Source organism: Oryza sativa, chromosome 4 (genome assembly GCF_034140825.1).
Source record: "Oryza sativa Japonica Group chromosome 4, ASM3414082v1".
Classification (NCBI taxonomy): Eukaryota; Viridiplantae; Streptophyta; class Magnoliopsida; order Poales; family Poaceae; genus Oryza; species Oryza sativa.
In genome coordinates, this window is record NC_089038.1 from 14,015,224 (window position 1) to 14,130,007 (window position 114,784).

Here is a 114,784-nt window from a genome sequence, read left to right on the forward strand (position 1 = left end):
CTGAAAATTCCCAACAATAAAAATCACTAAAATTTCGAACTTTTTAAAACTTTTTGCATCATGCTGGATGTTATGGTTGCTTTTATTTGCCAAGCTATAAATTGTCACAATGGAAAATTAAACTAAAGTTATACAGCTAAGTAATAATCATAATAATAAGATATTATTATGAACCCTATAAATATTTACGCACGAGAAAACAAAGCCAGACAAAGGGAAGGTTAATTACCAATTTAATTTATAGATCAAATATTAAATACTTGAACCATGAAATATAAACACTTAGGAAATGATAATCATTCAAATAAATGGAACTCTATCTATAGAGTAGTTTTACTGGGAAAAATTAATTAGATATTATATAATTTGAATTGAATCACAAATGCTAAATTATAGAAATCCATGTGGTGGTAAAACCAATCCAAAAAGATAAACCAATATATGTGAAAACATATAAATACCAAAATCCCAAATATAGGGAATTATAAAAATCTAGGATATATATTAAATATTGGACAATATTAAATTTTGGGAAAATTCACATTTGAGCACTTAATAGGGTCACCCAAATGCTTAGGAGTAAATACAAATTAAAATAAAGATTAGGTGGATAGAAATAAATAAAATATTATCGCGACCATATTTGGATCAATTAAATTTAAGTACGATGGAATAAGAATTAATCCTAATTAAAACTCAAATAAATTATATAAAAATAAAATATGAGTAATATTAATCTAGGGTGAATTCATTAGTTGAGATAACACAAATATTGAGTAAACTTCATTTATGCAAGATTTAGAAATTATAGAATCAAATTTATATGGAAAATAAACTGAAATCGGGATAAATAGGAAAATACACTGTTCATTATGGCGTAGGTGTTCGATGTGGTCCCTAGCCTTCCCCCTCCTCTCCCACCTCTGCCCCTAGCCGCCCCGAGCCGCGCCATCGCCGCCTGCCGCGCGCGCCTCGCACCCCGAGCCGTCGCGCCGCTGTCCCGCCGCCCCGCGCGCCCACGCGCCCCGTCACCGCCCATCCCGTCACCGCGCGTCGCCGCCTCGCGCCCCGAGCCGCCGTGCGCCGTCGCCATCGTCGCCTGCCGCCGCGCCACCGTCGCCATCGCCATCTCATTGCCGCGGCCGCGCCGTCGCCGTCGCGTCCCGCCCCGCGCCGCGCGTGCATCCCATCGCCGCCTCGCGCCGTGCGACACCACTGCCGCGCCGTCGCCATCGAAGTCCCGTCGCCGCGCGCGTCCCATCCCGCTGCCGCGCCGCGCGCCGTCTCGTCGCCTCGCGCCGCGAGCCCGCCGCCTCGCGCCCCGTGCCGCGCTGCTCCCTCGAGCCCCGTGCCGCCGCTGCTACCGCGCCGCGCCGCCCGTTCCATCGCCTCGCGCAGTCGCCGTTCGGCCGTCGCGTCGCCGCTGCCGTTCCTCGCGCCCCGCGCCCTGCCGCGCCGCGTCGTCGTCACATCGCCGCGTCGAGCCCCACGCCGCGCCACCCCGCCGACGCCATGAGGCCGCCGCCCCTCTTCCCTCTTCCCCATTATCTCTTTCCCCCTCCCTTATATAATCCCCCCCTAATCCCACTCTTTCCCTCCATCCTCACCTCCTCTCCTCTACCCACTCCACCACGCCGCCGCGTCATCGCATAGAGCCGCCGCGCCGCCACCTTCGGAGCCGCCGCGCCGTCGCCCCGGAGCCGCCGCGCCGTGCGTCGCCGCCTTGCGCCGCCGTCGCCGTCGTCGCCGCCACCGCCGCCGCCGGTGAGCCGTCTTTCCCCCTCCCCCCCTTCACCTCGCGCCCACCGCCGTCGCCGCCCGCGGAGGCAAAGAACCGAGAGAGAAAGAGAGAAACCGAGGGAGGGAGAAGCCGAGGAAGAGAGAAAGGAGCCGGGAGGGAGAAAAGAAAAGGAAAAGAGAGAAAAAGAGAAAAAGAAAAGGGAAAAGAGAAAAGAAAAGAAAAAGGAAAGGGAGAAAAAGGAAAAGGAAATAAATAGGAAATTAGAGGGAGTTTGAGGAAGTTTAGAAAATTTAAAATAATTAGAATTTAATTATAGATTAATTATAGTCGTAGAATTGCAAAATTTAATATAAATTATGGATTATTCTTGGTAATTTCTATAAGAAATCAATTCGCGGTAGTAAATTAGATGTAATTAATAACTAGACAAATAGATGAATTATTATAGATTATTTTTGGGTAATCCCTATAAGTAATCGATTCACGGTAGAAATTCGGATTTAATTACTAGGGATTTTAGCCGTGTATTATATTTAATCATTTAGTCATAAACTAAATTAAATCGTATAATATTTCTAGGATTTCGTCCGATATTTAGCTCATGATAGAAATTTCTAACCTATTATATGGATATAATGCTCGGGAAGATTAAATTAAAACTTATGACAACGAAATAATTATACCCGCAAAATAGCTTAAATCGAAATTGGGTTGCCGTAGTTCGCAGATAGTAAAGTTAATAAAAAGGAATAAACCCGGGGTCCCACTTGTCAGTTGGTACAAGGCTGTGGATATGTCTTGGATTAAAAATAAATCGTTTATGAACAGTAGCTTTTCGCAATTTCTCGGATTAATTCAAATTTGAATCTTTACACTAGCATAACTTATTCATTTTAACTCGGATTTGAGTGAAACTTGAACCTAAATTCATCTAAATTCATAAGCTTTCCAATGATATATAATTCACTATTTAAAAAAATATATTTATAATTATAAATTAATTAATACCAAATGATTAGATAATAGTTAACCTAAATAGTGTGCCAATGAATAAAAATGGATATTGTACAGTAGCATAATTATCTTTAACATGTCTTGTCACTGTAGCAACTAAATAAATTAGTTATAATCAATCCTTCAAATTAATGGGTGTATAGGAAAATATTAGTGCCATTTACTAGTCTATGTCCAAATATAACTAAATCCATGACTTATAAATTGTTTACATAAAGTTTAGCCTCATATTTTGTAACTAAAATATCAACACACATAGATGAATCTTTAACTTGTTTAGGAGAGTAATCACAAAGCTAGTTGTATTTGGACCACTTAAAAATTTGTCGATACAATGTCATGTGAAGTAGAATATATGTATATAGTGGGTCGATATCCATTAGTTAACCAAACAGAGCCATCTTAAAATCAACATGTATTGTATAGCTTACAGTAAACAGCAACTACTCAAATATATGATCCAATAATAAGATATTGTTGCTTACACATATACTATACATCCCATTATAGTGGTACGGTATAGTATTAATTTGCGTGTTGCATATATTAAATTAGGAGGGAGTGTATGACAAACATGTATATTAGATAAATACTAGTTATAAATCTTGACCTTATATAATTATAATTATAGTTCAACTGTAAATTAGGATTATTCATTGTAAAATTATGTGATGGGATAATCTGTAACCATAATATGATTAACCTAAACAACTTTAACATATAGAGCATGGATAATTATTAACCTTTTATAATTTATTGTGACAAGTAAAATATGTTCATAATTAAAGTAAAGCTTCCATCAATAAAATAAATAATACAAATGATTCACTGTAATTATTTGAATGATCCTAAATCCATCTAACAACAGAACCTCTAGTATATAACCGTCCTATTTAGATAGATGCATGCTTAGCCATAATCCTTCCATAAGCTATTTGATAGACTAAACCACCGATTAGCCAAATATATATGTATCCCATAAATGCTATGTTGGTTAACTCCTAAATAGGCCACGTTGACAATAGAAAGATTAAGAAACCTTAGCCCCTAGCATGATTGGGATCCATTAGCAAACACGAATAGTACATTTTGTTGCGCATATTTGATTGTTGTTTGAATATTGGTTTTTCTCGCGTATTATAGACCTTGTGTATCGGTTAGTCGTGAGGCAACGTCTGCAACTTCCAGGAGGTGAAGGTTGATCAAGATTATATCAATAATAAGGATTATCCTGAGCAAGGCAAGTCATCACTATTCCTTGAACATGTTGATCCTAATTGCGAGATTGTTTTGTTTACAAATAAAATTTCATGCAATGATGAACATCCTACTTGTGATTATGCCATGCCTTGATTATTGTTTACCCTTAAAATCCTTGTAACCATGATTACGTATAAGTCCCTAGTCAATTATGACAATTGCTTAGAAATGTCATTCTAGAATCATGCATACTCATATTTATCAAATGCTATATGCTTGGGCAATTACCTTTGGGAAGGTAATTGAGATGCGGCATGTGGAGACATGAGCGCCACATTGCCATGATGTTGATGACATGATTTGTGAAAGGAGAAATAAAATTAAACAACTGTTTTCGACTGGGGCGGACGGAGGATTTGGGTGGTATCTGGAAAAGGCTAGTACCGTCCCCGGTCAATTAAGGACCGAGCCATGAAGTTAAGCATGAAACGACCCCCGTACAACCGTACTTCTCGAATGGGTATAGACCTAGCGGATTAGATAGCCGAGCGGAGGCAGTATCCCTGCATAGATGGTTCACCCCTGAGTGAGGCAGGTGCGCTACAATGGGACAGCCGTTGAGGTAGGGCCGAGAGGCGTGCCCTACATCGGTGTCGCCATTGGTAGGACTGCCATGAGTGTGTGAGAGAGAGAACTTAACTTGAACTATAATTTAATATGTGTGTGAGACTTCTCTTTCCCGGGAGCGCCAGAACTCCTCTCACTGCTAGAAACATGGACGCCTAGAGTGCATGAGGATTTAAGTTCATGGAGCGGGTACTGCCAATGCGAGGTTATCGAAAAGCTTTGCCGTGACGCGTCTCATGTGTTGGGACGAGGCTCATGTGTTGGGCAGTCGCGGAGTGCGGGTAAAGTGTACATCCACTACAGTGTGAGTAAACCAAATCTATTCGAATAGCCGTGCTCGCGGTTAATGAGCACCGGGACATGTATTACACTTGGCTAGACTCTAAATTCTTAACTTGTGTGGGATGGGATATTGCATGGTGATTTTTATGCTGATGGAGCCACTTCCTGAGAGGAGGGAAGGTGGACGTCCTCAGAAAACCATGACGACTCAATGGCGGGAAGCTATCCTTGGGATCACAATGGATGGTGGACAGAACCGTTGTTGTTTAATGTGAACACTGGAACTAAAATTTGATCAGTCTATGATAGGTCTTAGGCTTGTGAAAATATTTGCAAAACGCAGCTTTATGCAAAAGAACCTAAAACCATTCCTTGAATACCCTCTATCATATGCATTGTTGTTGTGGTGGCTTGCTGAGTACGGTTGGTACTCACCCTTGCTATTTATATATCTTTTAGGAGAGTGTTGAAGAGAAGCCCTTGTCGGTACGCTTGCGTATCCCACGAGATGATCAGAGTGCGGTCTTGTTCTAGGTCTCGTTCCCCAGTCGACTGCCTGTGGCATGTTAACCGGGCCCTTATATTATTTTGTCTTCCGCTGTTGTTCTCTGATAGTTGTTGGCCTAACTGGCCCTAATGTAAGTGTTTAACTCTTTTAGCCTAAATTCATTCGTGATATGTTGTGATCCAACTATGTATGTGTGTACCAACTACTGATCCAGGGATTGGTACGGATAAACACAGAAGATTTCCGATTTCCAAAATCGGGGGTCTACAAAAACCCTATCGCTAGATTTGGTGATAGACATTAGTAAGTTTTATGTTGGAATTGATGGTCAAATTTGGTCGTTAAGGAGCGTCAAAATGCATGCAGAGCAAACGAGCAACTTTTGGCCGAGAAGTTAGCAGTGAGAGCAAAGCTAGCAAAGGCTAAGAGCGCAAGCATCTGATTCTTCTCTATTTATCGGAGATCCAATGCGTGGCACTCTCCAAAAAGAGTGCCTTATTCTTTGGTTTGTGCCAAGTATTTGCTCGTGGCTTTGTTTTTTTTAGACCGACTCAGTGCAGTTTCTAGGTGACAGGGATTGATGAATGATGTGAGGGATAGTTGTTGCACAATAACAGAACAAATTAAAGGAATAATTTAGGAGAAGATTGAAGCTTAGTCTTCTAACATTCTTTTTTATTCAAGCTTTCTTTCTTGTTATTTCGTTCTTCTGTTTCAAGGCTTGGAGTCTGTTAACTCCTCTATGTGTGGATACAGTGGCTGGCATAGGCGGATCTATAAGGTGGTCCGAGTGGTCAAAAAAGTGATGATCAACCCTATTATATATATCCCGAACCAATCCTTAGTGGTATGATGCAATGTTTTACAACATACTACTAAAAGAGAAAGAGCATGGTAGTTGTAGGGGATCTTACCATGACAACACACACCTCCGGGGAGCATTCAGAGGTATCTCGTTGACGGAGGGAGTTCACCCAGCACTGATAAGGTCGCCAAATGTGCACCGAAAATTGCTTTCCCCTTTCTTTTTTGAAGGGAAAAAGAGTTGTATTGATTAAGTAACACTATCGCAATCTTGCTGCAAAATCTGTTGATCACAAAACAATGCTTGATCACGCCAAACCGCTTAATGAGCCATCCGTTTAGCATATTGAGCAAGTTCAAGCGTCTCAGATCTAAGAGCACAAGGCAGTGTTTGGCATCTACATCTGGTTGCAATCATGTCGACTTTCGTTAGGCAGAAGCGTTGGCCGGTTTGACGACATAACCACGACGAGGTGGTATAATGCCGAGAGAAGATCTTCATGCACACAATCTGGATGAAGGGGGGGCAGCGATGAATAAGGAGCCCATTGAAGATTAGTGTCGAAACATGAATTCGGCAATAATAAAAGGGGTAGCGCACGAGACCTAAAAGTGGATGGATGCGGAGACAAAGGATTTAGACCGGATCAGGCCCTCTCGATGAGAGGTAATACCCTACTCTTATTTGGGGATTTGAATCCGCCGGGTATAGTATAGATCTGACGATCTAGTTGTCTCATGCCCCTAGGCCCTCTAATCCCCAAACATGAGTAGGGTATTACCTCTCATCGAGAGGGCCTGAACCTGTCTAAATCCTTTGTCTCCGCATCCATCTACTTTTAGGTCTCGCGCGCTACCCCTTTTATTATTGCCGAATTCATGTTTCGACATTGGCGTGCCAGGCAGGGGTACGCCGAGTTATCTATCAAGAAGTGCGATGGAACTTATCTCAGGAATCACCGGCACCATTGTTGCTCCAAGATCCAATCCTGACAGGGAGATTGATCTCGGCGAACTCGATAGATTTAATCTTCGATGTCGTCAGCTTTTCCTTTCCAATCTGTTATTTATTGGATTAATTCTAATCACTGCTTAATGCTATTCTTCTTTTTATTCTCTATTGCTTGATGCCGGCGCAAAGTGCTCAATTGGGCATGGTAAGCCGCAGCTACGCAAGGCGAAGCCGTCCACTCGTAGCGAATCCAAGTCGTGGGCAGGCAGGACAAGCACGAAAGTTCACGTGACGAGATCGCTGGAGATGTACAGGACGTGTCAATTCAATCGCCATGCATGGATTAATTAATCCAGCCATACACGCATTCAATATTGCTGGATACGTACAGGGCAAATTGATCCATATATAGTCATTATCTCTCTACTTGCTAATAACAGGCTAACGATATACTTTGTTGCTTGTTTTGCATATATTCGGGAGCTGTACGTGGTTGTTTGCAGGACATCGATCAAGATCTAACAGCCATCTGCTGCCGAGAATACGGGCAATATGTACATCCATAACTCTACACATGACGTATCTCAAAAAAAAAAAAAACTCTACACATGACGAGCTATGGATCGCTTGATCAGTCCTAGCAACACAGTGCAACACCAATGACTAATTTTCTCCGTCTCGGAGTCAGTCCGATAGAGGAGATCAATCTCGGCAAGTTCAACAATTCAATCTCCGACTTCGCCGGGTTTTTTCCCTTTCAACTTATTGTTGTTTATTAGATTGATCTTTAAATTTCAGATTAATCTCTTGGTATTTTCTGTTGTTTATATGTAATCCCACGGCGCTACTGTTGCCAACTAGTGTCCTCGCCTGCACGGTTGGTTGGTCACACCACCGTTGTTAGGCATCCACGTCTTCACCGCCGGCCTGCCTTTGCCACAGCCGATTGGTGTCTTCGCCTACATGATTGGTTGGTTAATTAAACCACAGTTGTTGGGCGTCCACGTTTTCACCGCCGGCCTGCCTCCACCGCCGCCGACTAGTGTTTCCACCTGCACGGCTGGCCTATTATGCCACCGTTGTTAGGTGTCTACGTCCTCACCGCCGGCCTGCCTCCGTCGCCGCCGACTGGTGTCCTCGCGGCGTCAACGACTTCACCGTCGGCCCGCCTTCGTCACCGCCGACTAGTGTCCTCGCCTATACGGTTGGTTGGTCACACCACCGTTCATGGGCGTCCACGTCTTCACCGACCGGCCTTCCTCCATCGCCGCCGATTGGTGCCCTTGCCTATACGGTTGGCTGGTCACACCACCGTCCATGGGCGTCCACGTCTTCACCGACCGGCTTGCCTTCGCCGCCGCCGACTGGTGTCTCTGCCTACACGGCTGGCCTATTATGCCGCCGTTGGTGGGCATCTTCGCTTTCACCATCGACCGCCTTCGTCACCGCCGACTGGTGTCTTCATTGTTATTGATGGACGACTTTGTTCCCACATTGGCCACCTCTGCCATCACCAAGGGGAATATTACGAAGCTAAGTCATCATTGATTTTTTTTATATGATATTTTCCTTTTCCTCTGCCTCCCTACATCAACTGGTTCGCCGTTGACTAGTGAGTCGGGGGCTACATATGTTATATCATATTTTTTAACAATTTTCATAATATTTATCTTGATTGCTTGCGATATAATCTGAGTACAAAAGTGCCTATCGAGTTATGGAGTTCTATCTTCCTATGCTTTCCGTTTGGTTTGTCGATGGATGGTTGCCTTCGGGCCGATTCCTAGCACCCGGGGGCTCGTTGGATGGACCGAGTAAAGGTGCTAAGTATTACTCAAAAAAATTCAAAAGCATAGAGATAAGATAATTTATTTTCTGCTCTTAACAATTGCAAAAGTACCCGAGTAGTAAACTCTGATCCGTGAAACTTTGTTCCATTAATGACGAACTCATGTCACTCGTATGCATGCTTGGGAAGTGCCTAGACCGACTCCCGGTGCTTGGGGACTATGACTAGTCGGGCAGAGTGTTTAAACGTAAGGAGTTATCCGCTCGGGGAAATTAAAATTGACAAGAGGAGAAATATATATTTATAAATATTTGAAAATACTTGAATCTTTCTCAAGTACTGTATTTACATCAGATACTACTCATCATATATGTTTGTTCTGCAGGATCCAGATCCAGATATGCATCAAAGGGATTCATGGCTTTAAGCTTATCTCCTATGTTACAGAAATGGATCAGTTAGAACATCACCACCGGCTTGCCGTTGTCGCCGCCGACTGGTGTCCTCGCCTATACGGTTGGGTGATCACACCGCCGTTGTTGGGCGTCGTTTTCTTCACCGACCGGCCACCTCATCCGCCGTCGACTGGTGTTTTCGCCTATACGGTTGGTTGGTCACACCACCGTTGTTAGGCGTCTACGTCTTCACCGACTGAGCCTTCGCCGCCGCCGACTGGTGTCTCCGCCTGCACGGCTGGCCTATTATGCCGCCGTTTGTTGGGCGTCTACGTCTTCACCGACCGGCTTGCCTTCGCCGCCGTCGATCGGTGTCTCCGCCTGCACGGCTGGCCTATTATGCCGCCGTTGTTGAGCGTCTACGTCTTCACCGACCGGCTTGCCTTCGCCGCCACTGACTGGTGTCTCCGCCTGCACGGCTGGCCTATTATGCCGCCGTTGTTGGGTGTCTACGTCTTCACCAACCGACCGCCTCGTCCGCCGACGACTGGTGTTTCCGCCTGCACGGCTGGCCTATTATGCCGCCGTTGCTAGGCGTCTACGTCTTCACCGACCGGCCGCCTCGTCCTCCGCTAACTGGTATTTCCGCCTGCATGGCTAGCCTATTATGCCGCCGTTGTTGGGCGTCTACCTCTTCACCGACCGGTAGCCTCGTCCGCCGCCGACTAGTATTTCCGCCTACACGGCTGGCCTGTTATGATGCCAACTGATGCTATCTTCTTCACGGCTGGCTACGTCGCAATCACTGCTAATAGGTGTCATCATCTTCAACGCAAGCTGTCTACGTCTGCTGCTGACTAGTTTCTTCACGTCCAAGGCTGCATGATTCTGCCAGTGTTGATTGGCCTTATCTTCTTCATCGCCGGTCGTCTCGTCTGCTGCTGACTAGTGCCCTTGCCTCTATAGCTGGTTTATACCGCTACAACTATTGATGGACGCCATCGTGTTCATTGTTGGCCGCCTTATCTGACGCCGACTGGTTTGTCGCCTCCACGGCTGCGCGTCTTCGTTACTATTGATGGGCATCATCATCATCACCAGCTTGCCTTCGCCGCCGCCGATTGGTGTCTCCGTCTTGATGGCTGGCCTATTATGCTGTCGCTGATGGACTCCTTTGTTTTCACCGTCTGGTTTTTGCCATCGCCGACTGGTGTTTCTATCTTCACGACTATGCGTCTTCGCCACCGGTTTGCTTATGTTGCCTTCGACTCGTGTTCACTTCATCATGACTATGCAACTTTGTCATCATGGTGGAGCGACTTCATTTTTATTATCTTCGGCACCGGCAAACTCTATTGCCGCTACTTCGCAAGTTTTGCTACTTCACCAACCATGACGTCTACAAGAGCTTCAACATCTCGGCATGCGTCACCAAATATGACACCGTGTTATTTTATTACAACAAGTGGTGTTCCAATCTTCAATATTTCTACTCGGACATCTTCGACATGCATCTTCACTCAAGCAATGACTACTCGACGACAAGAAGCTACAATTCTCGACTCTATGTTAAGTTGTTTCCCAACTAACCAAAGGGTCGGGGGCTACACAAATACAAGACTCTCAAAATTCGACAAGTTTTTTGTCAAGATGCATCAATCAATCAATCAACAAGTCAACTCTGGGAGTTATTATCTTCGTCTGCGCTTCAGAGCCGGTCAAGATTAAGTTTACATGTCTGGGAGTTTGGAGTCATCAACCAATCAACTCAGATCAGATTCAATGAGTTGAACAACAGCATATACTTTCCTCTAAGTGAAGCATCTGCAACAGATATAGCACCAAGTTCTACTGCCATCTTCATAAATCAAGAGGCGTTGCATCAATCTTCGTCACACAAATGCCAACATTAAGAAAATACTTGAGCATGGATTTCTTCTCAACAGTTTGATGGATTGTTGTTACTGACATCATCACCAGCACATCTACTTCATCGGCCTTGATGTCTCCGTCGTTGCTAAGGGGTGACCACGTCCTCGCCGTCGGTTGCTTTTTGTCATCACCGACTTTCATCGCCGACTTGTTATTTCGTTTTCACGGTTGGCCTACTACGCAACTACCGATAGAGGATTTCATTGTTATCATCGGCTGCTACACCACTATTGACTGGATCACTGACATCGTCATCTTCATCAACATCCTGTCAAGCCTCTTCAACATAGCCCACTCTACTTCTATTGATGGGCAACTTCGTCATCATATTTGATCATCTCTATTGCTGCCAATCGTCATTACCATCGGTTGCATTTGTCATCGTCGACTATTTCTTGCATTTTCATGATTGGAGGATTTTGCCATCGTCGTTGATGCGCTTCTACGTCGTCATCGTTGGCTTGTTTTCATCGCCACCGACTGATATTCTCGCCTTCACGGCTGGCTTATTATGTCGCCGCTAATGGGCGTTTTCATCTTCTTCACCAGCTGTCTCGTCTGTCTCCGACTGATTATTTTGTCACCATGGCTACAAAACTCTGTCGCTATTGCTGGGTGCCTTCATCTTTACTGCTGGTTGATCTAACTGCTGCCAACCGGTTTCTTCGCTTCCATACCGATTGCATCAGCTATCACTGATGGACAATTTCAAGTACTCCAAAAAGATAAGCTATATGCTCAGGGGCTTACGAGCTCAAGCACAAGGATCATACCTTCAAGTTGGATTTTGTTCTAGATACAGGCAACATGCACTCGTAGTCCTGAGATTATTTTCTATGCTCGAAGACTGGACCAATCATTATTTCCCGTAAGGGCTATCAAACGAATACTTGCGCCAGTTGGGATTCAATTTTTATATCTATTTTGGAGTATCCCATAAGGGATAATCACTCAGATCAGAAGCTATTCATATGAGCTACACTTGGTCTATATCACCCGGAAGATTTATTACTCGGGAGCATGCTACATGCGTCATCCTTTAAAGGGTGTCGAAGGCATATTTTTTGGCCTAGGCCAAATATGTCTGCAGCCCATATTTTCAGGTGTGGCCTGTCACGTTCTTTTAGGGACTTAGGCACTTTTTGCTTAGGCCAAAGTGCGCGTGATCAAGTGCCCAATACCTTAAAATCCTTTTATACCGCAGTTACTCAACTTTTTAGGAGTTGGTACAATACATCTTAAAAGGTGTCAAACAGTAAAGCTTTATATAGCTACCCCGTTGACTTTTTTTTATAAGTCAAGGTGCTTTTTGGGTTTTTAAGCAATTGATTGGATACAATATCATTGCTTTTTTGCCACAAAAGTGTGCATATTTATTGACCAATATTTTGGATTAGGCTGATTATATATTTGGTCATTTTCCAGGCGGTTGGTAAATCCTTTATGAGTTTATTTACTCGGATTTTACACCACATATGCCGTATATTTCCGGGTGTGGTGAAACCATGTGTCTTTTAGGGACTTAAGCACATATGTTAAAGCAGTGTGCGCATGGCGTATGCCCAATACTTTGGAAATTTCTTTATTTCACCGCATACAAGCTTCTTTATAGCTGTTTTGCAATGTGAATTTTCAAACATGTTGTCAATTTTAAGTTGTACTCATCATATTTTACAAAGCAGTTGGTATATCACTCGGATCATGTTATTCGGGGATTCACACCGCATATGCTATATATTGATATCAAGTCACTTGGTTGACTATAATTATCAAAAACCACACGGTTGGTTGGATTATTTATTCCTTGACTATATGCTTGGTTTGTTCAACTAACCACATAGTCAGCGGCTACACCTATTAGGTGCATCTAGTCGATGCACCCAAGTTTTCATTTAATTATTTTTCAGCCCTCCACAGTCTTCTGGTTTGGTAAAAGTACTCGGGAGACCATGGCGAAGATGATTGAAGCACTCGGCTTTGGAGTAATGTAGTTCGAGAGAAGGTTATCTTTTCGACTGTGAAGGTCTCAGGGGCTACTGTGGAGATTATGGGTACCTCATACCCACACGACATGGTTATCCGACTGGTTATAGGGGATAACTTATATCTATGAGATATGTAACAGATCATGACTTGGGTATTACGTTTCCCTGTATATTATGGAACGGCCTAAAGTCCTGGTTTGATAAGATTGTAAAGTAGATTTAGGAAACCAATATCGTATTAGTTAAGGTTTCTATCTTGTAATCCTGCCCCTATCCTATGTAAGGTGGGTAGGAGGCCCTCTAGGTGGCATGAGACAACTAGATCGTCAGATCTATACTACACCCGGTGGATTCAAATCCCCAAACAGGAGTAGGGTATTACCTCTCATCGAGAGGGCCTGAACCTGTCTAAATCCTTTGTCTCCGCATCCATCCACTTTTAGGTCTCGTGCGCTACCCCTTTATTATTGCCGAATTCATGTTTCGACAATTAGGATGAAGAATTAGAGGAAGAGGGAGATGAGGATGCCATAGTGACTGACTTTGAAGACACTATGAAGCAGAACGGCATCCCTTTCTCTCTCGTGCATGTGAAAAAAACGTGGTATTGAAGGGGAGAGAGAAATTCAAATAGAAGGATCATCAAAGATAAGCCCTCTCTTTATAAAAATCTTGGAGCCAAATCAGACAGTCCAAAAGACAAATGTTGCAGCAATAAGAAAACATTCGACATATTTTTTAGCACATCGAGAGCAATTTTATCTCTATTTTGGATATCGATGCTGTGTTTGGCTCATAATAGTGGAAATATAAAGGACTACTATATAAAACAGTTACAGCTAAAATGGGCTTCATAATGGACTGACATTGGGATTTACTCCTATCGTTATTCAGTACACGGTTGAGAGGATTAACTGCTAAATAAATTTAGGTGGGCCGGGCCCACCATAAATTTTTTTTCGTTTTCACAGCGTATACAGAGGAGTGCTATCAATCTTATGTGGCTATGTACTTTGTATTTTCTATTTGAAGACCAACGTAAAACGGATGTAACCATAATCGCTTGGTTTTAGCTAGGATCTTCTACATCAGATCATTTGTACCACTATTTCTTTCTCTAAACGCGATCTACAATAGTGGCCGATATAGTGCGTAAACCATAAAAACTAGCACGTAATTAAACTTTCCACTCGCCTCTTAGCTTTTCGGGGATTCCTTTGTCCTCTCCGGCAAATTCTAACACTGCGTACGTTCCTCCGGTGTGGAATCACGACTAGAGTAAACTAACAAATAGAGTTTACGCTAGTGTCCAAATGACCGTCATATCCCTCGAACAAATTAACCCCATTATTTACTCAGCTGACAGGTGGCACTCCCTTATTGGTCGCGCCTACCTTTATGCAACTTTATGCTGACCGCACTTAAAGAAAGCTCTCAGAATATACACACCTAAAAATAATTATTGATATATGTGCCAACCGTATTCTCCCATTTTACTTCAGATAATAAGCGCTTAATTGACCTTGTTCTCTTAATGTGTGCGTCTAAATCATTTCATTCCATATAAAAAAATGTATCAAAATCTCATCTGACAGCATTTAGGCTTTTACTTTGCTGGTTAAAAACACCCATTAATCATTAGCAAGACTTTTGGCCATTTTACTTTGGGAAAAAGTACGTATTACCCTCCCTCCCCGAACTGTCGTGGTAGACTGAATTACCCTATGAACCATAAAACCAAATATCATTCACCCTGAACTTTCAATATTGGACGAATTACCCCCACATAGCCTGATCCAGAGCAGTTTTGTCCTACATGGCGTACACGTGGCAGGTCCAATCAACATTTTCTTTTTTAAATGGTGGGGCCCACCTATCATCCTCCTCTTTCTCCTCTTCCCCTCTCCCCCTCATTCTCTCTCCCTCTCTCACAGGCGTGGGCACAGGTCACGCGGCGGCAAGCGTTCGGCGCGTGCGCTCGGTGCCGGCGCAGGAAACGGAGGCGGGAGCGGCGAACTCCGGGAGGGAGCCGGAGTTGTGGGCGGAGTACCCGAACCGCGGCATCCGGTCAGCATAGACAATGAGCAGCGCCCCTTCAGTGTGTCGATGGTGAACCCCAGCGCGACCCTCCCGGTGGCGTTGGAGCTCATACATGCCAGACACAACCCGCTCCTCCTCCTTCTCCTTCCCCGCTGTCCCGGCGGCGTAGAGCTTGGACACGCCGACATCGAAGAAATTTGACACAAGCAGCCGCCGGCCCTCAGCATCCCACTTGGCGCACTGGTGAAGCTACCCGTCCCCGACATAGGACACCCAGCCGGCGGTGCCCTTCAGGACGGTGACCACCGCGGTGGCCGCCAGCGCCACGACAGCGAGCGCCATGAAGGAGGAGGAGGATGGGAGTTGATGGAGGCAGGGGCCCACCACTCCGGCTCCCTCCCGGAGTTCTCCGCTCCCGTCTCCACGTACCGTGCCGTCATCCACCGCCCGCCCCTGCACACCGCCGTGCGCGTAGACCACTCGCGCTGCTCAACCTGTGCCCGCACCCGACGACACTCGATCGAGAGAGAGAGAGAGGGGGGGGAAGAGGGGAAGAGGAAAAAGAGGGCTCCTACCTCCTCGTACTGCGCCTGCGCTGACCGCCCGTCGTCGTGCGCGCCGAACGCTTGCCGCTGCGCGATCTGTGCCCATGCCTGAGAGAGAGTGAGAGAGAAAGAGGGGAAGAGGTGAAGAGGGGAAGAGGAGAAAGATGAGGATGACAGGTGGGCCCCACCATTTAAAAAAGAAAATACTTATTGGAGCTGCCACGCGTACGCTACATAGGACAAAACCGCTCTGGAATGGGTTGAGGGGGGTAATTCGTCTGGTATTGAAAATTCAGGGTGAGCGATATCTGTATTTCAAGTTCAGAGGAATAATTCGGTCGACCGCGATAGTTCCAGGGGTAATTTATACTTTTTCCTTTTACTTTGCTAATTATTTTTTGCCACAATTGAACAATCTAGCGACATACTATATGCATCATCTACGCTTAGTTATATTTTGTTGTTGGATCTATGTCATGCATCCCTCTAGCGTGATTGCAGGTAACAAAATGAGTCAATGTGAACCAATTAGCTTGTTGGTACAAATAAAACATATAAACATATGCATTGGCAATAATATCCTTTTAGGTTTTGTTAAAAAAGAGACCCTAAACATTCAACTAAAAAAAGGAAAATCACAATTTACACATAATTTGTTATAAATGTTTTCGAAACAAATAATTGCACATATGGATGAATTAAAGATTATATTGTATAAAGCTAACAAATAGCATGGAAAATTTATCTAAGCAATATCGATGAAAAAAAATTGTTAAGAAATATTATTTTTAATGCGTGGAAGGCGCCATACGGTTGATATTCTACTATTAAAAATTTGTCAGCGTAGCCTAAGATACATTTCCGCGCGAATGCGCGGGCTACCTTCCAAGTTTATCCACATAAGTTTATTTCAGAACAGGAAAAGGGTAAAGATTTTCAGCACTATATTTTAAGAAGAACAAATTCGATGGAGAGTGTTTGGTTTCATAGGATTTGAATTTTTTTTGGCACATAGGGAGTAGGCTTTTGTTTCATCATTGTGACAATTGTAGCATTTTGCAATAATTGTCAGAATAAGTTCATCTGAGGATCCTTAACTTTACACCGAATCCGATTTTCGTTCTTAAACCCCAAAACCAGATATAACTGGTCCCTAAACTATCAAAACCGGTACAAATGAGGTCCCTCGGCGGTTTGGAAAGTGGTTTTGGCTGACGTGGCGCTTACGTGGCTGGCTTGACTAGGTCTTCGTTCCACGTGGCATTGACGTGGCGCTTACATGGCAATTCTACCTCGAAAAAATAATAAAAACCGTAGACCCACATGTCAGGTACATAAAAAATAATTTAAAAATAATAGGGCCCACGTGGGCCCCACATGTCAGCCTCACTTCCTACCCTCTCCCTTCGCTCTTCTTCCTCATCCTCACTCCTCTTTGTTTCCCTCTCCTCTCTCTCTTCTTCCCGGGAGCGGACGGGCAGGTGGGCGCCGGAGCAGGCGAGCGAGGCGGGCTGTCGGCGGCTGCTCAGCGTGCGCCGCGGCGTACGCCTCCACCAGGATGCTCCTCTTGAGGCCGTGAACAGCGGCGGGAGGAGGACAGTCACCGCGGCTGCACAATCCGACAGCTCAATAGCGGTCTTCACCGTGGCCGGCGGTGGGAGGAAAGGAAGACCGACCCCGAAGCCACGAAAATTCGGCAGCTCACGGCGGTCTCCACCGTGGGAGGCCGTGGCCGGCGGCAGGAGGAGGACCATGACCATCGCCGCGGATGCACAAATCCGGCAGCTCAGCCGCGGGAGGCCGTGGCCTGCGGCGGGACGAGGACCACCGCCGCGGTTGCACAAATCCGGCAGGTCAGCCGCGGGAGGCCGTGGCCACGCACACCATCGTCGTCGCCGGCCGTCACGCCACTCGTCGGCGGGCAGAAGTCGACGCGGTAGTTGGTGCCGGCGGGGCAGGTGAAGGTGCTGGTCTGGTCGTCCTTGGCGTAGCTGTAGGCGTCGAGGCGCATAGCCCCTTGAAGAACATGGAGTAGCTTGTCGGCGGGCATGTAGCAAGTCCTGCATGAGCAAGTACTTGCATGTCCTGCATGCTAGTGGAGCAAGTATATCGGTTAGTTAGCTTTGTGCATGTAGCAAGTCTTCTTTTGTTCATCCAGCTAGCTACCGTGTCTGCCAACGCCAACAGGGCAGACCTTGAACTGGCCCCGGCAGCAGTAGGTGTCGCCGCCGAACTTGTCGCACGCACTGGCGCAGCCGCCTGGGACACAGAGCTCGGGTGGGCACGTACCTCGCCGTGATGTCCACGGCGCAGCTCGGCCCGCGCCCTTTGCTGCACCCGGCGCCGCCGCCGTTGGTCGTCTCGAAGCTCACCGGCACGTTGAACCCGTCGATGAGCGACAGGTCGAGGAAGTCGTCGCCGGTGCCGGGTCGGGAGCCGAGCGTGTAGCCGTGTACTCGGGCAGCGTGGTGGGCAGCTCGCCGGAGGCGGAGCAGGACAGCGCGCTGGCGCAGTCGCCCGTGACACAGCGGCCATCGAAGGAGCCGCCCGTGCGCTCCGCCCCCCACCTGCCCGTCTGCTCCCTAGCAAGGAGAGAGAGAGAGAGGAGATGGAAGAAGAGAGGAGTGAGGATGAGGAAGAAGAGAAAAGGGAGGAGTGAGGCTGACATATGGGGCCCACGTGGGCTCCACCTTTTACATTATTTTTTTGTGTAACTGACAGGTGGGCCCACGGTTTTTATTATTTTTCCGGAGTAGAATTGACACGTAAGCGCCACGTCAATGCCACGTGAGACGAAGATCTAGTCAAACCAGCCACGTAAGCGCCACATCAGTCAAAACCGCCTTCCAAACCGCCGAGGGACCTAATTTGTACTGGTTTTGACAGTTTAGGGACGTATTGTATCTGGCTTTGAGGTATAAGGACGAATCGGATTCGGTGTAAAGTTAAGGGACCTCGGATGAACTTATTCCATAATTGTCACCCAACAGGCAATTAAATGGGGCATCCTGGCTTATGGGCCTGATCTGGCCATAGGCCCGGCCACATCCATTTCTGCTCCAGCGAGCATGTGACATGCAGGCCTCATTGCTAGGCCATTCAATTTCAGTTTCAGCTTAGGATTTCTGTAAGCCACACTTTACCTATTTTTTCTAGGCCAAACTAATTTTGCTAAATCGCATCTTATAGTTTCTAAGAATATGTTTGCTAAGAAAATTTAAGCAAAAAAATTAAACTTGACACATACTATCTCAGATGTCATATTAGGTTTATTTAATTTAGAACAAAGAGAGTAGTACCTTGTGTCTGAATCATGTGGCATGTAATACGAAGCACGCTCATGATTAACTAATTAAGTCATAGCTATTTTCTTAAAAAATAGATTAATATGATTTTTTAAAAAAACTTTCCAATATAACTTTTCTTAAAAAAACATATCATTTAATAGTTTGGGAAATATGCACATGAAAAATGAGGAATGTGAAGTTGTGAACCTCGGCATATGAACCTAAAAGACTACTACTCCTAATTATAGGAAGACATAATATTTTTGTTAACAGAGGTAGTGTTACAAAACTAAAAACGTGACAAATCTGAGAGATATCGAACCAACGACCCTCTAAAATGATTTGGATTCTGGTGAAACCCATGGACTTTGCTTGGAGACCAGAGGGATTTTCCTAAATTCCCGGAGCATATGATTCTGTTTCATGTCAAATCTCTCTGCGTTGGCAAAATTATGTACTAGCCAAGGGAATAAAGCGAACTTGCAGCACAAAAGTTCCGAAATTGCTAATGCGCGGCTAGTCGCGCGCGCGCCCTCCCGCGCGGCGAGGCACGTGGCGCGCGCGGAGAGGGCCGCGGCGGCAGCGCGTGCGTAAGGTGGGACCGCGCGATTTTCCTTTTTTTTTCCTTGTTCGGTTTCTCCTTTCTGGTTTTCTTTCCTTTTTTTTTTCTTTCCCTTTTTTCCTTTTCGGTTTTTTACATATACGTATACAAACTTTTTATATATATGTATACAAAGTTTGTATACGTATATATAAAAACTTTGTATACGTCATATATAAAGTTTGTATATGTGTATAGAAACTTTATATACACGTTCGTATCTAAGGTTTGTATACTTGTATACGTATACACATGATGTGTTTTTTTTATTATTTTTAATACGTACGTCTACAAAGTTTATATATTTCGTATACAAATTTGCACACATCGTATACAAAGTTTATACATATTGTATACAAAGTTTGTATATGTGTATATTTTTTTATACATAAAAATATATATTTGTTAGTAGTAGTAGTAGTATAGTAGTAATAGTAGTGTAGTAGTACTATTACTAGTAGTAAATACTAGTAGTACTAGTGTACTATACTAGTGTACAGTACTAGTAACAGTAGTACTAGGGGGCGCCGCGCGCCTACCCCACGCGCGGTCAGTCGCGCATTAGGCGCCCCCCAAAAGTTCTCCAAATTCACTCAAATGTGGCCAGGAATACCTTCAAAGTTTGTCTGATCGACTCGAACAGAAAAAAAAAAAGAAACCCTTTATCCAATTTCTTGTTGCCGTCCCTAAACAAAATCCTAGTACTCTTGAATACTCAGTCTTAGAGAGTTCTTACCAAATTAAGGTATACAGTACAAAAGAATATGCTCGGTGCTTAAAATTACAAAGTCTAATCTTCAAATCCATGCGGTGTCAACAAATTTCTTGCAAGAAAATGGGAAGTCCAGCAGAAGCGACACTTTTCAATTGCTTATTTAGTCAGACAGATCAGGACGGATATTCAAAGTAATATTCTGGTCAAAGCTTTGGTCCTTGAGTGTTGACGATTTTCTCAATTCATAAATTAATCCTCCATCTTATAGAGCAATAAAACACACTATCAAGGATCTATTTATTTTTTATTTTTAAGAAGAGAGTACAATTATAGACGCACACAGTCACAGAACCATGCCACACCACCACATAAACATACACACGTACACATGCACCCCTAGAACATGGCACAAACATATAACACTGGAACTTTATGGTTAAACGACTGAACCTTTTATCATTCAGCATTAATAAGTAATTCCATATGCTAATAACAAAAAAATATTTATTTCTATAGTATTTTGGGGTTTGATGAGTTTCACTTGATCATTGGGTTCGTATAAATTCAGATATGCAACAAAAATAAACAAATCCAAATTTAACTAAGCCTATAAAATTCTTATGTTTTTAATGTATTTTGGATATACTGACATTTTAATGTGGATATACTAACATTGATGCACAATATATAACATACGAGAAATTTACTTGCATATTTATATCAGAGGACATAAATGGTTGCTTTCTCTCACTACATTGTAGCCGACCACAGATGGGCGACGATAATATGGAGGGCACCAACTTCGTAAAGTGACGACGAGGAATAACAATAATTCATTTAAAAATAGAGAAATCTAAAAGCTACTTAGTGGTGGCCTATAATGTTTATTTATACTATTATAAAGTTTATCCTCATTGGATTTAATTTTGTCTCCTGCGACCTTTGACTTGTGATTGTGAAAGCAATCTAGTTGCACAATTAATTAATGAAAATTTTGTCGCCTCAATCTTAAAAGCAAAAGGTAGCTAAAAAAGTGAGATATTGCATCATCTATTCATCTTAAAGGCATGAACGTAGGTTATGTGTACTCGAGATGTCTTAGCAAGCGTGAATCACGCTGTTATAAGGTCTACATCTGTGTTCAAGCAACATGGATCATTCTGTCAAGCTTTCTTTGTTTGGCCTCAGGCATCATGAATCATGCACATGAGCGAAGAGAAATGACGGTTCTTCTTTATCTTCTCTGTGATTTTTACGAGAGCTTATTTTTCGATTCGAAATTATGTTTGCAATAATGGCAAGCATTCCATATATACAGAATTGCAAATGTAAAGTTCAATAGATATAATGTTTACCATGTCATAGTTGTTTTAAGAGATAAGTCCATTTTACACCCCTGAATTCTTTGTTTTGCATAAAACACACCCTTCAACTCTAAACCAGACATCCAACCTCGTCCAACATTCAATATCATGCAAATTACCCCAAACTTGGTTTCTACCCAGTTCCGGTTTTCATCCACCATGAGACGCCTTGTTGGACACCAACTGTTCAAAGTAGTGGGTTCCGACGGATTTGAAAATTAAATTATACAGTTTTCATCTCTTTTTTTTGAAAAATGTATAGTTATTGAGCTAAATATTTCAGTAAGATTAATATTATAATTTATTTTCTCAAATATGTTAAAAATAAAAATGAATTTAAAAAATATGACCTTCCTAAACAAACTTAAAATAAGTTCTCAAATTTATTTATTCCAAGCTAAAAAGGAATGAATTTAAAAAAGATTTGACCTACCAAATGAGTACTTAGGATAAACAGATATTGAGCTGGCATTTGACTCCAGGACCTTTGGATAGGAGCAAGAGTGTCTACCACTGCGCTAACGCCACCATAACTGCTTTGTATATTGAACAAAGGTCAGCGCCAATATGGAGATTTGATGATGTGGCAAATATTGCCACATCAGACAAGATTTCAGCACTAACCCGCTGATGCTGAGGTCACAATCCATTTCTAAATTTAGTTTTTGGCATAATCTATTCTTAAAATAGCTTATGTAAAATGGTCAATTTACCAATATTTCGGCAAATATTATTCCATCCATCTCAAAATATAGCAATCTATAATGGGATTAGATATATCCTAGAATTACGAATCTAGACATACACTTTATCCAAATTCGTAGTTTTAGGATGAGTCAGGTTGTTAAATTTTGAAACGAAGGTAGTATAGAGATGTGTGCTTGTTGTTATACGTGTGCATATTAGCATGTGGACATAATATTTACTCCCTCTATCTTAGGATATAGAAACCCAGATTATGCTATTTAGATTCATAGAACTAGAAAATATGAGGAATGCTACATGACAGTTTCCCGTTCGGGCGGGATAATATCTCTGAGATATCGTCCGATACCAGTATCATCCCGTCCGAATGGATATTAGCCGATACATAAGAGATATCATCATGTCCTGTAGCATTTTTCGAAAAAGAATTTGGACATGCTTTCTGATCAGATTTGTAGTATTAGAAAATGTCTTCTTATTTACTTATATTTTGAGACGAGATATTAGGTGAAACATGAAAAGAGATTAACGTGTGGCTCCATCAATTTACCGTCAGCCACAGCGTTATACGCGTGAAAAGGGTACTACAGTATACTAGACCAGTCAACACTCGCCAGCGCAAATCCTTTTCGAATCCCCGGTGCTCGTTCTCTAGCGCCAAAAAAAAAAAAAAAAAAAAAGGCGACGGTCGACAAACGCTTTTTCCCCACGATTTGTGAAATCCCCAAAAAGAGCTCCCCCCATATAATTGGTCCACTCCACTACGGTCTGCACCGCACGCATCCCGATGCCTATAAATCCCCACGATTCCCCCCTATCCTCCTCCTCCTCCGCTCCTTTCCCGCCGCCGCCTCCTATAGCCACCCTTCCCCCTACCCCCAAAAATCCCCCACCTCCCAATCCCCCAAACCCCTCCTCCACCTCCACCTCCGCCATGGGCAGCTTCGCCTCCCCCCTCGACGCCGCCCCCGCCCCTCCCACCGCCAAGCCCTCCCCTCCGCCGGCGCCGGCGCCGGCCAACGGGCTGGTGACCCAGGAGGAGCTGAAGCGGGTGGCGGCGCACCGGGCCGTGGAGATGGTGGAGCCCGGGATGACGCTGGGCCTCGGCACGGGCTCCACCGCGGCCCACGCGCTGGACCGCCTCGGCGACCTCCTCCGGTCCGGGGAGCTCGCCGCGGTGGCCGGCGTCCCGACCTCGCTCAAGACGGAGGCGCACGCCGCCAGGGTGGGGATCCCGATGCTGCCGCTCGGGGAGGCGGGCGGGATCGATCTGTCCATCGACGGCGCCGACGAGGTCGACCCGGAGCTGAACCTCGTGAAGGGGCGGGGTGGGTCGCTGCTCAGGGAGAAGATGATCGAGGGGTCCGGGGGAAGGTTCGTCGTCATCGTCGATGAGTCCAAGCTCGTCCCGCGGCTCGGCTGTACGGGCGCCGTCCCCGTCGAGGTTGTCCCCTTCGGGTGCGACCACACTCTGGGCCTCGTCCGCAAGGTGTTCGACGGATTGCCTGGCTTCAGCGCGAGGCTCAGGACGGTCGCCTCCAAGGACGGCGAGGGGAAGGAGGAGATGTTCGTCACCGACAACGGCAACTACATCGTCGAGATGTTCTTCGAGGATGGCATACGCGGCGACCTCAACGAGATCAGCGACCGCCTCCTACGGATCACCGGCGTCGTCGAGCACGGCATGTTCCTCGGCATGGCCACCTCGGTGGTCGTCGCCAAGAAGGACGGCACCGTCGCCCTGCTCCACAAGAAGAAGTAACCGCCCCGGCAGCGGCGGCGGCGCCACCACCGACGCCAAAATAAACCAAGATTTTGCAGCGAAGCGAGGGCAGCCCCAGCAGCTGGTGCCCCTCCCCAACCCAAGTATCTATTGCTCTCTAGTATGTTGAACTTGATGTACGTCTCTACTATTACCATGATTTCTCTCTTTTTTTCATGGTAATGTTCTTGAGTGATGCTATCAATGGACGAAGCTAATAACTTGTGGACTTTTGATCCATGGTAATATCAAGTCAATTTCTTCGTCATTATCTGCTTTCTTGAATTTGCATTGGTTGGTCAGTAAGTTACTGAAGGTGGATTGGACCTATGCATTGGATTGGATTGGATGTTGTCCTCATGGTGGCGACAATTTGAGCCCCATTGGATCTTTCTTGGATTTATTTTACAGAGAAATAGTTCATTCACCGCATGGATGGGGGGAAATTCACTCGTAAGGCTCGTTGTTCTTGAAGAAAATGTATGTGTGGTAGATGTTTCTTGGTTTCATGGATAATCCGATCTAGAGCTGATATGAATTGTGAAATTCTATAAATTCTATAGATAAGTATTACTCCTATGTATAAGATGAATATCCAATGAAAGCGAATGCTGATTTTCTCCTGAAATTTCCCTCTATATGTGTATTTTGTACTATTTAAGAAGAAAACTGAAAACTGGCGGTATGTATGAACACCACCAGGCCACTATGTGGCGATCAGGCGATGTTCCAAGCCTGTGACAACGGATTTGTACTGAAATATATATTTTTTATGTGAATTCACATACATTTTCCAGCATTTGCTCTTATACTACGAACTGCGGAGCAAAACAATCTACTGCACTCTGTTTTCGGAGAACATTCCTGCAAAAACAGAAAAGAAAGAGAAAAAAAGGCATTTGCATTCCACTCGTTTTCAGCGTGCGCACTATGCGCCCAAGCAACAAGGAAACGAGGCAAGTTTCAGAAAGCAGCACGCCAGTGAATTCTTAATAAACAAATTAATAATCTAACAAAAAAAAAAACTCGTGGTGTAGCCGTGCAAGCCTTGCGATCGCTGCTGATGCGGGTTTTCTTCTCGTCCTTGTTGGACGCTACATTAGTTAGACGATTGGGAGCCCAACTTAGACCTACCTGTCTAAGCCCCATCTGCTGGACTAATAAATCAAAGAAAAGCAAAAATTTAAATTTTTAAATTTGCTTTTGAAGTTGATTTTAAAATATTTTCAATGTAATTTCTTTTTAATATTGACTTTTAAGTCACTACGAACAAATATATAAATGTTTTGCCTGCAAACTAATTGCTATTCTCTAATAAATTGTTTTGGTTTATTAGAGAATATGGGTAACCGATGAAGCTCCTAGACTTATTTGTTCCTTGTTTTATCAACGGTATACTGAACAGATAAAATTATCATTATTCTATATTATTTATCCTTGGAGATGTCATGTATGGCCTGCTTCATGCCATCGGCTTTGGCCTCGTGTACCAGGTCAAATGCTAATAAAACCAAGTTAACATGCGCATTCCTCATCACAGATTCGAATACAGTAAAAGGTGATGTTGACGTAGAGGATGAAAAGTTCTTTGCATCAAGACCATTTGTCACCGTACATTGAAATCCAATGATTATGGGTATATTCGGTTTGAAGGAATTTTACATGAAGTTTAGAGCAATTGAACTACTTTCTGCAAAAATCCTATAAAACTTCTGCATTTCGAAGAGGCCCTCAGATCGAGAGTGTTGTGCCGGAAGGCCGGAACTACAGTAGTTTGGCTACCGTCATGTACATGCGCACAGTAGGAGCTGATCCTTTACGATAATGACACGTGATTTTTTTTACACAAACTACGCATGATTTTAGGGCACTAACATGTGGACTAGAGGACCTTGTTCCGTGGTTTAACTAGTAGTACCTTTTTGAAGGTAAAAAAACGGTCTTGGTCGTTTGCTGAAAACCAAGAAAAACCAGTGAAAACTGATAACTTTTGTCAGTACCCAAAAGTCGGTTTTCACAAACCGGTTCCCAATAGATTCACGAAAAACAGTAGAAAATGTAAAACCCTCTACAATGAATTACTAATTATTTAATTTAAGGATTATAATTTATTATAAACATAAAATTCGGGCACTTCCTATATATCCTTATTAGTACCGCTGGTTATCAGTTTTTATTTTACAAAAAGCTTAATAAAAAGTTATCAAGACAGATTGTTAAATAAGTATGTGTATTCAAACTTTTGATGTGGCTAATAGCCTAATATGTACTCTTTTGTATAGGTCTAGCTTATAAACCACATCAATACAGATATTTTGATTTTTTTTATAGTCAAATTACATCTAAGTTCGATCAAGTTTATAGTAAAACATAGTAACGTTTTTAACCCAAAACAAACAACTATTAAAATATATTTTATTTGTTAGATTTAGTAAAAATAATTTGGTGTTATGAAAGCTGCTAATTTTTTCTATAAATTTTGTCAGGTTTAAAAAGTTTTATAACATGAAATGGCAGGGAGTAATATCTACTACTACTTAAAAAATAAGAGGTGCTTCCATCGTCCGTCAAAAAAACCGGGTGAAAAAAAACCGGGCGAAAAAAACCAGTTTGTCCGATCCAAAAAAAACCGGTAAAGAAATTTCCGTTTTTAATTATAAAAAAATTACCCACAAAAATAGTTTCTGTCCGATTCCAAATAAAAAAAATTCCGAGCGACAAAAGAGTTTCCATCTTCCTACAAAAGGAAAGAATAGTGCGAAAAAAAAAGTTTCTATCCGAAGGGAAACACGCGTGAATAAATACCTAATTAAAAATAAATATCTATCTCTAAAAAACCTTCTGTCGTAAAAAAAGGAAAAAAAGGACCGACTCCCGTAGAGAAAAAAAAAGTCCGACTCGTGAAAAAGAGGTTTTCTCGTCCGTAATAAAAAAAAAAGAAAAAAAACATCTAACTCAAACTCCGTAAAAAGAAAAGGAGGAAAAAACGACCCGACCAAACTTAAAGTCGCCCCTTGTTATCCGTATATATCTCTTTAACTCTAATCTAATCTATCAATCTAATCTAACTTTTTAGAAAGAGAAGTTTCCATCATCCGTTAAAAAGGAAAAAAATGCGCAAGAAAAAAATAATTTCCAAAAAAATGCGCGGGAAAAATACGGTTTCCTTCGTCTGAAAAAAACAAAAAAAATGCTATTAAAAACTATCAGAAAGAAATACACCATTTCTAAAAAAATGGTTTCAAAAAACCACACAAGAAAAAAAAACTGTTTATAAAAAAAAGCCGCTCTGAAAAAACTAACCGATGAAACACTGTTTATAAAATAACAGATCCAAAAAAAACAAACGGACTCAACACGCGAAAAAAACCGATGTTTCAAAATAAGGATCGAGAAAACCGTCCGACTTAATGCGAGAAAAAAACCATCATTTCGAAAAAAAAAATAGAGGAAACCATCCAACTCAATGCGAGAAAAAAACCGCCGTTTATAAAAAGAACCGCTCCGAGAAACCGTCCGACTCAAAGCGAGATAAAATTGATGGACGCTTGGGTCGGATAAGATCCATCGATATTTTTCCATCTCCTACACATCATTTCCTACACATCATTTGTTTCCTCATCTAATCCCTGCACTTTTTGTATGCAATTATCATTATCAGACTTTTTTTAATAACATATTATATGAAAATAGTATTAAAAATAAACATATTTTTAATTGTTATTTAGAGAAGAGTGCACGGTGACTATTTTGTGTAGACTTGATCCTGAGTGTAGGATTTGATTAACCTATTATTGGTTGCAAGAATAATATTGAAAGAATATTTTTTTTATTATATGTATATTGTTATATGAATAATCCAATTATTTTAGTTAAAGCAAGCATTGGTAAAAAGATTGCCATCATCGAGTTTGGGTCATTACATAAAGATGCTCTAATTTTCTAATTGTGTTAGCTACAACGATCCATAGAAACATTATCATTGATATGGGTACGCTTGAAAAATGTCTATTGTCATTGGATTATTTTTTTTACCCGTTGCAACGCACGGGCATTTTTGCTAGTTGAAATAAAAATTCAAGTTCGTACAACTTCAAATCCCAGTTTCAATATTCCCGGACAGTACACCAGATAACATTCGCTCGGCTGCCGTCCAGTATGGAGCATCCAGCATCCTTATCCTCGGTCTCAGTCTGAAACACCACGATGTCGAGTTGTCGACGGCATCCTCGCCGCTGTGACCCACCTTGTGGGCTTATGGCCAATTAACGGGACCAGGCGTCCAGTATGGCAGCAGTCACAGGCACGGGCATATGCAGGGTTCAACCAGGAATCCAGAATGCAAGGACTCCATCGGTTGCCCACATAGTCCCTCCGGTTTCCAAAATAAATAAATACATGTTTATTTTTATTATAGTATTTTTAAAGTTAAATAAATACATGTTTATTTTTATTATAGAATTTTAAAGATAAATCCATTTAAACTAAATATTTTTAAAGTTACAGTAAAACAGTTATAAAAGTTTAATCTCAATCCTGTTCAAAACGTCAAGAATTATGAAATCGGAGGGAGTAAATTAAAAAAAAAAGTAAATTTCACAAGTATTATGGTCTAAGTTACTAAAACCACATGAATTTCGTCACATGGCACATAAACCCACGTATTACGGTCCCAAAGTTTCATTAAACCATAATTGGTTTAATGTTGATCATTTTGATTTTAATCTACAACACTTTTGAGTTCTTCAATCATATCTCAAATAATTTATGAGTTCTTTATCCGTCATATAAATGTTACATTATGTAAGTATAGCCTTTTAAATTTTTATATAGGAGTATATCAAAATGGTTAACGACGTGGTTTTGCAAAACTTTAAAACTATAATATCTGGGGTAATGTGTCACATGCTAAAATTCCTATAGTTTGGTATAACTTGGACTATGATAAGTGAGGTAAGTTCAAATTTTAACAACGCCTTATAAGCTTTTGCACTTGCGATTACAGTGTGCATCATTTTGCGGTACTCCCTCCGTTTGATTTCTTTTTCAAACTGTTTTTAGGTTTGGACTAAATTTATAGAAAAAAAATATCAATATCTACAACACCAAATTAATTTCATTAAATATAACACTGAATATATTTATAATAATATGTTTATTTTGTGGTGAAAATGTTGCTATATTTTTTTTATAGATCTAATCAAACTTTAAAAAGTTTAACTAGAAAATCAAAGCGACTTGTAATACAGATGGAGTATCTTTCATTTAATTGACAAAATATAGTTTGCAAGGAAGATATTTCTAAATAGGGTACAATATAGAAGTACATAACTAACACAGCATATTTTGAGGATAGAGAAATACTGAAAAAGAAAAAAAAAGAAAAGTGTCCATGAGAACCTTAAATTTCCTCCAAAATTTGTGACAGTTAAAGTATTCCATAAGAATTTCATTTAATTATAAGATACCATTTATCTTTTTCCGGAGAATCACGGTATGCGAGAAAGTTCTATAGGCTTGACACACTTAAAAAAAACTTTCTCTGCATATCCTTCGTTCAAAAAGGCCGAAACCCGAAAGGGTGAAAAAAGTTGTTGTAAAAATGATAGGAGTGTCATCTAACCTACCTCAACAAATTTTTAAAGGTGTGTCTGAAATAAATGATCCGACGGATTATGAACGATTGCTTATATGAATAAATTAAATATTACAATGCTAAAAAGTTAGCTTAGTACTGACAAGTTATCCAAGCAATATAATAATATGGAATTTTCTTCCAAAACAATATTTTAAAAAGGTTATGAAGCGAAGTTGCTTTAGTGCAGCTTAACTGATTGGGTTTCTTGTGGTGAAATATGTTCATATGTGTTAAAAGTTTTAGATTTACATAAGTGCCCGTATTTATGTTAAATTATTCTTTTAGTGGTAGGCAATAGATACCTATCGACAGCGAAACATTTGTGGTGACCCCATCAATCTTAAGAATATGTTAAATTTTTCAAATTTGCTCATAGGAGTAGGTTGTCTATGTTATTTTTATCAATCTCAAGATGTGCCAGACTTATTTTTCAAAAGTGCGGGGCTTACAGGGATAGAGCGTGCGATCACATAGATTGAGTATGTGTCTGTTGTGAGCAAATGAGTTTGCCATGTATTACTTCTGTTTTTTAATATATTACGACGTTGATGTTTAACAAACATTAACCATTTGTCTTATTCAAAATTATTTTATAAATATAAAAAAAATTAAGTCATGCTTAAAAACATTTAACAATAAATCAAGTCATAATAAAATAAATAATAATTATATATTTTTTAAATAAGACAAATGGTTAAACATATTTTAAAAAGTTAATAACATTATATATTAAAAAACGAATGAATTATTTCTAAAAGAAAGGAAAAGGTGAAACGAATATCGCACATGGTCTGCTGCCTAAAATTGCAAAAGAGTAAATTGAAGGATAGAGCTGAGCTGACGGTCGCTTTCTATAGTTGGCTTGGCGTGGACGCGTGGTGTGTGTCCGTCCTGGGCGGCTCACGTCGCGCGGTCCCCCGCCTTTCGCGGATATGCCGCCGCGGCGCGTCGCGGCCTCGCTCACGTGGACGGTGGACGTGGGGCCGTTGCGTCGGTTCCCCGAACCGAGCAGGCGAGCAGGCAGGCGCAGGTGTACAGCCAGAGGCTAGGGTTAACAAATTACCACGCTGCTGCTGGTCTCTCTGTTTGGTTGGGCTAGCTGGCTGCTGCTGGACTCATTCTAGGTAGGAATAAGTTCATCCGAGGTCCCTTTACTTGTCAACCAACCCGATTTTATCCTTCAACCGGAAAACCAGATACAACATGCCTTCAAATGTCAAAACCAGTGCAAAATAAGTCCCTTCAGCGCTGATGTGGCGCCTACGTGGCTAATTTGACTCAATATTCATGTGACGTGACGTTGGCTTGGCACATCAAGCAAAATTTAACAATTTAAAAAATAAAACAAAATATGTTGGCCCATATGTCAGTCAAGTAATAAGATTAAAAATACTGGGACCCACATGTTAGTGGTCCCCACTTTCTCCACCTCTCCCCTCTCTTCTCTGTATCCTATTCCTCTCCTTCTCCTTCTCCACCAAGTTTGACCACTCCTACAGCTTCACCACGCTCGTTGACCTGACCCCGATAGCGGAAGACCTCGACACCACTAGCTCCTTCGTCGGATATTCGTGAGCCGATTCGCCAACGCCGCCACCAGCAGCACTAGTGGAAGAGAACGACACGACGAAGGGGATGGAGGTGGAGTGCAGGGGGCTGGGTGGCACCGCCAGGGTAGTGGTGTTGAGGCGGTCCTTTGAGGCAAAGGTAACATTAGTGGATGAGGAGAACCACGACATCGGGACCACCCCGGGACCACCCGCATGGCCGCTCACCCTGTGGTTGAGCCCATCAGCGGGATGAAGGTGAATGTGTGGATCGAGTAGTCTCCCAAGACTGACATGGAGGTGTTTGTCTCCTACAGTCTTACTCGTCTGTTGATATGAAAAACACACACAGGCCTGGAAGATCTACTTAACTTCTGCGCAGGTCCAAAATCTCACTTTTAGGTTCGTGAGCATGCTAGTTGATTTGATCCTGCAATCAACAACATAAAAGACAAGAAAACGCAGTTAAATCCATAAACGATAGCCGATCGGCCAGTTGTCGATGACATATCATTTATCCTTGAGCCGATGTCATGTTTGAATCGATCGGCAATGATCAATAAATAAGGTAAAACTAAATCTATTCAATCGGCTGTAGATATCAACATCATATAGTCTTTACTTCGATATATATTTCAACTAAGTGATTGGGATAGATTGGTCGTCATGCCGAGACAGTATAAATCACTTAAATCGAAATATATATTAAAACAAAGATTATATAGATGTTTATAGCATAGCCGATTAGATAGATCTAGCGTGTATCGGCTAATACCACTCTATTTCAAGATATCGAGACAAGTAAGATATATCAAATAATAAACCTAATATAACTTTAATGCAACGAGATTTTAATATAAAGGGCAGATTTAGCATGACCAGTAAACATATAAGGTATAAATAGCTAAATCATGTAAGATCGGCTGAAACTCCGATACTATCTCTATTGACAGTCATAAAACAAGCTAGATATTACAATTATAAATAGAACTTAATAGATCGAACTCAACCGATGCAGTATTAAGCATAAAGATAACTATAAGATCTAAACAAGATGATGAAAACCTCTGAGAGATGGTAGATATACTATATAATCTAGATAATAACGAGATCTAACTCTATCGGCTACTTTTTAAGAGTAAAAACCAGCTGACGGCAAGTTATATAGCGAAACTGACAAAGATTATAAAGCATATATAATAACTCGACGAATTACATAAACAGGATTAAAGTGTCATAAAGATGGAAGCAATAATCCCGAGAACACAAACCGCCATGGCAAGTTTACCTCTAGTTGAAGATCGAATCGATGCAGCTCAACCCGAAAGCAAGAACTCGTCGAAATAGAACGAAAGTAAAAAAGGGTGGCGATGCGCCGAAATTGTGATTGAACAAGCGTTAATTGATTACATGGGTTCGGGTTCTATTTATACCCGAGATTATAAAATATGTCCTTGCAGGACACGACTCTTATCTCTAACAAATTCTAAGATACCATAAGTCTTTGCGGCATACTTTTGCCCAAACATATCTCTAAGGAAATTACATAAGATATCCTAATTAATAGATACAATTGCCTATCTGAGAGCTTTATCTCCATCGTGGCAACCCTCGTGAAGCACATTGATCGATTCTAAAAACAACTCTGAAGCCGCCGCCATCGGAATCGGTTGCATCACCTCTATCAGCGGTCCGTTGTCCAATCCATCTCAGCCGATGCAAACTCCGGCTGATGTCATCGCAGCCGATGCATACTCTGTTTTTCGAATCCATCTCTTTACCGAATCCGCCTTGATTCCAATGTCAAACCTGGTTCATATATTACCAAATTTGGTCGTTAACATCATCCAAGCGGCCCGCCGAGCCGGTAATCTCTGCGCTGGCGTCAGCTTCTATGCCTCCACACAAGGGAGCACAGAGATACATGCTGTCAAGTCGACATGGAGGCCGGCGAGGGGGCGGGGAGTCCGACGAGCGGGGTGGAGAGGCCAGCGAGTGCGCGCGGAGAGGGAGCAGTGGGATCGTCCAGCTAGAGGGCGAGGAGACCGACGAGCTCCTCCAAGTTCAAACTTGTCATCACCAACACCACCTCCATCACGCTCGTCGCCGCCTCCAAGCGTAGGAGAGAAGCAAGACGGCGGCTCCGAGGTCGGGGGCAACCTCATTCAGATGTCAACGGCGACTCCACGAAGGACGACGACGGGAACGGAGGAGGCCCGCAGTGGCGAGGTGTAGGATCGAGATGTCGACTAGAGAGGGGGGTGAATAGGCGATTTAAAAACTAAATGGCACTTAAACAAAACTAACCTAAGTTGCTTGGCTCGGTGAGGGACAAGTCTACTAAGCAACTAAGTTATGTTTTGCAAGGATAATGATGCGCACCGGGCGACCGGGCGGGGGGAGGAAAAATCGGGCGCTCCCCCCACCCCCACGTGCGCGTGCATGCCTGCACTCCCCCTGGCCCACCACGTGTCCACACACAAACAACTCTATTGCAACAAAAAAAACCCACATATTTTGGAACCCCTCTATCAAGGGAATTCGGTTTATTTTTTGTTTCACAAAAAATGTTTCACCTAGTGTACTTCCAATGTTTCACTATGTATAGTTCTAATGTTACAGTGAACTGAAACATTCCATTGCAACAAAAAAACCCACATATTTTGGAAACCCCCTATTAAGGGAATTCATTTTATTTTTTGTTCCTCCGAAAAATGTTTCACCTAGTGTACTTGTAATGTTTCACTATGTATGAATCAAATGTTGCAGTGAGCTGAAATATTCTTTCGCTATTTGCTGAAACATTGTTTTTATATAAGGTGAAACAACACCCGATTTAAACGAGTGAAACATTTTCGATCTACTTAGTGAAACAATTTCGATATACTTGGTGGAACATCGTGCAACATTTAAAAATAATTCAATAATAAGCTAAATTTTTTTTCGTCGGAATATATCCATGTGTGGTCTTGTTTTGAAGATTTAATTGCAACGAATTTAATGGTGCAATCAGATCATGATTTGAATAAGTAATTTAAAATAAAAATCAGTTTAATATAATTTTGCACGTAAATCGGGCGCTGACGTTATGCTGACGTCAGTGCCCGATTTCGCCCCCTCCCGATCGGGCGCCCAACCGGTAGTCGTCCCTGTTTTGCAATCCTAGGGTGATAGTGGCTCAAGTATATCTCTAGGAAAGTAAATCACACACCTAAATTAAGTTTTGCAATCCTAGGGTGATATGACCTCAAAAATGTCTCTATGAAATGTAAATTGCACAAATGTAAATGCAACAAATAAATGAGACAAGAGACAAGGAATTTTTCACTTTTTCACTGAGGTTTGAAAACTCGTTGGTTTCCTAATCCCCGTTGAGGCGAGACCAACTCCACCGCTCAACCACGAAGCCACCGCACGCCCCCTTCGTCAAGGGGTGGGCAAGGCGAGAGCCGGCCCAAGGAGAGGACTACCAAGCCTCGATCACTAGGGGTAGTTCTTCCTTCACTCAGAAGGTGGTGAACTCCAAACCACTCACAACCGGCGCTGGGCCTCCTCCACAATCTCCTCGGAGAGGTCACTGGGCAACACCTCCACAAGCCGTCTAGGAGGCGGCAACCTCCAACAGTAATAAGCAATGACCTGGCTCAGAGATGATCAAGTGCCACACTAGCTCTACAATAGAAGCAAATGCACTTGACTCTTGGCTAGAACAACCCTTAACCACTACAATAGATGAACACAAGCTCAAGTGAGTGTGGGAAAGGTGCAAGGGGTGTATGCAATTGAAGTACGTGCCGAGAGAGTCCCCTTGCTACTAGTAGGGGAGTATTTATACTCCCACCCACCAAAACTAGCCGTTGGGGGCGAAATCCCCCAACTCAGTGTACTGCCGGTCTGACCGCCGTTGTGTGGCTGGTCATACCGTGCTACTTTGTAAAGGCTAGAAAACTAGCCGTTATAGACAATAATTTGAACCTATCACTGGGGGCCGGTCAGACCGGAGAGTACTGGTCAGTCAGACCGGCCTCGGCTTTGTCAGACCACCATCGGCTTAGTCTGACCGACCTCGGCTCTGGCGGCTCTGGATTGGCCACCCTAGAGCACACCACCCAGGGCACATGGCCGGCCGGTCAGACCGGCACTGAGACAGTGGTCAGACCAGTCCTAATGCAGCGGTCAGATCGGATATCATCGGCCGGTCAGATCGTCACTTGGGCATCTGTCAGACCGTTCCTGGACAGTGAAGCATATCAATATAAAAGCAAGCCAAGTCTAAATGCAAATGACATAATGTGGCATTTTGAATCATCTCTTTGCTAGGTCATTACCCCTCTTTATAGTACGACAAAGCTATAAATAAACTAGCACAATTTTCATCGTTCAACTCCTCGATCAATTTAAAATTAAAACACTAGTTTACCATCTTTTTTCCTTTTGCTTTGCGCCATCAATTTTAGTCCACAATAAACCTCCATGCACACATATCATGTGGTCCTAACTCAAAATATATAACTCAATAAAAATAGTTAGTCCATAATTAGCGCTCGTCATTAATTACCAACAGGGGCCTAGACGAATATCGAGTGTAAGGTTGTCTGTAAGATGTTCGGGTCGATTGGTGTAGGAAAAGTCCACTTGGACTCCCTTACAAGTAGGCCAAAATCTAATTCATATATCCTTAAAAAAGGAAAATTGATAAGACGGCTCCCACGAATATTAAAACATGTACAGATCAATTCCTATGATAGTATTGAAGGTGGTATTATATGACATAGCACCTTGACCTTGGTCAACACCGTTGACCCAACAAATCTTGTCCATAATTGGTAACTCACAATGGGCCATCCTTAGTTGAGTCAGAGTCGGGCCGGTAAATGCCCGCGTGTATCCGGACCGCTCTCACACACTCCCATTTTTTGTTGGAAAAAGTACACCGAAGGTCCCTCAACTTATCATCGGGATAAAAAACATCCTCGAACCGCAAAACCAGATATGCCGGTCCCTTAACCGTACAAAACCGGTCACCCGAGGTCCTTTGGTGGTTTTGACACCGGTTTTGGACTATGTGGCGGCTGAGTCAGCGTAGAACCCACGTGGGTCCCACATGTCAGTATCCACGTCATCTCTCTTTCCTCTCTTCTCTTTCCCTTCCTCCCCTTTCTGCTCTCTCTCTCTCTCTCTCTCTCACAGGCCGGGCCGACGAGTAGGGATTGTACGGCCGAGCGGCGGCGCTGCGACGGCGGCCGCGCACACCACGCCCACCTCGCCGCTGCCGCCACGAGGCCCGAGGCCCCCAGCGCGTCGTCCCCCAACGACCGAGGCACGAGGTCCGCCGCCTGCATCGCCCACGACGACCTCGCCGAGGCCGCGCGCCTCGTCGACCGCTCACGCGGGGAGGCACCCGACGCCGCCGTCGCCACCGCCGTGAAGACCAACGCCGGCGAAGTCCGTGAGTCGAAGCACCAGGCGCACACAGCCGCTCCAGTCGTCCGCGGTGTTGGGGCTCGACTTCGAGGACACCGCCCTCACCCTCCGCCTCCCGGGCTCCCTCGCCGCCGCCGTCCCCGACCCCGACCGCAAGCGCTCCTCCTCCAAAGCCGACACCGCCGACAACTCCTCCCCCTCGTCGCCGCCGCCGAAGCCGAGAACGAGACGGCCGCGAGTTGGGCGTCTAGGGAGATGAGGAGGGAGCGGGAGCGGCAAGATCCTAGGAGCGGGAGAAGAAGAAGAGGGCAGCGCCCACCACGAACGGCGCGGCGGTAGAGCGCAGCGAGGACGCGGACGGTCGCGAGGACGACGAGCTCAACGACGGCGAAGGGGAAGCCGTCGTCCCGCCCGCCGCCGCCGTCGCATACTCCGCCGCCGTCGCATACTCCGCCGCCGTCGTCCCGCACTCTGCTGCCATCCCGTACTCCGCCGCCGTCGTCCTCTGCGGCGCGCTGGCCACGGCGAGGCGCTGGCCGGCGCCGCCGCGCTCGCCGCAGCGTTCATCGGCTCCCGCGAGGCCGGAGCGTGGGCGTCCGGCGTGGCCGTCCTCTGCGGCGCGCTAGCCACGGCGGAGGCGCTGGCCGGCGCCGCCGCGCTTGCCGCGGCGTTCATCGGCTCCGGCGAGGCCGGAGCGTCGGCGTCCGGCGTGGCCGTCCTCTGCTGCGCGCTGGCCACCGCGAGGCGCTGGCCGCCGCGCTCCCTCGCTTGCTGCGCTTGCCAGGGCGGGAGGGAAGGAGGACCGGGCGGAGCCCGGGTCGGCGCCGCCGCCGTGGTGGTGGTCGCAGTACTCCATGACGCGGGCGAGGGCGGCGCCCTTGACGACTTCGGGGAGGTTGACGACGACGTCGTCCTCGCCGCCGCCGCCGCTGCCGCGGCCCTCCTCGAGCATCCTCCTAATCGTGCCCGATGCCGCGGTGATCACCTTCGATGAGGACGGAACGGGAGCGGGAGAAGAAGAAGAGGGCGACGCCGCCGCCGCCGGCCGCAGGCCGCCGTCGCAGCGCCGCCGCCCAGCCGTCTGCTCCCTACCCCGTCGGCCTGGCCTGAGAGAGAGAGAGAGAGAGAGCAGAGAGGGGAGGAAGGGAGAGAGAAGAGGGGAAATAGAGATGATGTGGACACCTGACATGTAGGGCCACGTGGGTCCCACGCTAGGGAGATCAAAACCAACTAGGGACGTTGGATGACCGGTTTTGTATAGTTGGGGGACCCGGGTGTCTGTTATTGCGGTTCAAGGACGTTTCTGTATCTCGGTGACAAGATCAGGGACCTCCGGTGTACTTTTTCCTTTTTTGTTGACCCAAAAAATAGTTCCAGTTCTTGAGCTTCGCAACAAGAGGAGGACGATGGCTTGGGTGGCGCTGGAGTGCGGGGCCACGGTTGTTTGGGGCAATGGGGTGGTTCCGTTGGTGTATTGCTAGTGAGCTTGCCCCAGTTAGTAGTAGGGTTTGTTTGGTAGATCTCCAACTCCTAAATTTAGCTTCAGGAATTAGGTTTGGAGTGAAATTGTGGAGCAGACTAAACCCAACTCTACCTCTCTAGTTATTGTTCATTTTGTGAGAGCGCTCCATCCAGCTCCGCTCCCATTTTAAGTGGAGCTGAAACTGTTTTGCTAGACTCCAACTCCAGGAACTGGAGATGTGGCAAACAGTCCTGTAGTATTATACATTGTAGTACTGAACCTAGTGCTTGAGTAATAAAAGATACTGCATCCTTTTCATATTACAAGTTTTTTTAACTTTTTCCTACTGAAATTTCTTTAGGTTTGATAAGTTTCTAGAAAATTTAGCAACATTTATAATACCAAATTAGTTTCATTAAAAATAACATTTGAATATATTTTGATAATATGTTTGTTTTGTATTGAAAATGTTCCTATATTTTTCTATAACCATGATCAAACTTTTTTAAATTTAACTATAAAAAATCAAAGCGACTTATATCGGAGGGAGTAGTAATGAAATTGCTTGATTCAGGGATAGTAATAAGAGCATACGAGCATAATGGCTTTTAGTCACCTGTAATAGGATGCAAAAAAAATTATTTATTTAAGCTTCGGTTAATCAACATGACACACTGTTATTGCACCAACTGTTTCATATAGGTCTGTGAATAAGTTACCTAATGCAGCTGAAGCTTTTGGTTGATTGCTTCCTGGTGCAATTTATAAATATGAACGTACTAGAAAATAGGCAGTAGCATAACCTTGAATGCTTTGGAGTTTAACCTTATATTCTTATAAATACGGACAGCACAAGTGCACAACATCACATCAGCATAGCACCTCGATAGATTGGCAAACAGAACAAATGGATGCTTGCCGGCTTCATCCAATTGGAACTGCTCGATTTAATTCTTGTCGTCTTCACCATTAGCTTCAGCATTGAAAGGTAGGCCTATACCAGGATTCATGAAAGGTAGGCATTTATTAAAATATGTCTACATTGTTCATGGAACTTTCTTCGCAATCTCCAGCATTTCCTGATAATGCCATCAAAACCAAGATGGTGCTACAGCACAAAAAAGAATCACTGATTTCTGTATAACTGTATAAGCATTGACTGTTTCATGTGGTTCAATACTTTGGGTCATGGGTGTAGGATCTGCAGATTGTAGACAAACAAGTTGTTTATGTATGTGTGGTGCAGAGAATTATATTGTGCAGTTCTGTAAACAGATGGCTGGTTCATGTTTTCCTTTTGTTGTTTTTTTCTGTTAAAAAAATTGACAGCTTCCTCAGCACAGCTGCTTTCTTTACCCCTTATGCCTTCATCTGTAACAACCCCAATATCCCACAGAACTAGTTGGAGAAACACCAGCACCTCAACTCTTACATGCAATCGATAATCAAATTAAAAAGAAGGCAAACAAAGCCAAAGGTCAAAAAAGGCAAAACAGAGTTTTTCCCATTCAGAAAAGAAGAGATGACAAGAGAAGATCCATTGGTGCATAAATCTAGGTCAGCAAGATCTAGTATAAGGCCCCCATTGGGCAATTAGATTTCAGGAAATTCACATATAACCGTCTGATTCCCATTGAGATCCTGTAGTTATTCTACACTCCAAATAGGACATGTCAGATACCAGGGTACTCCTATGATGGTAGCACATGGAATGGAACTGAGTACCACCAGAACTAGGTGGGTGATGAGAGGTGGTGCAGAGCCTAGAGATGGAATAAAGCAAGGCCAACAACAGGAATAGCTAGGATGAACAAGAAACACTAGGTGTAGAGAGTCAAAACCCTAGGGGGGGCATTGCAAGCAGCAACGCCGCTAATCACTAGACAATTGACCATGCTCAGTTCACATGGTGTGGGTAACTACAATGAAGATTATGCCATTATATACAGATAGAAATTAATTCAGCCACACTGTAGAGCACTCGAATAGGTGTTTTTCATGATAATCAATTATGTGAGATCAAAATGACAATGTGCGACTCAGAGATCCAAACAGTGCTACACAGCGAAGTTCAGACATGAGAGCTACACTGTAACTACACTGTAATGAACTCAGGATAATTTGGTCGGTTAATACCACTACATAGAGGCATTCAACCATGTACTCATGTATTGTGGTTGTAGCTATGCAATTTGAGCTAACTTAGACCACTGGAACAACAAATCAAAATTCTTGTGAAATATTAGTAGTATAATAAGTTTATAAAGTAGAACATACATCTAAGGTAGCCAAATATTAGTAGTATAATAAGTTTATAAAGTAGAAAATACATCTAAGGTAGCCAAATATTAGTAGTATAATAAGTTTATAAAGTAGAAAATACATCTAGGTAGCCAGGTAGGTTTCTGAATAGTTGACAAAAATTTCAGGCAAATTCATTGTTTGGAGAAAATCTCCAACCAGAGGTTAGCACAGATCAATAATGTCAAGAACCTAACCATATTTATCTTGCAAAAACACAAGCAGTGTTTGGGTTTCATCGATCACCACTCTACAAGTAGCAATTGCGAGGAGCAGTAATTACGCTAGACACGAACCTTCCGCCTATCTCAGACTCTCAGCTCAACCTTCATCAGAAGAAATCCTGGAGTCCCCGGCCGGCGAAGACGCGGTCGGAGAGCTCGGCGAGGAGCGCGTTGACGGAGAGCAGCGCGGCGGTGGAGCCCGCGATGACGCCGAGCACCACGCCGGTGGTGCCCACCACCTTCCCGGGCGCCGGCCACTCGATCTCCGACATCTCCTGCGCGGCGCCGGCCCACCACCCGCCGCCGCCGGCCGCGGCCTCCGCCTCCTTCCGCGCCCGCAGCACCTCCTTCAGCTCCGCCGCCACCGCCTCGGGGCTCTTCTCCCCTCCTCCTCCTCCTCCCGCCACCACCTCCCCGGCCTCCTCCGCGCCGTCCACCGCCGTGGCGGACGCCTCCTGCTGCTCCTGCTCCTGCCCCTTCTTGTCCTCCGCCGCGCCTGCGCCTGCGCCCTTGGACTTGGAGGCCGCGCGGGCGAGGCGGCCGCGGCAGCCGGCGGCGGAGCGGGAGAGGGATAGGGAGATCGCGGGAGGGCGGAGGGTGGAGAAGGAAGCGCGCGTGGCGGCGGCGGCGGCGGCGGCGGCGGCGGCGGGGGCGAGGAGGCGGGCGGCGGATGGGGTGGTGGTGGTGGTGGTGGTCGGCGTGGTCGCCATGGCTTCCCGGTTTGGTTGGTCCAGCGGCTGTTCGGCGTCGGAGATAAGAAAGAGTCGAGGAGATGGGAGGTCGTCTCCTCTCCTCCTGGAGCCGTCCGATCGCTGATCAACGGTCAGATCAGATGATCAGAGGCTTCGTTTCTTTACTTCTTTTTTTTTTAAGAAACAGAATACGGCTGAGTTCTTTCCCTAAGGCCGAGTTTAGTCCAAACTTTTTCTTCAAATTTTCAATTTTTTCATCACATCAAAACTTTCCTACATACATAAACTTCCAATTTTTCCGTCACATCGTTCCAATTTTAACCAAATTTCCAATTTTGGCGTACACTAAGACTGTGTTTAGTTTCAAACTTCCAACTTTTCCATCACATCGTTCCAATTTCAATCAAACTTACAATTTTAGCGTGAACTAAACACACCCTAACTTTCCCAACTCACGTCTCTCGTTTTCCATGCGCACACGCTTTTTAAACTGCTAAACCGTATATTTTTTATAAAAATTTTCTATACAAAAGTTACTTTAAAAAATTATATTGATCTATTTTTGAAAATAAATTTAATAAATACTTAATTAATCACGCGCTAATGGACCACTTCGTTTTCCGTGCAGAACAGATTTGTTCCCAACACTACCAAACAAAAGCCCTAAACACATGTGCACACTCACACACCTCTATCCATATGAGCAACTTCGGAAAACTAAACTGATATATCTTAATATTAACAAAGTTATCGAGGACACTTTGCTATCGACGAATATGTCGCATATCATTAAAAGAATATTTAGTCATAAATACAATCAACCGTATAAATTTAGAACTTGAACTTAAGAAGCTAATTTCACCTTAAGTAACCAAATCAATTGAACTATGCAGGAACCGTATAAATTTAGAACTTGAACTTAAGAAGCTAATTTCACCTTAAGTAACCAAATCAATTGAACTATGCAGGAAGCTTCGGGTTTTCTCCGTGAGACGTTGCGAAAATGGGAAATTTCTCGGGTTTTTTTTTTAGTTTGCAAACAATAGAACCTGAGTCACAAAGTGGAATTGTCAAGTTGTGGAATTCATGAATGACCATAATTCAAACTGTATGTTTTATGTAAAATTCATGCAATACTGCCAGCATTACGCACTAACACACCCTTAACACACTCAAATAGACCGAGACCGAGGTGGAAGCATTAATTTTTCATATACCTTAACACAATGTACTTTTACCTATATGTTACTCCATACTACATATACTGCTTTTAGAAATGTTTGTAAATGTTTCAGAACTGTGATTTCATTTCATGTTATCATCAGAATACCCGCCCTGCTTACATTTGACAAGGGTGACAGTAGAGATATGAAGAGACTCAAGTGAAGTTCAGAAAACAGTTTTCAGGCATACGCTACAACGTGTCCAATCGGAAACTGATCAACAGATTCATTTGGCGTTGCCAGCAATCTCTCCCCATGTCACGTATCTCGCCGCAATTGAAGCCCTCAATACCTTGTATGGAAGAAACCTGTATTTTGTGGGCATAGTAACAGATGCCAAACATGGCCATTTTTCTCCAGCAAAAACTTTGTACATTTGCAAGTACAGTCCACTGCCAGGCCAATGTAGAGTAGGCCTATTTTCTTCTAGACCATTTGTTGTGGTTTTCTTCAGTTAGTAGGGCAACTGGCAGGGGATTTCTCCAGCACAGATTGCTCACGTTTCCATTGGAGGTGATAACCAGGGATCTGCCTTGGACTCACCCCTTTCTGGATGGGTGGTGAGTTCCATGACTGTAGAGGCCTCCCGATCGGTTGAACAGATGCCAGAAAACCTGGAGGTGCTTCGGCTTTGCGCATTACCTGGAAATAGAATGTGTTGGCATGAGAATGTTGACCACAACAAGTAGTTAATGAGAATGTAGTTGACCTAGGCAGATCCAAGGTTACAATGTACTACTACCTCAGTTTCAGGTTATAAGACTTTCTAGCATTGCCCACATTCATATAGATGTTAATGAATCTAGGCACACATATATGTCTAGATTCATTAACATATATATGAATATGGGCAATGCTAGGAAGTCTTGTAATATGAAACGGAGGAAGTAGTAGTTAACAAGTATAGTAATAGTATAGAGTGAGGTTGATAATGAAAACAAAGGTCATACTGTTAGAACTCTTGAGAAAAATGATGACCCACTCAATGATACTGCCTTCTCAACAGATTCCTTGTCAGTGAAAGTAACAAATGCAGCCCTGCAAGGATATGCAACAAGAAGCCAACAATTAACAACAGGGCAGCTTATAGATGCCACGGGTAAAATAGTTTGAAAGTATATATACCCTTTAGGGTGCCCAGAAATTGCATCTGTCAATATATTTATCTTAAGCACAGTGCCGCACTTCATAAAATGCCCTGACAATGCTTCCTTTGTTGCTGCAAAATGTACCTGAAACAATTATCCAGATGGAATGAGTATGTGCTGATGAGGTTGTTATATTTTGGAACGGAGGGAGTAATTGAATTATGTTCTACAAAAATATTTACCACGAAGAAAAACAAGAAATTATGGAATTGCCTAAAAGGAACAATCAGAAAGGTTCTTACATTTGTCACGAGAACAGTTCTGGAGTCAGCATCCTCATCTAGATTAGCATGGGGACCTAAAGGAACACAAAATATGATTAGAACTTATGTTCATACATTATAATGGCAGGATATCAGAATCACACGCCTGAGCTATTGTATAAAAAGATTATACGGAACACAAATGATGATGATGGCATTGTTCTGGGCAGGGCATCAATGTCGATGTAATGTTGGTTGGAGAGGGGAATATGCCTCCTGTTGAACTAATAATCGTTTTTATTGCTTAACCCAATTACAATTATTCCTAATATAATTTAATTGACACCTTACTAACTTAAAAGAGTCCTAGATTGAATCAAACTAACATATTCCTAACAACTCTACCTTCTTCAACCCTGTTAATCTGTGGTGTTGCTGAAATACACAATGGCATTCTTGAGCTGATAAGTTCGACCAATAAATGAGTCCATAACAGGCATATTGTTAACAAGATTCAAAACCTTCTATCATGAAACAGAATCAACAAATACATAGCTATTTGGTGCAAGTTGCAGAACTGGGACTCGTTCTATGGTAAATAATGGACCTTTTCTTGAAATACATGGGACAACTTTGCAAAATCTTTTCTGCCTTGTCATTATTGGTTCCTCACCTTTACTTTGGTACTCTATAATAATCATCAACTATGCACTTGACATCACTCAGAGTTGCACCGGTGTAACACCTTAGTCCTCACAACTGAATTTGACCACCTCTAATGAACCTTTTGTTAGTTTCCTGGTGGTGTTACAGTATGAGTTTAGGTGAATCGTGTCTACATGGGGACTTTTCCAGAAGAGTCCTGCTATACACACGACCCTGCCATACAACGGGCATCCAACCACACCTCCTCCATCAACCCCTGTTCTCAGCTTATTTCCATTTGGGCCCAGGAAAACAGCAGCTGTGCCTATGTACTGTACTAGTTGAGTCAGACATGGGTTGTATGCATTGGTCGTACGCATAGCCATTTCGTTTCCAGAAAAAGACAGCCATACCCATAAAAATTTAAGTCATGGGCCAATTGCAGACTGTTATAACCGCCCACCGCCTATCAGTTTCCCTTGAAAAAAGAACAAAGGAACTCCCTTGGTAGCAGTTTTACTTCTTCAGAGGTAATGTTCGAGTAAGGAAACTATTATATTCGCTTTTTATGTCTTGATAAACGGTTTGTGTAGTTTTATCAGATTTTCACACTTTAAATGTAAACATTTTGATTGACAAAACATCGTGCCTATACAAATATAATGAAGAATGTTTTGCCAATTGAACTGCAGACATGCAAAATGCATAAAACACTTCACCAATAAGCTGCTGCCTTGCTCTATGTGCTTTTGAAAAAGCATTGCATACAATGTAGTGATGTACTAGTACCTTGTTGTGGCATGATCAAGAAAATTAGAAGCTACTTTGAGATAAAGATTGAAGGTATAGTTTAGAGAATATTGGAATTCAGGCAAGGCAAAAAAATTATTATTGTTTCCTATGATTATATCCAATGAGATATCTTTCTCATGCATATGCCTCTCATTGATAGTAAATGGCATAATGTATAAGGAGTTCCCTCATGTTTCAACTATAAACGACTCCTCATATTACAGAATTAACCAAAAAGTTATTGGAGGAAGATGACCCATGTACACTTTGACCTAGGTTATTTCACTATCAACGATTATTGATCTTCAGAATTGCATGTAGATGGTAGAAACAGGAAACAGCATCCCCTCATTTCACAGCTTAATCTGAACATCAGATAGATCATAGATGTGCCAGAATAGAATGGCAGACCGATTTTTCTTAACATGATTAATTAGGAAGGATATAAGCATGATATCCCGAAGTGATCTACTCTAGGTTCCTTGACCATAAGCAAAACAATATAGACAAACCTGATGATAGGAAACCTTGCTTCACATTGTTTATCTGTGCCTGCTTGGAACGAAGCTTGAGCACATCCAGTTCCACTTGTTTGAGCTTTAGTTTCACATCCAGCATTTCCTGTATAATCAATAAAGAAGAAGACCAGTTTTAGGTTACTAGAAGTGCCCAAGTAGTAAGGAGGTTACTAAAGAAGATAAAAGCTAACATTTTTCATAGGCTTGTTACAGCAATTTCCACCATCTTCATGTACAGAAGATCCTGTCTTAGATTGCGCTGGGCTGCTAACTTGCTGACTTTGCAAAACTTCAGTCTCTAAATTTCTCCGTGTAGCTAGTTGACCCAATTTGCTAGATCCTGGTACTTGTCCTTTTGTTGATTTACTCACATGGCATGCTGACTCAGAGACTGCTGTTACTGAGCTCTTCACTTCAGATATGAATTCATTCTGACTTTGTAGTGGAACACTTCTTGCTGGCAAATTTGGACTGGACTTTTGGCGAATAACATCTCTAACTTGAAGCTGATTACGCTCAATATCACCAAAATTTATCCGACCAATCAACCTGCTTCTATTGGACTTCTCTGTGTGCTCATGTGCTTGTACTGTGTTGACATCTTGATAGCTTCTGGGAAATCTTCTGGAATTTGCTATATCAAATAAATCTCCTTCTGTACTTGAGTTCATACGGCATCTTAGCTCATGCTCAGTGACCATTAACTTCGCCTTCTTATGTAGTCCATTTTGAACATGCATGTCATCATCTTCTGTAGCACAAATACGATCCTTTATGGCAGGCTTTCCTAGCCTATCCCAAACATTGCCACGTTTTTTAATAGATTCTGGATCTAGCACATCATCACTTCTTACAGCCAAAGGAAACCGTCTTGCAGAAGCATTTCTTCCAATGCACACTTCATGGCGGAGTTCATCTGCAATACAGTTTCCAACAATAGTAAATTAAGAGAGAACAAATACAAAGCCAACCCCAAAACTCTGCAAGGTCTGCTATATACCTTTGAACTGAATTCATTAAGTACTTTCTCAATAAAAATTCATTGTATAAAAGGAGGTAGGTCAGCTCAAGGCAGCATTACTGCATTAGTTTGAGATTTAAATATAGAAATGACAGAATACTTAACACTGGAATCATGCACTAAATAATACTCACTCTAGTAAAAAATATTTTGATGCTTGACCCTTTTTCACGATTTCTGAGGTTCAACTTTGATCGCAATTTTATATTAAAAATTTAGAATAAGTTTATAAAACATAAAGGGAAAAGTCCGAATTACACCCCTAAACTATTAGGTGACAAATTACCCCCCTAAACCCAAAAGCCAGACATCTTTCACCCTCAACTATCAATAACGGATGAATTACCCCCCTACACAAACCGGAGTGGTTTTGATCCTACGTGGCAGTCCAGTCAGCAATTCTTTTTTTTAATTGGGGGCCCCACCTATCAGCCTATCACCTTCTCTCTCTCTCCCCCCTCACCTCCATCTCTCCCCAAGAGGGGGTGCGCCGGAGGAGTCAACGTGGGTAGGGGCGGGGGTGGAAGTTGTCGGGGTGGTCAAGAGGGAGCCAAGGACGGCGACGAGCAGATGCGGGGGTGGAGGAGCTGGGGAGCATTGGACAGCGGCGAGATGGGGGCAGGTGGGGGCGGAGGTAGCTCCGAGGGTGGTGGGACGACGGCGAGTGGGGGCGAAGGCAGCTCAGGGTGGCAGGACGGCGGTAGGCGGTGGCGGAGGCAGCTCGGGGGGCTGAGGATAGTGGCGGGCAGGGATGGGGGCAGAGGTAGCTCAGGGCGGCGGCGAGATAGGGGCAGGCAAGGGCGGCGAGACGGCAGCAGGCGGTGGCGGAGGCAGCTCGGGGAGCCGAGGACAGCGATGGGGGGATGTGGGCGGAGGTAGCTCGGGCCGGCGGCGTGTGGGGGCGGACAGCGGTGGGACGGCGGCGGAGGGCCGAGGACAGCGACGGGCAGGGCTCGGGGCGCCGAGGACAACGGCAGGCGGGGTGGGACAGCGGCGGGGGCTGAGGCAGCTCAGGGCGGCGGGTGAGCGCCGTTGGGACAAACTAAGTATTCTATAGTCACTGACAGTCAAAGTTAAAGCTTGACTAGGAATAGTTTTGAAGAATAAAATTGTCCCGGCATTCAATGACACAAATGAGTAAGAAAAATTCTTACCTTGTGGCAATGCTTGTGCTGTCCTTACAGCTACACCAGACTTCAGTGTGGAGAAATTTCTGCCACTTGATGATCTCTGATCTTTCTGCTCTAAGACAGAGAATCATAAAATTAAATGCCTCATGTCATAATAAAGGAGGAGTTTAGGATAAAGGTATAACATATTGACCTTCTGATGTTGGCCCTCCCAATAACATTGATCGTCAACCAACTTTTCAGGAGTAACAGTAACCGTCGAGCTAATGTGGCGTCGGGCCACATTTTGTCCTTCAGTTGAGTCATGCTTCTGAAGAGTATGATGCTCTTGAGGTGATGAGATATCTGAATTGACCTGATCAATATTGGATGAGTTCGTTGAGTCCAAAAATATGAGCAATTTTTACTTGAAGTCCTTCAGTGTTCATGTTAGTTTAGAACTTCAGATATATGATGAAAAAGTTGAACGCTGTATGGACACAAACATTCAAAAAGTTGGTATTAATTGGTCGGTTACGGGTACCAGAACAAAACTGGACAGAATACTTCAAATACAATCTAAATTCAGTTTGTTAATTTCTTAGCGCTATTATTTTCAGTCCTTACCAGCCGGTAACCATTATTTGTATTTGAAATGATTTCCGGTAAATTCTGGTAACTGGCAGCAACCGATCCGGCCCAGGAAACCTTGATGGACACTGATGATCATAAGACAATGCGATAAGATTCTTACAATGAAAGTATCCTCGGATAGCGCATTTGCAACCTGAAGATTTTTCTTGGTACTACGGTTCCGGATCTCATTTGTCAGACCATGCTGGATGCTAGAATTGTCAGCCAATGTTAAAGCCTTTTTACTGAGGTAACCCCAAAGCCTGTTTAGCCATATTAAAGCAACATAACTTCATAGAGGTAGACAAAATAAACAAAAACAGTTAACTGATCAAAAGAACAGATAAATTACCATGAAACAAATTTTGCACTATCATCACCAAGGAAGGCCTCCAAGTCATCACGTGCTTGGTACTGGTGTTTCCCATTACAGACTAGAATGACAATGTATTCCTTCAGCCAAGGAGAAAAACAAGGAAACTAATTGGTCAGAATGTAATAAACACAATTAACGAAGCATGTTTTAACATGAAAGTAAATATAACATGCGCAACTCAAATGGCAGATATTGTACTGATCGCATCATTCAAAGCTCCCAGTTGACAAACCACCAACATCAAAGAGAGCAACATAATTTGTAAGCATCATGAAAACTTAGACCTATGCCGAAGAATCAATTTGAAGATGATAGCTAATGTCGTCAATCTTATGCTGAATCATTTATTGTCTACCAAATGTTAAGACGGAAATAGATTTCCTTTTTTAAGTCCATTTTAGAACAGCTTCCAAGTCTCAAGTGAGGTATATTTGTAGGATAACATGCCTAGAATCTAGTACAATTGTACAAATATTATCAGTTGAATTTTTTAGGGTTGCAAAATTCAAAGCATACTCATGGAAGCAGGAAAGTAACGCATAATTTCCTCTTGGAGCAGGGAACTGGGACCGTTAGCAAAACAGGTGGGGCAGGGGCAGCAGTTCCCTATGTATACTAGTCGTTTCATATCTAATGTGGTTATAATACTGTGTGTACTTCCATGTGTCGCATAAAACCTGTATCAGTGCATTGCAATTTGATTTTGGAACTATGAGCAAATAAAGAACTGAAATACTTTGCGTAAGCACAAGGGTAGGGATGGCCAGCACCAGTCATCCCCCACCTGTTTCCACCCATAGATGAAGACAATGGATTTGATTCAAAAAGGACAGTAATGAGAGTTTCAGATACTTCAATTCCCATTTTGTCATAACACTACCACAGCACTCCAAAGATATCTTCAAGCAATTACTGCTGTATTTGAGGCTGAAACTAATACTAAGCAGGTTCACTTCTTTTTCATGGGAATAGCACAAAGGAGAACAAGTTGAATGATCAGAATAGTATTTATAAATGTTCACAACTGCTGATTATGATATGCAAGAAGTGATTCCCTTAACCTATACAGGTAGAGTAAATCTAAATATTGTATTGGTGTGGTAAAAACCCTTTAAACCTTGAAGCCAGTTAGACGTATAAGTGGCTCAAAATCCTCGCACCAAAAGTACATATTCGCTTATTTCCTCCTTACAAGAAAGCCGGGGCACATATTGTCTTTACCATATTCGAACATAATACTCTTTAAGTCGCTGGAATTCCATGTGGCTAGTTATCTCACTCTATTTCTTGTATTACATTTTGTAATCAGTTTTAGTGCCTTTTTTTTAGAAGATCAGATTTTAGTACTTACTGGCTTACTTAGAGAACTCTGAATCCTAGCTCCAGAACAACACATCAACCATTCCATTTCTCTAAAGTTGGGAGCTGTACTCTCGATATAGCTCCAATCGACAAGTCCCCCTTTCCATTTATGTAAAATTGGGGTATCTCCTTTTCCCAATCAATCCCATCTCCAACTCCACCAGTACTCCATTTTGCTTCCTATCATCTCTCCATCCAACAGAGCACTGAACAAAACCAACCACATCTCCGTCATCCACCGATGCCACCCGAATCCCCTTGCCACAACCCCACGCCTAGGCTCTAGCCTCTAGGGTTTTCCACGGAACGCGAGAGGAGGAGAGCGAGAGGGCGAGGGGGGGAAGGTGAGGTCGGCCGTGCGAGCGGGCACGCGACGCGACGCGGCACACGTACGTACCGCGAGGATGTCGTCGGTGTAGCTGCCGAGGAAGCGGGGGAGCACGTCGGCGACGGCGGCGCGGAGGGCGTCGGCGTCCGGCGAGAGGCGGTCCATGCGGAAGGAGCGCTCCCCGGCGGCGAAGAGGCGCAGGCTCCGGCGCAGCAGCTGCTCCTCCGCCTCCGCCGCCGCCTCCCGCCCCATCGCCTCCGAATCTCCTGGTCGCGGGCGGCGGCGGCGGCGATAGGCGGCGCCTCTGCTGCTCAACGAGGGAGAGAGAGACGTGGCAGGTGTGCTTAATTTCGGGGGCGGTTTGGATTTGGATTAGTTTTGCTGTGACATTGACAGCGCGCCCTCTATCCGGGCCAGCGACGAGAGACCAGATGATGAGGCATCTATTAAAGTCTTTTCTCTTTTTTGAAGGAAAGGCATAAGTTAAAAAAAAGTTCATTTCCTATCCTAACCACTAGGAATAGGGTTGCTGAATTTGTATGGAGAGAAAATGGCTTCAAAAACTTGTGGTCTTGGATCATTGGATGTGCTTCGAGATTTGTGCTGGCAACAGAGGAAAAAAGTTCTCACGCATGATGTGGGCGGGTGATCAAACACATAATCGTTGTTGGAAATATGGTCATAATTTAGTATATTTTAATCCAGAAAATTAAGATAATAAACATGACATGTGCAAGAGGAATTGATCTAGTGAAGTGCTAAACATGAACGTGCTGAAACATGTTTTAACACTATATTTAGAAATGTGACATACTCGGAGAATGCTTGGGAACTGGATGAGGCATTGTTGGTGTTTGTTGCCTCTGGTGATGTTGACGTTATCGCCACCTCCAGGTGCGTCGTTGCCGCACCGTTTCCTCCTCCAGTAGACATGCCGATGTAGAGGAAGTAGTCGAAGTGGACGATGTAGAGGAAGTAGTCGAAGCCGTACAGAATCGACACAGCGAAGCAGTCATGCTAGGAAGCACTTCCCAAAAACTTGATAGCTCGCCTACACATATTGGTACTCAAGCGAGTGGAGTTCCCGAGGCCTGCTCGTCCCAAACAATTGTGCACGCAAGTGCTTGGAATCAGAGGTGCATCACAGGAACAGAAGAAGGAGATATACTATCGAGGAGAAAACAATGCGTGAGAGGGAAGAGCGGATCTGTGTATCCTTTGTCTATCGGTGATGGGCTTATATATGCGTGAGAGGGAGAGGAATCAATTCGGATCCGATACTGGAGTAAAAACCGAACCAAATCGGGATTGAATCGTTTAACCATTGGACGAGTAATAGTTGAATCTTCTGATTCAATTACCGATCCATTGCAAAATATTATGGGGGAGACAGCAGCAGTAGCCACGCCTCGCCACACCCACTATTGTGTTGTTTGTGCGAAAAAAAACTCTTTAAAGCTAGTAAAATCAGCTCATAAGCACCCGGTGAAGTGGCCAAGAAAGGCATGCATGGCTCTTTCTATTCTTTGCAAGCAGTGGGATATCTCATAACCCAGCTACCTTGGCAACTAAAGACAAGAAGGCACTGGTTGTGGACCACTCTTCCTGTCGCTAGCGGGAAGAGCCCACTAGACAGATTCCAAGGGGATCCTATCCTGTGATAGTGACCGAAGCGACACTATACTGGAGGTGTTTTCATTGCATTAAATATCTTTTAAAAAAAGAAAATTGACTTTTATATGTAGAGGTCCAGATCTAGATTGGCATGTACTTAAAAAAGTACTTACTTTATTTTAGGATTCTACAATGAAATCTTATATTTTCTAGCAATTCTACTACTACGAAACAAAATGAACTCAATTTTCTAGGGAAGGACAGCTTTCTTTTTTGGCACGAGAGAGACTGATAAGGGTTTTCTTATTCCCATAGGGCAAGCTAGGCTTGGCAAAGAAGAAGGATAGTAAAGTTCTCAAGTCAAGTAGAATGGGCTAGGGCCTATTACTACAGTATAAAAGCAAACTTAGAATTGTTACAATAGCAGACTATAAGCTAGCTATAAATACATTTCGAGAAGAATAAAAGATGAGAGAGAAGAGCAGCGGGGTACATATTTATAGCCAGCTGTAGCATGGACTCCAAGATGCAATGTGTGCATGACATGTGGGACCATATATTAATAGAGTAGTATATGTTTATAGATAACTATTGTATGAATTGGCTATTAAATTGACTATAGATGATTTCGAGCTAGTATTTGGCTATACTATTAAACTTGCTCTTATAGTCGTACCACTTTAACCTGGTAAGCAGTTGTACCCTCCTCGTTCCACTAGCAACGCCCTATGGGGGTAGCACGGGGAACTTGCTGAATTAACTCATTGGAATCAGAGGCCTGACTGGGTTAGGTAAGTTATTGGCTTCTCCGGCTCACACTTGCTTATGCTAGCTGCCAAGGCAGACGTTTGTCTCATCGAATGCCGAGGCAGACGTTTGTAGATCCTGCCTCATCAAATCCTAGGGCTCAACCCATCAAATCCCAGGCCTCAACCCCCAGGCAGAAGGTGGAAACTAGCAAGCTAGAGTACCTAGGGCTCAACCCTAGAAAGGTGGTGGAAACTACCAAGCTGGAGTATGGTAGGGGCAGAGATCAACCCCAGGCAGGTGGTGGAAACAACCAAGCTGGAGTATGGTAGGGGCAACCAAGCTGGAGTATGGTAGGGGCAGAGGGAATTTCCGGTGGAGCGGTCAAGTGCATTGAGATTGGAAAGAACACCAACGGCAAAAGCACCAATTTTTGATACAGGATAAGAAATGTGAGGCCCTAGCCCTGGCCCAGCACGTGCGCACGTATGGTTGTCCCACCATCATCTCAACCAGTCAACAAGTGCTCTCCAGTAGCAACCTATTTAAGTTAAGATCTCTCCAAATAAATTTTCAAGGTGGTATTAATCTCTTAACATTAATTGTAGGCCAATGGAATTTATTAGGAATAAAATTGGGCCTAGCCCATTTATTCTAATAACCGTCCGTCGTACGAGCGGCACGTTGTCGACTGCGCTAGCATGACTTTTCAACGTCTCTAAGTAAGTTATATATAAGTGAAAGCCTGAAAAGGTCACTTACGCCTATAGGCAGTGAATAGGTGAATTAAAAAAAACTTAAGTAATGCATAAACAATACTTTTCGAAAGTTTCGAAAATGCTTTTCAGACAATTCCGAAAGTGCTTTTCGCAAGCAAAATACACAAAGTAAACTAGATTTAGCAAGCCACAAGAATGAAGAGCAAGCACAAACAACAACTAGACTATTAACGGCACAAGCAAACAAAACTAGAGGAGGAGAGGGAAATATCACAAAGGTTCTTGCAAGATGAGGTGCTCCCAAAGTTTGAATCGTTAAGGGGATTCTAGTCTCCATTGAGGAGCTCACAACGAGTCGGATCTTCGCTAACCCTTTCCTCTAGAGGTTGCACAAATGCACTCAGGGATGGGCTCGGAATTTGGGTAGGCCCTGGGTCAGCCCATTGTAATTTTGGCCCATCTATCAAATACATGGTGAATTTACATGTGGTAATATGTGCTTTAACCACAAGGCCCCAGGCGATGGTTCAGGTGACCTAGGGTTTGGGTCTGCCATTGAATGCACTCCTACTTTCACTAGTGTATCTCTTCTCTTCAGAGGTGAGATCTGACATACAAACTTCTCCCGACTACCACAAGTAGATCAGTGGCACAAGAGCTATGCCATGTCTAAGCCTCAACCTCCGAGTAAAAGATGAAACAAGAATATCTTGGGATGAATCAAGTGCTTAACAAATCTTTGCGAAGTCAACACCAAGCACTCATACAAACTCAAATCCAACACTCTCACATACACAAAATCCAAGCTTGGAGATCCGTGGAGAGTAAGAAGTGAGAAAGCAATGCGAGCCAAGGGTACGAGTTGTTCAATAAGAGCAGCAACCATCATTCCGAGGAGAAAAGAGCTATTTATAGCCACAACCTCAAATATGCCCGTCGGAGGCTAAGATTCTATTTTTAGAAATTACGAAAATCATTTTCGAGAAAAATTCGAACAGTACAAATCTCCCGAAAACAAGGCAAAATTCAATTTCAGAAATTCTGAAAATTCTTTTCGGAAAAGTCCTAAAAGCACCAGTACTGATTTTTCAAGTTTTGCAATTTCGAAAATTTTGAGAACTACTTTTGGAAAAAAAATCCCAAAATCAATATGGAGCAAAACCCACTTTCAGAAGTTCGAAAAGTTATTTTTGGACGAGTCCGAAAATGACCAAAGAGCAAATTTGTTGGCCAAACTTTTTTGGAATTTCAGAAAAGCACTTTCAAAATATCCGAAAATCACCAGTACTGTTTTCCATGTGCACAACATTTTTTAAAATTCTGTAAACATCTTTATGATATATTCAAAAAATTACCAGTACCGAGAATGAGCGCACAACGGAATAGCTATGTATGATGATGTCAGCATGATGCATATGAGGTATCATATCTGGTACCATGATATCATTGGCATGGTATATGATGACGTCAGTACAATATTTAGGTACCGTATGTGATATCTACGGGATATCATGTCTGGTACTGAAGATGCGACACCTCCGATATCATGTTGACGTCAGCTAGAACGGTAAATACCGTTGCGTAGTCTCCCAGAAAAAGAAAATATCAACAGCGGCCCGATTCCTCCACCTAAAGCGGGCCAGGCCTCCACTTCCTGGGCCGTGGCCGCTCGTGTCTCCAGAGAGTCAAAACTACCTCTCCTCTTTCACTGACATCACCTCCCCCCCGTGTCGTGGTCCGACCCAACCCAACCTATCCCCTCCCCACCACCGCCTCCCTCCCTCCCTCCCTCCCCGATCTCGCCTCGCCTCGCCTCGCCGCGCCGCCGCGCCGCCCCAGATCCGCCCCGCCTCCGGCCATCCCCGCCGCCAGATCCGGTGGGGGAAGCCCCCTCTCTCCGCTCTCGCCCAAGGTGAGCCAAGCCCCTCCCCCCGCCGGCGGCCGCAAACCCCCCCTCCCCCTCGGCTCGGGATTCCGGTGGGTTTGACTGTTTGTTGGTGGTGCGCAGGGGGGGTTGGTTTATCCGGTAGGAGGAGGAGTAGTGAGGTGGTGGTAGTGGTTTAAGCGGCCATGGCGGCGGCGGAGGAGAACAGCTCGCTGTTCCTCATATTCATCCTCACCATGATCGCGCTCCCCCTCGTGCCCTACACCATCATGCGCCTCTGCCGCGCCGCCAACGTCAAGGCCAAGACCATCCACTGCCGCTGCTCCGGCTGCCACCGCTCCGGCAAGTACCGCAAGTCGATCTACAAGAGGGTGGGTGGTGGATACTGGGGGATTCGCTCCTCTCTCTCTTTACATGCTTGTTTTGTTAGGCTCCCCTTCTCTGGTTTGGACAGTGTTGTGTGACTCGGTTTTCGTGGATGTGTTCTGGTTCGTTCGCTTTGTTGCAGATATCCAACTTCTCGACATGCAGTAACCTCACCATCCTGCTTCTCTGGATAGTTATGATCTTCCTTGTATACTACATCAAGCATGTTAGCCGCGAGGTATGTAAAATTCTCATTTCGGGCTGGTGCAAGTTGTCAGCTCTGTTGTTCCGTGTGTGTTCAGTGAGTTGATTCCGTCATTTGCTTGTGCAAAATTGATACGGAGTGATTTCTTGTTTAATTAACTCTATTCCTTTCAATCAGAATTGTTCAGCCAGTAGGCTTTTATGTAAAATGTACTTAAACAAACCTGCTATCTTACATATAACTTGAAATGCGTGTTGATGACATTTATCTACTCGGAGAAAATCCCATATTAGCTAGATTTGCATAATTGGAGCTAGCACCACAATGCTCATGTTTGATCACTTCCAACATACAAGGAATGACACTTTGCCAATTTAATGAACATAAGTAGGCGCAGCCACTTTGGGGAGTGGGATGCACTACAAAGAGTAGCATGCCATATCGCTGATTTAGTTTCTGTTGTTACTCTTGTAAAAATTGTCACAACAACCATCCATGCTGTTCAAACTATGATTTGGACCTTGCTATTGAAGATTTTAGGCACCATTTAATCATGAATATTTAGTTTTATAAAAAAGGGTGAGTTGGAGGTATTGGTGTGTTCTACAACCATCCCTACTTTAGTTCTTTTATGGCTGCAAATAAATGCACATAAGTGTTTTTTTGTTGTTTCTTAACTTGCATATTTGCAGATGACTGTATAGAAATGCTCAACTGGTCTTCCATGTTTTTGGATTTCTTAGGTACAAGTGTTTGAGCCGTATAGCATTCTTGGACTGGAACCAGGTGCATCAGAGTCTGATATCAAGAAATCATACCGTAGACTTTCTATCCAATACCATCCTGATAAAAATCCTGATCCTGGTAAAGTTTGTCTCACATTTTTGATAATCAATGGTGCTAAATAAGAAATGTAGCTGGGCTTATTATTATTATTTTTTTGTTTTGAAACTTTCCCAGAGGCCCACAAGTACTTTGTTGAATTTATATCCAAGGCATATCAGGCTTTAACTGATCCTGTATCTCGTGAAAACTATGAGAAGTATGGTCACCCAGATGGACGCCAGGTAATATGGACATCTGTTATTCTTGACACTCTACTTAAAACTAAACATATACATGTGATGTTTCATGGTGTTCGAGACAAACATTAACACGGTGTGTTTGTGGTCCAGGGGATGCAAATGGGCATTGCTTTGCCCAAGTTCTTGTTGAATATGGATGGTGCATCTGGTGGAATAATGCTTCTTGGAATAGTAGGGCTATGCATACTCTTGCCCTTGATGATAGCAGTTATTTATTTGTCAAGGTCATCAAAGTACACCGGAAATTATGTCATGCATCAAACTCTGTCCACTTATTACTACTTCATGAAGCCTTCACTGGCTCCAAGGTATCAGCGCTAATAAGACCTCATTCTAACATATGGTCATTTCTTGTGAGGTTAACATGTTAGCATGCTGGAACATCATGTAGGATGTAGCATTACTGAGTTTTAATTTTGAATGAATATACTTATGACATCATCTGCTACCTGAATGTCAGGCATTGTGAACTAGAGCAATAGTTAAATTGGACTGGAGAATGTTTACAGTCTCTGAATGTATTGTTTTTATCTCTACTATTATAAAAATTGAAGATGTTTTTGCCGGTATTTTGGTACGTCATCCGTATTTGAGTCGGGTTTTTAGTTCATTCGTTTTTGGAAATACACATCCGTGTTTGAGTTAGATTTTAAGCTTGTTTCCTTTTAGAAGTATAAAGGAGTCGTATGAGAAATTTTTTAAAAAAACTCGCATGCTAACTTGAGATGAAATACGGGCTCCTAATTGCAGCTCATGATTTTCTTAAAAAAAAAAATCCAAGCGAATTCCCACAATGAATTTTACCTAACTAAACCGTAAAACAATAATAAAATTAAAATACTACCTCTGTCCCAAAATGTAATAACTTTTGGCTATGAATCTGGACACACAGTTGTCCAGATTCATAGCTAAAAATGCTTATATTTTGGGACGGAGGGAGTAGTATTTACCCGTTTCAACGCACGGGCAATTTTTCTAGTTAGTTATCGTATATGAGATTTTGAGTATTACCATATGATCCAGTGAACATTAATTTTTTAAACTTATTTTATTGAACTTAAATATTTTTTTAAAAAACTTTTTCTAACCTCTGTTGGAGATATGGCAGTTCAAAGAATAAAAAGTGACATTATCACATGTAAACCAATGTATACTGACACATCATATTGCCAGTTTAGAGTTAGAAAACTTTGGGTTACTTATAAAACCTTTCAGTGTTCTACTACTTGTTTGTTGGTATTTGAATGTCTGAACCGTAGACCAAATTGTCCTGAGCATCCTTTCTGTTATCAGTTCTAGATATGAAAATGCCTCGTTTTTGACATATCTGATCCGTGGAACTATTGGCTGTATGTTGCAGCAAAGTCATGGATGTCTTCATTAAGGCTGCAGAGTATATGGAGATGCCAGTCCGGCGCAGTGACGATGAACCCTTGCAGAAATTATTTGTAGCTGTTAGGAGTGAATTAAATCTAGACTTGAAGAATATTAGAACAGAACAAGCTAAATTCTGGAAGCAGCATCCATCTCTAGTGAAGGTTGGTCTTTTTCTGCTAAGTGTTATGGCACACAAACTTATATCTGTGACATGACAAATCTTGCAAGCTCAAATATCTGTCATCTACTCTTGCAGATGGAGCTTTTGATTCAGGCTCACCTCACTGGAGAGTCATTTGCTTTGACACCAGCGTTACTGAAGGATTACAGGCACATGCTTGAACTTGCACCTCGTCTTCTGGATGAACTTGTCAAGGTACTTGCTTGTTGCTTAAATTTATGTCTTTGATTTTTTTCACGATTTATATGTCCTGGACATTCTTGTCCTTGTATGGTGTTTCCTATATGCCTACGAATGAGGCTATTGCAATTTATAGAAAACCCAAAACCACATGTACTCTATTAATGTGTTCTAGCTCTCTAGACATAATTTATGTGCACTTTTGTTTTCTATAGTTGTCTTGGATAATCGGGTGATTTTTATGTTGCTTACCGTAGCTGTTTGATGCCACATGATATGGTTAGTTAGTACAGCAAATTCAGATGGGATGACTGATAGGATGTATCCAATGTTCCGAACTAACTGGCTCAATCATCACATTTACATGTCTGGAGCTGAGATTGCTTTCTAGTTTTGGATGACAAAATAGAGAACACTTTGTTTTGACTACTATTTTTTTCTATAGGTAGGTAACGTAAACATACTAGTGTTCAAGTTTTACTTTACACAAATATCTATGCACATTATAATATATGTGCTATAGAATGCTTGTGCTGTAGCTGCTCAATTACTAAACCTCTTGTAGTATCCATCGATTGAAGGTGTTTGAACAATGAGTGGCTATACTGACCATGCTTCCATGCCTAATGGATATGCATTGCTCAGGTTCTTACTTCTAACTTCAGCATATGCATTTGTGGTTTCTAAGAAGCAATCACATGCCAGATCCGAATCTTGTGTTACAGAGATGTTTATTGACCATGCAATTGTTAGACTTGCAGTCTTGATGGAGTACATTTCTAATTGTCAGTTGTTGTTTAGTGCATATCATTTACTCCAATTTCTGTAACACATATAGGGGAAAAAGATTTTTCTATTACACCATTGTGCTTTTTTCATCAGAAATAAATAGCCACCAACCCACAAACTTATGTTGGAATTCATTTTTGTTTACATGTGAATGGGCATGCTGCTGTCTGCATTTGTTTCTTGTTCTACATTCTAATATGTTTGTTGGCTTGCAGATTGCACTACTACCAAGGAGTCCCCATGGTTTTGGATGGCTCAGGCCTGCAATCGGTGTAATTGAGCTTTCCCAAAATATCATCCAGGTATATTTTGGAGTTCCATATGATTTTGCTGTAGCCGATATGTAGTGAATCAATGTCTCTTGAAATGTGCATATATGTTGCTTAAACTTTCCAGACCTAAATTAGTTGTTCATGTGAATTGAGAAATTAGAATTACATAGCTTAATAAGGTATATATTCGTTGACATTTTGCTATAGACTTGTTGAGAAGGCTATTTTAATTAGTGAAATTGTAATAGCATATGGTAAGACTAGATTGTATGGCTCATTGGTTTGTTACCAAATTATATCCACTTTGGTTTGGTTTACTTCCTCAATATATCTATAGAAAAGGCAAATATTGAAGTGAGTCTCCTGGACAGCAATTTATATAGTTATGGATTCAAGCAAATATGAAATTAATTGGTTTCTTTCCCTACATGGCCAACATCATCAATGTTGTGAACCTGGACCCTAGATATGACTGCTAATTGAAAATCAGGATTATATTGTTTAGGAAAGCAATTATGCATGTTATGTAAGATTAGGTATTTTTCACTGTGCTGTACTATGGTGTTGTGGGTGCTTTCAAGTAATCTCTGATTGGTGTATGTGGTGTTTCTCTTGTGTTCTTTGGCTCACTATGCTCAAGGTTCTGTTATTGTCTTGTTTTTTCATTTCATTACCATGGACAACTGTATTATAAGCTCATTTTGGTACCAGTATAAAGATTTGTTTGCCTGCATATTATATAGGCTGTCCCTCTCAGTGCACGAAAAGCTAGCGGAGGCAACTCTGAAGGAATAGCACCTTTCTTGCAGCTACCGCATTTTACTGAAACGGTTGTCAAAAAAATTGCTCGCAAGGTAATTTCTGTTTTGCCTTCTCAGCGAGCAAAGTTATTAGCCCGTCTTTTGTAGCAATGTTTTTAATTTTAGAAATAGAATTAATTGGTTTCATGTTTGACTGCAGAAAATCCGTTCATTCCAAGAATTCTGTGACATGCCTGTGGAGGAACGCGCCACGTTGCTGACACAGGTTGCTGGGCTTTCTGATGAAGGTGCTCAAGATGTAGAGCTTGTGCTGGAGATGATTCCTTCTATTGAAGTGGATATTAAATGTGAGACTGAAGGCGAAGAGGGGATTCAAGAGGGTGATGTTGTGACCATGTATGCTTGGGTCTCACTTCACCGTCGCAATGGCCTAACTGCTGCTCTTCCCCATGCTCCTTCCTTCCCGTTCCACAAGGAAGAGAACTTCTGGTTGCTTCTAGCAGATGCTGCATCGAATGAAGTTTGGTTATCCCAGAAGGTCAGCTTCATGGATGAGACTACCGCTATAACTGCAGCATCAAAAGCTATACAAGAGACCCAAGAAGCACTAGGTGCAAGTGCAAAGGAAATAGGGATTGCGATTAGAGAGGCAGTCGACAGGGTGAAGAAAGGCAGTAGGTTGGTAATGGGCAAGTTCCAAGCCCCGGCCGAGGGCACTCACAACCTGACTTCCTTCTGTTTGTGCGACGCATGGATAGGATGTGACACCAAGACCAGCTTGAAGTTGAAGGTCCTGAAGCGCAGCCGGGCAGGAACAAGAGGTCATGTGGCTGAAGAAGGCCCAGTGGCAGAGGATGGTATTGAGGAAGAAGAAGAGGAGGAAGAAGAGGAGTACGACGACTACGAGAGCGAGTACAGCGATGACGAGGAGGATGAGAAGAGCAAAGGAAAGGGTAAGGTCGCGAACGGAGTAGCCCACCAAAAGGCAAACTCCGATATAGATTCTGGCAGTGATGATTGATATAGTACCTTGAGTTGTCCAACCATAGACACTTAACATCGTTGTTTTTGCCCTTTGTGCACCCTGTTGAAACTTGAACATATCAGTTGTCAACTTATAGAGCAATCGGCGATAGCTACCAAAGTTACCATTTTTGTTTAATATTGTTGTGTTGGATGAATGAAAAATAATTGAGAATAGGCTGGTGGCAACATAAGAGGGACCGAATAAAATCCAAATCCACTTCAGCGCGATCTTATCTTCGGTATTGCGAATTGGCGTCAGCTGCTGCGCTGTCCAGCGTTCAAGAAGGCGAATCAAGGATAAATTTGGGATTTGTTTTGCTTAATTCTCTTGTCAACGGGTCGGAGTACCCGGGTAGTTATGAAATTGGCAGAAAGGCAATTGAGTCCCTGATTGCATATCGCAACTGCCCAATTGGTCAGCTAAATAGACAAAAAATGCAGGCCTCTCGTTTCGGCTAGTTTTGCAACCATTGGATGTTATCCTCGAACTGGATTTCTTACTCGATCCTAAGAATTGTTAACGTCATAATTTGTGTGAGATTATTATTCTCCAACCTTGCCAGAGTTGAAAGAGAAGAAAAGGGAACCGCAACCAGAAACACTGTATTCCTTGCAATTTGTGAAGAACAATCGAGTTTAAATGGATTATTTGTGAGAGTAGTACGAGTTGGTTTGTGAAGACCGAGGAGTGCAAACAGTCGAGATTAAATGAAAATTTTTATATAGTAGAGTGAATTAAGCATGCGTTTGGTTATAAGAATGGAGTGGGTTCGAATCCATTTTTGTTTGGTTTGAGAATAGATTGGATAGGATAAATCTTAAAAATGACTATGCTCCTAAGATCTAGTTGGATTCAGGGCCGGTTCTGGGGTTTTGGGGCCCAGGGCAAAAATTTATATGGAGGCCCTTATTGAAACGGGCGTGGCTACTGGTGAGCCGCGATCTGCTATGTCCAATTGCCGTTTCCATTTACGAGACACCGAGAAGTTACCGCGAGCACAAGAGCAGTGAGTGGCGTGATGTGACCGAGGTGGCGCGATGCGAGTGGCGTGATGTGATCGATGCGAAGCGACGGGAGCCAGAATCGCTTCGGCTTCGCTGAAACATGCCTGACGATGGACTAAAATTCATTTTCTGAATTGGGATATTCAGCTGTCTAACTTAATATAGGCCCATGATCCATGAATTAAAATTATACAATACATAGTATATATATACTATATGTGTATAGGGGGCCCTAGATTTTGGGGGCCTCGGGCGGCCGCACGGCCTGACCCCCCCCTCCCTGGGCCAGCCCTGGTTAGATTGGTCGCTAAAAAGTGGGCGAACCTATCCATCTCATTTGGAGACGAGGTGGGATGGGTTGGATCCATCCCTGTTTTTTGGAATGGGATGATCCTATTTTCTGTTTGGTTGAAGAGATGGAACGAACCCTGTTTTTTTTGTTTGGTTTGAAGGATATGATGGGTTGGAATGATCCTATGCCTTGTTTGGATGGAGGGATGAAGGTGGGATGCCTGGATAGAGTTACCTACTCATATTAGTTGGTGAGGTTACCTCTCAGAGTGTACACATTGTAAAATAACATTTAGACATGAAAATTACACTATTTGAAAATTAAATACCGTTAATATCGCTACATTTTTAATCAGTATACATCTGTATCAATCCATTCATAGAAAATAACACATGGCCATCATCTTCTGTCAAGAAATTTACTAAAAAAATAACACATTCTTGAACTAATTATACTACAACATTCTTGAAAAAAAAACAAAAAATGCAATTATATTCGTTCTATCATACCTTGAACCCATGCAACTTAGTCTTCTACACGTCTCGATATATACTGCTGTCGGTTCAATTGCTACTGACTAATTGACTTCATCCATACTTACTGATAATACTATGATAGCGATCAAGCGCTTCGGAGATGAGAATTGACAAATATCAGTCTCTCTGATCAATACCAATTATTGGATAGAGAAATTTATAGAAGGATAGCAGAGTAGCGACCGGCAAGAGAAGAGGCATCACCAACTCCCTGCTCGTGCGCTCCCACCGCCGCCTTGCCCCTGCTTGCGCCGCCGGCTCGCCCTTGCTCACGCGTTCCCGCCACCGCCTCATCCCTGCTCGCGCCGCCGGCTCGCCCCTGCTCCCGTTGCTGCCTTGCACGCTGGCCGCCGATTCGCCCCTGCTCCCGCCGCTAACCCTAGAACGCAGTCGTGAGGAGGAGCTGAAAAGAGCGAAGGGAAAAAAAAGGGATGCGGTGAAAACCGGGGTGGGCCGTGAGGGTTACCGCGCCTCACGCGCGTGCGGAGGTGGGATGAATCCGTCCGCCAGTTTTTGGCGGATGAGTTGGTCCCGAATATTGAAGGAATATTATCTTTTGGAATCATTCTATCCCATTTAGTCTCTCAACCAAACACATATAAAAATAGGATGATCCCATCCTATTCCGTGATATCCCTTCAACCAAACACATACTAAGATATCGATCATTCCATCCCTCATGTCAAACGAATAGATATAACGATCCCGTTCTTAAGTCTAACCCATCCCTTCTTATCCCCTTAGGTAGTGTTTGGTTTGGGGACGAAGTGGGATGGGTCAGACCTATCCTAGTTTTGTGGGATGGGATAGTTCCAGTTGTTTGTTTGGTTTATGGTATGGGATGGTTATAGTTTTTTGTTTGGTAGAAGGGATTGAGGTGGGATGGGATGGACGGATTTGTACTCACCGTTAGTGCCGTCTAGGGGCGGAGGCACTCGGCGGCGCCCGGATCTGAGAGGACCGGCGGCGGCGCTTGCGAAGGTGGCGGCGGCGGTCGTAGACGAGGCAGAGGTGGCGGAGTTTGTGGAGATGGCGGTCGCGGTGCTCGTGGAGGTGGCGGCAGTCATGGACGAAGCGGAGGAGGCGCCGGGCGCGGAGGCGAGGCGGCGGCTGGATCTGAGTGGAGCGGCGGCGGTGCTAGCGGAGGTGGCGGTCGCGAATGAGCGGCGGCACTCGTGGAGGCGGCGGCGGCGGCCGTGGAGGCGAGGCGGCGCTCGTGGACGCGCGGAGGTGGTGGTCGCGGGCAAGCGGCGGCGCTCATGGAGGCGGCGGCGGTCGCGGACGAGGCAGAGGCGGCGGCGCTCAAGGAGGCGGCGGCGGCGGAGAAGGACGTGCGGAGGTGGCGGCGGGTGTGGACGAGGCGGCGACGCTCGTGGGCGCCCGGCGGAGCTCGCGAAGGTGGTGGATGGCGCGGTGACGCCGTCGCTCGTCCCAGGTGGGACGAGTTTGTCCGCCAGTTTTTGGCGGATCGGTTGGACCCGGATCTGAGAGGAATATTCCTCTCCAGGGACCAACCCATCCCACCCACCCCTAAACCAAACACCCCTAAAAGTGGGTTCGTCCCATCCCATCCCATCTCATCCTTGCAACCAAACACTACCTTATATCGTCGGTGGCAAGAGACGTAAAAGAAAGAGATGGGTTCGAGGCCGTGGACAGCGAGGAGACGCCAAGTAGCTGCTGGGCATCAGGACAAAGCAGAGGAAGTCTACAGCGATGGGAGGCCCAAATTGGACTTTTGCCAAGCCCAATAATAGTCTAAGAACTTGCTGGGCTCGTTGAGGCCTCATAATTTTTTTGAAGGGAAAAGTACACCGAAGGTCCCTCAACTTGTCTTCGAGTTACAAAATCATCCCCCAACCACAAAACCAGATATCTGACGTCCCTTAACTAATAAAAACCGGTCACAATAGATCCTTCGGTGGTTTTGACCCTGGTTTTTGTCTATGTGGCGACTGAGTCAGCGTGGGACCCACGTGTCAGGATGCCACGTCATCTCTCTTTCCCCTATTCTCTCCCTTCCTCAGATGGGGCCCACTTGTCAGGTGTCTCTTCTACCTCCTTCCCTGCGCCTACACAGAGAGGAGAGGGAAAGGTAGGAAAGGAGGGCGCGGCTCCAGCGGCTCGGTGGCAGCGGCCGGCCGGCGGTGGGGAGGACGTCGTTGGGCCGAGGAGGTCCGACGGCCGGCCGGACCAGCGGCCTGCGACTCCCGCCGAGCCCGTTCGGGCTGCCCATCCTGGGCCACCTCCACCTGCTCACGCCGCTGCCGCACCAGGCACTCCACCGCCTCGCCGCGCTCCACGGCCCGCTCCTCTACCTCCGCCTCGGTTCCATCGGCTAGGACGGCAAGAACCTTTCAAGAAAGCCTGTGGAAATGGCGCCCTCCGCCGCCGCCGCCGTCTACCGGCCGTCCGCGCTCTCCATCTCGCCGCCGGCGCACGACGACGCGCTACAGCGGCGGCGGCGGTGGCGGAGCTCCTCTCCAGCTCCACCTCGACTCCTTCCATGCCTCGACGTCGCCGCCGCCGTCCTACCACAGGTACGCGCACACCAGCACGCCGCTCTTCCCAGCGTCCGGCGGCTATGGCTGGTTGTCGTCCAAGGAGCATTGCCTCACCCTCGGCGGCGCAGCCGACCTGAGCTTGGACAAACCGGCGGACCACCACCACCACGACACCACGTCGGCGACGACGACGGAGAAGCCCCTGTGGCGATTCTTGGACGAGTGGCCGCGCAGCGACGACGGGAGGACGCCGTGGGACGGCACGCAGCTCTCCATCTCCATCCCCACCGCCGCCGCCTCGTCCCCCGATCTCGCCATCGCCGGCGCCGCGTCGCGCTACCACAACAACGGTACGTGCGTTGCATTGCATCCATGGCTCCATTGCACGACCGATGTTTCACTCACCACTGAGGCACTGATCGATCGATTCTCGTTTTTCTTGTTTCATGATCGATCAACCGACCAGGCGACCGTCTGCGGACGAACGAGTGTTGATCCGGCGAGTTTGGTTGCTGCATTCCTGAGACGCGATGGCACAAGCAGACGAGTAGCAGTATCATCGATCAGATCAAATGCATTGGCTTGATAATATTTGTAGTAGCATGCATCATGTCTTTAATGTAATCTTAAATGGTTTGTTCGTCAGTGACGCATGGCGCCGTCGGCCAATACGGCGAGGACGCATGGCGCCGCCTCACCTCCATCCCATCTCGAGTCTCGACGCCGCCTCACCTCCAGGATGGGCAGCCCGAACGGGCTCGGCGGGAGGCGCTGGCCGCTGGTCCGGCCGGCCGTCGGACCTCCTCGCCCCGACGGCGTCCTCCCCACCGCCGGCCGGCCGCTGCCGCCGAGCCGCTGGAGCCACGTACTCCTTCCCTTCCTCTCCCTCTCCTCTCTGTGTTGGCGCAGGGAAGGAGGTAGAAGAGACACCTGACAAGTGGGCCCCATCTAAGGAAGGGAGAGAAGAGGGGAAAAAGAGATGATGTGGCATTCTGGCATGTGGGTCCCACGCTAACTTAGCAGTCACGTAGGCTAAAATCATGGTCAAAACCACTAAAGATCCTATTATGACCGGTTTTGATTAGTTAAAGGACGTCGGATATCTGGTTTTACTGTTGGGCGACGATTTTGTAACTCGATGACAAGTTGAGGACCTTCGTTGTACTTTTTCCTTTTTTTGAATTTGCAAACGGTCCAATCCCTGCTTGTACGGCGTTGCCGCCGCCGCCGACGCAATTCTTCTCCGACTACAGTAGGTAGCAGCGTTCCCGACTCCGATGCCGTTTCGGATTTTCATCCTCTTTAAAATCAATCCGGCGCGAGAAGGAGAGGAGATCGATCATCCATGGCGTGGACGAGCTTGGAGGGCAAGCATTTCCTGGACTCCTCCTTGGTTCTCCCACCCCACGGCCACCACCATGCCCCCTCCTCCGACGACGCTCACCGGAGCTCCGCGCTGGTCGACCTGATGGCCTTCATCGCCGACCGCCGCAACGCCACCACCGCGCGCTGCGCCATGCGCAGCGGCCTGGAGCTCCAGGTCACCCTCTGCGTCGACGCGCCGCCGCCGCGCGTCTCCTACTTCTGCGTCTGGTGCCCCGGCGAGCGCCCCACGGAGCTCGCCACCGAGCCCTGCATCGTCGCCGCCGAGGCCGACCTCGTCGTCTTCGCCGCCGTGCGCGGCAACGCCAGAGACATCCTCAACCTCGACAAAACCGACGTCTTCATCTACCAGGCCGCCGGCGCGCCGTCTATCCGGCGACTTGGGGACCTCGAGCCCCATTTCAGTGCGGTATACAACATCGGACTGCTCCGCCACAGCGTCGCCCACCCCGGCGGCGGCGACGGCGAGCACGGCCACTACTACATCGTCACTCTCCACCCGGGATACACATCGTCCTGGGAGTATGTCCTCTACGTGTTCGACTCCAAGACCGGAAGCTGGAGCGACAGGACGCTGTCGCTGGGCCCGGAGCACCGGCACAGCCAGTTCAACTGCTCCCCATCCAAGGTGGTCGTGCTCGGCAATGGCGGCCTGATGGCGTTCGTCGACCTCTGGCGCGGCATCATCGTCGTCGACGTTCTTGACCGCGGCGTTCCTCCACGTTTCATCCTGCTCCCGCGGGCGCTCAGGTCCAGGAGGATCCTCCGCATGGACGCCAGCATTGTCCGTGACGTCGTCGTCGTCGACGGCCGCGTCAAGGTCGCCGACTGTTTCTAGTTCAAGAACCACCAGCAGCAGCAACAACAACCAGACGTCATCAATGGCGGTGCCACGTCAAACGTCGCCTCTCGTCTCCGTAAGGTCTCCATGTGGAGTAGGATGGCTACTTGGGAGGAGGACGACGATTGGCGAAGAGACCACATATTCAGTGTACCTGACATTATAGTTGATGAGGATTATGCGTCACATCTCGAGTTGCTACGACCCGAGCTGCAGATAGACGACGCGACGGGCCGGCCAACGTTGCGAGGGCTTCACATCACTCGGCCCGCGATAAGCCTGAACGATGATGATAAGGTCAATTTCATGGCGAAGGTCGATCCATGGGACAAAAGGGGATGGGTGATCGCCGTCGACATGAGGAGCAAGAAGCTGGAAGATGTAGGCATTTTTCGTGCCGAAAGGGTCATTGGTGTTGACTTATCATATACCCTCTGTAGAATCTCCAAGTATTTCAGTACCTCTACAGGTAATTTTTTTATTTAGCTGCACAACTTTGTGATTACATCTACAGATTCATCGCATGCTCTACTTTATAAATTGATAGTAAATACACCTGCATATTAGCTAGGATTGTTAAAATTCAATGTATCTTGGAAGGGAAAAAAGCCACCGTGTTTTTAGTGGGTAACTGGATACTCGTTTGATCAACTATTTTAAGCACAATAAAGGTTGATGTAGAATTTTTGGTGCTGCTGTTATTATCTTGCTAGATTACTAGCTGAGAACTTCATTAGTCTGAGGTTAAGAAGATATAAATAATCTGATTAATTAGGACATTTCAACCTCGGTAAACTTATTATTTGCATAGGGTATGGATGCAGCAGGTTAACATATTGCGAAACAAATGGGATGTGCAACAGATACCAAGTTAGATGCTAGAACATGCGGGATTTCAAACTGTGTTTAGTGACAGAATATGTTTCCCTATGCCACAACGAAATAGCTACCATATTTAGATTAGCGTTTCTTAAAAAATAAACTGGTGGAAAGGAAAACAGCAACAAGGTCTGATTGCGTTCTAGGACAGGATATTGATTGATAAAGTAGGTACCTGAATTATTATGTCTATTAATTATCCACTTATTATTTTTTGCACCGGATCTTGTTCAATGTTCATGAAACATTTTGTTGGGGGCACAGGTAAAAGTACGGCTGGACACCTGAAACGACAAGGGCAATTCTGTACGGAGTATCCTCACAATAGGCAAGCTGGAAGAACAGACGATGGAACAAGTATGGACGTCGAAGATATAGATGATAATATGGATGAGGACTAGATAGTACGTTTGGTGCCAATCCATGACAAACCAGTGTTACTGATCACCATGCAAGAAGGAGAGAATGAGAAATGACGAGCGAGAGGTTGGGGAGCTGATTTAGCATCTGCGGCAGCACTCGGGAATCCATCTCGAATAGAATCAAGAAGCAGACGAATCGATTGAGCTTAGCAGCGCCATTTCGTTGTTGGGGAACCAAGCTTGCACTGCTTGCTTAACTCGTTTAAAAGGAGGACCGAACAAAATCCAATTCAATAGGATATATCATCTTCAGTTCTCAGCCTTTTAAACGCTATTGTAGTGACGTAAATCGGGATGGCGAGGGTGGGAAATATATCCTATGGACACAAGCTTTCCGTCCACACTTCATGCACACCAACTAGTAAATATCATGAAAATTCTAGAAAAAAAAAATCTGACATAGACTCTTAATAGTATTACATATGTGCACAAAGTCTTATATTCAAATTCATTATAGTATTACACATGTCTATAAAGTCTTATATTCAAATTTATTATATTTTATCTGTAAAAAAAAGAAAAATATGATAGTTTTAAGAGTAAAATCTGTTATAATATTGTCCTTTTTTTTAGGATTGAAATATAATGAATTTGAATATGGGATTTCAAAGATATGTGTCATATTATTTAAAGTATGTGTTCAATTTTTTTGAGAATTTTCTATGATATTTACTACTAGTTGGTGTGTACGGAAAACTTGTGTGTATATGATATGTTTCCGTGATGGTGAGCATGTTTGGGTTGTAAGATTCGTGAAGGAAGCGTGTGGTCTTGTACTATTACGACAGGTTGGATGGACCGGCGACATGGTGAGTCAATGACGACTTAGAAATTTGGCTGAATTTCCTCTTGTCAATGTGAGAAGTCTGGGTACTTGGGTTGGTATGAAATTGCCAGAAGCAATTGGGTCCCTGATCGCAAATCATAACTGGTTAGCTCCACAGAATTGCAGCCGGTTGAGCTAGTTTTGTAGGCATGTAACCGTTGTATCGTACTCCCTCCGTTTCACATTGTAAGTCATTTTATCATTTCTCACATTCATATAGATGTTAATGAATCTAGACATCTATATATATTTAGATTCATCAACATCTATATGAATGTGGGAAATGCTAGAATGACTTACATTGTGAAACGGAGGGAGTATCTTTTTTTAAGATAATAATGGATAAAACCCGACCTTTACATCAAAGTGATACTCCCACTATCCAATAACCATCCCATAAGCAAAGAGCATCAAGATCATCAATCGTTCTAAAATTAATTCTTATCGATCAAGGTGCTTTGTCACAGTTCTAAAAAAAAAGGTGCTTTGTCACTTCGTACCTAACAGAAATTAATTCACACTTTAAGGCTGTGTTCTTTTGGAGGGGTTGGGAACCCCTCCCCTCCTCACGGAAAACAAAGCGATAGATTACCACGTAATTAATTAAGTATTAGCTATAAAAAACTTGAAAAATAGATCAATATGTTTTTTAAGCAACTTTCGTATATAAACTTTTTGCAAAAAACACACCGTTTAGCAGTTTGAAATGCGTGCGCGCGGAATACGATGGAGAGGGGTTGGGAACCCTGTGTTCCGAACAGACCCAAGAGTTGTATAGATTCAACCAATAGAAATTAATTTTGATTGGTGGCATCCATACACTTGTATGCAGCTCTTTGCATAAATAAACAAAGATATATTTTGTTAGATGATGATTATTTTGAGAAAACCATAAAAAAATATGTGATGATTAAACTGGGATGGATAGAATATCATATTTATAGTATCTGTGGAGACTAGTTTGTTAAGAATAATTTTTTTATTCAGATTTGTTAAGAGAATTTTAACTCATATGGAAGAGAAGTACGGGGATCCTTCGCACAAAAATTTATTTATGAAAGAAAGGTTTGATCTCATACACCAAAGGAGGATTTCGTGCACGTTTCAGCAGGTTTTGAAAGATCTATGCCCTAGAGTTGCCTTGTAAAGGGAGATTGGAATATCAATGACCCTAAGAGTGCGGTGATTGTTTTGGTGATTAATGACAACCCATTGTTGGAACTAACTATTTCAATGAGTTGGTGAAATTAGGTTAAGTTCCAACATCGAGTTAAAAGATTGAAGCTAGAAGATGGACATTCTACCTTGATGATGAGCAAGTGAAGACATTGATGATGCGGGGTATGAAATGACAATCTATGGCAAAGCGGTGAAGAGCAAGCAAGGCTCGGCTAGAAGATGGACATTATACCTTGATGAGGAGTAAGTAAAGACATTGATGATGTGGGGTATGAAGTGGCTGTCTATGGCAAAATGGTGAAGGGCAAGCAAGGCTTGGCTATAATGGACCATGCGAGGGTGAAGGGCAAGCAAGAGGCTTGGCACCGATGGACCGAATCCGGTGGTGAAGGGCGAGTGAAGGCTTTGTCATGATGGACCGTGCGAGGCCATTTGAAACTAGAGTAATCCGTATCAACTATAAGAAGACCGCAAGATGGAATGCCGAAGATCAAGAGGATGCGGTTCTTCGATGAACATCAAGTCAAAAAGCCAAAGTGGGCATTGATCAAGGCAAAGGTATAATTGATTTGGGACTAATGTTCTTAACGAGTTGTAGATGAGAATAATCCCAATGGTGAAATGGCGTTGCGTTGGCAACCCTCAAGGTGAAGCAAGAAGATGGCAAGAAGTCATTCCTAGTAGTATAGCTTTTCTATTTGTATTTGAGTATAGAAATACCGTACTATTAAGAGGGATGCAACATTAATATGTTTGTTTATGTCTCGGTGCTCAAAGTGACCTATGCAAGTGCTACCTTGAGAGAAACCAAAGTCTTAACCTAACCATGAGTGATTTTCGACCTTGTTTTTGGTTGGGTTGGGTAGCCCTCTCAATAAGCTTTCCATAGAGCCCAAGTTTACCGAAAACGGACTCCGGAGCAAGGAGTTATGACCTTTTTGTGAAGTGCTGTCAGGGTAGCTCGGAAGTTTGGGCCCTGAGCCAGGAAGTTCCAACCCGATCTCTCTATTTGGGCGAGGAGGGTACCAGGAAGTTCCGGGTCTCGAGGTAGGAAGACCCGGAACTTCCGGGCCCTATTATGTGAGTAACGGCTAGTTTTTTGGGGCTTGGGTTTTTAAGCCCCTCCACCCTCTCCTTTGTTGGCTGCTGACTTTGGGCTAGAATAGACCTATCCAAAGCCAAATAGCCCCCTACCAAACCTCCTACCTTAGTGGTAGATCTTTGTGAGTGTGATTTGGGAAGAGATTTGAGAGATTGAGAGGTGGCAAAGTTGAGAGCTTGAGATATCCACTCCATCCTTTGAGCACTTGAGTTCATAGCAAGAAAATCATCGTTTGTGTTTATTACTCTAGGAGGTTAAGCCTTCTAGACGGCTAGGAGTTGCCCGGTGAGCTCCCAAGCTTGTGGTGAGTCACGGGAAGTTTTTGAGGGTGTTATTCCACCTCCAAAAGGAAATGGAATACCCGGTGAGTGGATTCCGAGCTGAGGTTTAGGAGGTCGTCTTGGTAGAGCAAGTCTCACTTGTGGTGTTATCTTGGTGTTCAAGTTGGGGATCTTAGTGGTCACTTGAAACCAAAGAGAAGTACCTAGGGGTGTTGGCTCGAAGACCAGAGACCTCTTCCTAGGCCTTTGCTTGGTGAGGCAAAGGGTTAATCAAGACCCGACTCTTTGGAGCTCCTCAACGGAGACGTAGGATTCTCGGTAGAGAATCCGAACTTCGGGAAACAAATCGTTTGTCTCCTCTCACTCTCTTTACCTTTGTGATTGTGATGCTTATCCCCTTATTTGTCTAGTTGTGCTATTATGTCTCCCCTTGTATGATCGTTGTTGCTATCTTGCGTAGTTTCATGTGTATTACTCTTGTTTAATACATGTTGCATCTTTCTATGGTTTAGGCTTCCTTGTGAATCAATTTACTTGTTGTCCCCGGAACTTCCTAGGAAGAACCCTGGAAGTTCCGAGCAGCTTTCTTTGCTCAGCATAAAAAGCTGCCAGGAAGTTTCGGGCCTTTTGCCAGGAAGTTCCGGGCCCAGATTTTAACCGCTGCAATTTGAAGTAAATTTCAGGAACGTATATTCACCCCCCCTCTAGGCGACATAAAGGTCCTTTTAGATTTTACAACCAGCAGGTATACTACGTACATTAAAGAAAAAAAAAAGAAGAATTGAAGTTTCTAGGAATGGGCAGCATTGCACCATCAATTCTGACATCATCACCTGTTAGTGATATGCCCTATAGGCAATCATAGAGATGATTGTATCACATACTATGTTTACATATTTATCTGACTTTGTTCCTTGAAATAGATAACTCATTATTGATAATGAATATGTGATTCTTTCATGAGACTCTTTATGTTGTGTGTTGCTATTTCTAAAGGATCCCTGATCAAATATCATACGTGGAACAAATATGTTTAGATGATTAGCACATGTATTAATTGATCATCATGTCTCATGGATCATGGTATAGAGATACCAGATTAATAATGTGGACACATGTTAGTGAACATGTTGTTGGATAGACCCAACATGAGACACTACAAGAGCCATATGTGTTATGTCATCAGTGATCTCATTTAGTGTTGGTGTTGAATCCTTATACCTGAGATTATCATGGTTCCCAACATGTGTAGTAGCTTATTCAGGGACTGCTAAACGCTACTCCATAATTGGGTAGTTATAAAAGTAGTTTTCGGGTATGCTATAAAACATGTAGTGGGATATGAATAATCAAGATGGGATTTGCCCTCCTTTGGAGAAATATCTCTAGGCCCCTCGATGTTGTAGATTATGGAAGTGCATGGCCATGCCAAAGGTGATTGAGGAGTCAATTACAAGTTATATAATCTATCAACAGGTTCAAGTGAATGATTGAACTATTAGAGGATGGCACATATCTAGCCTTGAGCTTAATCGATATCGTGAGGCAAAGGGGTTCATACAAGTATACACTAGAGGTTCAGCCGATATGATCTTTATGTATGCCCGGTGGGTTAATACGTTCTGCTAGGGGCCGCTGTTGACGCGTGGATCGAAAAGGAGTTTTCGGGTTACAGCTGAGTGTACATGAATCTACAGGGTCGCACGCTTAATGGGCCAGAATAAGGGGATTGGATGGAGATCCTGAGCTTAATTCGGATAGGGATCCGAATAGGAGTCCTATGGGCCTTGGAGGCCCAAGTGATGGATCCTATATATTTGTGAGGGGTGTGACCAGCGGAGGTATTGCATCACGTGAGAAACCCTAGCCGTCACTCCCCTCCCCAAGTAAAACCCTAGCCGCGCGCGGGTGCTAGCACATCTGCGCGTGACGCTCCGTCCCTGTACGTGTAGATACCGGTAGAGGCGCCGCTGGTTTGCAGTGCTGATCGGCGTGGGAATACGGCGAGGAGAACGCACGAGGAGGAGAAGGTCGAGTCGGTACGATCGACTACTTCCTCTACATCGACGCGCGCTACTTCGCGAGAATTCCTTCGACTTCTTAGCGCCTTCTTCCGCTGTGCAGCGCGTCGAGTGGTAATGATCTATGATCTAATACTTGCATGGTTCCTGGTTTACGCGATAGAAAATTTTGATTTATGCTATCGTAGCCTACGCGTATCCCAACAGTGGTATCAGAGCTGCCTTGTATAGTTTATGATCTAGATTATTGCATATAGTTGATATGCGGGTGTAGTAGATGAGATCTATTATGTTGTATATGAGTTCTTAGATGATCGGAACATGAGATGAACCGATAGTCGCATGGGTTGTAGATCATGGCAGCTCCTGCACCATCCAGTTTTAACTTGCGGTCTATTCTTGAGAAAGAGAAGTTGATTGTAACAAACTTCATGGATTGGTATCACAACCTGAGAATTGTTCTCAGGCAAGAGCACAAAGAGTTTGTGCTTACAGAGCCTTTTCCAGCTGACTTGCCCAACAATGCTCTTGTTGCTCAACATAGGGAGCATGAAAAGTGATGCAATGATTATCTTGATATAAATTGTCTCATGCTTGCTACTATGTCCCTGAGCTTCAAAGGCAATATGAGGCATTGGATGCTCATACGATAATCATGGGACTACGTAACATGTTTGAGGACCAAGCAAGAGCTGAGAGGTTTAATACCTCAAAGTCCTTGTTTGCGTGCAGGCTTGCAGAAGGTAATCCAGTGAGCCTACATGTGATTAAAATGATTGGTTACACCGAGAGTCTAGATAAGCTTGGTTTTCCCCTTAGTCGAGAGTTGGCTACTGATTTGATTCTCCAGTCACTCCCTCCCAGCTTTGAGCCGTTCATAATGAATTTCAATATGAACAACATGAACAAGACCTTGGCAGAATTGCATGGGATGCTAAAGACTGCCGAGGAAAGCATTAAAAAAAACTCCAACCATGTGATGGTTATGCATAAGCGCAATCCCAACAACAAGAAGAGTGGTCAAAAGAGAAAGCTATACTCTGATGAGATCACGAGTACTAGCAACTCTAAGACCAAGGTTCAAAAGACAGGGCCCGCTAAGGATGCAGAGTGCTTCTTTTGCAAAGAGACAGTTTATTGGAAGAGAAACTGTAAGAAATACCTAGAGCAGCTCAAGCAGAAGCAGCAGTATAGAAATAGTTCCACCTCAGGTATTAATGTTATAGAAATTAATCTTGCTACTTCCTCTACTGATTCTTGGGTATTTGATACCGGGTCAGTTGCTCACATATGCAAATCGTTGCAGTGGCTGAAAAGAAGTAGGAGCTTAGCAAGAGGCAAAGTGGACATTTGCGTGGGCAATGGAGCAAGAGTTGCTGCTGTTGCGGTCGGCACTATGCCATTATCTTTACCATCAGGATTAGTTTTGGAGTTAAATAATTGTTATTTCATTCCAACTTTGTGTAAGAACGTTATCTCTGCTTCTTGATTGCAAGCAGAGGGTTATGGTTTTAGATCGTTGGACAATGGTTGTTCAGTCTATTATAATGATATTTACTATTTCCATGCACCCATGATGAATCGTTTATACATTGTGAATCTTGATGGATGTTCAGTCTATAACATTAATGCAAAAAGGCAATGTCCTAAAGATTTAAATCCCACTTTTATTTTCCATTGTCGCTTGGGTCATATAAATGAGAAACGTATGGAGAAGCTTCATAGAGATGAACTTCTACACTTTTTTGATTTTGAATCATTTGAGACATGCGAATCTTGTTTACTTGGCAAAATAACAAAGGCACCTTTCACGGGTCAAAGTGAAAGCGCAAGTGAACTATTGGGACTAGTACATACTGATGTATGTGGACCAATGAGCTCAACTGCCTAAGGTGGTTTTGGGTACTTTATTACCTTTGCTGATGACTTTAGTAGTATGGTTATGTCTACTTAATGAGGCATAAGTCTAAGTCCTTTGAAAAGTTGAAGGAATTTCAGAATGAGGTACAAAATCATTTGGGCAAGACAATCAAGTATCTACGATCTGATCGTGGTGGAGAATACTTGAGCCTTGAATTTGGCAATCATCTAAAGGAGTGTGGAATTGTTCCACAACTCACTCCGTCAGGAACGCCTTAGTGGAATGGGGTGTCTGAACGGAGGTATCGTACATTCTTGGACATGGTGCGATCAATGATGAGCCAAACTGATCTGCTGCTAAGCTTTTGGGGTTACGCTCCAGAGACAGCTGCGTTCACACTAAACAGGGTTCCCATCAAAATCAGTGGATAAGACACCATATGAGATATGGACAGGGAAGCATCCTAGTTTGTCTTTCCTAAAGATTTGGGGCTGTGAGGTCTATGTAAAACGTTTGCAATCGGACAAACTCACAACTAAATCAGATAAATGCTTCTTTGTGGGGTATCCCAAGGAAACGAAAGGATATTATTTTTATAATCGGAAAGAGGGCAAAGTGTTTGTCGCCCGACATAGTGTTTTCTTGGAAAAAGAGTTTATTTCAAGAAAGGATAGTGGGAGCATGGTACGACTTGAAGAAATTCAGGAAACACCAGAAAACACTTCAACGTCCACACAACCACAATAAGCTGAGCAAGATGTTGTTCAACATGTTGAACAAGTTGTTGTTGAACCAGTTGTGGAAGCACCGGCTTCACGAAGGTCCGAAAGGATACGGCGTACACCTGCAAGGTATGCGTTGTTAACTACAGGACAACGTGATATATTGTTGTTAGACAACGATGAACCTACTACCTATGAGGAAGCAATGGTGGGACCAGACTCTGAGAAATGGCTTGGAGCCATGAAATCTGAAATAGAATCCATGCATGTCAATTAAGTTTGGAACTTGGTTGATTCACCTGATGATGTAAAAGCCATTGAGTGCAAATGGGTCTTTAAGAAAAAGATAGATGTAGATGGAAATGTTCACATCTACAAGGCACGATTGGTGGCGAAAGGTTTCAGACAAATTCAAGGTGTTGATTATGATGAAACTTTCTCGCCAGTCGCCATACTAAAATCTATTCGGATTGTTTTAGCGATTGCTGCCTATTTCGACTATGAGATATGGCAAATGGATGTCAAAACAGCTTTCCTCAATGGAAATCTCGATGAGGATGTGTACACGACACAACCCAAGGGATTTGTTGATCCACAATCAGCTAAAAAGATATGCAAATTGCAGAAATCCATTTATGGGTTCAAGCAAGCATCTCGGAGTTGGAATATTCGTTTTGATGAAGTAGTCAAGGCGTTGTGCTTTGTCAAAAACGAAGAAGAGCCTTGTTTATATTAGTGGGAGTGCACTGGTGTTTCTAATCCTATATGTAGATGACATATTATTGATTGGGAATGATATTTCTATGCTTGAATCCGTTAAGACATCGTTGAAAAATAGTTTTTCAATGAAGGACTTAGGGAAAGCAGCATATATTCTGGGCATAAGGATCTATAGAGATAGATCAAAGAGGCTAATTGGATTAAGCCAAAGTACATACATTGACAAGGTGTTAAAGAGGTTCAACATGCAAGGTTTCTTACCGATGTCACATGGCATTAATCTTCGCAATAATCAGTGTGCTCAAATGACTGATGAGCGAAACAAGATGAGTGTGATTCCATATGCTTCGGCAATTGGATCCATCATGTATGCCATGTAATGTACATGTCCAGATGTTTCATATGCACTTAGTGCAACAAGCCGATACCAATCAGATCCAGGTGAGTCACTGGATAGCTGTAAAGAATATCCTGAAGTACTTGAGAAGAACTAAGGATATGTTCCTAGTTTATGGAGGACAGGAAGAGCTCGTTGTAAATGGTTACACTGACGCAAGCTTCCAAACCGACAAAGATGATTTTAGATCACAATCTGGATTTGTGTTCTGCCTGAATGGAGGCGCTGTGAGTTGGAAGAGTTCCAAGCAAAATACAGTCGCTGATTCTACAACAGAAGCCGAATACATTGCCGCTTCTGAAGCAGCAAAGGAGGTTGTTTGGATAAAGAAATTTGTTTCTCAACTAGGTGTGATGACTAGTACTTCTAGACCTATGGACCTCTATTGTGATAATAGTGGTGCCATTGCGCAAGCCAAGGAGCCTAGATCGCATCAAAAGTCCAAACACATTTTACGGCGGTATCACCTCATTCGCGAGATAGTGGGTAGAGGAGATGTGAAGATATGCAAAATACATACGGATTTGAATGTTGCAGATCCGTTGACAAAGCCACTCCCTCAGCCTAAGCATGAGGCACACACTAGGGCAATGGGTATAAGATACGTTCATGATTGACTCTAGTGCAAGTGGGAGACTGTTAGTGATATGCCCTAGAGGCAATCACAGAGATGATTGTATCACATACTATGTTTACATATTTATCTGACTTTGTTCCTTGAAATAGATAACTCATTATTGGTTAATGATTATGTGATTCTTTCATGAGACTCTTTATGTTGTGTGTTGCTATTTCTAAAGGATCCCTGATCAAATATCATATGTGGAACAAATATGTGTAGATGATCAGCACATGTATTAATTGATGATCATGTCTCATTGGTCATGGTATAGAGATACCAGATTAATAATGTAGACACATGTTAGTGAACATGTTGTTGGATAGATCCAACATGAGACACTGCAAGAGTCATATGTGTTGTGCCATCAGTGATCTCATTTAGTGTTGGTGTTGAATCCTTAGACCTGAGAATATCATGGTTCCCAACATGTGTATTAGCTTACTTAGGGACTGCTAAACGCTACTCCATAATTGGGTAGTTATAAAAGTAATTTTCGGGTATGCTATGAAACATGTAGTGGGATATGAATAATCAAAATGGGATTTGCCCCTCCTATGGAGAGATATCTCTGGACCCCTCGATGTTGTAGATTATGGAAGTGCATGGCCATGCCAAAGGTGATTGAAGAGTCAATCACAAGTTATATAATCTATCAACAGGTTCGAGTGAATGATTGAGCTATTAGAGGATAGCACATATCTAGCCTTGAGCTTAATCGATATCGTGAGGCAAAGGGGTTCATACAAGTATATACTAGAGGTTCAGCCGATATGATCTTTATGTATGCTCGGTGGGTCAATACGTTCTGCTAGGGGCCACTGTTGACGCGTGGACTGAAAAGTAGTTTTCGGGTTACAACCGAGTGTACATGAACCTACAGGGTCACACGCTTAATGGGCCGGAATAAGGGGATTGGATGGAGATCCAATATGAGCTTAATTCGGATAGGGATCCGAATAGGAGTCCTACGGGTCTTGGAGGCCCGAGTGATGGATCCTATATTTTCGTGAGGGGTGTGACCGGCGGAGGTATTGCATCACGTGAGAAACCCTAGCCGTCACTCCCCTCCCCAAGTAAAACCCTAGCCGCGCGCGGGTGCTAGCACATCTGCGCGTGACATTCCGTCACTGTACGTGTGGATACCGGTAGAGGCTAGCGGCGGATCTAGGATTTAGTATATGGGTGGTTCGACCCAAATTTTTTTCAACACAATAAATCTAAGTATCTAACTATGCTAATATACAATGTAAATATATATAATATAATAAACCAAAAGTATACCATGATATATTAATAAAGCATCTTAAAACATATAAAATTAGTAATTAAATAAATTTTGATTTAAATAAGGTTATGTCTATAAGAGTTTTAAGAAGGTTACCATACTTCTGCCACAACTGGGGAAGAAGGAAATTTAGAAGCACTCTTTTGTTGCGTGTTTTTGAAAAATAGATGCAATATCTTCATCTTTCTTTATGTTTCAACAATCAGCAATCTACAATACAATATAATAATTTAATATCATAATACACAAGAGTTAAAAATTTTAAAACTGATAATTGAAAAAGATACACAACTAAGAAACCTAGAATTGTCGCACTCTAGCACAACACATGCGTGACACGTGAGGCGGTAGGTTGCTGGCTGCCTGCCTGGTGCGGCCGGCAGGGCGTCGGGCACTCTCCTCGTCAATGACAAGTCGGCAGTCGGCGCCACAGCAGGTCAACAGCTCCGTTTTCCTGATTTCCTTGCGGGCTCGTGGCGGCGGCGCACGGCGGCGGATTGGCGAGTGGCGCTGGTTACCTGCTGGCAACGGCGTGGGCGCTCGCGCACGCGCGCATGGGCGGGCGTGCTGCGCAGTGGCGGCGCGCTGTTGGCGGACGGCGGAGAGGAGTATCGCGTGATTTTGGTGAAGCGATACCATGCCGCGTGCGAGAAACGAGGAGTCGACGATGAGTGGTGCGCGAGTTGGAGATTAGTCGCGACTCCTCCCTTTCCAAAATTCCAGGACTCATGCGCTGCGATCGCGATCAGTTTTGTTTTCCTAAATTCTGGTATGCAGTGAGGTTGGTCGCTAATTTTCTGGGTGGTCCGGGTGGTCCCAGACCACCCTACAGATTCGCCGTTGGTAGAGGCGCCGCTGGTTTGCGGTGCTGGTCGGCGTAGGAATACGGCGAGGAGAACGCACGAGGAGGAGAAGGTCGAGCAGGTGCGATCGACTACTTTCTCTACATCTACACGCGCTACTTCGCGAGAATTCCTTCGACTTCTTAGCGCCTTCTTCCGCTGCGCAGTGCGTCGAGTGGTAACGATCTATAATCTAATACTTGCATGGTTCCTGGTTTACGCGATAGAAAATTTTGATTTATACTATCGTAGCCTACGCGTATCCCAACATCACCCACGTAATCATGTATTACTAACTGGAGTTACAGTTAAAGTAGCATCATTATTTCGTAAATTTGTCCCTGTAATGTTAGCCTAAGTGGATTGACACCTCCCTCCCGTCTCCTATCTATGTAAAATGTAAGCTAAAAAGATTAATTGCAGAATGGAATGTAGATTGATGCATAGTCATTGGAAAAAAAATATTCCCCAAGAGGATACAAACTTGCAATTGCAATTTGCAAACCAACATCCCATTTTGAATTACTGTAAAACATTTCCCTTATATTACTATAATGTGGCTGTAAGATCTGCAGCCGCAGCCGCATATCAGCCTTCCGAACGGCGTTATTTCTGAGAACATCCATGTTTTCTTTTGCATTTGTTACGTCTTAGAGTTTCATGTAACAGGCCTTATTTCTGAGAACACCCATGTTTTCTTTTGCATTTGTTACGTCTTAGAGTTTCATGTAACAACCAGAGTAGGTAACTTCACAAATATCATCTCTTAATCTCTTTAATTTTGTGTTCTTTCAGAGTCAGGATGGGATAGGCATGCCAGCAGTCAGAGGCCAAACCATTCTAACAACCAGTTAGCCCCTTTCATGGGTTAGAAAGTTGTGGCAGCAGGTGATGCCAACATGAACCTGTGACATGGACAGTGCACCTGCCTAGTGACACCGTTGACGGACCACAAGTCTCCACTAACAAATGTTCTACCGAAAAACCAGATTAAAAGTAAAAATGATAGTGATTGAAGTAAATAGGCAGCTACCGTTTCTAGAAAAATATAAACGTTTATAGGTTTGTAGTAGAGATTAAGATTAAAGAGAAAATACTTTCATGTCCCAGATGGGTTGGAGGTAAGATGAAATACATATTGAAGGGAGTAATTGATGGAACAAAAATAATACTCTGAATGGTGTTATAAGTCCTTATATTTTGAAACAGAGAAAGTAGTATGAAAATAAAAATGTTGGATTTCAGTAATCTTTTGCCGGATGATCAGACATCATCAATACACCTATCAGGTAGCACATGCCTTGACTAACAATTTGACCAGCCTGTCATTTGGAAGTTTCAAATGTCACCATTTTCCAGTGACTAATATGTGGTTGAGGAAGCTTATAAAAGTAGCAACGAAAATGGCTGGTGAGACCTTGACACAAATTTAGGGCAGTCTCGCTAGCTGCAATGGATGAACGAAATGACGATATTATTTTCTGGCAATTCTTGATGGGTAGAACTTTTGGAGGAATATTATCAGAATGATGAGAAAAATAGGGGAAAAAAAATCCATAAGCCCCTCTACTCTTTCCATACTCTAAATCTTAAGGTGAATGTTCCATCCAACTACAATGACATCTGCTCTTCAGTTACCTTGGCTTCAAGCCTCCATATCGCGGTAAAAGTGAAGAAATAGAGTTAAGGAATTAACAGTATTACATCCATTTTAAAAGTATTAACTAAATTCTATATCTATTCATCATGAAACAATTGATTAAACAGGATTCAATAACAAATAAACAGGATGCAATAACAAATGAAAATGGTAGTATCTCTTCGGTACACTGCAATAAACATTACCTGTCCACTGCTATTATTATAGCTCCATAAGCCTTCTACTCGCCTGAACAGGGTTTTATACACATCTGGCTACCAAATTCACATTTTCTGTGGTACATGTACAAGAAAATAAACTTTAAATAATACAGTAACTTGTGCATACACCAGAGTCATGTCCTTATTTTTCATCATAACAACGTACACAGTTTCAAAGATTAAGGAAATACAAGTTTAAAAGTTACCTTCATAAGTCAAAGGATCTTCATATGCCCTGACTTTACCCAAACATCAGACTATGCATCTGAAGTATCGTTCTCATAGGACATTCTATTCATCCAAATTATGACACATGTACGCTCCATATTTTGAAAAATACGTAGCCTGGAAAGATAAGCTTTCTTAAGTCCAAAACTGAGTACATTGGATTGGACCATCTAAAAGGAAATCCAAGGCCTTAAACCATCCAAGTGACATGTATTTGTTGGCATGTGCAATTTGCACAATTGCACTAGCAGTCCTGGACCAGTGCTGTTAATCATGACAACAACTCCTGGGATTTTTCGAGTGATAAGAGTATAAAGCATGGCCATTGTCTTGGTCACCAAAGCAAAACCTTCATGCTCATCGATATTACTCTTATCGCCAAACAGTCCCACAAATCAAGCATCACATTAAATTTCGTAGCACTGAAGAGTGAAAACTTCAGGTGTGTGGAGATGAGCCTCTTCGATGGATTACTTCCTCTGCTACTAATTGTGTTTACTATGACCCCTGTGATACAAGCTTCAAACAGAACTACAAGCCTTCCATCTGCTGCCACGCTTGCAGGTTGCCAAAGAAGCTGCAGTAATCTGACCATCGACTATCCCTTTGGAATTGGATCATCCCATTGCTCTAGGCAGCCCGATTTCGAGCTCATCTGCAACAATACCACACAACCACCAAGGCTGTTATTCAAGAATGGCACCACTGAGATCATTGACTCTCCCAGTACTGGTAAGATATACAACCAACTATAAATCGGATTTCAGATATACAACCAACTATAAATCGGATTTCAATTTGAATTGATGTTACCAGTTGAGCTGTGGGGATTTTAGGTTGAAATTTTAATATTCAACTAAAAATATTAAGTTGAATGGTGATATTTTGGACCAAAGAGGGGGCAAGGCGCTGCCTTTGTTGGCAGAGAGGGCAAGAAATAACAAATCCCATACTTTTCTAGGTATAAAAAGCCGTTAAAATATAAACTCCTTCATGTAAGAGCTCCCCTTTTGTGCCTAGATTATTTGCTGGGGAATTACCTTCTAGTTATTGAGGGCGTTATTAAAGGCTTTGTTTTAGACTAATGAAAATGCAATCTAACAACCACTCTAAAGTAAAAGCTCTGTCCTTTTGGTTTACCTCCTCTTTTAGTTATGCCTAACAGCACTCATCAATTATTAATATCTGTAACTTCCTCTCAATTATTTTTATTTTTCTCTCCCAGAATATTTGGACGTTATGTTTTCCCATTCCATCTCCATGAAATCCAATGTCAGTGTGTACAACATGTCATGGGATGCTCCTGGGAAATCTTTCACCCTTGGATATGCTAGACTAAACATCACCGGCTGTGATTTCGATATATACCAGGTGCTCGATCAAAGTGGAAATGTTCCTGCCAAGCTTTGCAACGTTACATGCCCAAACAGGGGAATCACAGAGGACATTGCTAGGCAGGACTGCAATGGCACCGGATGCTGCTCCATCGATGTTCCAATTCGTGCTCAGACCTTACAGCTTATGTTTGTCCGCCATGGCAAAGGGGCGGTCGAACTTGACGCACAATCCAACCAAAGCTCCCTGTGGAGCACAATCAATGTAACAACAGTTTACGCTGTCATTTTGTGGAGAATCCTGGACCAACCGACGTGTGCCAGCACCTTCGATAACAGGACCAACTATGCCTGTATTAGTGAGCACAGCAAATGCATGGATGGCTATTTCGCACCGATTCTTGGTTACAATTGCTTATGTGATGGTGGGTACCAAGGAAATCCATATATACTAGATGGCTGCTCACGTGATAGAGGTAATTAATTTAATCTGCTCAAATAATTATACACCATGAACCTCGATATGGCCTTTTCTGTTTATACATAAGATGAAATTACGATGGTAGGTCAGGAAATTTCTCAGTCACATGCAGGTTCATGGGGTTAAATAATTATACTCTGCAAAATTGCAAGCAGGTTGACTTCATTATACTTTTTGATAGAATGACAGGGGGAACATATGTGATATTGTAGAATGGTGAAGCAGAGATAGCCTCAACACAATAATTCTATTGAAAGATATAGTAACATATAGGCCGGGACCTTCCTTATCCTTTAACCGACTTATAGAAACATAATCGAGGGATTAGGTAGAAAACCCAACCGGGTACATATGGAAGGAAATAACGATTCTAACAGATATCCCTAGAACAAAAAAAATATGCCGTCAATTTCGTTTTATAAAAAGAACAATTTTGCTTTATCCTAAGCCATTTTATCTTTGAGTCAAATTTTCCAATATTTTCTCATTCAACTCATTTCATTTGATTGCACTATTATGCATATGAACAACACTTAGCTTGTATCAAGAATAGCTAGAGTTAGTTCAGCCATATTAGCGCAACCATAATAGTACTTATCCAACAGCTAAAATCATTAAGGGAAGAAACAATATTTGTTATTAGATGATAGTACTATGAGTCTATGAGGCCAAGCTTGTCCACTCATGGGTACCCGTACCCATTGACACACTCCTTCCAAATCCAACTATAAGTTAGCCAAATAAACTAGTGTGGGTCGGCCAACATGCTTCTCCGGCTAAACATACTTAACTGACCCCCCCCCCCCCGGTTCAATTAGCTGCTGACCAAGTTACCACATGAACGAGATCCAAATTTACAGTAGGATTAGTTCAATATATATTAATTGTCTGTACACCATATAAACCAAGAGAGTCTTAGGCTAATCCTTTTGGGAGAAGCAAATTAAGAGAAAATCCTAAAAACGCATGGATTACCCCCCACCCCCCCCCCACCCCGTGGCACAAAATTTGGAGAATGGCGGCCAGTTTTTCAGCACATCTCCTTCAGACAGTTGAATGCTATACAAATTCTCTAAACAACCGTTACTTGTGAAACTGTTAATTTCATTTCACAAAACAGGATATAATCCATTCCAACAGAAGGATGTCTGCGACAGAAAGTGCGGGAGCATTGATGTCCCATATCCATTTGGCCTAGAAGAAGGGTGCGCTGCAAGGAAATCATTTCAGCTAAACTGCACAAACATGTTATCGTCCAGCCTCCAACTGAACGATGAATACCATGTAACGTATATAAATGTCAGCAATGGGCTCATGGGCGTAGAAGACACCACAGATTACAAACAGTACATGTATGGGATGCGTGTGACGCAGGAGCCTCAACTCTATATCGGATCTGGGGAATCAGCCTCAGTGCAATGGGCTGTTGCTAATCTAACCTGCCTAGAGGCACAGCAAAATATATCTGGATATGCTTGTGTTAGCATCAATAGCACATGCTTGGGTGTCAACTCAACAGATGATTACATTGGGTATCGGTGTAGTTGCACACTTGGCTTCCAAGGAAATCCATATATCCAAGATGGTTGCCAAGGTTATAATCTCTGCCCTTCTCCCTCTCCCTTCCGATCTCGCTCTTTCTCTGATCTTACTAAGTGATGTTGCAGATATTAATGAATGTTTGGTGCCAAACAAATGTAAAGGAGTATGCTACAATACTCCTGGAAGTTACCGTTGCACTGCTTGCCCTGATAAAACACAGTATGATATGACAACAATGCAGTGCACCCGGACAAGAAGACAAAGTCTTATGTTAGGTGAGGTCCAGAGTCCTATACACTCTTGATCTTATAATGAACATGACAACATACTAACGAGCATATAAACTATTACAGGTGTTGTCATTGGACTTAGCTGTGGCTTCAGCATCCTACTTCTCAGCTTAGGAATAATGCTTCTCATTCATAGATGGAAAAAAGACATACAAAAGCAACTACGAAGGAAGCATTTCCAAAAGAACCAAGGACTTCTGCTGGAACAACTAATATCTTCGGATGAAAATGCAAGTGAGAACACAAAGATATTCTCTTTAGATGAGCTAGAGAAGGCAACAAACAACTTTGATCCTACACGTATTCTTGGTCATGGAGGGCATGGCATGGTGTACAAAGGCATTCTATCTGACCAACGTGTGGTTGCAATAAAAAGGTCTAAGCACATTGAGGAAGGAGAGATCAGTCAATTCATTAATGAGGTAGCAATTCTGTCTCAAATAAATCATCGAAATATAGTGAAATTATTTGGATGTTGTCTTGAAACCGAGGTCCCATTATTGGTATATGACTTTATTCCCAATGGTTCATTATTTGGTATTCTCCATTCTGGTTCAAACAATGGTTTCTCCTTGTCATGGGATGACTGCCTAAGAATTGCAGTGGAAGCTGCAGGAGCTCTCTATTATCTCCATTCGGCAGCTTCAGTATCAGTGTTCCATCGTGATGTGAAATCCTCTAATATACTTCTAGATGCAAACTACACCGCTAAAGTATCAGACTTTGGTGCTTCGAGATTGGTTCCCATTGACCAAACTCATGTTGTCACAAATGTACAAGGCACATTTGGTTACTTAGATCCAGAGTATTATCATACCGGGCAGCTGAATGAGAAGAGTGATGTATATAGTTTTGGTGTGGTACTTGTGGAACTACTACTCAGAAAAGAGCCTATTTTTACAAGGGTGTCAGGATCAAAGCAGAATTTGTCCAATTACTTTCTCTGGGAACTGAAGGTGAAGCCAATCACGGAGATTGTTGCTGCTCAAGTTCGTGAGGAAGCTACTGACGAAGAGATAGAGAGTGTCGCTTCTCTTGCACAGATGTGCTTGAGGCTCCGAAGTGAAGATAGACCTACTATGAAGCAAGTTGAAATGAATTTACAGTTCTTGCGAACAAAAAGGTTGAACTCATGCCCTGATGCTCTAGACAAAGCTGAAGAGATGCAGCCTTTGCTATGTACAAGATCTGAAGCTAGTTGTGCATCATTGGCGATTAACTTGGGTGACAGTTATAACCCTGAGTCTCAAAGTAGCCACAAATGCTATAGCTTGGAGCAAGAGTTTAGTTCATCAGTTGGGTTGCCACGGTAAGTTGCTCAGAGCCATGCTATAATATGAAATTCAATTGAGCTGTGGAGGAAAATGATTGGATGTTTTCAGATCTAGACAGGTCTGAAATGTATCAACTCCTCAATGTGGTCTACCATTTTATTAATTATTATCCCAAATAATGTACAATTCCTTTTATATCTCTTAGGTACCAAGTATCATGTATGCTAGAGCACTTGTTTATAAACAACAGGATTAGTCTGATGCGCTATTATGCTGATACTGTGATTGCTCATAACATGCGTACACTTCTTTGTTATGAGAAGCACATACTTCCAATGTGGGTGTTTCAAAAGTTTAGTCCCATGTATAAAATATATGATGAATATATCTAGGTGAGAAATGGTTGGAAAATACTACAAGGAAATGCTATATATTTTCAACATTGCTCAACCAGTTCTACATACTTTGTATATATATGTATGGGTTCCATCAAGTCATGAAACTTTGTATATATATGTTTCAAAACGACAAAAAATCGCAGACAATTAGTGGAAAGAAAGAACTATGCTTTGTATCTAAAGTTATAGGACCACGGCTAGGCTACAATGCTACTTGTATAACGAGGCAATGAGTACTCTCCGTGCGATTATTTCTGGGTGACGTGTGAGTTGAACGACTTAATATATGCCACACAAATAGTTAAAATATACTCCCTCCGTTTCATATTATTATTAAAATATACTCCCTCCTAGTTAAGTTTGACCAGGTTTATAAAAAAAATAACAACATCTAAAATATCAAACTAGTTTCATAAAATCTAACATTGAATATATTTTAATAATATGTTTGTTTTTTTTCAAATACTAATATATTTTTCTATAAATTTGATCAACCTTGACTTACAAAAGGTCAAATGACTTATAGTATGAAATGAGGGAGTAATAGCTAAAACAATCAACGAAGATCTCCATACCTGGAATTGAACATGCAAGTCGAAGGCCATAAGGAAGATAGTGGCAGCAACCATTCGTCCTCAATTACCCAAACGCTGCATATGCGACCACACATGAGCAAATTAATCAGGAAAATCGCAGGGAATTAATGGAGGAGGACAACCAAAAAAAAAGCATTTCCCCACCAAGAACGGATTGGGGAATCGAAGATGGAAACACTTACACAATACCTATTCACTCCCATCACGAGCAGCCGAGAGAGCATATTGGATTTGGATCAAGGCAGGGGCGTCCGCCTACCGGATTCGGGGAGGGAAGAAGTGCGAAGGAAGAGGCCGGCGAGGAATGCAGTCCGGTCCGGCGGTCTCGTGGCGCGGACGGCGGCGACGGATGGTCTCGTGGCGGGCGGAGCTCGGTGAGGTGGGGCGGCGCCGCCGGCCACGGGAAGGAGGGAGAAGGGCATGGGTGGGCCGGAAGGAGAGAGAGATGGGCCAGGAGGGACCAGATGGGCAAGGATGGTGGCCCAGATAAATATAACAACTTTGATATGTTGGTTTGGAATTTCTTGTGTGAGAATACCATTATTTATTTAAAGGATTATAATTGAGATTTCAATTCACTTTTGAAATATTCCTTCCGTTATGACATGATTTTTTTTCTTAACGCTTGACCATTCATCTTATTAAAAAACAAATTCAACAAGCAAGTTCAAATTCAATTTCTACATCTCGCAACGAAATTTCTACATCTTCTTTAGAAGTTAAATTTAAACTTGTATGTTTAACGAGTGATATATCACATGTTAATACATATTCTTAAGTTTTTTTATAACCATTTGAGTTACATGCAAACAACGAGGGTGTTGTGCACTGCCACCTCCTGCTCCCCCCCCCCTCACGTTGCGTCAACTATCGGGGAAACTATTTTGATCCCCTCGTTATTTGCATGTTATTCAAATGGTTATGAAAAAATCAACAAAATAGAGAAGATGTATTAACATGTGATATATCACTTCATAGACATACAAGTTTAAATTCAACTTCTAATCTCGCAACGAAAAAATATCAAACTACATCTAGTTAACGTATATTCATAGTTAAATTTGTTTTTTTTATTACGAGATGTAAAAGTTGAATTTGAACCTGCATATTTGTAGAGTAACATGTATCTTCTCTATTTTTTTTTTTCAAAATCCACTCCCCGCCTATCATGCGGATCCACCGTTCCACCGCCCCTGCGTCCATCTCCGCAGCATGTGTGGCAGCACCAGGCATCTCCGATGACCTCGTCCTGCGCATCATAGAGCAGCTCGAGGACTCAGTTGTAGCCTCCTCACTGCTCCACTCCACCTCAACGCTCTCTCTCCTATCCACGCGCGGGGTTCCAGCTGCTGGTTGACTCGGGGTGGCGCCATGAGCCTGCGGCTGAGTGTGGCATGCACACTGGTGGAGAAACCATCTTTCGTCGGTCGGCCGATTTCCACAATAGTCCCGGATGCAATAAAAACCGGGGCTAAAGATGATCTTTAGTCCCGGTTCAAAAGAGTAACGGGCATATTTGATATTTAGTCCCGGTTTGTGTTACCAACCGGGACTAAAGATCATCTTTAGTCCCGGTTCGAATGCTGTTAGGTCATGTCAGGCCCACCAACCGGGACTAAAGTCGTAACTAATACCAACCGGGACTAAAGATCCCGGTGATCTTTAGCTCCGGTTGGTGCTACCAACCGGGACTAAAGTCCCACCCCTATATATATGTCTTCTTCCTCCTCCAGCTGCCCGAGCAAGCTTCAAAATTTCTTCAAAAAAGAGGGGAGGTCATGCCAAAATTTCTATTGAATTTATTTTGGTGATTACATACAAATCGGAGGTGTCTAAAAGGTTTGCAACTTCATCCTCCAATGTTTTTTTTTGTCATACTACATTTGCACCTATGTTTTGCACACTTTTTTTTGTCTCCAAAATTTAGTTGTAAGTTGATGAGAGAGAAAATGTGTGTGGGGAAGAAAGAATATATAGAAATTTAGTTCATTTGCTAAACAAGGTTTTATAAAATAGTTGAGAAGGAAAACTCTAGTGAAAGTTAATCTTAAATAATAGAAAACAAACTAAAATGAAAATTAAAAGAAGTAAAACACATTAAAATTAGTTTAAAACTTTACAAATAGTTTTTAAGAATTATTTGGTGTAATATTTTATGATTTTTGTATGAATAAAGATATCTTATAATTATTGTATGACTGTCATTATTGTAAGAATAATTATTTGTGTACGGTTTTTTTGACTCATGTAGATGGATCGGCAATGGATGTACGCTGACCGGCGGTCCAAAGAGTTTATTGACGGCGTGCACTATTTTTTAGAGTGGCCGAAGCTAACAGGCAAAGGGGTTTTATTTATTGTCCATGCAATAAGTGTAAGAATCAGAAGGAGTATTCTGCATCCAGGACTATTCATTTCCACTTGTTTGAGTCGGGGTTCATGCCAAGCTATAATTGTTGGACATCCCACGGAGAGCAAGGTGTTGAAATGGAAGAAGATGAAGTGGAAGACGACAATATTCCGGACTTTGCTCAGTATGTTGGATTTGAAGGAAATCAAACGGGCGAGGAGGAAATAGCTGCTGATGGTAACGACGTTGCGGATGATCTTGGTCAGATGTTGCAGGACGCCAGGGAGGACTGCGAAAGTGAAAAGGAGGCCCATAAATTGGACAAGATGTTGGAGGACCACAGAACTTCGTTGTACCCAGGTTGCGAGCAGGGGCACAAAAAGTTGGATACCACTCTGGAGTTGTTGCAATGGAAGGCAAAAAATGGGGTTAGTGACAAGGCATTTGGCGATTTATTGAAACTCGTCAAGAACATTCTTCCGGGGGGAAACAAATTGCCCGAGACAACATACGAGGCTAAGAAGATAGTCTGCCCGTTAGGACTGGAAGTTCATAAGATTCACGCATGTCCGAACGATTGTATCCTATATCGCGGTGAGGAGTATAAGAACCTAGAAGCATGCCCTGTTTGCAAAGCACTACGATACAAGATTAGACGGGACGATCCAGGAGAAGTTGACGGGCAGCTAACAAAGAAGAGAATTCCTGCTAAGGTGATGTGGTATTTCCCTATAATACCACGGCTAAGGCGTTTGTTCAGGAACAAGGGGAATGCTAGAATGTTGCGATGGCACGCTGAAGAGCGTCAACAGGACGGGATGCTGAGACACCCCGCCGATGGTTCGCAGTGGCGAAACATCGCAGAAAATTTAAAGAATTTGGAAAGGACGCACGAAACATACGGTTTGGTTTGAGTACGGATGGCATGAATCCTTTTGGAGAGATGAGCAGCGGCCATAGCACTTGGCCCGTTACGATATGTATCTACAACCTCCCCCCTGGCTATGCATGAAGAGGAAGTACATAATGATGCCGATTATTATTCAAGGCCCCAAGCAACCTGGTAACGACATCGACGTGTACCTAAGACCACTGGTCGAAGATCTTAAACAGTTGTGGAAGAAGGAAGGTGTCCCCGTGTGGGACGAGGACAAACAGGAGGAGTTTAACCTACGAGCGCTGCTGTTCGTAACCATCAACGATTGGCCTACACTTAGCAACCTATCCGGACAGTCCAACAAGGGGTACAAGGCTTGCACTCACTGTATGGATGAAACAGAAAGTACGTATCTTAAGCACTGTAGAAAGGTTGTATACATGGGTCATCGTCGATTCCTTGCAGCAAACCACCCGGTACGGAAGAAAGGCAAGCACTTCGAACATAAGGCCGACCACCGTACAAAGCCTAAACATCGCAGCGGGAAAACAGTGTTTGCTATGGTTAAAGATCTTAAAGTAGTGTTCGGAAAGGGGCCTGGAAGCCAGCATATAGAGAGCGAAGATGGTCACGCGGCGATGTGGAAAAAGAACTCTATATTTTGGGAGTTACCATATTGGGAATTCTTGGACGTACGCCACGCAATCGACGTGATGCACCTCACTAAGAACCTTTGCGTAAACCTTCTTGGCTTACTAGGTGTATACGGAAAGTCGAAAGATACACTGGAAGCACGTAATGATCTGAAGCATATGGAACAACGCGGCGACCTTCACCCGGAACCAAAGGAGAAAGGAAGCCATTACTTGAGTCCAGCCAGCTACACTCTTAGCAAGGCAGGGAAGGAAAGTATGTTTGAATGCTTGGAGAGCATAAAGGTACCGTCTGGATACTCCACGAATATCAAGCGAATAATAAGCATGAAGGAGAAGAAGTTCACAAACCTAAAGTCTCATGACTGTCACGTGTTGATGACACAACTGCTACCAGTTGTAATAAGGGGTATCTTTCTAGACAATGTCCGGGCAACAATAACAAAGCTATGTGCATTCATGAACGCAATTTCGCAGAAGGTCATCGATCCGGATAGATTAGAAGCCCTTCAGAATGAAGTGGTGTAATGTCTCGTCAGTTTTGAGTTGATATTTCCACCTTCATTTTTCAATATAATGACGCATCTGCTTTGTCACCTTGTGAAAGAGATCCGTATTCTCGGGCCTATGTACCTACACAACATGTTTCCTTTCGAGAGGTACATGGGCGTTCTGAAGAAGTATGTTCGTAACCGTGCTCGTCCAGAGGCAAGCATCGCCAAGGGTTATGGAACAGAGGAGGTCATCGAATTTTGCGTAGAATTTATCGAGGACCTTCGCCCAATCGGGGTACCTGAATCACGCCATGAAGGGAGACTCCGGGGAAAGGGAACTCTCGGAAGGAAAGCAATAATGACGGTAGACAACGATTTATTCCGTAAAGCCCATTTCACTGTTCTGCAACACTCTTCATTGGTAGCTCCTTACATCGAGGAGCACTTGGCTCTAGTTCGCGCCAGGAACATCGGTAAGTCCGATGCATGGATTACACGGCATCACATTGATACTTTCCCCGCGTGGCTACGACAACATCTCATGGGTAACGAGTCGATCAACCAACAACTTGCCTTCCTGGCGAGGGGACCGTCTGGGTCGATCGCGACATTCCAGGGATATGAGATCAATGGGTACACATTCTACACGAGAGCCCAAGACATGAAGAGCACGAACCAAAACAACGCTGTTCGTGTCAATGCCATGGGACACGATGGAACAACTGCCACGTATTACGGTGCCATCGAGGACATATGGGAACTTGACTATGGTCCTCTCAAGGTTCCTCTGTTCTGGTGCCAATGGGTTAGGTTGACTGGTGGAGGCGTAATGATTGATGACAGTGGGATGACAACTGTTGACCTTAACAAGGTTGGATACTCGGACGAACCTTTTGTCCTTGCCAATGATGTAACGCAAGTCTTTTTCGTGAAGGACATGTCTAGCAAAGGAAAGAAGGGCAGAGGGCCTGATGAGCCTAAGCGTCAAGTGGTTCTCCCAGGCAAAAGAAAAATCGTCGGAGTTGAGGACAAGACTGACGAGGATTACGATCAGTTGGATGGGCAACCCCCTTTCACGGTGACGATTGACCCTAGCATCCTCCTATCAAATGAAGACACCCCTTACTCACGCAGCGATCACAAGGAGGGAACAATAGTGAGGAGAATGTACGTGCGGTCAACCGTCACCGCCGATGTAATGCCGTAATTATTGTGTACACGATGTAAACTATTTTGGATGTATTGATTATCCATATAAATCAATTGATGTATGGCATATGTTAATTACGCACGATTATTAGAGGTTTCAACAAGTTTAAATCATGTATATGCTAGTTATATGTGATACTTACAATTTTTAAAAGTTTTAAATCATACAGGTGGCAATTTCATATGTATGTTAATTAGAGTTTTTAACATTTAATTTACTAGCATTCATATGCTAATTATAATTGACCAGAGGATTTTTAAAAGTTTTAAATCACGCAAGTGGCAATTTCATATGTTAATTAGAGTTTTTAACATTTAATTTACTATCATTCATATGCTAATTATAATTGATTGGAGAATTTTTAAAAGTATTAAATTTAATATATTTTTAAAACTATCATTCATATATTAGAGTTTTTCACAATTTAATTTACTATCTTTCATATGCTACTTATATATGACTATTCGAATTTTTAAAAGGTTTAAATCATGCATGTGGCATTTACATATGTTAATTAGAGTTTTTAGCATTTAATTTAATATAATTCCTACGCTAAGTATATATGATGATTACAATTTTTATTAATTTTAAATCATGCAGTATGTACATACATATCTTAATTAGAGTTTTTACCAATATAATAATATCATTCATATATATGCTAAGTATATATATATATATTGGAATTTTTATTAATTATAAGTCATATATTTGCTTATTACGATTTATCCACTTAATTTATTACAGACAAAAATAATTTTTCGAAGTAATTGTCATTAATCTTTGTACTTTAAATAATGTTAATGCATTAACTTCTATTTTATAAACACATATGTAAGCGAAAATCATATGCAGTGCTATAATCTTTAGTCCCGGTTCTTAACCCTAACCGGGTTTAAAAAGAATTTCGAAATAGCGGGAAAAGATATTTACTCCCGATTGTTGAAAACAACCGGGACTAAAGATATCTGTAGTCCCGGTTGTTCTCAACAACCGGGAGTAAATATCTTTTCTTTACTCCCGGTTGTTCTCAACAACCGGGACTAAAGATATCTTTAGTCCCGGTTGTTGAGAACAACCGGGAGTAAAGATCCGGGGGTATATATATTCCCGGTGCGCCCTCGTCTTCTTCACCAACACTTAGACGTTTTCGGCCGATCGATTTCTCTCGGCCTCTCTCCTTCGCCGCCACTGCCTAGGGCAAATCCCCGCGCCGACGCCGCCGTATCTCGCCGTCGTCTCGAGCTCGTCGTCCTCGCCGCCGCCTCCGCCTCCTCCGCTACCGCCGCATCTCTGGGGTGAGAGCCGCCGCCGCCAGATCTCCCTTCATCTCGATCTCTCTTCGTCGCGCCGCCCGCCACGAGACGCCGCGCCACGACGACGACGCGCCACGCCGACGCCGCGCCAAGCCGCCGCCGGCACGCCCCGCCGCCGTCTTCGCCGCCGCGCGCGCAATGCCGCCGCCGGCACGCCACGCCGCCGCCTTCGCCGGCGCGCGCGCAATGCCGCCGCCGGCACGCCACGCCGCCGCCTTCGCCGCCGCGCAACGCCGCCGCTGCATGCCAACGCCACGCCGCCGCCGCCGTCGCCACGCCGCCGCCGCCTTCGCCGCCGCGTGCGCAATGCCGCCGCCGCCACGCCACGCCGCCGCCGCCACGGCCCCGCAACGCCACGCCGCCGCTGCTGTCGCCACGCCGCCGCCGCCGCCGCCACGCCGCCGCGCCAACCGCCGCCCCGATGCCGCCACACCGCCGTTAACGAACGAGAACGAGAACGATCGAACGAACGAGAGCGAGAATGAACACGTCAACGTACGTTGCCACGAGAACGTGAACGAGAACGAGAACGATCGAACGAACGAGAGCGAGAACGAACACGTCAACGTACGTTGCCACGAGAACGTGAACGAGCTAGGGAACGTGAACGAGCTAGGGAACGTGAACGAGCTAGGGAACGTGAACGAGCGAACGAACGAGGACGAACGTTAACGTGAAATGCAATATATATATATATATATATATATATATATATATATATATATATATATATATATATATATATATATCTTACTTCGCATTTATCCTAATACATCTTTTTGTATCTGGTAGAAAAGACGTGTTGTCGGAGTCGTCCGTCAAGCCTGAGTGGAAGAGCTAGCCCTAGAAGGAATTGGAGCAGGCAAGTGACGTAATAATATAAATGATTGTTATATTTGTAATGCAATTAATTAAGATTATTAGACCTGTAATTAGACTTATCATATAAGATTGTGTAGTGTTCTAATATTATTTGAGTTTTAATATAAGATTATTTTATTGCAAATTAGACTTAGTATGACATTATTGACTACGGAATTGGTGCGACTCCTAGCAATTGACTATTGTAGTCTTAATTAGACTTAGCATATACGCACGAAACACTTAGCATACATGACTATTTTAGTCTTAGCATGTAATATTATTTGAGTTTTAATATAAGATTATTTTATTGCAAATTAGACTTAGTATGACATTATTGACTACGGAATTGGTGCGACTCCTAGCAATTGACTATTGTAGTCTTAATTAGACTTAGCATATACGCACGAAACACTTAGCATACATGACTATTTTAGTCTTAGCATGTAATATTATTTGAGTTTTAATATAAGATTACTTTATTTGTAATTAGACTTAGTATGTAATTATTGACTACGGAAGTGGTGCGACAAGTAGCAATTGACTATTGTAGTCTTAATTAGACTTAGCATATACGCACGAAACACTTAGCATACATGACTATTTTAGTCTTAGCATGTAATATTATTTGAGTTTTAATATAAGATTACTTTATTTGTAATTAGACTTAGTATGTAATTATTGACTACGGAATTGGTGCGACAAGTAGCAATTGACTATTGTAGTCTTAATTAGACTTAGCATATACGCACGAAACACTTAGCATATACATGACTATTTTAGTCTTAGCATGTAATATTATTTGAGTTTTAATATAAGATTATTTTATTTGTAATTAGACTTAGTATATAATTATTTACTAGCTAGGGTTGTATAATATACGTCACCTAGACTTAGCTTATATCACGATTTGTAATTAGACTTAGCACGTAAGGTTGTGTAGGGTTCTAATGTACGACATTTACACTTAGCATACATGACTTAGATTGTTAAAACATAAATGTCTCGTGACTTAGCAGATGTTTCTTGTATCAACAGATGGCTGACCGCAATGAGGAACAGATATTGTACGATACAATCGCGGAGGGAAGCAGCCAGTACTGGAATGAAGAAGAGGGGAACGAGGATTCAAACCAGTACTTGAACGAGGAAGGGAACGTGGAGAGGGATGCGGAGGGGAACCAGCAGGGGCACGTGGAAAGGGATGTGGAGGGGAACCAAGAGGAGGAGGCTAGTGGTAGTCAACCCTCCGTTGGACAGAAGAGGGCACGTGGGCAACGAGGTGCAGCGAAGAAGCTTGAGGGTCGGCACATCATAACGGAAGTGGAAGAAGATGGACGTCCTAGTTCCCCGGCCGAAGCCGCCAAGAACTATGTACGTCACAGCGGTTGGGTTGTGCGGGATAACGTGCCTGTCAGTACGGTGTACTGGCGAAGAACAAGGGCACGCGGAGATCATGAGAGCTTTGTCCCAGATTCGGAGAAAGAGATGCTGTGGACCACAATGCTCGAGACATTCACCCTTCCTGCGGGTACAGAGGACAAAGTGAAAAGGTGGACTCTGAAGAAAATGGCAGAACAGTTTCAGAGCTTCAAGGGAGATCTGTACCAGAAGTATATACTGAAGGGGTAGACACCGAACTTCGACACATTCCCAAAGCTAAGGGATCACTGGGACGAGTTCGTTGCATATAAGACAGGTGAACAAGGGCAGGCGATGATGGAAAGAAACAAAGAAAATGCCGCCAAGAAGAAGTACCATCACCACTTGGGGTCAGGAGGCTATAGTGTCGCGATGCCGAAGTGGGAGCAGATGGAGGCTAGCTTGATTGAGAGGGGTATCGAACCGGCAACAGCCAATTGGCCGGAACGATCGAAGTTCTGGTACTATGCTCACGGTGGAACGCTCAACCCAGCTGATGGCTCACTGGTCTTCGGCGATCAGATACGAGAGGCTGCGCGACGACTAAAAGATGCAGTGGAAGCCTCCTCTCAGGGCACGTTCCGACCAGACAGAGATAGGGACGAGTTGACACTCGCCCTGCAGACTCCAGAGCATCCAGGACGAACACGAGGGAAAGGGGTGATTCCTTGGAAGATTGGTTTCAAGGAGGACATCCACACGTACAGGAGTCGGATGAGGAGCAAGAGAGATACCGAGGCGAAGATTGCAGACCTAGAGTTCCGGGTATCGAGGTACGAACTCAACATGCAAGAGGAGGTGGCAAGGAAGGTTGATGAACGCATGGCCGCACATCGGTCCCATGATCCCCAGCCGACCATTCCTCCTGCAATGGTGAGCCCGTCAGGAAACCGTAGCAGCTGCGCCTCAACGGGGCAGGTAGGATCACAGAGCATGGACGCCATGCAAACACAGGATGAATCGACCTGTCCCGTTGATGACATCACTCAGCGGACACCATGTGAGCTGCATATTCCTTTCAAGAACTTATCAATAAAGGTAAGATTTAGCCATTCCGCTAGTTGCTGCTTATATATGTTGATTACTAATAAATAATCTCTCACAACATGAAGGTGGCGTCGGGCATGGCCATCCCAACGGACCCTTCAGGTACTTACCACTGCAGGCCGATTCCAGCAGGATACTCGAAGGTCGAAGTTGAGTTGGTCGAAGGCGCGTACGAGGACCTCGAGCTGGATTACCCTAGAGGAGACGGTGAGACGCATCTACGAGACACATGCCATGCCATTATTCTATGGCGCAGGCGGTACATCATCCTCCCTGGGCGACAAGCGGCGTCTCGTGCACCATCTCCTCCGGCTCCGCCATCTCCTCCTCAGGATCCTGCACCGTCTCCTCCTCATGCTCCGCCAGCACCGTCTCCACCTCAGGCTCCAGCATCGACTCCTCCTCAGGATCCTGCACCGACTCCTCCTCGTGCTCCTACACCTACTCCCCCGCAAGCTCCTCTTCCGGCACCTTCAAAGTCAAGGGCCCCCCCCAGCTCCACCGCCTGCCCACACAAGGGCAACGAAGAAGGCGAAAGTTGACGCCGCCAAGAACAAGGACCCGGGGTACGATTGCACGCAAGAGGAGCTTGACGCTTACGTTGCATCAGAAGTCAAGAGACAATTCAAGCCTCGAAGTCCAGAAAAGAAGATTCCTATAGACCCTAGTGTCAGGAACTTCTTCAGGGGTATGTCTGCATCTGTCAAGGAGGCCATCAAGCTATCGGACTATGAGCGAACGCTGAAGAAAGCATCTTCTCGAAAGTCCAAACCAGTCCCTCAGCTTGGAGAGCAACCAAACCAGGAGATCGAGCCGTTGGTGACCGGTAAAGAAATGACGATAGAACAATTTATTACTGACACCGGTCTAACTACGGATCAATTGCTAGGAGTCGCACCAATCGAAAAGGCGGAAGTGAAATACATGTACGAACTCGGTAAACCGCTTGTCAAGCCTGAGCTGCTGCAGTCCCTACCCACACAAATGTACAAGTTCCATCAGCTGTACATGGAGATGAGCGCCACCGGTAGAGAGATGATCGGAGCGAGGATCAGGGACACGGACTTCTTGCAAGGAGATGACATTCTCTGGATCAATTTCAGGGGAATCTACGAACTATACCAGCTGGACGCCCTCGACGTCTCTATTATGAGTTGCTGGATTTTGTAAGTATATCGTTCAGTTAGATTTCTTACTATACGTCTCCTTTAATTAATTAGGTCATTGTATATAAGTAGACTATAGAAAATAATATACTCCCTTTTATCGTTGTAGAATGGAGATTCAAAGGGCCCGACGGCGGAGGGTTTTCGATACTGGATTCATCGACCCTCAGAAAGTAAACGTCGCAATGCTCGACCAATATCCACAAGAAACAGAGGACAATCTCGTCCATCTCCTGAAGGCGCAGCATTACAAGACGTTCATACTGTTGCCATACAACACAGAGTTAGTTTAATTTTACTGTCTTCCTACATACCAAATTTCATTCCCGTACGAACTTGCTAAGTGTTTCATATGTAATGCATCCCACGCACATTGCAGATTCCACTGGGTGCTTTTACTCTTCGACCTGGATGCCTGCACCGTCAACGTATATGACTCAATGGATAAAAAAGAGTCTACGTTTGACAAGGTTTTCGAACTTATAGACAGGTACCGTCATAAGTTCCTTTGTTAATTAAGAAAATCTTGTTATGTTAATTGCTACTACGAATCATAGCTTTAAACTCCATGTAGGGCTTGGTATCGGTTCCGTCATTTGGTCCGCGGCAAATGGAGAGAAAGACTTAGGCGGAAGTTCAAATTTCCTGTGAGTACACATGCTCTGCATTTATATTTCTCCGATTCAAATACATACAAGTGTATATTAATTAGATCTCTCGTTGTTTGTCATTTATTTGTAGTGCGCAAAGCAAAAGCAGGGAACTAACTTGTGCGGCTATTACGTGTGCGAGTATTGCCACTGCCTTGCAAACCAAATCATCACCACAAGAGAGCTCGATGTACGTACAAATAAATTCAAAATTTCATTACGTAGCGATTTCTTGTTTAATTACTAATCAATTTCATACATTCATATAGTTTATTCGCATGAGGGATAACCTGACCACACACAAGGAATTTATCGCGGCGGTTCAAGAACAACTCATGGGATTCATCAACGAAGAAATCCTTGATCCCAAGGGTGAATTCTACTACGACGGAAACACAATTCACCGGTCCTTAGCTTCTGAGCTAGCAGCGAGTACTACTACGTCGAAATCGTAGCTAGCTAGGACATATAATGGATTGTAATTAATACATGACTACATATGTTTCTATATGCATGTGTACACATTTTCTATAATGTAAATATATTTTGGTCATATATATATCTATATACATATGCATTTGCATAACATATATATGTATAAATACATATATATTATGCATGTATATACATATAATATAATATAATATAATATATATATATATACATATATATATATGTATGCATATATATGTATTGAAACATATATATGCATGGTTTATATATATATATATATATATATATATATATATATATATATATATATATATATATATATATATATATATATATATATATATATATATATATATATATATATATATATATATATATATATATATATATATATATATATATATATATATATATATATATATATAAACCATGCAGCAACAGGGCCATGCAAAAAAAAAAAAGGTCAGCTCGATCTTTAGTCCCGGTTGGTAACACCAACCGGGACTAAAGATGGCTCAGCCGGCCACGTGGCTGAGCCATCTTTAGTCCCGGTTGGTGTTACCAACCGGGACTAAAGATCGATCTTTACTCCCGGTTATTTCACCCGGGACTAAAGATATCTTTAGTCCCGGATTGGTACTCCCGGTTTGGAAACCGGGACTAAAGGGGGGTTACGAACCGGGACTACAAAGGGTTTCTCCACTAGTGGCAGCCTCTTCCCACTCACGCACGCCAATGCCATCTAGGCGGTTGCCTCCTGCCGGGCGTGGCGCCGCGACACCCCTCACGCTATTGTCGTCCCCCAACGTGATGTGCCTACCTCTCGCGCCCACCGCTGCCGTCCACGCACTCTATCTCTCAGCCCTTACCGTTCACCGTCTCTAGGGGTGGACAAAAAGCTTGAAACTCGTGGCTCAGATCGGCTCATAGCAAGCTTGGCTCGGATCGATTCGAACTCGTAGTCTTAATGAGTCGAGTCGAGCAAGCCTTTTAGCTCGTGAGCTTAACGAACTAGTTCACGAGTTGCTCGTTTAGCTCGTTAGTATAAAATATCACCATATCTTCATGAACTTAGTGTTTCTTGACTAGTGTTTAGTCTTTTAATTACATCAAAACTATTCATATTCAGTAAGTATTATATTAGTTAGTGTTTATTATTATGTTAATACATAATAAAATGTTAATTTGAAAGTATTAATATGATATATTAATGAGATATAGCTCGTTAACGAGCTAGCTCGTTAAGACAACGAGCTCAAACGAGCCGAGCCTTAACGAGCCGAGTTGGCTCATTATCCACCCCTAGCCGCCTCCTCGACGCCACGCTCCACCACCTCCGCCTCATCTCACGCCCTGAATCCCCCTTGCTCCCATCCCCGACCACTTATCGCATGGTCGTCAAGTCCCTCGTCGTCAACCACGGTCGGGTTCATTGGGCCTGATCCACAGGTCTACAATCTTCTCAAGGTTGGATTCATGGAATCTGGTGATGGTCTGCCTCCTCTGTTCCGCCCGCCGCCTCTACGCTCGGATGGCTTCCATGGACCGTTGTGCCTATCTTCACCCCATCTCCATGTGAAAGCATGGGGAGGGCTGCGACTGGCGGTGGCCTACCTCCTGCTCCCGGCGGTGGTGAGGCCGTTCTGGATTGCGCCACGGTGGAAGACGGAAATGGCGGTGAACAAGACGGCTACCGGTGATGGGTTGAGACAGGCGTGGAGGGGAGAGGGTAGGCAGGGGCGAAGAGGCGCCATTGGCAATTGCCTCGTTGCTCTTGTCCTTCTCGCTGTGGCCACTGATGGGGATAAAGAGGGAGAAATGAGAGGGGGTAGAGAGGATGTAAATGATACGTGGGCCCTATGCCACCTAGGCTCCACGTTAGACAAAATCAGCTTGCATACAACCTTAGGATTTATTTTGCATTAGTTTTACAAGTTGGGGGGTGGAGGGGAAAGGGTAGGCGGGGGCGAAGAGGCCATCGGCGCTGGACCTCGCTGCTCTCGTCCTTCTCGCTGTGGCCACTGATGGGGATAAAGAGGGAGAGATGAGAGAGGGGTAGAGAAGGATGTATATGATATGTGGGCCCTATGCCACCTAGGTGCCACATTGGCCAAAATCAGCTTGTATATAACCTTAGGATTTATTTTGCACCGGTTTTACAACTTGGGGGGAGGGGGGAGGGCTCAAGATTTCTGGTTCAGGGATACGATATGAACTCGAGTGAAAGATGAGGGACATAAAGTGGACTTATTCCTATGTTTTATATATATATATATATATATATATATATATATATATATATATATATATATTACCGTGCATTTCTTTTCTATGTTTTCTTCCTGTATTTTGTTTTCCTTTGATCCAAATAGGGAGGTTTCCTTGTAGAAATAAATATAAGAGTAATTTTAGTGACCAAAATATCAGCTTGTTGCAACCTTAGTGACCTAAGAGTACTTCAGCGTACTGCAACGACAGCGAAAAAAATTATCATAAAACTACAACTGCATGGTCACACCAACACGTTACTGACACGTAGGACCCACATACTATAGGTGTGGTGTCACGCCCGGAAATTCACTAGTAATTTCCGAACTTATTTGTGCATAAAACCCTCGTCCAGAAATCAGCCGAGGTACACAAACTTATAATTTAATATACAAATCCATCTTAATAATAACGTTACATACTTACAAAAGAAAAGAAAAAAATAGCAGCGAAATTAACGGTCTAGCGATGGCTTCAGCTCCACTCCCACAGGCAGCTCAACTGGGGTAAAGCCAAACGTCTTCTCCTTCTGGATCCTTTCTCTTCAACTGAGGTTTGATTGATTATTGCAAGAATGAGCATATGACATACTCAACAAGCCACATAGCAAATATGCAAGTGCACAAGAATACCAAAGGATGGCATAATATAGGCTCATTTGCAAAAGCAACATTTAGCAAACATTTAAGAGAAGTAAAACAATAGAGTAATTAATCATCAATTTTAATCAACACTGAACAGCACCCCAATGCTGCACAGGCCCAACCATCCTGAACAACCATCCCCGGCTGTACAGATCTAACTCTAAACCAGGAGCTAAACAAATTATTACCAGTTATACCATCAATAATTATTGTGAGAGGTGTGAGACTAATCACGAAAAACATTGCTCAACTTGCCCATAACCGCGGGCACGGCTATTCGAATAGTTTTACTCTGGCCAGAGGTGTACCACTGTACCCACAAGACACAGCCTCAATATCATGTCTACCATGTGTCGCGATACTGGAAAGTACCCGAATAGAGGCTGTGACAATACTCTCTGCACAACACAACTCACCACAGTGCATCGTTCCTGGATCATAATCTCCCCCTCAAAACCAGAGGCAATGGACTCCCCAGCGACCCCCACGGACTTCTCGCCGCTTCACAGTCTGACACACCATAATGAATCATGCTATATAAAAGGTAAAGCTGTTGCCCACGCTGGCTTGTGGTTGGTACGGTTAATGTTTCACAACAGTAGATCGCGAACCGGTCCTTAATTATCATGAGCACAACCATCAAAACCATATGCTCACAACCCACCTTAAACAGGTTTTAATTATCAATTAATTAACATAACACGATTAACCATCGTGAGTTACCATTAAATATAATCATAAATAATAATGTAGTATATATAATTCATCCCATTAATGAGCTAATGTTTCTGAGCATGGCTAAGCAATTTTATATATATATATATATATATATATATATATATATATATATATATATATATATATAGCATTTAGCTGAACCAAACCAATATATAAGGTTCTAGCTAATCAAATTATAGCCCATAAGAAAATAAAGTCATCTTTGGCCATAAATTAGTTGGGAAAGGCTCACCACCCGAGGACATTCGAAAATAATGTATAAGTTGAAATAAAACAATAGCTTTAAACGGGTTCAACATGCTCAAAGGGTTGTTTGGGATCTGTGTGACTTGCCTTACAATAATCGGTCTTCAATTAGTCTTCTTGAACACTTCCGACGCACTCACGAACCTTCCTCAACGAAAACGCTCTCCTCCGGAACGTCGGAAACTAAAGCGAAAGAACAAAATTCAACAAAACAGTATAAAAACAAGCATAAACAGTATATGTGGATATTTTTAACATGTAGATCTTGATTTTAGAAAAATTTAGCAACTTGAACCACCTGAAACGGATCTACGGTTATTTAGTTATGATTTTCCGAAAATTTCATCTATTAGAAAAATGGGAAAAAGAAAAGATGATGATGTCATGATGACATCATCAATGGTGGCCGGCCCAGGTTGGCGACCTCGCCGGAGATTGGATGGTCGGCTGTGAATTTGGAGGATATGTACACGTAGAGGACGACGAGACGAACTCAACGGTATTCACCCTCGAGCCAAACGACGAACGACGACGGCCGGCGACGAGGTGGACGGCGGCGGCGGCTCGGTTAGTGGTGTCGCCGGAGCTCCGGTGGTCGGCGGCTAAGGGGGACGGGCGGCCGGGCTTCTCCACTCCTCGGCAAACCTCACGGCGGTGACGGCGACCGGCGGCGACGACGGAGGCGGCGGCGCGACGCGGCCGAAAATGGCCGGCGGCAAGCGGCGAGCTAGGCGGCGATGGCGACGGGGCTACGGAGCACGGGAAGGCTTGGAAGAGGGGGCAAACGAAAGAGGAGGACTAGGGGGTCCTATTTATAGCCTTGGATTAAAGAGATCAGACTCCTCCCGCAAGAAATCGGCCCGGGAAATCAAAAACTCGGTTTTGGAGATAAACTCGAAAACGAGTTCGATTCGGTTGAAATACTCAACGATTTGCTCCGAATCTTGGGGGTAAAGATAGAGGAGAATGAGGGGATCAAAACCCCTCAATAAATCCGACACGAGGAGACCGGATTGGGGCGGAATCGGTGGAGGAAGGCAGCTCGGTCGGGCTCGGCATGGCAGCCGGCCGGAGGTTGAAGATGGGTCCGACATGTGGGCCCCACATGTCGGCGGCTGGAGGAGGAGGGGGCGGGCGGCTCGGCTGGGCCGGCTTGGGCCGGTTCGGCCGCGCGCGGAGAGAAGAGAGTTGGGCCGAATTCGGCCCACAACTTAAGGGAAGGTTTTTTTTATACTTTTTCAATTAAAATAATCACTCAAATGATCTTTGAATTGTTAAAAATACTTCCAATGCTCAAATAATTTCAAGAAAAATCCTGAAAATACTTGGACACTCAAAGTACTTAACAAAATTATAATCAGACCATTTAATGATTAATTTAATATGTGGGTAATTACTGAAATGTTCTTTGTATGATTAAAATTAGGAATTGAGCTCCGAAAAATCCGAGAAAATTCTAGAGAGTATAATTAACCATGGAGAATTTAATAAAAATTAAATCCATCCATGCTTTACATTTAGGAAATTTTATTTCCCACATTTAACTTCATTTGTAAATTAATGAACATTTAATATAAATTCTAATAATAATTTATTAAATAATTTATAAATCCTAATACGAAAATCAGGATGTGACATGTGGTACCTGACGTGGGCGAGATGACGGGACTGGCTACTTAGCATGATAAGTTAGCACGTGCATTGCATAGTAGCGGCCTGCAACATCAAGGGTTTTGACTCGGTGCACCTACCAAGCATGATAAGTCTTTCTCCCCTGCTGCTTGCTTGCTTTCTGGATGGCGCGGCACCGCGTGGGTGTGGCCTCGGATGGGCGGGCAGTGGCCATGTGGACGTCATCGCGTAGGAGGTGAGGGAGTGCGTCCATGTCATCATGGGTATGGAAGAAGTTCGCGTGGCTGCGGTCGCCATCGGCAGTCCCTACCTGCTCTAGTGTGCGCGGTGGATGGTGTCGTTGCAGAGATGTCTCTCCTCCTTTCCCTGAGCACAGCACGCGCGCTGGCACAAGCACAAGCGAGTGAGCGGAGGCGTCCCTTCCCCCGAGGGACCAGCGTGCGTATGGCCATGGCGTCCCCACTCGTTGGGTAGGAGTGGCAGCCACCATGAGTCGAGGTTGTAGCGGGACGGTGATGAAGGCCACCGCCGTTATCCGACGAGTGGAGTAGGCATGGGTACGGGCACGGAGTGGCAGTTACAGGCCGCCTCTGTCTTGGAGTTGATGGCCATCTTCTTCAGCATCACGAGGAGGAGTAGTGTGCTATAGAGGAGTACGAGCTCACTGGCCCCTTGCCTCCCTCCTCTTCTCGTCGGCCCCTCATCTCCCTCCTCTTCTCCAATGGGCTCACCGGCCGCCTCTCCCTCCCTCTTTGGCCTTTGCGTCCTCAGAGGCTGGGTGAGCTCGAGCTCAGACGAGCTCACCGACCACCTCTCCCTCCCTCTCCTTCTCCCGCCTCCCCCTTCCTCCCAGGCTCATCGGCCGCCTGTCCGTCCCTCTTCCACCTCCGCCTCCCTAGAAGCTAGGCGAGCTCAAGCTCAAACGAGCTCATCGGCCGCCTGTCCGTCCCTCTTCCGCCTCCACTCCCCAAAGGTCGGGTGATCTTCAGCTTAGACGAGCTCGTCGGCTGCCTCCCCCTTTCTCTCGTGCCTCCTCCTACGCTAAAGATTGCGGTGAATTCGTCAGCTACTTTCGTCAAGCACTCTATGGTTGGGAAGAGAAGAGGGCACTAACATGCGGGTCCCACATATTTTTTTCTCACTTACATGTGGGTCCCACATATCACATATTTTTATTTTTTTTACTAGGATGTCACATCAACAAAACCAGGGCATCCATACTACTATGGGACCCAAATTACACGGTTTTATATTGTTTAAGATAAAAGATTTCTGATATTGGAGAGATTTTATATAGTTTAAGGGTAAAGATTTCTGGTATTGGAGATAAGGATGTCAAACAAACTTGACGCAAAGTTGAGGTACAACAAGTGGACTTATTCCTAATACGTAACATCATCAGTGATCCCTTACCAAACCTAACCCTAAGGTTGCCAAGGAAAACCTCCATATCGACCCAAAACCATTACACGGCTTACCTAGTGCTCGCCAAAATTGTAGAAAAATTAGTAGTCAATGAGATAAAAAAAACACCCAACTGATATCCCGTATCATATCGTTATCATATACATAGCCATCCAGAGCTCCAAGCACCATGGAAATTGTATAAAAAAGTCACATCAAACTAAATTCTCCACTAAATATATACATGCCCAGAACATCACTTCAGTTAACTAGTGGCTCTGCTACAAGAAAGAGAGCTGTGTTCGGCACTATCTGTTCCCATCCTCTCCTCCTTTTCCACGATCACGTTTTTCAAATTGAAACAGTGTGTTTTTTGCAAAAGGTTTCTATACGAAAGTTGCTTATAAAATCAGGCTGTCATCGGAAAGCAAGTGCTTTGGCTTATCAGCCAAACTAGAACTTCCCATTTTAGCCAAAGAATTTCCATTGATTGGCTTATTGCTGGATGCAGGATCTTCTGTGGCTTACATGATTGTAGCTCTCAATTGATAGTAGCATACACATATAATAGGTTTAGGAATTGGGGATGCAGCATGAAGGGTCACATGATTAGTTTCCACGGACAAGTATGCATATAGTGCTGGGCCCACAATTTTAGCTGAAAAGCCACAGCCTTATAAGCCAAACGATGGGCTTCGGCTGAAAAGAAAAGGCCCAAGCAAGCCATCCGATGGCAGCCTCATATTAATCCATATTTTTTAAAAAATAGCTAATACTTAATTAATCACACGCTAAATACTGCTTCGTTTTACGTGCCAGGAGTGAGGGTTGGGAAAACCCTCCTGAATGCAGCCTAAGCTTTGCAACGTTACATGCCCGAACAGGGGAATCACAGAGGACATTGGTAGGCAGGACTGCAATGGCACCGGATGCTGCTCCATCGATGTTCCAATTCGTGCTCAGACCTTACAGCTTATGTTTGTCCGCCATGGCAAAGGGGCGGTCGAACTTGATGCACAATCCAACCAAAGCTCCCTGTGGAGCACAATCCAACCAAAATGTACAAGTTGCCAGAAAATATACAAATCAATCACAGTGACCAATGCAGTCCCATCCACAAATTTTCACATCCCAGACTATACATGGATTTGATTAATGCAGCCCACCCATGTAATAATCTAAAGCTGGCTCTTTTTATAGCTTTTGATTGATCCACTTGGTGCCTCTTACTTTGAAGAAAAATCAGAAATTTATACTAGAAAAAAACACCTAACAATCATATGTGAGGAAAAATCTAGAGAAAAATATCACATATGGATTCTAGAGGCTTCCAAAACTATATCCCTTTCCAACCACACGAACTTCTACAACGCATTGTGTTCTATAAATATACCACGCCTACTCGGTACTACTCCTATAACTCTAAAATATATACTCCCTCCGTTTCTAAATATTTGACGCCGTTGATTTTTTCAAATATGTTTGATTGTTCATCTTATTAAAAAATGAAGTAATTATTAATTCTTTTCCTATCATTTGATTTATTGTTAAATATACTTATATGTATACATATAGTTTTACATATTTTACGACAGTTTTTGAATAAGACGAACGGTCAAATATTTGCTAAAAAGTTTTAAATATCCAATGTTTTCCTTTATCTAGATGCTCCTCGCCAATATGCAACAAGAAGTTCTCCAACTGACAATAGTAATAAGAATAACGTGTGATAAAGAACATAAGACAATATAATACACACGAAATATAGTTTCTATCCTGTGCACTTAACCAACCTTTACTATTACTACTCTTATTACATTTCATGTATTTTGGGAGATTTCATCCGTACTGTATTTTGGGACTAAAATACTTGTTGTTGTTACTCATTTATAGAAACATAATGAATATGCACTGTATCTCGCCACAAATGAAATATTGTGTGATAATGGCAGTAAACTTTATCCCAACATACGGATGAGGAATGCAACTATACCAAATAATCAGAATGAGATTCGAAGAGGCAAAACATCATCATACAACCATTTTAAACCATCTATTTCGGCTAAAATGAAATATTGTGTCTAAAATGCTTAAAGTTGCAATCAAAACATTCTATCAAAAGAGGATGGTCTAATATTAACATATACATTAGAATAAATTAAGTAAAATCATACAACAATACAATAGAAAGAATAACCTACTAAAATCTCTTCCACATGTGTAAGCATTTCGTGTAATGCAAGAAGGTATACATTCTATTTCTTGAATACTGAACATTCCAACGATTTGTGTGTCAAAGTTGATGACCGGTCCTCTTATAGCAAACTAAAACATTGGAACCACGAATATTAGAATTATCAGCAACACAAGTCAATAAAGACAAAAAAAAGCAAACTGTATTATACATAAATCAAAATTGATATAATTATATCTTACTGGCTCCACAGCTGATAAACATATAATGATGATGATGCTAGCTGCTTGGACCCTTATATGTCACACTGCCATGATCTATACTTATATTTCGATCCTCATCTCTTCTAAGTACAAAAACCTCTTGAGCACACTTTAGCTCACTAGTAAAAGAGGGTACCTGAGCAGATAGATTTATAGAAATCTTGAACATAGCAAGATTATATTGTTTGTCGTAGTGCAGTACAAAAACCTTTTGAGCACACTTTAGCTTACTAGTAAAAGAGGATATCTGAGCAGATAGATCTATAGAAATCTTGAACATAGCAAGATTATATTGTTTGTCGTATTGCAGCAGGTCAGCAACTACAATTGTGTCAACCTTATCTGACAAATGAACACAAACCTAAAAATTCGTTGCAGAAGACATATGCTATGGACCAATGTTATGGGATCAAATACCGTATGCACAGGTAATCAGTAGATATGTTGACTTTGTTTAGGTGGTTTAGGATTTTGTTTCCTATTCTTAGTTTGTCTTAAATTTCCTAATTAGTAGATTGGCACCAAGCTAAAGGGACTGGTACATTATTAGGGACTTGAGCAACAAAGATATTAGAAATGGCCTTGCCCACCAAAGCCGATCAAAGTCTCAATCTTTCGAAGAAGCCGACAACTCGAGGGTGATCTGCCTATCAATTTCAGTTTTTCCTAGACCACACTATTTGGTATCAGCCTGTGCGCCTGCTCTCAACTCAATCGAGTCGCGAGTTATGCTGCAAGCATGAATGAGTTATGCTCCAAGCCTCATGCTGCCATGCGCCCATTGCATACCATCTAGGTTCAAAGGAAAGAGGTTGGATGTAAGCTCACCTTAGCATGGGGAGCATATTCATCTCTGGCCAACCACTGATCACATGATGGAGACTTTGATTGGATCACGAGCGCAAATGTCAAAACAATGCCAATTTTACTCTCTGCATCTCATTCTTTTAGAAAACCAGAGGATTGTCCCAACAGTTTACCATCTGCAAATGTGCACATCGGTTAGAAAAGAAATACTCACGGAAAACATGGTGGGAAACTTCGATAAGAGGATGTATATTACATACCAATATATGAAGACAAACCCAGAACAACTTTTGCAATCTGAAGAATTGTCTTTGTAGCTGATTCACGGACATGGTTCAATCTTGGATTTATGAAGCAAGAAAGCCGCACATTGTTATCCAATGAAGCTAACTTGAGTTGACGATCTGAAAGTAGTGATAGCTTTAGTAATGATACAATGCAGAGGAAGAAAATTAGTTTTGAACCATTCTTCACACAAGGAAACTAGTTCACGCAGGGAAATATGTATATATTTCATGACACAAGGAAATTCAATGATTCAATATGCCTACTGTCCTAACAATATGTTATATGTTTACGGAAAGAGTCCGGTGCAAATTTGCTGCACCACCAGACAAATTTTGTGAACTTGTATTCCAGACACCACAATCATATAGCTCAACCTGACAACTGTTGATGGTCGTTATCGATCAGTTTCGACCATCAATATTATCAAAATAAAGTAGAACTAGTAATGCTTGCAATGCATATATATGTTAGAATAATAATATTCCACTAGTATTAGGTATACTAACCTTTTTATAGAGAATGATCATAAAGTAGAGGAGAATCGACATCAACACAGACGATAAATCAATCGGACGATGTCGAGAATCAGACTTATGCATGAATGGGCTAAGAACTCAGAATTGACACGATGAATTGGGCCGAAATTCACAAGTCTACAAAGTGAAGCAATAGAGGAGGCCGTCAGCCGAAGATGGGCCGGGATGGCCCAGCCCATGGTTCGGCCAAACCTGGTGGTTCGGTCGAACCCATCTTGGCACCGTTGGATGCAGGGTTCGGCATGGATGTCCAGGATTGCATCCCAATGACGGTTGGAGGGCACTTCGGACAATTCCCCTTCTACAACCGTCATAACTACCTCTATATAAGGACTTCACCTTCTCACTTCACTCACACACCTCAAGCAAAGCTCTCTCATATTCTCTTAAGTTTAGTTTAGTAGTATCAAGCTAGTGGAATAGGAATAGAATAGAAATCAGGAGTCCGAAAGCCTTCGGAAGAGTTCGGGTATGGCTCTAGTAGCTTTCCTTTCCTCTTTTGTAAGCTTTGTACTATTATTAGAATACTCTTTTTTATACATTTATGGTATTGAAATACTTTCCGAATATATGAATGCCTACTTTACATTATGTTCATGTTATACTGAATATGCTGCTAGCTTATCTGGGAGATGCTTTGGTGCGGGTATAATGTTTGCTTATGCAATTACTCTATGTTATGACGATGATATTAGGGTAGTATCTGGTAGTTTAGACGTGGTGTCTAGATTACGGGATATCATTATTTGGGGTTATATGCTGCGGATGAGAGGTGGGCCGCTGATGGTACAGCTCAGTACGGGTATTGCTCCGCACGTGTATATAATCCTAAGTTAATTCCCTGGGGAGGGTATTCCTCCGTATTTAGCCCTGGTTGTATGGTCATGATGGGCTATCGTAAGGAACTCGGCAGTCAGGAGTGGCTTCTAGAAGTAACAGGAGGGCATCGGATAGAGGGTATTAGCTATTATATCGGATAACTATAATGTATGTATACTATGTATACTATAAGTATAGGAATAGATTTCCTTTTCTAATTTCTTTCCATTTAGCTTAGATAATATATTATGAGAATGAGTAGCTACTGTTTGTGTGTCACTCTACCCTTGGATTATCTTAACCCCTGCTTAGAATATGATTGTCACAAGTAACATATAAAATATTAGTCAAGTTCTCTCTACATGATCTTCCTACGGGATAAAATAAATACGATACCCTTGGAATACTCTCGGGTAAAATGCTACAATGGGATATCCGTGCACTTGCGGATGAACTCTGTAACCATAATATAACAGAAGTATTTCTGCGCCATTGCTGGGAATTATATTTTTAGTAATGTCGTTAAGAAATACCAACAACCCAATCATAATTAGAGATGCCAATTGGTATACACCATTGGGTTTCTCTATTCTAGACCCACCTCCATGAGAGAGAAAAAGAA

The 114,784-nt window shown here is 43.5% G+C and overlaps 6 protein-coding genes, 2 long non-coding RNA genes and 1 pseudogene across 13 annotated transcripts; 5 read left to right on the forward strand and 4 right to left on the reverse strand.

Annotated features, from left to right (window-relative positions):
- Window positions 1–16,914: 16,914 nt before the first annotated feature.
- LOC136356185 (pathogenesis-related thaumatin-like protein 3.7) lies at window positions 16,915–18,410 on the reverse strand (annotated as a pseudogene).
- A 4,967-nt stretch (window positions 18,411–23,377) lies between these two features.
- Window positions 23,378–24,516, forward strand: LOC4335430 (probable ribose-5-phosphate isomerase 1). Its single transcript, XM_015777904.2, has one exon. It carries the CDS (start codon window positions 23,421–23,423, stop codon window positions 24,246–24,248), a length of 828 nt encoding a protein of 275 aa, XP_015633390.1. The 5' UTR covers window positions 23,378–23,420; the 3' UTR covers window positions 24,249–24,516.
- Window positions 24,517–38,941: 14,425 nt separating this feature from the next.
- LOC107277695 (preprotein translocase subunit SECE1) lies at window positions 38,942–41,571 on the reverse strand. 2 transcript variants are annotated; one of them, XM_015779288.2, is made up of 2 exons: window positions 40,917–41,571; window positions 38,942–39,313 (listed from the first exon to the last, which is right to left on the reverse strand). In XM_015779288.2, the coding sequence occupies exon 1, from the start codon at window positions 41,552–41,554 to the stop codon at window positions 40,952–40,954; it is 603 nt and encodes a 200-aa protein (XP_015634774.2). In that variant the 5' UTR covers window positions 41,555–41,571; the 3' UTR covers window positions 38,942–39,313; window positions 40,917–40,951. The 2 variants fall into 2 exon arrangements, with proteins under 2 accessions (XP_015634774.2, XP_066166097.1); XM_066310000.1 differs by having other exon boundaries at window positions 38,942–39,520.
- A 1,154-nt stretch (window positions 41,572–42,725) lies between these two features.
- LOC4335431 (uncharacterized) lies at window positions 42,726–51,268 on the reverse strand. Of its 2 annotated transcripts, XM_015781023.3 has the most exons (12): window positions 50,964–51,268; window positions 49,181–49,281; window positions 48,983–49,091; window positions 48,823–48,903; window positions 48,410–48,571; window positions 48,241–48,325; window positions 46,257–46,981; window positions 46,060–46,168; window positions 44,150–44,205; window positions 43,885–43,991; window positions 43,710–43,797; window positions 42,726–43,401 (listed from the first exon to the last, which is right to left on the reverse strand). In XM_015781023.3, the coding sequence occupies exons 1-12, from the start codon at window positions 51,144–51,146 to the stop codon at window positions 43,210–43,212; spliced, it is 1,998 nt and encodes a 665-aa protein (XP_015636509.1). In that variant the 5' UTR covers window positions 51,147–51,268; the 3' UTR covers window positions 42,726–43,209. The 2 variants fall into 2 exon arrangements, with proteins under 2 accessions (XP_015636509.1, XP_015636510.1); XM_015781024.3 differs by lacking the exon at window positions 48,823–48,903 and having other exon boundaries at window positions 48,950–49,091.
- A 4,501-nt stretch (window positions 51,269–55,769) lies between these two features.
- On the forward strand, window positions 55,770–62,288 carry LOC4335435 (dnaJ protein ERDJ2-like). Its single transcript, NM_001419232.1, has 11 exons — window positions 55,770–55,886; window positions 55,983–56,230; window positions 56,368–56,463; window positions 57,174–57,294; window positions 57,391–57,497; window positions 57,606–57,823; window positions 58,876–59,053; window positions 59,149–59,268; window positions 60,258–60,344; window positions 61,058–61,168; window positions 61,275–62,288. The coding sequence occupies exons 2-11, from the start codon at window positions 56,045–56,047 to the stop codon at window positions 62,094–62,096; spliced, it is 2,046 nt and encodes a 681-aa protein (NP_001406161.1). The 5' UTR covers window positions 55,770–55,886; window positions 55,983–56,044; the 3' UTR covers window positions 62,097–62,288.
- Window positions 62,289–64,963: 2,675 nt separating this feature from the next.
- LOC107280619 (growth-regulating factor 2) lies at window positions 64,964–67,024 on the forward strand. The gene is given in 3 exon segments (XM_066309770.1): window positions 64,964–65,080; window positions 66,277–66,383; window positions 66,385–67,024. Coding segments are annotated over 3 exon segments (864 nt in total).
- A 14,797-nt stretch (window positions 67,025–81,821) lies between these two features.
- LOC136356277 (uncharacterized) lies at window positions 81,822–83,069 on the forward strand. The gene is made up of 2 exons (XR_010740977.1): window positions 81,822–81,999; window positions 82,617–83,069. It is a non-coding gene; the product is annotated as an uncharacterized lncRNA (long non-coding RNA).
- LOC112938739 (uncharacterized) lies at window positions 82,904–90,286 on the reverse strand. Of its 3 annotated transcripts, XR_010740976.1 has the most exons (5): window positions 90,007–90,286; window positions 89,804–89,878; window positions 83,888–84,564; window positions 83,667–83,753; window positions 82,904–83,268 (listed from the first exon to the last, which is right to left on the reverse strand). It is a non-coding gene; the product is annotated as an uncharacterized lncRNA (long non-coding RNA). The 3 variants fall into 3 exon arrangements; XR_003241989.2 differs by lacking the exon at window positions 82,904–83,268 and having other exon boundaries at window positions 83,652–83,753; XR_003241988.2 differs by lacking the exons at window positions 82,904–83,268; window positions 83,667–83,753 and having other exon boundaries at window positions 83,764–84,564.
- LOC4335436 (wall-associated receptor kinase 5) lies at window positions 84,227–89,289 on the forward strand. 2 transcript variants are annotated; one of them, XM_066310001.1, is made up of 6 exons: window positions 84,227–84,351; window positions 84,474–84,641; window positions 85,135–85,719; window positions 86,845–87,318; window positions 87,392–87,541; window positions 87,620–89,289. In XM_066310001.1, exons 3-6 carry the CDS (start codon window positions 85,149–85,151, stop codon window positions 88,867–88,869), a joined length of 2,445 nt encoding a protein of 814 aa, XP_066166098.1. In that variant the 5' UTR covers window positions 84,227–84,351; window positions 84,474–84,641; window positions 85,135–85,148; the 3' UTR covers window positions 88,870–89,289. The 2 variants fall into 2 exon arrangements, with proteins under 2 accessions (XP_066166098.1, XP_015637001.1); XM_015781515.3 differs by having other exon boundaries at window positions 84,263–84,641.
- Window positions 90,287–114,784: the final 24,498 nt, after the last annotated feature.

Bases quoted from the DNA above. Each gene is read 5' to 3' on its own strand.
- LOC4335431 (XM_015781023.3), bottom strand. From the start codon at position 51,146: ATGGGGCGGGAGGCGGCGGCGGAGGCGGAGGAGCAGCTGCTGCGCCGG. The intron at 49,092-49,180 runs GTAATTTATCTG...ATGGCTAAACAG, and splicing joins AGTGCAAAATTTGTTTCATG to GCTTTGGGGTTACCTCAGTA. The intron at 48,572-48,822 runs GTAAGGACTGAA...AATATTGATCAG, and splicing joins CAAATAATGGTTACCGGCTG to GTCAATTCAGATATCTCATC.
- LOC4335430 (XM_015777904.2), top strand. From the start codon at position 23,421: ATGGGCAGCTTCGCCTCCCCCCTCGACGCCGCCCCCGCCCCTCCCACC.
- LOC4335435 (NM_001419232.1), top strand. From the start codon at position 56,045: ATGGCGGCGGCGGAGGAGAACAGCTCGCTGTTCCTCATATTCATCCTC. The intron at 57,295-57,390 runs GTAAAGTTTGTC...AAACTTTCCCAG, and splicing joins TGATAAAAATCCTGATCCTG to AGGCCCACAAGTACTTTGTT. The intron at 57,824-58,875 runs GTATCAGCGCTA...TGTATGTTGCAG, and splicing joins AAGCCTTCACTGGCTCCAAG to CAAAGTCATGGATGTCTTCA.
- LOC107277695 (XM_015779288.2), bottom strand. From the start codon at position 41,554: ATGGCGACCACGCCGACCACCACCACCACCACCACCCCATCCGCCGCC.
- LOC4335436 (XM_015781515.3), top strand. From the start codon at position 84,263: ATGCTCATCGATATTACTCTTATCGCCAAACAGTCCCACAAATCAAGC. The intron at 87,319-87,391 runs GTTATAATCTCT...GTGATGTTGCAG, and splicing joins TATCCAAGATGGTTGCCAAG to ATATTAATGAATGTTTGGTG. The intron at 87,542-87,619 runs GTGAGGTCCAGA...AAACTATTACAG, and splicing joins AAGACAAAGTCTTATGTTAG to GTGTTGTCATTGGACTTAGC.